Here is a 138,849-nt window from a genome sequence, read left to right as displayed (position 1 = left end):
ACCGGCAGAGCTGTGAGGGGGCAGGGCTGGGCTGGCAGGGGGCTGCGGGTCGGGAGTGAGGGGCACCGGCAGAGCTGGGGGGGGCAGGGCTGGGCTGGCAGGGGCTGCGGGTCGGGAGTGAGGGGCACCGGCAGAGCTGGGGGGGGCAGGGCTGGGCTGGCAGGGGCTGCGGGTCGGGAGTGAGGGGCACCGGCAGAGCTGGGGGGGCAGGGCTGGGCTAGCAGGGGCTGTGGGTCGGGAGTGAGGGGCACGGTCCTATCTCTCTCTCCCCCCTCCCCCCAGCGTATCTCCGCCCGGTCTCTTTCTCCCGCCCTGCGGTTTTTTGGTCAGTCCGTCCAGGGGCGGCTGGATCTCAGCGGGGACGGACTCACGGACGTGGCCGTTGGGGCCCTGGGCCGGGCCGTGCTGCTCAGGTAGGGGAGAGGCCAGCGGAGGGCACTGCTGCGGGGAAGCTCGCAGCACTGGGGAAATGGGGGGGGGGAATTGGGGCTGCTGCTGGGGGGCGCGTCCGTCTGTCCTGCTCTCTCACTGTCCGTGCGTCTGTCTCCCGGCAGGTCCCGTCCGGTGATCGGCGTCTCCTGCTCCCTGGTGCCGAATCCGACCCTGATCCCCCTGGACAATGTCGGCTGCACCGGGGGGGCGGGCGGGGGGGCCGGGCAGTTTGCTCTGACCCTGTGCTTCAACCTCAGCCAGATCAGCCTGGGGGGGCCAGGTGAGACCCCCCCCACCCGCTCGTCCCCAGCTCCCTCCGGCGCGTTCCCTCGTCTGTTCTTTCATTCGCCCCTTTCGTCCCCCCGCTCTCCCGCAGCCCCACTGCGCGCCCGCATCTCCTTCATGCTCCAGGTGGATGCTGGGAAATCAAACCCGCGCCTGGCGCTGCACGATGGGACCTCGCAGCTCGTGGAGACCATGCTGGTCGGCTCTGGGCCAGCCTGCGCCACCAAAGCCCTGCACGTCCTGGTAGGACCCCGCTCCCAGCCCCCAGGGCACTGCTGGGTGGGAAGCTCACAACGCTGGGTGGGGGAGTCCCTGGCTGGGGGCACTGCTGTGGGGAAGCTCGCAGCACCGGGTGGGGCAGTCCCTGGCTGGGGGCACTGCTGTGGGGAAGCTCGCAGCACCAGGAATGGGCAGTCCCTGGCTGGGGGCACTGCTGGGTGGGAAGCTCACAGCACCGGGTGGGGGTGTCCCTAGATGGGAGCACTGCTGTAGGGAAGCTCACAGCACTTACCCCTCCCCCCAGCCCTGCCTGGAGGATTTCCTGACGTCGGTGAAGCTGCAGGTGAATTTCTCGGTCCAAGGGGAGCCGATCCCCGGCACACGGGGTCTGACCCCACTGCTGCTACCCAACACCACCACCACCACCCACATACAGGTACTCGCCTCCCCCAGCCTGCTGCCCGGACGCCTGGGTCCCTTCCCCTCCCCCAGCCTGCTGCCTGGACGCCTGGGTCCCTTCCCTCCCTCACCATGCCACCCGGATGCCTGGGTCCCTTTCCCTCCCCCAGCCTGCTGCCTGGACGCCTGGGTCCCTTCCCTCCCTCACCATGCCACCCGGATGCCTGGGTCCCTTCCCCTCCCCCAGCCTACGGCCCAGACGCCTGGGTCCCTTCCCCTCCCTCACCATGCCACCTGGGCGCCTGGGTCCCTTCCCTTCCCACTCCCTGGGCACTGACCCAGACGCCTGAGTCCCAGCGAGTGGAGCCCCAGGGTGAGTGACCCGGACGCCTGGGTCCCCTCCGGCTACTCTGGGATCTCTTGGCCTCGCAGGTTCCCTTTGAGAAGAACTGTGGGCCGGACGAGGTGTGCGTGGCCGACCTGCGCGTCTCCTTCAACTTCTCGGGGTGAGTGAACCCCCCCCCCCGCCAGCACTCCGCCCCCCACAGTGCCCCCCACTGAGCGAGGTCAGAATGGACGGAGTTTGTGCTTTCCAGCTCCCCAGGTCTCAGACTGAGCCCCCATTTCCCACTCAACCTGACGGTGCAGCTGGAGAACGCGGGCGAAATGGCTTATGGGCCGGTGCTGACGATCCAGTACCCCCCAGGGCTGTCCTTCCGGGGGGGCTCTGTCCTGCAGGTATCGGGAGATTGTGGGTCCGGAGTGAGGGGCACCGGCAGAGCTGGGGGGGCAGGGCTGCGAGAGCAGGGGCTGCGGGTCGGGAGTGAGGGGCACCGGCAGAGCTGGGGGGCAGGACTGGGCTAGCAGGGGCTGCGGGTCGGGAGTGAGGGGCACCGGCAGAGCTGGGGGGCAGGACTGGGCTAGCAGGGGGCTGCGGGTCGGGAGTGAGGGGCACTGGCAGAGCTGGGGGGCAGGACTGGGCTAGCAGGGGGCTGCGGGTCAGGAGTGAGGAGCGCTGTCACTAACTAGCCCTTGTTCTCCCATGTTCCCAGTCCCACTGGCCGGTCTCTCTGGTTTGCGACGTGCCCGGAGCTCCCGGCCATCTGTCCGTCCTCAACAGCTCCTGCAAGCTCAGCCCCCCGGCCTTGCGGGGAGAGAACGAAGGTAACGGGGGGTGTCCGTGCACTGAGCGCGCCCGGTCTCGGCACCCCGTGTCTGCGCCCTGCACCGAGTCTCATCCTTCTCTGGTCTCCTCCTGCAGGTTTTCCTCCGTCTCTCTTTCCACGTCTCCTCTGTCACCAGCTGGGGGGACGACCCAGCCTCCTTCACTGTCCGAGCTGCCTGGTGCGTTCCTGGCTTGGGGGAGGAGCAAGGGAAGGGACCCCACAGTGTGTCTGGGGGAGATGGATGGGAAAGCCAAGGGAAAGGGGTATCCCCACACGCATCCTTCCACCTTCCACCTTCCATCCATCTCTCCTGCCATCCATCCCATCCATCCGTCCAGCCATCCCTCTCCCCTGCCATCCATCCCATCCATCCGTCCATCCATCCATCTCCCCTGCCATCCATCCATCCATCCATCCATCCATCCATCCATCCATCCATCCCCAACACGTCCATCCATCTGTCCATCCCCATCCATCCAATCATCCCCAACACACGTCCATCCACCCATCCATCAATCCACCTCCCCTGCCATCCATCCCCAGCACGTCCATCCATAACACACGTCCATCCATCCCTTGTGTGTCCAGGGTGCCTGGGGCAGCCCACACTGGGAATGCCAAGGTCAGGGCAGGCTGCAGAAGGGAGAGCAGATCCTCCCAAGACTGGTGGGTTAGACTCCCCAACCCGTTACACACGGTGCTCCCTGATCCCCCACACTGGTTATCGAGAAGCTGAAAAAAGCAATCAGACAGCCCCCTTTACTGCATTCCAGTCTCTGGCTCCCAACCAGCACCTAGGTCCAGTCCAGCGAGAAGTTATCTAAAAACTCTGCTCACTCTACAAAATGTTCTTCTGACCCTAGGGCCAGCCACATTGCCAGGTCAGTGTTAGGTGGATCTTACCCAAAATACCAACCTGCCGGCCGATCCTTTAGTCTGTAAAACTAACGGTTTGTTAGAAAAGAGAGACCAGGAAGCGCGATGTGAAATGGTAAACCCTTCAGAGACCTACAGCGATTTCCAAGTCCACAGATCAGGTTCTTAGCAGCGCTGGTGAGGTTGCTGGCTAGAAAGTCCCTCTGGAGTCACCCACCGCTGGGATGGGTCAGTCAGTCCTTGCTCAGAGGAAAGTGACTCCAGAGGTGGGAAGCAGGATTGGAGACAACATAGAGAAGCTGCAGCTACATTTTTCTCTCCTTTGCATTGCGGCTCGTACATCCTCGTCCCAAACACGAGCTCGCAGCACATGGGCCTGGAGACGCCGCGCAGCCCCTGTCCACAGGCCTGTCCCTACATGTGCTGCGGGCTCCTAGGTGCATCCCTTGGCCTCTCGCCATGGGTCCATGGTACAGCTGACGACCCTTGATGGGCCATGGAGCAGGCCAGGCCGTGCTGCTGCCAATCTGTCCGGGGGTGTCACCCAGACACACAGCACAGGTTTGGAAATACAGAGACACCGCACCTACCTGTAACTCACCGTACAAAGGTGATATACGCCTATAAACAACATCATCATCCTTGGCAAATCATGACGTTTTCGCTGACACCGAACATGGCATCTCTGCGCAGATTCCTCGCAGTGATACAATACCGATAATCACACAATACATCTCTGACGTATTCCACACAGCGTCACCCCTCCAGCCCTCCCTCCGCCCCCAACACACGTCTGTCCATCCCTCCTCTAACCCCCCCATCCCTCCACCCCTGCAGCCCTCCCTCCGCCCCCAACACACATCCGTCCGTCCCTCCTCTAACCTCCATCCCTCCACCCCTCCAGCCCTCCCTCCGCCCCCCAACACACGTCTGTCCATCCCTCCTCTAACCCCCATCCCTCCACCTCTCCCTCCGCCCCAAACACACATCCGTCCGTCCCTCCTCTATCCCCCCATCCCTCCACCCCTCCCTCTGTCCACCAACACACGTCCGTCCATCCCTCCTCTTGCCCACCATCCCTCCACCCCTCCCTCCATCCACCAAAACACGTCCGTCCGTCCCTCCTCTATCCCCCCCATCCCTCCATCCCTCCCTCTGTCCACCAACACATGTCCGTACGTCCCTCCTCTATCCCTCCATCCCCACCCCCCACTGCCTCTGCTCCCCTTTCCCTCTCGGCACACAGATGTTTGCCAGCTGTGGGGGGAGAGGTCCCCGGCCCAGATGGGGTGGGGCTGTGCGGGGGTGGGGGGCAGGTCCCGCCATGGGGCTGAGCCGATCCAGTTTTCCCTCTTTCCCCTGCAGTCAGAACGAGAACGGGACCTTGGCGGACAACGCAGCCACGCAGGAGCTGCCGGTTCTGCACCCGGTCGGGGTCGTCGTGACGGGGTACCACCCCCCGATTTCCCCGCATCCCCTCCTCCCTTCCCCCTCCCCACTCCTCATGCCCCAGCAGGCCCCTTTCCATGGGGGGGCTGGGGTCAGCACAGACATTGACGCCCCCACGTCTCCCCCAGGTTGGAGTCGAGCACCTACGTCAGCGTCTCGTCGGAGATGCCGGAGCGCCGCGCCATTGCCCACCGCTACCAGGTGACGGAGCCGGCGCGTCGGCTGAGACGGGCGGGGCTGAGACCGGACATGCTCGGTGCAGTGATATCTATGTACACCGAGGTCCCATCTTTCTTCCCCTCCTTTAACTCCGTCCCTCTTCTCCCCCCTCCCAGGTGCAGAATTTAGGGCCCCCTACTGTGCCCGTCGCTGTGACCTTTGAACTCCCCATCCGGGCCGAACTTGGCTTCATCTGGGACGTATCCGTGAACCTCAGCAGTGGGGTGAGTGGGATGGAGGGGAGTGGGGTCTAGGGGGTTGGGAGTCAGGACTCCTGGGTTCTCTCCTTGAATAACCTTCTCCATTCCCTGGTAGGAACAGGAGTTCACATGCACCCCACCCCTGACGCTCCGAATGGGGATTGCAACCCAGACCCCAAAGGAACCAGTGACAGTAAGATCAGAGCTGAGATGCAGCCACTTCTGGGGCTGGGCACGTGGGGACCCCTCACCTGGTGCTGGGACATGGCCCCTCTGGGTGGGTGGTGGGGGCTGGGCACATGGGGACCCCTCGCCCAGCGCTGGGATGCGTCCCCTTTGGGTGTGTGTGTGTGTGTGGGGGAGGCTGGGCACACGGGGACCCCTCGCCCAGCGCTGGGATGTGGCCCCTTTGTGTGTGTGTGTGTGTGTGTGTGTGTGCGGGGGGGGCTGGGCACACGGGGACCCCTCGCCCAGCGCTGGGATGTGGCCCCTCTGGGGTGGGGAAGGGGGGGCTGGGCACACGGGGACCCTTCACCTGGCACTGGGATATGGCCCCTCTGGGGTGGGGGAGGGGGGAGGGCTGGGCACACGGGGTCGGGGACCCCTCGCCCGGCGTTGGGATGCGGCCCCTCTGGGGAGGAGCGTCTGTCTCACCGCGCTTTGGGACAGGTGGTGGAGTCTGACTCTGGTTCCCTCTGCTCCCAGCGCGGGTGTCTAGGGGCGTCTGTCTGCACCCGGGTCCGGTGTCAGGTGGCCTCTCTGGCCCGTGGAGAATCCCGCAGATTTAACTTCTCCGGGGAGCTGTACAGGCCGGAGGATGGCGCTAAGGTACGTCCGGTGGGGGGCGCCCGCTGTTGGAGCGATGGGGCCATGGTGCCCCCCGCTGTACCCCCCCTTACCCCCCTCTCTGTCCGTCTGTCCTCCAGCTGGAGGCCCGCAGGCTCCAGCTCCGCAGTGAAGCTGCTGTCAGCATCGACGAGACCAAATACTTCCAGATCCAGCCAGAGGAATTCCAGTATAGCCAGGTACCGGGAGCCCAGACGCCTGGGTTCTCTCCTGGCTCTGGCGGGGCGGGGGGTCTGGTGGGTTAGGGTTGGGAGCCAGGACTCCTGGGTTCTCTCCTGGCTCTGGGTGGGGGCGGGGTCTAGTGGGTTAGAGCATGGGGGGCTGGGAGCCAGGACTCCTGGGTTCTCTCCCCTAACTATGTCTCTCCTCAGATCACCACGGAGGTAGAGTTAATTTCCCATTTCAACCCAGTCCCGGTGATTATTGGCAGCTCCATTGGGGGCATCCTGCTTCTCGTCGTAATGGTCGGGCTCCTGTATAAGGTGCGTGTCCCCTCCCCAGCTCTTTGGCTGGCCTGACACCGGCCTGTCTGTCCGTCCATCAGCCGCCCTCCGTCTAACACCCCTGCCCCCCTCTTCTCTCTTCCCCAGTTCGGCTTCTTCAAGCGGAATCGGCCCATGACCCCGGAGGAGACCCCAGGAGCGGAGCCTGTGTCTGGGGGCCCGCAGGGAAACGGGGCCCCACCAGAGCCCACCTCTGCACAGGGATCCACTGACCCCGAGGGGGTGTCATGACACTGTGGTGGGGGGGGGAGGACTGTGAGCCAGGACTCCTGGGTTCTCTCCCCATCCATGGGAGGGGAGTGGGAACTAGGGGTTAGAGCAGGGGGGCCTGGGAGCCAGGACTCCTGGGTTCTCTCCCCATCCATGAGAAGGGGAGTGGGGACTAGGGGAGAGAGCGGGGGGGCTGGGAGCCAGGACGCCTGGGTTCTCTCCCCAGCCGTGGGAGGGGAATGGCCACATTTCTGAAAGTGTTTTTGTCTGATTATTTTGTTCCAGTTTCTGTTCTGCGGTTTTCTTTGTTTTTAAACCAGAGGAAAAAAATCTTTGTCAGAAGCCGGAGACAAAACTGCTTTGTTCACTAATTCCTACCATGAACTCCTGTTTCTATCACGCACGCGGCTTCGTTGGCGCATAAAGGGACCAGGGGGCGATTACTCCGATCTCCCTTCGCTGCAGAGCGTTTGGGCAACGGAGCTGCCGGGCCCGCCACTGGCCACTGGGTTTAGTATCTGATTGCGTAGCGCAGGAACTCGAAAGCGTGAAAGGCCCCAGCAGCTCCAGGCTGTGGGCTCTGCCCTGCCCCCTTCACAGAGAGGAAAGTGGGGCTCAGCTCCCCCAAAGCCAACTCACGCCTAGCTGCAGCCTATTTATGATCGTCTCCCAAATTCTGCAGCAAGGTCACACCTCAAACGGGTCTAAAATCCACACGCTGCGTCAGATCGACCTGAACATTGCTGTGCTGGGAGGAGGCGCCAGGTGGAATTTGGGGTGCAAATTTGGGGTTGATTAGTCCAGGGGTTCAGGAGATACAGCCCCCCATAAAATTGGCCTGCTCTGGATAGACTTTAGGGTGCAAATTTGGGGGTCTAGTCTAGGGGGTTCAGATTGTTGCCCCCCAAAAAAACCTTGGCCAGTTGTAGGCACTGGCTAGAATTTGGGGTGGTAAATTGGGGTTCTGTAATTAAGGGGTTCTGTAGATCCTGCCCCCCCAAAATCTGCCAGGCCGGTAGTAGGCACTGGATATCATTTGGGGTGCAAATGTCCAGTGAGCTAATCCAGGGGGTCAGGAGATACAGCCCCTCCCCTGACAAATGCCCCATCTTGAAAATGTTCGGGTTCTCCGTGTGTTTTCTCGGGACGATCCACCGAAAACGGGTCTCCTGTGAGTGGCCCGGGCCTGAGCCAGCGACTCTCTACCAGAGCCGGCCCCGGGAGCCAGGGTTTGGGAAGCCGCTGGCCTTTCGCCCGGCTGTCCCCGTGTGCCAGGCGCTGAGATTACGTCAGAGCCGCAGGGTGGTTGTGGGCAGCTGCTGAGTTGCGAACGTGGCAGCGCCCGACCGTCGCCCCCCCCGCCCCCAAATGCCCAGATCATGAACCAGGCTGCGGACGTGGCCGGCGCTGGCCAGCGGGTCCCGGGATCTGGAGGGGCCGCGGGTGCCCGGTGTCGTGCCAGCCGGGGTCGAAGATGGGATGGATGGGGGCGCTGTGGAAGGGGAGCAGGCGGATCGGAGCGTTGGGAGGACCAGCTCCTCGGGCTGGCGCTGACAGTCTTTATGAAACTCCCGCGTTTCACCTGCTTCCCATCCGGCGAGATCCCCAGCAGGGGATGGGCCGTGGCTGGGTCTAGGGTTAGACCCTCCTTCTCTGGGAACGGTGGGGGGTGGCGGGGGGAGGTCACGCTGGGTTTATGGGGCTGTTCGCCACCTGCCCACCCCTTGGCAGGGGCCACACGAATCCCGCCTTGGAGCGCCCCCAGCAGAGCTCGCCCAACAGGGTCCAGGTGGGATCGTGCTTGGGGGGAGACCTCCCAGGGGGCTGCAGGGACTAGCATGAGGGCAGACTCCACCCCTGGCAGTCAGGGCTATCCCCAGTGCCCCAGCTGTGTGGCCGTTCCCCAGGTGCCCTGCACCAGAGGTGGCTGCATCTCAGTGCCAGATGAGCTGTCCCTGTGCGGTGTTGTATGTGGCTGTTCCCCAGATGTCCTGCCCTAGAGGTGGCTGCATCGCAGCAATTTTGCACCCCAAGTCCCCGCTTTGTGCGTCTCTGTTTGCAGTGGGTCGGAAGGGGAACGTGAGGGCGTCTGTTTGGGACGAAGCCAGCAGCTGGCTGGAAACAGTAGCGCCCCCTGGTGCAGGAGAGAGGCCGTGTGATACAGTAATGTGCCCAATGAACCACCCCGCTGCTAAGGAGGAGGAGTCCTGGCTTGATCCCCTGACTCCAGCTGCGATCGGGTACCCCGACGGGTCGTTCAGAAGCACGGGGCATTGCTGGCACAGACCTTGGGAGGCAGGCCAGTCCTCGCTTACAGACAACCCCCCAACCTGAAGCAAATACTCACCAGCAACTACACACCATACCACAGAAACACCAACCCAGGAACCTATCCCTGTAGCAAACCTCGTTGCCTACTCTGTCCCCATATCTACTCTGGCAACAGCATCAGAGGACCCAACCACATCAGCCACACCATCAGGGGCTCATTCACCTGCACATCCACTAATGTCATATATGCCATCATGTGCCAGCAATGCCCCTCTGCCATGTACATTGGCCAAACCGGACAGTCCCTCCACAAAAGAATAAATGGACACAAATCAGACATCAGGAATGGTAACATACATAAGCCAGTAAGTGAACACTTCAATCTCCCCGGTCATTCTATTACAGATTTAAAAGTCACTATCATTGAACAAAAAAACTTCAGAAACAGACTTCAAAGAGAAACAGCAGAACTTAAATTCATTTGCAAATTCAACACCATTAATCTGGGCTTGAATAGGGACTGGGAGTGGCTGGCTCACTACAGAAGCAGTTTTTCCTCTCCTGGAATTGACACCTCCTCATCTATTATTGGGAGTGGACTACATCCACCCTGATTGAATTGGCCCTGTCAACACTGGTTCTCCACTTGTGAAGTAACTCCCTGCTCTCCATGTGTCAGTATATAATGCCTGCATCTGTAACTTTCACTCTATGCATCCGAAGAAGTGAGGTTTTTACTCACGAAAGCTTATGCCCAAATAAATCTGTTAGTCTTTAAGGTGCCACCAGACTCCTTGTTGTTTTTTCAACGAGTCCAAGAGACATTTGATGCAACCTTTTTTGTTCGAGCTACAAATCCAGGATACTTCCCCATCATTGATGTGGCCCCATCAGTGCAAATGCCTAGGCAACAAGACCAATCTATTTCCTTTTCTTGAAAATATGCATTAGCCAGATTGAAGATATCCTCTCCAGTTGTTGTTTTGCCGACCACTGGAAGAACATACAAGTCTTCTTCAACCAGACCTTCATTCACATAACGTACAAACAGTAGACTTAGATTTTCCATAGTGTGGATTTGAGGAAACACTAGCTGATTCTTGCGTCTTTACACTTTCCTTTTTCAGCCACTTATCCATTGAACTTGTGGACAAAAGTTCTAATAAAAACAACCCAGAGAGACTGCTAACAACCAACAAACTAGAAACTGAGAAGCTTCACTCACGTCTCACTGAAGAAAAACAGCACTCCAGAGAGAATGACACTGCTACACTGGCTACAACATGCTTCCGGCTGGTTTGGCGCGCAAACACCTTTTCTTCTGCCACCAGGGCTGTCCCTAGGGGGGTGCCCCACGAGGGACAAATTAGCCTGGACCACTCCCCATGTACAGCGTGGCTCCTGCTCACTCTGCCCTTCATGTCGCCCAACTTCTCCCGTCTGACGGGGTCCCAGCTGCCACTCTGCCCACCACGGAGCTCAGGCTGCCGGCTCTGCACTCTGTGGGGCTCGGGCTGCTGGACCCCATTGACCGGGGCTCAGGTTGCCCGCTCAGCACTCCACTGAGCTCTGGCTGCTGGTCCCTGCTGACTTCTGGGGCTTGGGCTGCTGGCTCCAACTGCCCCACCTCACTCTCCATGGGGCTCGGGCTGCCAGCCCTGTGCTGACCAGGGCTCGGCTGCCTGCTCAGCGCTCCATGGGGCTCAGGCTGTCTGCCCTGCAACTGGGTCCCACCTGCTGCCTCCCATACCCGGGGTCCTCTGGCCGCCATTAGGGAATTTTTTCTGGTGAACCCCCTGTAACGTTGTGCAAACCCCCAGGAGTTTGGGAACCCCTGACTTAGATGTACGGTGCTGAGGGAGGCCAGGCCTGAGGCCCTGAGAGTTTCCTGTGTTGGATTCAGACACTCAATAAACCATCCTGTGTTACACTGGCTGAGAGTCACTCTGGGCTAGAGAACGGGAGTGGGGGTCCCGAGTGAGGGGACTCCCTGAGGGGGCCCACGGTGAGAGACAAGTGTGCTAAGGCTCAGAGAGGTGCGGCTCCAGGAGGCTGAGGGACTTAACCCCCGAGAGAGAGTGGACCCCCGAGAAGGGCTGTCACGCTGAAGGGGGGTCCCCCCAGGGACCGTACGGGCCAAGAGTGGGCACAACCTGTGAGTCCATGACAGGCCGGGTAAGGACCAACAACCAGGCATTAAAGCCAGACCTATTCAGACTGGAAATCAGACACCGGATTGTTAACAGGAAGGGTGACTGGGACACACTCCCCGGGGATGTGTTGCACCCTCCGTCGCTAGAGGGCTTCAGGTAAAGACAGGAGGCCCACTACGTTTCTGGAAGATGATGCAAGTCACTGACTTCAGTAAAGTGGGAATGGGGTGAAATTCGCTGGCCAGTGGCCTGTGTTTCCTGCTGGGTTCTTCTGGCCTGAGACTCAACGGCTCTGGATCTCAGGCCGACCTTTCGCCCTGAACTCGAACTGCCATCCCCCTGGTTTGCGACAGCGAGACAAGGAAGTGGCCTGTCCTGGAGGCTGGTCCCTGGGTGATGCTGTTACACAAGTTGCCTGGCAGAGGAGGATGTGGGCATGGCAGGAACACTGCAGGACTGGATTTGTGATCATGTCTTTGCGAGCAGCAGGTGCATTTGCTCCTGACATCCGTGAATCATTTGATTCTTAGGGTAGATTTCCAGGCCTTGGCGTTTCCAGGCCTGTGGGAAGTGGGCCAATAAGATCTGAGAAAATATTCAGACTCTACTGTGACGATGTGGGACTTTTCGGTCATATTTCTACGACACCACTGCATGCCTCAGTTTCCCTCCGGACTTTGCACGGCTAGCCAGTGGTTGCAATGAAGGTTAAAAAGCTGAGGCAGGAGCCACGAGAGGGGTGTGCGCCATGTAACCATCTGGGGTGGAACGACTGGCTCGTTACTGGAGTAGCCGAAACTGGCCCAGAGCGAGGGAGGAACCGGAGAACCCAAAGGGAGCCCAGAGGCTGAGCGGGTGACACCTCCCTGTGGGAAATGCCAGCAGGGCCGAGCGCGTGAACTCAGCGTGGGTCGGCAGGAAGGGGAGACGGGCTGGCTTCTGAGAGACCCAGCCGCTGTCACCCAGGGGGCTGGTGACAGGCTGTGATGCCAGAACACCAGTGATGTTGCCTCCAGGGGGAAGCAGACCTGAAAGGCTCCGAAATCTGGTCTTGCTTGGCCACGGGGTCTACAAGGAACCGTGGAGCACCCTGTGGCCTGTAGAATCTATTGCGTGGGGGAAAGGCGGGGTGGAGATTAAAGGAGGGGTCTCGGGAGGAGACAGGGATAGGTGAATGGGAGGGGCGATAATGAACATGCAAGTGAATAATGACCCCCAAAGCACTAAACAGACCCCAGCTGAGATCAGAGCCCTTATTGTGCAGTGATGGGGAGAAAACCCAGGAGTCCTGGCTCCCAGCCCCCACCCTGCTCTAATCTACCAGCTCCCACTCCCCTCCCAGAGCCGGGATAGAACCCAGGAGTCCTGGCTCCCAGCCCCCCTGCTCTAACCACTAGACTTCCCCTTCCCCCCCCGAGCTGGGGATAGAACCTAGGAGTCCTGGCTCCCAGCCCCCCACTCCAATCCACTGAATCTGGCCTCAGCAGCATGCAGTGGCAGGGAGTTCCCCAGGCCAAGCTCATGCTGCGCGGGAAAGGCTTCCGTCAATGACCCCTAGTTCAGGTGTCATAAGAGAGGGAGAACAGGCCCCCCCCCATCCGTCTTTTCTATTCCATCCATTTGTGGAGAATGCCGGGGAGGGGAAAATACCATTTTAGGAACACTAGAGGTGACTCTGTTTCCCCACCCACTGTGTATATCTACCCACTAGGGTAAGTATCAGAGGGGTAGCTGTGTTAGTCTGAATCTGTAAAAAGCAACAGAGGGTCCTGTGGCACCTTTAAGACTAACAGAAGTATTGGGAGCATAAGCTAACGTGGGTAAGAACCTCACCTCTTGCATCTGAAGAAGTGAGGTTCTTACCCACGAAAGCTTATGCTCCCAGTACTTCTGTTAGTCTTAAAGGTGCCACAGGACCCTCTGTTGCTTTCCACTAGGGTAAGTTCTTCTCTGGGGCCGGGGCTAGGTGTTGGAAGTCTGGACGCAGGCATAGGTTGGTATGAATGACCGATCAGATCCAACGTGTGAGTGAAGATTATGGGAGACTCAGGGCCACAGACATCAAGAAAACCTTGGCCCCTGGGCAGCTGCTTCTGCCTCTGTAGCCTGTCCTGGGCGTTCCCGGGTCACAGTCCCGCGGAGCAGGAGACGACTAATTGTCCTGCATGGCAACAGCCCCACGGTGGATTTTCCAACACCCAAATGATCTTCCACGGACCAGCAGCAATCCGGCCTCGTGAGTTTCCACAGTGCGATTACCACTGGCGTATCCACTGCCAGGGCAGCTCTCGTTCCGGCGTCCCTGTGCGGGAGGGCTGGGGTGAGTACACTGCCCAGTCTGGGAACGTGACTGTGCACATCCGAAAGCTCTGCGGCTGCTGCTCGTCGGCCCACGCCTGCATCCTGATGCGATCATGTCAGTCAGGGCTTGTTTCTCGGGCTCAGAGGTGGTACGTCACCATCTCCAGCTGCTCCGGGGATGCTGCCAGCACCCTTGAATTTTTTTCGTTGTGTCCCTCAGCAAACTGCCCTTGAAGGAATCACCACGTCCCCCTTTGTCAGGGCTCATCCTGCAGGGCTGCAAACACCAGAGGATCGCCTGTCCTGTATCTGCCACTTAACGTTCACAGGAACAGTGAAGACCTGAGCAGGAGCCAAGCTTCTTGTGGAGATGGTGGCCACCGAAAAGTGCAGCCCGGGTTGGGGAATCTTTCTAAAAAAGGTGTGAGAGTGATGGGGGGTGGGGGGAATGCTTATGCTGCGATCATTACAGCAAACAGGAAAATTCCACCCACTTTGGTGGACATAGTTGATTTCAAATTCCAAGGCTTGTCTCAAATTGAGCTGATTTGACTGACAAGAACTAAGCTGATCTGGGGATGTTGTTGCCTCTATTTCATACCTAGCAAACACACCTCCACGGTAATCCCTGATTTAATCATTAACAATGTATTACAATTATCTTTTGCACATGTGCAATTAACGAGGTGACACCCATTCCCGGAACTGACAATCATATCAGCACTGAACCTTGGAGTTATTTAGCCAAAGGCTGTTGCCACATAAGCAAGAATCTTGCTGCAGGAATTTTTCAAAATTAACCAACAGCATCTAGTTTTGTTCTCGTACAATCAAACTAAGTTTCATGTGAAATGTTGGCAGCCCTCAGAACCCACATAGAATATCTTGAGGCCACAGTTGCTGCCTCAATTACATAAAGACATGACGTAAAGGAAACATTGTAGAGTGGGCCCATCTCAGAACTGGCCGCTCCCATACTCCAGGCAAGGAAGATGCTCTCTTGATGGGCAGTGACCTCAGTGAAACGGTGGATCACACTCCCTTAGATGGGACCCACCATCAGATATAGGTACTAGGGGCTGATCATATCTCATGCACTGAGGAAGCTGTTCCAGACAGACAGAGGGACTTCAGGATCTCAATAGGGAGCTGAGAAAAGGTTGCAAAGAAAAGATGTGTGTTGCCAACTCCGTTTTTCTTGAAGCCCCAGCTCTGGAGTCATGTGATGGTGGGAGAATCTCACTTGTTTCCTCCCACTTCCTAACTAAAAGCTACATTTCTAGCCTTCTGAGATGTGCAGAAGAAATTGAAAACGTGACTCCCTAAAGGTTCAAAATCCAGAAGGCAAATAAAAAGAACCCCAAATTAATTATTTTTAAACCACCGCCTGCTGTTAATCCGATCTCATGACATTTTAGTGAGGTACAAGCTGAGATCACAGCCGGAAATTTCATTAACTCAATGAGGTGTCATGCCAAGGAGCGAAATAAACACACCCACAATAGTGGCTCAGAGCACGGGGCTTTCAAAGTGCAGTGACTGGCACTAGTGTAAGTTCAATTTCTTAGATTCCAAGTCCCACTTCCCCCCATCCCCATGATCATCTAGTCCGAGCTCCTGGGTCACACAGGCCAGAGAACGGCTGTCCATTCATTCCTGGTTGAACTGGAGCAGAGCTTTTAGAAAAACATCCTGTCTTGATTTAAAAACTGCCAGCGAAGGAGAACCCACCACAGCCCTTGGTAAGTTGTTCCAGTGGTTAGTTCCCCTCAATGTTATAACTTTGTGCCTTATTTCCAGTCGGAATTTGTCTAGCTCCAACTTCCAGTCGTTGGGGTTTGTCAGACCTTTCACTGCCAGACTGAAGAGCCTGTTATTATCAAATGCCTGTTCCCTGTGCCAGTAATTATAGATGGGGATCAAATCACCCCTTAACCTTAAACTAAACAGATCGAGCTCCTGGAGTCTCTCACTCTAAGGCAGGTTTCTAATCCTTTCATCATTCTCGTGGCTTTTCTCCGACCCCGCTCCAGTTTATCACCAGCCTGCTTGAATGGTGGGCACCAGAACTGGACTCAGGATTCCAGCAATGGTCGCAAAAGGGCCAAATCCATAGGGAGAATCACCTCTCTGCTCCTATTCGAGACTCCCCTGGTTAATGGTTAAACCCCACATGCAGAACCCTGGCACAGAAAGATCATCTCTCTTCCCTTCTCCCTGCCCTCATCTTTCCACCCCTCCCCCACTCCCTGCAGTGCCTTCGCTTTCACTTTCTCCTTACGGGAAGTCCAGGCATGACATGAATCATTAACTCTGGCAGTTCATTTCCCCCTCAGGTCGGATCAGGACACCCTATTGCCTGCAATGGGGTCATTTCCCAGCCCACGGCACAGGAAATATGGGCCCAGTGACTTCAGCTGGGTCCCTCCTGATTCACCGTGGTCTGAGGCAGACAGTCATTGCTGAGCTGCGGTTCTACCCACCCCACGGGCTCCTCCCTCCTCTTCACAGCCACCTCAGGCCCATCCCTAGAGAGCCAGTGGGAGATCCATGCTGCCTGGGCCTTAATGTCTCTGTAATCTCTACTGTGTCCCTATTCTCCAGCTCCCCAGGTTCTTGGTGGAAAAGGTAAGTCTTTAAGCACTGTGTCAATAAGGTTTCCCCCCACCAATGTGAAGAAAACAGCCCTTTGTTTATCAGTATCTTCCATAGCTTTCAGAGTGGTAGCCGTGTGAGTCTGTATCAGCAAAAAAACTGAGGAGTCCTTGTGGCACTGCATGCATCTGATGAAGTGGGTTATAGCCCACGAAAGCTTATGCCCAAATAAATGTGTTAGTCTCTAAGGTGCCACAAGTACTCCTTGTTTTTTTTCCCATAGCTTTGAACATTTGCATAAAGATATGGCTCAAGTCTCTGAGTACATGTAAAATCTTCCTCTTTTTTATTGAATTGAAAACTATGTGTACGGCCATATGCAGCTATTTTATCTGTACTCTCCCTCCTATTTATTTATTGAATCTCATCCTTGTCACCAACTTTGTCTGTTATGTTCCCGGCACACACAGAGAGATTAGATCAGAACAGAAATACCATGGGAAGACTGCAGCATCACACAACTTTACTGCTTAGAATCCACAGCAATAACACAGAATTACCAAACACAGAGAGAAAGAAAACAGACTGCTCCCTAAGGCCAGGAGACACAGCTCACCCCGTCTTGCTTTAAACTGGCTCTTCTCAGACTGACTCTGAACGGACGCTTTGCTAACAGCACACAAACATGCCGGCCCAGCTATATACTAACGACAGCTCTAAACACAGAATAGGGTCAATGCCAATAGAGGGCTCAGCAAGTAATTAATGGGATACGACCCTATTCCAGCACTTCCTTCCCCAGGGATGTGCCCAGGCCAGGACCCTGATTCCAGGGTAGGGCGTGTGGGGACATAATGTGCAGCACAGCGGGCGACGTACCCTATGGAAAGCCCCAGCATCCAGGCTGCAGCCCCCCTTCCTGCTGCTGTTCTGCCCGGGTCAGGGGGCTCAGGGAAGTGCCAAGGCCTCCACTCCCAGCCAGGACTCATCAGGGGCTCCCCCGTGGAGAGGAGATGCAGGCGCTGCTGCCTGTGACATCCTGTGTGGGCAGCAAGTCCCCGGCTGCAGGGCCACCACTGCTGCCCTCTGCTCCAGCCCCATCACCCTGGCTGCTACCCCTCTTTGTACCCTTCCCTACCTGCTCCTAGCTACCCCCTCCCAGTTCCCGCCCCGCTCCTCGCACCCCCCCCCCTTTCCTGGCTCCCTCACGGCTCTGGCACGGTTAATTAAGGTACTTCCTAACTTATGGGTTCTTGACTCTGCACCTTAGGGTCCTTTCCTGTTGTTTTCTCAGGGCTGGGCTCCCGTCCCACACTGCTCTGCTAGGACCTCTCAGGCATGACTCAGTCCCAGCCGTTATTCCTGCCCTGGATCGGGAGTAGCTGGGAGCTCTTCCCACAGGCAGTGTCCTGCCCTGGTCCCTGAAGGGGACAGGCCGTGTGTGCTGTTCTGCAGTCCCCTCAGCCAGCCTGGCCTGCCCTGGGGCAGCAGTGTTGTCTAATGGGGCCAATGAAAGGCTGTAACCAGCTGTTTTCTTCTTTCCCCATAGTCTGTAGGGGGCCAGGAGACGACCCAGGCCGACCAGGCTAATCTCCTGGAAGAGGTGGGAGATGTCCCTAAGTGGCTGGAGGCCTCAGAGGAAACCCAGGGGTGGCTGGAAGAGAAGAACCGAGGGCTGCTGGGGAAGGTGGGGCAGATAAGGAACAAGAAGCTACTGCTGAGGTGGGTGAGGTGAAGATGGAGATCTAGGACCAGAAGTGGGAGCTGAGGGAGCTGAGAGCCATGGGGCAGCAGCAAGAGCAGGAGCTGAAGGCCAGAAACAAAAGTATTACGGTAGTGCCCATCAGCCCCAGTCATGGACCAGGCCCCCATTGGGCCAGGCACTGTACATTATGGATTGGGGTGTTCTGGTAGCACCAGTCATGGACCAGGCCCCCATTGTGCCAGGAGCCATACTGTATATATTAGGTGTAGTACGGTAGTCCCCACTCATGGCCGAGGACCCCATTGGGCCAGGCATTTGTATGAAACAGAGGCAGTGTGAGAGTCCGAGTGACTCCTAATCAGATGCCTTCAGAAAACCTCAGCAGGTGATGCCCGTCTGGGACAGCACGGGGAATGGATCTGCCATGAGTCGGGGGCTCCCCCCAGGCAGGAAGGGGTGCAAACAGGAGAATGTCCAGGAGGCGACATGGATCTCCCACTGGCTCTCTAGGGACAGGCGTGGGGTGGCTGTGAAGTGGAGAGAGGAGCCCATGAGGTGAGTAGAACCACAGCTCAGCAATGATAGTCTGCCTCAGCGCACTGTGGATCAGGAGGGACCCAGCCGAAGTCACTGGGCCCAAATCTCCTGTGCCATGGGCTGGGAAATGACCCCACTGCAGGCAATAGGGCCACACGGTCAGGGCTGAGGGGGAAATGAACTGCCAGAGTTAATGATTCACTTCATGCTGGGACTTCCCATAAGGAGCAAGTGAAAGCGACGGCACTGCAGGGAGAAGGGGGGGGGGGGAACAGGGTGGAAAGATGAGGGCAGGGAGAAGGGAAGAGAGAAGATCTTTCTGTGCCAGGGTTCTGCATGTGGGGTTTAACCACTAACCAGGGGAGTCTCGAGTAGGAGCAGAGAGGTGATTCTCCCTATGGATTTGGCCCTTTTGCGACCATTGCCGGAATCCTGAGTCCAGGTCTGGTGCCCACCATTCAAGCAGGCTGGTGATAAACTGGAGCGGGGTCAGAGAAAAGCCACGAGAATGATGAAAGGATTAGAAACCTGCCTTAGAGTGAGAGACTCCAGGAGCTCGATCTGTTTAGTTTAAGGTTAAGGGGTGATTTGATCCCAGTCTATAAGTCCTGGCATGGGGAACAGGAATTTGATAATAACAGGCTCTTCAATCTATTAGACAAAAGTCTAACAAGCGCCAATGGCTGGCAGAAAACAGGCTGCTCCCTAAGGCCAGGAGACACAGCTCGCCCCGTCTTGCTTTACACTGCCTCTTCCCAGACGCACTCTGAACGTACACTTTGCTACAGCGGCCCAGCCTTCAAACAGGACCAGAAAACGCCCCAGCCCCCCTCCCCCCCCACTGCTTTCTTAAAAGTGACAGGCTGCAATTCCAACCCAGTCCCTAGCACCCCACATTAGGGACCCAGGAAAGGGGAGGTGTGAGCTCTAACCTCCTGCTGAGGGGACCATGGCTTTGTTTCTGGCCCTCAGCTCCTGCTCTCAGTGCTGCCCCATGGCTCTCAGCTCCCACTTCTGGTCCTAGATCTCCATCTTCACCTCACCCACCTCAGCAGTAGCTTCTTGTTCCTTATCTGCCCCACCTTCCCCAGCAGCCCTCGGTTCTTCTCTTCCAGCCACCCCTGGGTTTCCTCTGAGGCCTCCAGCCACTTAGGGACATCTCCCACCTCTTCCAGGAGATTAGCCTGGTCGGCCTGGGTCTTCTCCTGGCCCCCTACAGACTATGGGGAAAGAAGAAAGCAGCTGGTTACAGCCTTTCATTGGCCCCATTAGACAACACTGCTGCCCCAGGGCAGGCCAGGCTGGCTGAGGGGACTGCAGAACAGCACACACGGCCTGTCCCCTTCAGGGACCAGGGCAGGACACTGCCTGTGGGAAGAGCTCCCAGCTACTCCTGATCCAGGGCAGGAATAACGGCTGGGACTGTGAGTCATGCCTGAGAGGTCCTAGCAGAGGAGTGTGGGACGGGAGCCCAGCCTTGAGAAAACAGGAAAGGACCCTAAGGTGCAGAGACAAGAACTCAGAAGTTAGGAAGTACCTTAATTAACCGTGCCAGAGCCGTGAGGGAGCCGGGGGGGGGGGGGGGGGGGCGGTGGTGGTGGAGGTAGCGAGGAGTGGGGCGGGAACTGGGAGGGGAGAGGTCGGAGCAGGCAGGGAAGGGTGTGAGGGTAGCAGCCAGGGGGCTGGAGCAGAGGGCAGCAGTGGTGGCCCTGCAGCCGGGGACTTGCTGCCCACATAGGATGTAACAGGCAGGGGCGCCTGCATCTCCTCTCCACGGGGGAGCCCCTGACTGAGTCATAGAATCATAGAATAACAGGGTTGGAAGGGATCTCAGGAGGTCATCTAGTCCAACCCCCTGCTCAAAGCAGGACCAATCCCCAACTCAATCATCCCTTAAAAATCTCTAAGGATGGAGATTCCACCACCTCCCTAGGGAACCCATTCCAGTGCTTCACCACCCTCCTAGTGAAAAAGTTTTTCCTAATATCCAACCTAGACCTCCCCCTCTGCAACTTGAGACCATTGCTCCTTGTTCTGTCATCTGGTACCCACTGAAAACAGTCTAGATCCATCCTCTTTGGAACCCCCCCTTCAGGTAGTTGATAGCTGCTATCAAATCCCCCCATATTCTTCTCTTGTGCAGACTAAACAATCCCAGTTCCCTCAGCCTCTCCTCGTAAGTCATGTGTGATCATTTTTGTTGCCCTCCGCTGGACACTCTCCAATTTGTCCACATCCCTTCTGTAGTGGGGGGACCAAAACTGGCCACAGTACTCCAGATGAGGCCTCACCAGTGCCGAATAGAGGGGAATGATCATGTCCCTCGATCTGCTGGCAATGCCCCTACTGTGAAATTATTGACATAAACTGGGACTATATAGATCATTGTTGCAACCAAGGTCCTGTAGTGGCACCCAAATCTTGTATAAAGGGGGTCAAATGAGGGGTCTAAGACAAGGTTATGGTTTACTGGTTATGATTATGCTGTCTATATGTGTGTATCAGTTTCGTAGTTGAAGTTATGAATATTGGCTCTATACTGTCTGTATGGCAAACTTATGCTGTGCTTCTGGGTGACATCCCAGACAAACTGGGATTAGCTCTGTCTAGCCTGCTTGATGGCCCATTAAGGGCCATCAGCTATACAATGGACCCATTAAGAGAAGGCAAATATGCCTTCAGACTCAGCAAAGTATGCAGGGACTGGCCCATGTAACTCGACTCAATTTTGCTGTAATTTTCCACAGTAAGAACAAAGAGGTGTACTTACACCTGGAAAAGACTATATAAGGCTGATGCCTCATCTCCATTTTGTCTTCAATCCTGCTTCACACCTCTGGAGGGACTTTGCTACAAACTGAAGCTCTGAACAAAGGACTGAGGACCCATCCCAGCGGGGGATGTTCCAGAGACTTGATTTGAACCTGCAGTTTATTCTATCGCTGCTGCAAGCCTGAACCAAGAACTTTGCCATTCCTGTATGTAATTGATTCCATTTAACCAATTCTAACTCTCATCTCTATCTTTTTCCTTTTATGAATAAACCTTTAGATTTTAGATTCTAAAGGATTGGCAACAGCGTGATTTGTGGGTAAGATCTGAGTTGTATATTGACCTGGGTCTGGGGCTTGGTCCTTTGGGATCGAGAGAACCTTTTTGTGTATATTGGGATATTGGTTTTCATAACCATTTGTCCCCATAACGAGTGGCACTGGTAGTGATACTGGAAAACTGGAGTGTCTAAGGGAGTTGTTTGTGCGACTTGTGGTTAGCCAGTGGGGTGAAACCAAAGTCCTCTTTGTCTGGCTGGTTTGGTTTGCCTTAGAGGTGGAGAAACCCCAGCCTTGGGCTGTAACTGCCCTGTTTGAGCAATTTGTCCTGAATTGGCACTCTCAGTTGGGTCCTGCCAGAACTGCATTGTCACACCTACTTATACAGCCCAAAATGCCGTTAGCCTTCTTGGCAACAAGAGCACACTGTCGACTCATATGCAGCTTCTCCTGTAACCCCTAGGTCCTTCTTGCAGAACTGCTGCCTAGCCACTCGGTCCCTAGTCTGTAGCAGTGCATGGGATTCTTCCGTACTAAGTGCAGGACTCTGCACTTGTCCCTGGTGAACCTCATCAGGTTTCTTTTGGCCCAATCCTCTAATTGGTCTAGGTCCCTCTGTATCCTGTCCCTACCCTCCAGCGTATCTACCACTCCTTCCAATTTAGTGTCATCTGCAAACTTGCTGAGAGTGCAGTCCACGCCATCCTCCAGATCATTAATGAAGATATTGAACAAAACCGGCCCCAGGACCGACCCTTGGGGCACTCCGCTAGAAACCGGCTGCCAACTAGACATGGAGCCGTTGATCACTACCCATTGAGCCCGACGATCTAGCCAACTTTCTATTCACCTTACAGTCCATTCATCCAATCCATACTTCTGTAACTTGGCGGCAAGAATACTGTGGGAGACTGTATCAAAAGCTTTGCTAAAGTCAAGGAATAACACATCCACTGCTTTCCCCTCATCCCCAGAGCCAGTTATCTCCTCATTGAAGGCAATTAGGTTAGTCAGGCACGACTTCCCCTTGGTGAATCCATGCTGACTGTTCCTGATCACTTTCCTCTCCTCTAAGTGCTTCAGAATTGATTCCTTGAGGACCTGCTCCATGATTTTTCCAGGGACTGAGGTGAAGCTCACTGGCCTGTAGTTCCCCGGATCCTCCTCCTTCCCTTTTTTAAAGATGGGCACTACATTAGCCTTTTTCCAGTCATCCGGGACCTCCCCCGATCGCCATGAGTTTTCAAAGATAATGGCCAATGGCTCCGCAATCACATCAGCCAACTCCTTTAGCACCCTCGGATGCAGCGCCTCCGGCCCCATGGACTTGTGCTCGTCCAGCTTTTCTAAATAGTCCTGAACCACTTCTTTCTCCACAGAGGGCTGGTCACCTCCTCCCCATGCTGTGCTGCCCAGTGCAGCAGTCTGGGAGCTGACCTTGTTCGTGAAAAGAGAGCAAAAAAAGCACTGAGAACATTAGCTTTTTCCACATCCTCTGTCACTAGGTTGCCTCCCTCATTCAGTAAGGGGCCCACACTTTCCCTTACCTTCTTCTTGTTACTAACATACCTGAAGAAACCCTTCTTGTCACTCTTAACATCTCTTGCTCGCTGCAACTCCAAGTGTGATTTGGCCTTCCTGATTTCACTCCTGCATGCCTGAGCAATAGTTTTATACTCCTCCCTGGTCATTTGTCCAATCTTCCACTTCTTGTAAGCTTCTTTTTGTGTTTAAGATCAACAAGGATTTCACTGTTTAGCCAAGCTGGTCGCCTGCCATATTTACTATTCTTTCTACACAGCGGGATGAGTTGTTCCTGCAACCTCAATAAGGATTCTTTAAAATACAGCCAGCTCTCCTGGACCCCTTTGCCCTTCATGTTATTCTCCCAGGGGATCCTGGCTGGGAGCGGAGGCCGTGGCACTCCCCTGAGTCCCCTGACCCCGGCGGAACAGCAGCGGGGAAGGGGGGCGGGCTGCAGCCTGGATGCTGAGGCTTTCCATAGGGAGCGGTGGCCCTCAGTGCTGCACAGTATCTCCCCACACGCCCTACCCTGGCTGCTCGGAGTTCTGGGTCACACCTAAACCCTAGTGTTCCCCACTACCTCCCGCACAGGGCCCGATCCGTTAGGTGTGCTCAGAGCTGACCCAACCCCCCCCCAAATAACAGCTGGGGTGAGTAGATCAGGGATTTCTGTTGGGGGGGACAAGCAGAAGGTGTGGGTGAGAGAGAGAGAGAGAGAGGAGAGAGAGATATTTTTCCACTTTCTGGGCTAGTCTACCCAGAGGACATATGGCCATTCTGAGAAAGGAAAATTGTTAGTCAAATGAGGAAATTTAGATGCGGGGGGGGAAAGTCAATAACTTTGCCTAATTACAAGTGAATGTCTTGAAATGTACATTCAAAAATATCCTGCCTTGCAGCTATATATACACACAGAGTTAAGCTTGCCGGGGACAGCACGTGTCCTTTCAGAACATTGAGTTCAGCAAAACTCAGACTTGTGCAAACCAGGAAATACTGAGTTAAAGTAAATCTCCAACATAACCTTAACTCTGCCCCCCCCTCCCCCTCCGGAGCTGGCAATAGCCTCTGGAAATGATCCACATGCCCTGTGGCTGTGCTCACTGGGTTAGGTGGCGCTGTACTGAATGGGGGAGGGAGCACATGGAGCCGCTTGGCAGAGCTGCAATTGTGATGTGAGGAGATCTGGGGCCCTGCCCCTCTTGGTGTGTCTGAGCCCCTATCTCTGCCCACCATGTGTCTGATGAAGGGAAGAGGCTGTGTTGTGCAGGCTGTAGCACTAGCAGGGCACAGGAGTGTCTTGCCCAGGCGATTGTCAGCAGCGAGGTGAGTGATGAGCGAGGTCTGTGGGTTTAATGAAGGGGGAGCAAGAGCAGAGTGTGAGAGGCATCGTTGTGCACATACAGGGGAAGGGGGTGTAAAGGGGAGTACAATTAGCAGTGGTGGTATCCTTTCCGTGCACAGGCAACGTTTTGAGTACAGGTCCAGGGCAAAGGCAGGGTGTGAGTATGGGCATGGAGATGCACTGGCGCATCCCTTCAAAGAGCAGGGGCGGCAGGTCTGTATAACTTTTTGTGTTGCCCAGAACATGACAAGTCCCGCCACCATACATGCCTAAGGCTCTGGGAGGGAGTTTGGGTGGGGGAGGGGGCAGAGGTGCAGGCTCTGGGAGGTAGTTTGGGGGGAGGGGTACAGGCTCTGAGAGGTTGTTTGGGTGAGGGGTGCAGGGTCTCCGAGGGAGTTTGGATGCGGGAGGGGGGAGAGGTGCAGGCTCTGGGAGGTAGTTTGGGGGGGAGGGGTACAGGCTCTGAGAGGTTGTCTGGGTGAGGGGTGAGGGGTGCAGGGTCTCCGAGGGAGTTTGGGTGCGGGAGGGGGGAGAGGTGCAGGCTCTGGGAGGAAGTTTGGTGCGGAAGGGGGGAGGGGTGCAGGCTCTGGGAGGGAGTTTGGGTGAGGGAGGGGGGAAGGGTGCAGGCTCTGGAAGGAGTTTGGGTGGGGAAGGGGGAGGGTTGCAGGCTCTGGGAGGGAGTTTGGGTGGGGAGGGGTGCAGTCTCTGGGAGGGAGTTTAGGTGGGGAGGGGTGCAGGCGCTGGGAGGGAGTTTGGGTGGAGGGAGGGAGGGGTCTGATTTAGGGAGGGGGTTTCGGTGGGGGTGGGGGGAGGGGCGCAGGCTCTGGGAGGGAGTTTGGGTGGAGGGAGGGAGGGGTCTGATTTAGGGAGGGGGTTTTGGTGGGGGTGGGGGGAGAGGTGCAGGCTCTGGGAGGGAGTTTGGGTGAGGGAGGGGGGAGGGGTCGGATTTTGGGAGGGGGGTTGGGTGAGGGGAGGGGAGGGGTGCAGGCTCTGGGAGGGAGTATGGGTGCGGGAGGGGGGAGGGGTGCAGGCTCTGGAAGGGAGTATGGGTGCGGGGGGGAGGGGGTCAAGGCTCTGGGAGGTAGCTTGGGTGTGGGAGGGGTGCAGGTCTCTGAGGGAGTTTGGGTGGGGGAGGGGTGCAGGGTCGGGGAGGGAGTATGGGTGCGGGGGGGAAGGGTGCAGGGTCTGGGAGGGAGTTGGGGTGAGGGGGGGGGAGGGGTCGGATTTTGGGAGGGGGGTTGGGTGGGGGAGGAGTGCAGGCTCTGGTAGGGAATTTGGGTGGGGGCGGGGGAGGGGTGCACACTCTGGGAGATAGTTTGGCTGTGGGTGGGGGGAGGGGTGCAGGATCTACGCAGGAGTTTGGGTGCGGGAGGGGGGAGGGGTACAGGCTCTGGGAGGGAGTTTGGGTTCGGGTGGGGGGCAGGGGTGCAGGCTCTGGAAGGGAGTTTGGATGGGAAGGGGGAGGGGTGCAGGCTCTGGGGTGGGGGAGGGGTGCAGGCTCTGGGAGGGGGTTTGGGTGCGGGGGGGAGGGGTGCAGGTTCTCGGAGGACGTTCGGGTGGGTGAGGGGAGAGGGTGTGCAGGCTCTGGGAGGGAATCTGGATGCGGGGGTCGCCGAGGGAGTTTGGGTGCGGGAGGGGGGATGGGTACAGGTTCTGGGGTGGGGGAGGGTGCAGGCTCTGGGAGGGGGTTTGGGTGTGGGGGGGAGTGCAGGCTCTGGGAAGGAGTATCGGTGGGGGGGGAGGGGTGCAGGCGCTGGAGGGAGTTTTGGTGCGGGAGGGGGGAGGGGTGCAGGTTCTCGGAGGACGTTCGGGTGGGTTAGGGGAGAGGGTTGCAGTTCTGGGAGGGGGTTTGTGTGCAGGCGGGGAGGGGTGCAGGCTCTGGGAAGGAGTTTGGTGGGGAGGGGGTTTGGGGTGGAGGCTCTGGGAGGGAGTTTGGGTGAGGGAGGGGGGGAGGGATCGGATTTTGGGAGGCGGGTTGGGTGCTGGAGGGGGGAGAGGTGCAGGCTCTAGGACGGAGTTTGGGTGCGGGAGGGGGAAGGGGTGCAGGCTCTGGGAGGGGGTTTGGGTGAGGGGGGGAGGGGTGCAGGGTATGCGAGGGAGTTTGGGTGCGGGAGGTGGGAGGGGTGCAGGCTCTAGGAGGGAGTTTGGGTGCGGGGGGGAGGGTTGCAGGCTCTGGAGGGAGTTTGGGTGCGGGGGGGAGGAGGGGTGCAGGGTATGCGAGGGGAGTTTGGGTGCGGGAGGGGGGAGGGGTGCAGGGTATGCGAGGGAGTTTGGGTGCGGGGGGAGGAGGGGTGCAGGGTATGCGAGGGAGTTTGGGTGTGGGAGGGGGGAGGGGTGCAGGCTCTGGGAGGGGGTTTGGGTGCGGGAGGTGGGAGGGGTGCAGGCTCTAGGAGGGAGTTTGGGTGCGTGGGGGAGGGTTGCAGGCTCTGGGAGGGGAGTTTGGGTGCGGGGGGGAGGGAGGGGTGCAGGGTATGCGAGGGAGTTTGGGTGCGGGAGGGGGGAGGGGTGCAGGGTATGCGAGGGAGTTTGGGTGTGGGAGGGGGGAGGGGTGCAGGCTCTGGAGGGAGTTTGGTGCGGGAGGGGGGAGGGGTGCAGGGTATGCGAGGGAGTTTGGGTGTGGGAGGGGGGAGGGGTGCAGGCTCTGGAGGGAGTTTGGGTGCGGGAGGGGGGAGGGGTGCAGGCTCTGGGAGGGAATTTCGGTGCTGGAGGGGGGAGGGGTGCAGGCTCTGGGAGGGAGTTTGGGTGCGGGGGGGAGGAGGGGTGCAGGGTATGCGAGGGAGTTTGGGTGTGGGAGGGGGAGGGGTGCAGGCTCTGGAAGGAGTATCGGTGGGAGGGGAGGGGTGCAGGCGCTGGGAGGGAGTTTGGGTGCGGGAGGCGGGAGCGGTGCAGGTTCTCAGAGGATGTTCGGGTGGGTTAGGGGAGAGGGTTGCAGTTCTGGGAGGGGGTTTGTGTGCAGGTGGGGAGGGGTGCAGGATCTGGGAAGGAGTTTGGTGGGGAGGGAGAAGGGTTCGGATTTTGGGAGGGAGTTTGGGTGCGGGGGGGAGGGGTGGAGGCTCTGGGAGGGAGTTTGGGTGCAGGAGGGGGTTTCGGGGTGGAGGATCTGCGAGGGAGTTTGGGTGAGGGAGGGGGGAGGGGTGCATGGTATACGAGGGAGTTTGGGTACGAGGGGGGAGGGGGGGGAGGATCTGTGAGGGAGTTTGGGTGCGGAAGGGGGGAGGGGAGCAGGGTCGGGAGGAGTTTGGGGGGTAGGGGGAGGGGTGGAGGCTCTGGGAGGGAGCTTGGTTGCAGAAGGGGGGAGGGGTGCGGGGTCGGGGAGGGAGTTTGGGTGGGGTGGGGAGCTGGCTCTGGAAGGAGTTTGGGTGCGGAAGGGGGGAGGGGTGGAGGCTCTGGGAGGGAGTTTGGGTGCGTGGGGGAAGGGTGAAGGCTCTCCTAGGGAGTTTGGGTTTGGGACGGGGGAGGGGAGCAGGATCTGGGAGGGAGTTTGGGGGGTAGGGGGAGGTGTGGAGGCTCTGGAGGGAGTTTGGGTGAGGTGGGGTGAGGGGTGGAGGATCTGCGAGGGAGTTTGGGTGAGGGAAGGGGGAGGAGTGCAGGGTATACGAGGAAATTTGGGTGTGGTGGGGGAGGGTTGCAGGCTCTGGGAGGGAGTTTGGGTGGTGGGGAGCGGGGAGGGGTGCAGGCTCCAGGAGGAAGTTTGGGTGAGGTGGGGTGAGGGGTCGAGCTCTGGGAGTTTGGGTGGGGGAGCGGGGAGGGGTGCAGGCTCCAGGAGGAAGTTTGGGTGGGGAGGGGTGAGGGGTCGAGCTCTGGGAGGGAGTTTGGGTGAGGGAGGGAGCAGGGGTGTAGGCTCCGGGAGGAAGTTTTGGTGGGGAGGGGGGAGGGGTGCAGGCTCTGGGAGGGGGGTTGGGTGTGGGGGGGAGGGGTCGGATTTAGTAAGGGGTTTGGGTGGGGGGAAGGGTGCAGGGTATGCGAGGGAGTTTGGGTGCGGGAGCGGGGAGGGTTGCAGGCTCTGGTAGGGTGTTTGGGTGCGGGAGGGGGGAGGGTTACAGGTTCTGGGAGGGAGTTTGGGTGCTGGAGCGGGGAGGGGTGCAGGGTCGGGGAGGGAGTTTGGGTGGGGGGTGGGGAGCTGGCTCTGGAAGGGAGTTTGGGTGCTGGAAGGGGGAGGGGTGCAGGGTCGGGAGGGAGTTTGGGGGTAGGGGGAGGGGTGGAGGCTCTGGGAGGGAGTTTGGGTGCGTGGGGGAAGGGTGAAGGCTCTCCTAGGGAGTTTGGGTTTGGGACGGGGAGGGGAGCAGGATCTGGGAGGGAGTTTGGGTGAGGGAAGGGGGAGGAGTGCAGGCTGTGGGAGGGAGTTTGGGTGGGGAGCGGGGAGGGGTGCAGGCTGTGGGAGGGTGTTTGGGTGGGGGGAGCGGGGAGCGGGGAGGGTGCAGGCTGTGGGAGGGAGTTAGGGTGTGGAGGGGTGAGGGGTCGAGCTCTGGAAGGGAGTTTGGGTGTGGGAGGGGGCAGAGGTGCAGGTGCTGGAGGGGGTTTGGGTGCAGGAGGGGGGACGGTTACAGGTTCTGGGAGGGAGTTTGGGTGCTGGAGCGGGGAGGGGTGGAGGCTCTGGGAGGGAGTTTGGGTGAGGGAGGGGGGAGGGTTCGGATTTTGGGAGGGAGTTTGGGTGTGGGAGGGGGCAGAGGTGCAGGTGCTGGAGGGGTTTGGGTGCGGGGGGGAAGCTGCAGAGACCCCTCTGGCAGCGGCTCCTAGGCGAGGGGGCCCGGGGTCTCTGCACACCGCTGCCCGCAGGCACCGCCTCCACAGCTCCCATTTGCCCCACCAGCACTAGGAGAAGTTGGCGCCTATGGCTGCATGTTGCAGAGACAGTCCAAGTAACATGATCAAGGTCACACACAGCGTCTGTGGCAGAGCCAGGAACTGAACCCAGGAGTCCTGAGTCCCACCGTGACCCACTGCCCCATCCAGCTTACCTGCCCCCGCGTCTGTTCCTGGGGTCAGGGCGTTTCTCCCCATGGTTTGTTCATGTGCAGCGATGGGGGCTGCAGTCTCTGTCGGGGTGTGTGTGTCTGAGCAGCAATGGGGGCCCCAATCTCAGTGTCCTTGAGTCGAGGCTGTGGGGCTGGGGCAGATGGTTACTGTACAAAGATAATCGCCCCAGTATCCCCCTCAGAGACCCCCAATATCTCTCCAACCTCCACCTCAGAGACCCCCAACCTCCCCCCTGAGAGACCCCAATATCCAACCTCAGAAACCCCCAGACATCCCCCATCAGGGACCCCCAATATCTCCCCAACCTCCCCCCTCAGAGGCCCCCATTATCTGACCTCAGAAACCCCCTGACATCCCCAGATATCCCAATATCTCCCCAACATCTCTCTGAGACCCACAACCTCCCTCGAGAGACCCCCAATATCTGACCTCAGAAACCCCCAGACATCCCACATCAGAGACCCCCAATATCTCCCCAACCTCCCCCCACAGAGGCCCCCATATCCAACCTCAGAACCCCCCCGACATCCCCCCTCAGAGACACCAATATCTCCCCAACCTCCCCCCTCAGAGACCCCCAATATCTCCCCTCAGAGACCCCCAATATCTCCCCAACCTCCCCCCTCAGAGACCCCCAATATCTCCCCAACCTCCCCCCTCAGAAACCCCCAATATCTCCCCTCAAAGACCCCAATATCTCCCAACCTCCCCCCTCAGAGACTCCCTGCATGCTCCCGACATGATCCCCTCAGAGACCCCCAACACCCCACTCAGATCCCCAACATCCTCCCGCAGACACCCCCAATATCCCCCTTCAGAGACCCCCAATATCTCCCCCACATGCCCCGCAGAGACCCTCCAACGCCCCCCCCAGAGACTCCTCAACAGCCTCCCTCAGAAACCGCCCAATAGCCCATCTCAGTGACCCCCAGCATGACCCCATGATCCCCTCAGAGACCCCCCAATATCCCCCTCAGAGCCCCCTGACAGCCCCTCTCAGACACCCCTCCCCGCGGGACCGTTGGGGCCGTTACTGCCCCTCCCCCGCCCTGCGCTGCCGCCTCGAGCTGCTTCCCGCGCTGCCAGTGACCGCTCCGGAGCCGGCCCCAGCGCTCACTGGGGGCGGGGCCTTGGGGGGATGTCGGGGGGTCTTTAAGGGGGATAATGGGGCGTCTCTGAGGGGGCATATTCGGAGGGTCTCTGAGGGGAGATGTGGGGGGGTCTCTGAGGGGGGATATTGGGGGTCTCTGAAGGGAGATATGGGGGGGTCTCTGAGGGGGGATATTGGGGGTCTCTGAAGGGAGATATGGGATTCTTGACGGGGATATTGGGCATCTCTGAGGGGGATGTCGGGGGTCTCAGGGGGGATATTGGGGGATCTCTGAGGGGGATGTCGGGGGTCTCAGGGGGGGATATTGGGGATCTCTGAGGGGGATGTCGGGGGGTCTCAGGGGGGATATTGGGGGATCTCTGAGGGGGATGTCGGGGGTCTCAGGGGGATATTGGGCTCTCTGAGGGGGATGTCGGGGGGTCTCGGGGGATATTGGGGGCTCTCTGAGGAGATATTGGGCGTCTCTGAGGGGAGATATTGGGGGGCCTCTGAGGGGGCATGTTGGGGGGGATCTCAGGGGGATACTTTTGCCCAAGGGAGGAGAGGGACGGGGTATCACAAGACAGGTGGGGTGTAGATGGGGGTGCTATATGTCCTCACCCACGGTTATATCGTCCAGTTCATCTCGCTCCCCCTCCCTCCTTCATCCCTCTTCAGGGTCCTTCTCCCAGGAGCCGTTTACAAACAGAAATGGCCTCGCTGCTCCAGCTGGGAGCCATGGAGGAGCTGGTTCAGGAAAACAAAGGAAGGGGTTTTACTCCTAGTGTCTCCTCATTCCAAAGAAGAAAGCGGGGCAGGGGAAGGGGTCTTCAAGCTGTCCTAGACCTGAGGAAACTCAACCAATACATGCACTGCCTCAGGTTCAGGATGGAAACGTTTGCCTCCACCATTCCGTCTCCCTCAAGTCTGGATCGTGGCTCTCGACTGGCGGAACGCCTACTTTCCTATCCACCCTCCACCCAGCCAGTACCTCAGATTCACAGGGGCGCATGAGCAGCCAGTCATCCAAGTACAGGTAGACATGAAGTCCCAGCTTCCTTAGATGTGCTGCCACCAGGCACTTTGTGAACACCCGAGATGTCTCCAGAACCTTTCTTTACTACCTGGACAGTGTGACAGATATTGCAACCCCAGGCAGTATCTTTGGGAACCATGCTATGAAATCTATGGCAGGTTTGTATGATTATCTTCTGCTCTGTGGGACATGTTAATGGCTCCCCCAGGAACTAACAACAACGTGGGGTGTTGATTACCCCTATGATTGTTAACAGCTCCAGAGAGGCACCACCCGCTGGAGAGGTTTGTATGTGCTGGGTCAGGCTGAGTTTTCCAGAGACTGAAGGCTTTTGTTATAAAAGGCTGAGTTTAACCAGCCTTGTGGCCTCTTTTTGATCCAGCAAACAGACAGGACTTTTGGTCTAAGGGGCCCGAGTCTGAGGAAGAGTTGGGATTTTAGCCTGCCAGGGCCCCTTTGGGCTGATGACAGATTTCCAGTACATTCAGTGTCCCTGTAAATCCATTTACTGTTTACATGTTTTCTCTGGAGGCTTTTATCCTGAATAAGTGAGCTTGCTTTGGAAACACCATTTGGGTCATTGCTAAATCACTTGTCATGTCTATGAGAGTAACCATGGTGAAGGTGCTGGCCTTAAGGCAGACTGGCTGCTGGGGATATCCCAGTGAACTACAGGGGGCTGCACCGGAAACCTCCAGTCAGAAGGGTGTGGGACACGGGCCCCTGCCCAGAGAGAGGTGACAGCTGGAGGCCTGAGACCTGAACCGGCATTTCTACAGCAGGCCACGGAACGGGTCAAAGGTGCAGTTACCCTGAGACTGTGCCAGACAGGACCCAGCTCTTCAGACTTTCTCCTCACCTCCTTTCATCCCAGAGACGCTCCAAGTGGATTACTTGGCGTATCTCCACCTGGGACCAGCTGTACGGTAAGTGACCATTTTTTTTGGTTTTCAGCTCAGAAATTTCAGTTTTAGATTATTATTATTTTTGCCCAAAAGTCAAAATATTCCACAGAAACAACCCCCCAGTTTCTGACCAGCTCCGTTAAAAACCACTTTACCTGCCCAAAGGTTTTGAAAATTCTGGCCTTAAGGTCTTCCCTCTTTAGAGTCTAGAGGTAAGAACAAGGCTGGGCCAAGAAGGAAACATTAAAAGGGGATTTTTATAGGCAGGTTAGGATTAGTGAAAGTGAAACCGAATGAGAGATAGCAGGACAAAACTGCCCAGAGAAAAACCCTGAGCTGCTTGTTAAATAGCCCCATTGTGAGATAACTACCGTCAAGATTTATTGACCATAAACTACCAAATATGGGATCTGCATCTGGCGGGTTTGAATACTTTCCATTTTCTGGTGACTACGTGACTTGAGGGAGAAGGATGGTTCGTTCTATGATAGCCGATGAGATTGCAGGGATCTGCATTTCGTACAGCATTCCTGCGCTCTTATTGGCTGAGACATTCCAGTCAGTATAATCCCAGACAGACTGAACATCTATATAAAATCCATACGAGTCCCAGATCTTCAGATCTTCAATCAAATCTGTAGCTGCAAGTGCCTGGTTCTCTTCGAGTAAGTTCTTCTCCATGGTTGTTACCATAGTCATTAGATGAGATAACTGGGCGTGAGGAAGCAGCGTTAGCTAGTGACTAGTGCAGGAATGAAAGATCTTGGGTTTCTCTCGGCTTTGACTTTAACTCCCTGTGTGAGTTTGGGCAAGTCACGGAATCTCTCTGCGCCTCCCTTTCCCTATGTATAAAACAGGGATCATGATACTGACCTTCATTTGTAAAGCCTATTTGAGAGATTAAAGCTAGTTAGAATGTTTTTAAAGGAACAGTTTAATGTCAACATTTTGGCCTTTTTTCAAAAAAAAGAATTTTTGGTCGAAGTGTGTAGGTTTTTTCCAAAATTTTCCTTTATAAAAAAATTAGAACTTTTAATTGAAAATGTGGGTTGTTCTGAAAAATGGCATTGTGACATTCTATATCTAGGGGGAGCGTCCTGTAACCCCCATATTCCTCATCTGTATATAATTGTGATCTTGCATATAAAGCAGGCCTTCTAAATATCAAGGGAGAGGTTATGATCTACTGAAAGTCATTTCTCTATTCATATATGTGTATCATTAATGCATATGAAGTTATGAGAATTATGTTGTATGGTTGTCACTAAAACATGGTGTAAGTTGGGGAATCAGCCAGTTATTAGCTCCACAGAGGCAACAGCAAGGAAAGTAACCAACATCCGGGTGGGGAGTCAATCGACCCATCAACAACCATTGTCTAGCAAGGGAGCTACAATGCAGTGACTCCCCTTCATGAGGCCACAGCAGGGGAATTGCTCAACCTTGCCTGGAGACTCAGCAATGCCCCCAGACATGCCTGGACTTGTGTTCTCCAAGTACACGGACTGAGGGTATAAAACCGAACACAGGGGGCCCATGCTTGGCCTTTCTCCTTCACCCACCTACACCGCACGCAACAAGGACACTCTTAAGACTCCAACAGAGGAGACTGGCCCAGGTTTCAAGGGTGAAGTCTGTGTACTATGAACTGCAATATCCACTGGGGTGAGTAAAACTGCTTAATCTAGATGTTGCCCAGTCTAATAGGATTGAGAGTTTAAACTGCGTGCTTATATTTTATTTCTTTTGGTAACTAACTCTGACTTTTTGCCTATCACTTATAATCACCTAAAATCTATCTTTTCTAGTCAATACATTTGTTTAACTGTTTATCTTTACCAGTGAGTTTGTATGAAGTGTGTGGTAAATCTACTCAGGCTTTGCAAAGGCTGGTGTATGTCCACTCTCCATTGCAGAAGTGGGGAACCAATTAATACATTTGCAGTGCTCATCTTGAGCAATGCAAGACAGTATATTTCTGAGGTACAGTGCTGGGAGCTGGGGGGAGGTGGCTTGTGCCTTTCTCTGTGTGATTCATGAGTGGCTCTGGGAGCATTCATGCAATCTAGCTGGGTGTGTGTTCATCTGATTCTGGGGCTGGAAGAACCCAGCCCTAGGGAACTGAGGTCCTGCAGATGGCTCCATTGGGAAGGATCTTGCAGCAGGGAGAAGTAGAGCTCCGTAGGTAACAGCTCCTGGAGGGGTTGTTACCAGATTTGCCCATTATTTTGGGATATGCTTATTTATTAGGGTTAGTCTTCTGGGGTGGGGGTGTTGTTCTGTAATTCTATCAATGTACTGCTTGTGTCACTTGTGTTCTCCTACGGAGCTCTACTTCTCCCTGTTGCAAGTCCTCTCTCAATGGAGCTATCCTGCTGGACCTACGTTCCCCAGGGCTGGGTTCCTCCAGCCCCAGAATCTCACACACACACACACACACACACACGCTAACAGAGCGTCTCTGAGAGGACTGGGTTAATCAGCACTCCCAAGCTGTCACCCTCATATGCCATGGGCACTGCACCAGAATAGAGCACATCTGAGTAGGCTCGGTTGAGCAGCACTTTCAATCTCCCACCGTCTTATGTCCCAGGTTCAGCACGTCTCTATCCCCACTTTCACGTTACAATTGTTCTGGTCGTAACCCACTTGATGAGCAAACCCCACGGGATTTTTGGGTGCTGCAGGTATCTTTAGCTGAGGTACGAGGAGCCTTGCTGCAGAGCGAATGGGGAAGCCAAAAAACACCAACGAGGGGGAAACAGAGAGAGAGAGAGAGAGAGAGAAGCAACCATCTTAACCATGAAAGTTATTTATTGCCAGGTAATAACCATACAAGGGGAGCCAAACAAACAAAACAGTTATAATATTAAATCTAACTTACATTTGATTATAAAAGTCAGGTTTAGAAAACGATAACTGATCACACAGGTCAGGGTCAGGCAGCTACACCTAGAGAGAGAGAGAGAGAGAGTTGGGTTCTCACCACTCCATGAAGCTTGAATCGATCGGGGTCCCAGGTGGTGGTGGTAGCTGAGGTCTGGAGTGCTGGAGACAGGCAGAGACAGTCAGGAGAAGATTTTCAGAGTAGCAGCCGTGTTAGTCTGTATCCGCAAAAAGAAGAACTGGAGGACTTGTGGCACCTTAGAGACTAACAAATTTATTAGAGCATAAGCTTTCGTGGACTACAGCCCACTTCTTCGGATGCATATAGAATGGAACATATATTGAGGAGATATATATACACACAGACAGAGAGCATAAACAGGTGGGAGTTGTCTTACCACCTCTGAGAGGCCAATTAATTAAGAGAAAACAAACTTTTGAAGTGATAATCAAGCTAGCTCAGTACAGACAGTTAGATCAAGTGTGAGAATACTTACAAGGGGAGATAGATTCAATGTTTGTAATGGCTCAGCCATTCCCAGTCTTTATTCAAACCGGAAGACTGGGAATGGCTGAGCCATTACAAACATTGAATCTATCTCGCCTTGTAAGTATTCTCACACTTGATCTAACTGTCTGTACTGAGCTAGCTTGATTATCACTTCAAAAGTTTGTTTTCTCTTAATTAATTGGCCTCTCAGAGGTGGTAAGACAACTCCCACCTGTTTATGCTCTCTGTCTGTGTGTATATATATCTCCTCAATATATGTTCCATTCTATATGCATCCGAAGAAGTGGGCTGTAGTCCACGAAAGCTTATGCTCTAATAAATTTGTTAGTCTCTAAGGTGCCACAAGTCCTCCTGTTCTTCTTTTTTCAGGAGAAGATGAAGCCCCATTGGAAATGATGCAGATTTTGGATCCAGGCATCAGAGCACTTACTTCAGTATGGGTAGGGGTTTTTGAAGGGAAAGAGCAATGGCTCAAGGGAGAACACTAGATTTGTTTGTGGGTAAACTGATGGCTCAAGGGAGAATACCAAAGTTGTTTTGTTCAGGCTAGACAATGGGAGCTGACCATTCCTGGCTGTGGGCGGTGTTCTTGGAGGGAGCTCACAATGCAATTTTGGATACCAATAAAGGATTCATGACTAGAATTGGTGTGATGACTACTGAGCTGCGTGTGGGCAGGCGTGGGTTCATTAACATCTGGAGCAGAGATCCCCCATCATGCAGTGCGTCCCTGCCTTTCTGGTCCCAGAGTTCCTTGCAGTTCTTGCCTTGGAATCTCTGTTCTCCATTCTGTATGCTAATGGAGATGCCTCCTTGTCCCATCTTTGATGCAAATGAGGCCAGGGGGAGTTTCCTTAATCTTGTCACCCTTGTCCCAGGGGTTTAGATATGTATCCCACGGCCTTTTCATTGCTTTTTGTAAGTCTTTCTTCTGATGGGTTTTGGTTCAAGCAGAAGCTGGGGTGGGGGGGAAGGTCTTTCGTGAGTCAGTCAGGCTGGGTACTGCGCCCTGGTTCCCCAAAAATACAGAGGTGATAGGTAACAAGTCCCCCCGTTGATGGGGTGCTTGTGCTGAGCGAGTATCCCCATCACATCCTTACTCCTTGATATCAGCTCTGATCTTCAATCCATTGCAGCTGCTGCATCAGTCGTTGGATCCAGCAAACCAGTAGAACCCCAGACCAATTGTTAGTATAATGGAAACCGATGATTACTACAACGGGGTGAAGCAGGATATTCAAAAGACCTGTTGCACTGGAACTCCACCCAAGCAAAGCCTCCCAGCAGGCCTGTGTTTTTAACTGTAGCTGCCAGCCTAGAGATTGCCTGGTTGTGGTGCTGAATCTCGAGTTTGCTAGTCTTCCCCAAAGTTCGGAGCCTCTGTAGCTCAGCTTGTAAAGAGGGATGAGTTAATAGTCCCTTAATGGCAGTGAGACCCGTTCCCAGTGAAATGGGAGAAACCTCCTTGTAGAGCTCAGGATAGGCATTTAAATGTTGTACAGTCCATATAGGCACAGTAAGCTTAATATCACAACTAACAATGGTGGTTACATTACAGAAACAGCGATTAACGTAAGGCACCATGAGTTGAATCCAATGTCCATTAATCAGTACAATATTACATCTCGTTCTTATGCACATGCTTTACCAACATAGACAATAACAGACCCCTCTTCCTGGATAACATCGAAGGAACAGTGAGATTTATTCCCAGGTTGTGGGAAGAAACATTCATCGTGTTCCTTTAATGCTTGGTCTTCACAGATACAGCCCAGACCTTCTTTTCTCCTACACCCCTTTACATTAACTCTGGTCCACACATTATCTTTCTGCCAGGCCCAAGTGTTAGGATCTCTGGAGTACATTACTCAGTTATCATTAATCTGTAATCCCAATGGGGCTACTGGATGGATTACTCTAATTTCTTTGCCTACCACAGTTATCAGGAATAACTGCAAGCTTTGCTGGTGTTGATTGTACGAAGCGTTAACTAGTCTCCACCAGGGCCAGAGGACTAATTCTTCCTCCGTTACATGGGGCCGAATCAAGTTGATTGCCTCCATGGGAATTTGTCCTGCTATGGTTTGCTGAATCATTCCCATGACTACGTTCTGGGTGACAGCCTGAGCTTGCTCACATGCGGAGGTCAATGAGACATTATTCTGGAGGGATTGTACACCAGACATCATTAACTCTTCATCTTTTTCTATGAGTCTTTCCCACCCTGGAAATACCTTACTTATTAACTGCTGTTCCTCACTGAACTGTTTCAAAGATGCTGTTAATGGGATTCCCATCTTTCCTATATTTTCGGTGGCATATGATAGTTTATTAGCCAGAACTTCTATGTTTGTTGCATCAACTAAAGAGATTCCTGTTCCTACAGGTGCAGTCCAATCACTTAATTCCCTTTTTACTCTATTTACATGGTCGGCCCCTTGCCACATTCTTACCCATTCATCCCAACCCTTATGGCTAGTTCCAATCAAGGGAGCACATGCAGGTGCTATGTGAGAGAGATTCATGCCTTCTAAGTGGATATGAACCTCCTTCAGAGAAGTCTGAGGTTGAAGAACCAAATGTTCTTGTTGATCCAATTTCAACACATGGGGTCCTGAAATTGTGGCTCTTAAATGTTGGAGGGGAGCGAGGTTTGTGATCAGAGGTTAAAATTTAAAACTGTTTTTTGTTGTTGGCCCAGTTCCATACTGCACAATCCGGGCTCATGGAATCCCTCTGAAATGGCAATATGCCCATAGAGTTTAAACCAAATTGCTGGCATGAGCTCGTCATCATGTGTGCCCTTTAATGGAACTACCCAGTCTGGGGGACCTTGCTGAGTCAAGTCACGTCCAGCTAAAGTCCAGTTCAGTGGTTCCCAGTTTACGAGGAACCGTGTGATATTCTTGCCTGCTGGCGTGATCAGAGACAGCTGCAGTTCATCTCCGGGTAACAGAGGTGTCTGGGTTCCAATGACAATGATGACACGTAGGGGCATGGTTGTTCCCCAAACAGCGGAGGAAACCTGGACTATCCTGCACCTTCCGTCACCCAGGAGGCTGTCACTGGGTGTGTTTGATGGTGTACGTCCCGTTCGAGACCACAACGGCTTACAGAAGAATGGGAATGAGTCTGGTGTGGTCTTAGTTTCATAACAAAACTTGAGTGACTCCCCAGTGGCACTCTGCATGCTATTGGCAATGCTTTCCCAGGGGCAACCCGAGGAGTTGCCGACAGTGTAAAACTGTTCCTTCTTGTTAGCCAAGAAGGGTGGCTGGCAGGATGGAGAAGACAGTTGTACTATTCCTTGAGGGTCAGGTGGTTTATCCTTCCATTCTTTGAGCTGTGAGGGATGAAACCATTTCTGCCAGGGTTTCCCATTTTTCCCATTCAGGATTTCTACCTGATAAACACTGGGGCTGGCCTGATTCACAATAAAGCAGCGGCCATCCCAGGTGTGTGTCAAAGAGAGCTCCTTCACTGAAAACCTTCTGTACATCACTGGTTGGCCTAATTCCCATATTAAAGGAGGTTTTCCCCAGCCTAGTTTTTTGTCGATGTTTTGCTGTACTATGCCTAGCTGTGCTGCCACTTGCTTGTGTAAAGCAGCTATTGTCTCCGCTAAGGTTTGTACCCATTCATCCGTTACCCCCTTCCCTTCCCAGGCACTAGGCAGTTCCACTCCCAACCACCATCTTTCAGGCACGCGCATTTCTCTTCCAGTCATAACTTCAAAAGGAGAGTACCCATGTATCACCTTAGAGCCTCTTAGAGCCATTAAAATGATTGGTAGCTTTTCATCCCAATCCCTCCCTGAGCTCTTTACTTGTTTTTTCAAAGCTTCCATTAGTGTGCGATTGGTTCGTTCAACTTGTCCAGAGGATTCAGGGTGTCCAGCTATGCAGAAACGTTGCTTGATGCCTAAAGCCTTACATAGCTCTTGCAGAACATCTCCCACAAAATGGGATCCCAAATCTGAATCAATTACTCTGGGAATGCCCATTCTTGAGAAAATTGTGTTAAAGAGCTGTTTAGCAGGGACTGAGGCCGTATTGGCTTTAGTAGGGATAGCTTCCACCCATTTGGAGAAGGGATCTACTATTACCAGGCAGTATTTATTCCCTCTACTGGGGGTGGGTAAAGGGCCTATGTAATCTATCTGAATCTGGGACCAGGGACCCTCTATTTTTTGGTGACCAAATGCATTCTTTTGAACTTGGCGATCAGCATTAACCATGGCGCACTGCAGACAGTTATCACACCATTGATCTATATCTGTTTTCATGCCTGGCCACCATCCTGTATCTTTAACCCTATTTAAAGGGTTTTCCTCTATGCCCTTGCTTATGCACAAACTGAATCAGGCTCCGTACCTGGCTGGGGACTATCCAGTGCCTTTGACCACCTTCATCCACTGCCCACCAGACATCTCCAGCCTGCGCAATCCTGTATTTTCCTGTGGGAGCTTTCCCTGTCTTGGCTAAGGATCAGATTTTTGTATCCCCAGATTGAAGGGTACTTAAGTCCAAGGTATCTATTCCTTTGCCTAAAGTTTTCCCCCGGGTAGTTACTGCCTCTATTTGTTCTACCTGGTCAGTGTCTCTAGTGTGGTTACTAGTAGCAGCAGCTTTGGCTAAAGCATCAGCTCGGTTGTTCCAGTGAGATTCTTCTGAGTGATTTTTCTGATGTCCCTTTATGTGAGTCACCAGGTGTTCCTAGTTTTTTCCTTGATAACCTGTTTCATCAGTGGGTCTCCCTTCGGAGATCCACCGAGGACTTAGAATGTTACTGATGCTCCTGTGTCCACTAGAATTGGGCTAATATCCCTGGGTTCCCCAGTGTAGCCCTCACTGTGGGTCAGTGAACTTTGAAAAGTTCAAACACCTGAAGGAAGAAAAACAGCCGGCACAGAGAGCTGTGAGCATCTTCTTCGCCTAACACAGATACTTGGGCTCGTGTCTGTACTTAAATATTCTAACCTAACTTCATTTGGCTTTGGATTTATCCTGGGGGAACAGAGAGTCTGCTTAAAAACCATGAGGTCAGACTGTCTCAGCTCCAGTGATGCGGGACAGTCTCCATGGGAGGCTTTACCTAAAACTGATCAAGACCAACGTATCAACGGGGGGGTGACAAGTAGCTGACTGGAGAAGACTACCGCGGAGGGGCAGGCTATACACAACGCTCGGGGGCACCTGACACGCCATACGAAGCAAGCCCGTAAACTGAGTTTGGCCAGGTTGGAGAAGAAGCGCATCGAGCATCAGGAAAAAGATGTAGATGCTGGGTCAAGGCCAACTGTGGGCTAGACTCACCTTATGCTAGGTTCCAGGGCAATGTGCTTGGAGAAGAACAAACTAAACTAAAGCTGAGCTTGCATGCAAAGAAGACAGAGGGAAGGTGGCAGGGACTGCTGCAGAGCTAACCTCAGAAGGTCACTGTTTGCTTGTCTCCTGGCCGGGTCTAGATCTCAGCGTGATGTTGATCTACACGTGACTTTGGGAAGGTATGAGTTCTCCGTGGTACCACCATTGGTGTTCGAGTGCCACAGAACAATGCACATGTGCCAGGCGAAAAGCAAACTAAGACCCATCTTACATGGTCTTCCTAAGCCGGTGCCTACTAACAGCGGGACCAGTACCTTGTGCCAGCCAGAGGCCATTCAGCTCTAGTACGAGCTCTTGACAAACCAGAAACTGCTGGAGATTTGGCTGAACGCTTTGTGATGAGGCTACAGAGAAAACACTGGACCTTCGATAAAGTCCACCTCACGTCTGACACACGATTGAAAATATTACCAGAAAGAGGCGAGTCCATGGTATTGCCCCTGTCCAATACAAAGTCACGGGCTCTACCAATGTCTCCAATGTCACAGTGAAGGAGCTACTGTCTCGCACGTGCATGGAAGACGAGTTAGCCACACACGTTGCAGGAAAAACGCTCCAGCATGCAGCAAATTGGCCAAAGAATTTCATCGTTGTGCGGTGCAATGACACTGCTGCCTCGCACTGAGCAGCGGCGTTTCTTCATTGTTCCCACGAGTAGGCAGGTACTAAAATGGTCTCACGGGCCACCAGTGCCACCGAGGGTTTTCACGCAAGCCCCTGTTCTGTGAGATGCTGTCCAAGACGTCAGCAAGATTCCTGCTGCCGGGGACCAGAATTGCTGGCTCTCCTTTGGAAACGTGGAAAAGGCTTGCAGGATCCCTTGGAACGTATCGTTCTGCATCCTTTTCCGTCTCCTCCTTATCTGGGCAAGCTGGCGGAGGAGCTGGTGTGAATGGAGAGACTCACCTGGGCACATTTCCAGCTGCCAAAGACACAGTGCACAGAGGTACGGTTGTGCGTATATTCACGAGATAAATGGAAATGCAGTACACTGAACTCACGCCCCTTGAGCCACATCAGTTGCAAGCGCTGCATTCTCACTTCTCCTTGGGCTTCGTAGAGCTCGGCCGCAGGCCCGGCCATGGCGAGTCCAGCCCATGGGAGAGGAGGTGAGTTGGGGAACCAAGAGGGCGATTGCGCATGGGCGTGAGCATATGCGGATAGGGCAGTGGAAGTGAATCCTGTGACCATTTCCCACCGGCGCTGGGATTTTAGCTGATCTGTCACGGCTGAGGGTAACTGAGGCTGAAAGGGGGCAGCTCCCTGCAGGCGTCCGGCTGCACCCCGGGGCCGTATGTTCCTAGCCTGGATGCTGCAATGGTGCCTGCTGAAGTAACCGCTGAGTGGCGTGGGGAAGTGTCCGATCGCCGGGGAAGAAATAAGGCAGCCCCTCCCCAGAAAGCTTGGGCAGAGGATTGCAGCCTCTCTGGGAACGTTTCATCGGGATCTCAGGACAGCCCTGTGCACATAAACAAACTATTCTGTGTGGCCCCCGCTGCCTAACTCCACGGGGGGACGAGAAGCAGAGAGCAGCTCTGCCTCTGGTGGTGGTTTCACCACCTCTTGTAGTCTGAGTAACAAAGAGTCAATCAACAGACGTGTCCCGCTGCTTGGGGGGTTCCAGCCCTGCCAATTTCACCCGAGCTGGACCATAAGGACTGGCTGGACTGCCCGGGAGTCAAAACCTGTCCTGGCTCACGGCACCTCTGGATCCCCTGGGTGCCTGCCCCCCATACTCCTTCTCCTCTTCCATCGCCTCCTCCTCACTGTTCACGCCATGGGCCTGTGACTTGTGCTCCCCCGAAGTATCCAGGGGCTCTTGGGGGTGGTGGTGAGGTCTCCATGGAGGAAGCGCTGCGGCCCCTGGGGGAGGGGGGGCACAGGGCTCCACGCCCTGCCCTTGCCGCGCCTCCAGGTACCTCCCCAAAGCTCCGATTGGCTGCGGTTCCCCGTTCCTGGCCAATGGGAGCTGCGGGGGGCGGTGCTTGGAGGCAAGGGCAACGCATGGAGCTCTCTGCCCCCCTCCCCGGGGGCCGCAGGGATGTGGTGCCGGCTGCTTTTGAGAGCGGCGCGGGGGGCAATCCCACGGGCCGGATCCAAAGTCCTGGGGAGCCAGATCCGGCCCGTAGTTTGCCCACCCCTGGTATAGCGGGTGAATTACGTCAGCGGGAGCAAGACTGTAGTGTAGACACTGACATAGTTAGGTCAACATAAGCTGCCTTGCGTCAACCTAACTCTGTAGTGTAGACCAGGCCCTATAGTCCTTCACCTGGCCAAAGCTTTTGAAAAATTTGTCCCTACCTTCTTCCCTCTGTAGTCTCTAGAATGAAAAAAAAGACTGAATCAAGAGAGAAAAATTAAAAAGAGGAGTTTTATAGGCAGGGTACAATTAGTAAAAATGAAAGTGAAAGCAAATGAGAATGAGCAGAACAAAATGGCCCAGGAAACCTCTCTGAGCTGCTTGTTAAATAACCACAGAGTGAACTAAAGACGCTCCAAGAAAACCACTGTCAAGATGTACTCGCTGTAAACTACCAAATACGGAAACTTCACCTGTCCGGGTTTCAATATTTTCTGGTGACTACGTGACTTGAGACGGGGGGGAGAGGGGGTGTCTCATTCTGTGATAGCCAATGAGACTGCAGGGATCTGCGCTCTTATTGGCTGAGACATTCCAGTCAGTATAATCCCAGACAGACTGAACATCTACATAAAATCCATACGGGCCCCAGATCTTCAGATCTTCAATCAAACCTGCAGCTGCAAGTGCCTGGTTCTCTGCGGGTAAGTCCTTCTCCATTGGTGTTATCAAAGTCTTTAGATGAGATAATGGGCGTGAGGAAGCAGCATTAGCTAGTGACTAGGGCAGGAATGAAAGATCTTGGGTTTCTCTCGGCTTTGACTTTAACTCCCTGTGTGAGTTTGGGCAAGTCACGGAATCTCTCTGCGCCTCCCTTTCCCTATGTATAAAACAGGGATCATGATACTGACCTTCATTTGTAAAGCCTATTTGAGAGATTAAAGTTGGTTAGAATGTTTAAGAACATAACAACGGCCGTACTGGGTCAGACCAAAGGTCCATCAAGCCCAGTATCCTGTCTGCCGACCACGGCCAATGCCAGGTGCCCCAGAGGGAATGAACAGAACAGGGAATCATCCAGTGATCCCTCCCCTGTCGCCCATTCCCAGCTTCTGGCAAACAGAGGCTAGGGACACAATCCCTGCCCACTCTGGACCTATCTTCCATGAATCTATCTGGCTCTCTTTTGAACCCTGTTATAGTCTTGGCCTTCACAACATCCTCTGGCAAGGAGTTCCAGGGGTTGACAGTGCGTTGCATGAAAAAATACTTTCTTGTGTTTGTTTTAAACCCGCTACCTATTAATTTCATTTGGTGGCCCCTAGTTCTTGTATTATGAAAAGGAGTAAATAACACTTCCTTATTTACTTTCTCCATACCAGTCATGATTTTATAGACCTCTATCATATCCCCCTTAGTCACCTCTTTTCCAAGCTGAAAAGTCCCAGTCTTATTAATCTCTCCTCATACGGAGGCCATTCCATACCCCTAATCATTTTTGTTGCCCTTTTCTGAACCTTTTCCAATTCCAATATATCTTTTTTGAGATGGGGCGACCACATCTGCTCACAGTATTCAAGATATGGGCGTCCCATGGATTTATATAGAGGCAATATGATCTTTTCTGTCTTATTATCGATCCCTTTCTTGATGATTCCCAACATGCTGTTCGCTTTTTTGACACCACTGTACATTGAGTGGATGTTTTCAGAGAACTCTCCACAGTGACGCCGAGATCTTTCTTGAGTGGTACCAGCTCATTTAGACCTCATCATTGTATATGTATAGTTGCGATTATGTTTTCCAATGTGCATTACTTTGCATTTATCAACATTAAATTTCATCTGCCATTTGGTAGTCCAGTCACCCAGTTTTGAGAGATCCTTTTGTAGCTCTTCGCAGTCTGCCTGGGACTTAACTATCGTGAGTAGTTTTGTACCATCTGCAAATTTTGTCACCTCACTGTTTAGCCCTTTTTCCAGATCGCTTATGAATATGTTAAATAGGACTGGGCCCAGTACAGATCCCTGGGGGACAACACTATTTACCTCTCTCCATGAAAACTGACCATTTATTCCTACCCTTTGTTTCCTATCTTTTAACCAGTTACCAATCCATGAGAGGACCTTCCCTTTTATCCCATGACTGTTTATTTTGCTTAAAAGCCTTTGGTGAGGCTTTCTGAAAATCTAAGTACACTATATCCACTGGATCCCCTTGGTCCACATGCTTGTTGACCCCCTCAGAGAATTCTAGTAGATTGGTGAGGCATGATTTCCCTTTACTAAAACCATGTTGACTATTTCCCAACAAATTATGTTCATCTATCTGTCTGACAATTTTGTTCTTTATGATAGTTTCAACCAATTTGCCCAGTACTGAGGTGAGGCTTACTGGCCTGTAGTTTCCAGGATCACCTCTGGAGCCCTTTTTAAAAATTGGCATCTCATTAGCTATCCTCCAGTCATTTGGTACAGAAGCTGATTTAAATGATAGGTTACAGATGACAGTTAGTAGTCCTGCAATTTCACATTTGAGTTCCTTCAGCACTCTTGGGTGAATGCCATCAGGAACTGGAGGCTTATTACTGTTTAATTTATCAATTTGTTCCAAAACCTCCTCTAATGACACCTCAATTTGGGACAGTTCCTCAGATCTGTCACCCAAAAAGAATAGCTCAGGTTTGGGAATCTCCTTCACATCCTCAACAGTGAAGACCGATACAAAGAATTCATTTAGTTTCTCCACAATGGCCTTATCGTCCTTGAGTGCTCCTTCGGCACCTCGATCGTCCAGTGGCCCCACTGGTTGTTTCGCAGGCTTTCTGCTTCTGATGTATTTAAAAAAAAATTTGCTATTACTTTTGGAGTCTTTGGCTAGCTGTTCTTCAAATTCTTTTTTGGTCTTTCTCATTATATTTTTACACTTCATTTGCCAGAGTTTATGCTTCTTTCTACTTTCCTCACTAGGCTTTAACTTCCACTTTCTAAAGGATGCCTTTTTGCCTCTCACAGCTTCTCTTACTTTGTTGTTTAGCCACGGTGGCTCTTTTTTAGTTCTCTTACTATGATTTTTAATGTGGGGTGTACATTTAAGTTGAGCCTCTATTATGGTGTCTTTAAAAAGTTTCCACGCAGTTTGCAGGGATTTCACTTCTGGCGCTGTACCCTTTAATTTCTGTTTCACTAACCTCCTCATTTTTGTGTAGTTCCCCTTTCTGAAATTAAATGCTGCAGTGTTGGGCCGCTGTGCTGTTTTCCCTGGCACAGGAATGTTAAATTTAATTATATTATGGTCACTATTACCAAGTGGTCCAGTTATATTCACCTCTTGGACCTGATCCTGTGCTCCACTTAGGACTAAATCAAGCATTGTCTCTCCTCTTGTGAATTCCAGGACCAGCTGCTCCAAGAAACCGTCATTTAAGGTGTCAAGAAGCTTTACCTCAGCATCCCGTCCTGAGCTGATATGTACCCAGTCAATATGGGGATAGTTGAAATTCCCCATTATTATTATTGATTTTTTTTATTTTAATAGCCTCTCTAATCTCCCTGAGCCTTTCACAGTCACTAACACCATCCTGGTCAGGTGTCTGTAATATGCCCTACTGCTATATTCTTATTTTCCAAGCATGGAATTTCTATCCACAGAGATTCTATAGCACAATTTAGTTCATTTAAGATTTTTACTTCATTTGATTCTACGCTTTCTTTCACCGATAGTGCCCCTCCCCCACCAGCACGACCTGTTCTGTCCTGCCGATAGATTTTGTACCCTGGTATTACTGTGTCCCATTGATTATCCTCATTCCACCAGCTTTCTGTGATGCCTATTACATCAATATCTTCATTTAATACGAGGCACTCTAGTTCACCCATCTTATTATTTAGATTTCGAGCATTGGTATATAAGCATTTTAAAAACTTGTCATTTTTTGGCTGTCCCCTATTGCATGACATAATTGAATGGGACTTATTTTCATGTGACTGTTTCTCATCAGATCCTCCCTGTATTTTATCATTTTCCATCCTCTCCTCCTTATTAGGACATAGGGAATCTCCAGTTATAGATCCTCCCATAAGGGATGTCCGAACCACATGCTGCTCCGCACCTGTCAGCTCTCCCCCAGCCCTTAGTTTAAAAACTGTTCTATGACCTTTTTAATTTTAAATGCCATCAATCTGGTTCCGTTTTGGTTTAGGTGGAGCCCATCCTTCCTGTATAGGCTCCCCCTTTCCCAAAAGCTTCTCCAGTTCCTAATGAATCTAAACCCCTCCTCCCTACACCATCGTCTCATCCACGCATTGAGACCCTGCAGTTCTGCCTGTCTAACTGGCCCTGCACGTGGAACTGGGAGCATTTCAGTTAAACAAGCTTTTAAAATGTTTTTTCATTCAACAAGTTTTTAAAATGTCAGAAATGTCGCCTTTTTTGAAAAACAGAATTTTTGGTGAAAATGTTTACATTTTTTCAAAAATGTCCTTTAAAAAAATTAGACAGAAACTTTCAATTAAAAATGCTGGTTGTTCTGCAAAATGGGTTTGCTCTTTGTTTTAAGTTTCCTGTTGTTGTTGTTTGAACCACCCCCGTTGCAACCTAGCATCAACTTTTCAACCGAAATGTGAAATCAGTCTCACTGCAGGCACAGGGAGCAGCATTTGTCTGTTCTTGTTGTTCACGTTGTTAAAGTGTCACTTAAAATATCATTAGTGATATCGCATCAGTAGTGGTATTGGTGTGTGATGGGGCGTCTGCCCCACACTGGCCCATAAGGGGTTAATAGAGCCCTAGAGAGGCTGCGCAGGAGGCATCCAATCAGAGAGGGGGTGCAAGGAGCAGCCAATCAGGGCCCGGCTGGCCTATATAAGAAGAGCTGCAGTACAGGGCAGTTGCAGTCACTCCCTGGAGCTTGAGGAGGGAGGCCTGGCCGCCTTGCAGGCTGAAGGCAACAAGCACTCTGTACAGAGCCGTGCTGCAGGCAGAGACCCGGGGAGCTAAAGGAAGCTCCTGGTGGGCTGCAGGGATCTGCAGGCTGAGGCCCTGAGACAAGGGCAAAGAGGGTGCTGGGGCCGCGGGGAAGTGGCCCAGAAAGATCTACAGAGGAGTCGGAATGGACGCAGCAAGTGCTGGCCATCTACAGGGTCCCTGGGCTGGGACCCGGAGTAGTGGGTGGGTGTGTTTATTTCGCTCCTTGGCATGGCACCTCACTGAGTTAGCAAAATTTCCCGCTGTGATCTCAGCTTGTACCTAACTAAAATGTCATGAGATCGGCTTACCAGCAGGAAGTTTTAAAATAGAATAAATTTGGGGTTCTTTTTATTTGCCTTCATGATTTTGAGCCTTTAGGGGTCACATTTTCAATTTCTTCTCCACATCCCAGACAGCTAGGAATGTAGTTTTTAGTTAGGGAGTGGGAGGAAAGTGAGATTCTCCCACGATCACATGACTCCAGGAGCTGGGGCTTTAAGAAAAACAGAGTTGGCAACACAGGCCTTTTCTTTGCAACCTTTTCTCAGCTCCCTATTGAGATCCTGAAGTCCCTCTGTCTGACTGGAACAGCTTCCTCAGTGCATGGTATGATCAGCCCCTAGTACCTCTATCTGATGGTGGGTCCCATCTAAGGGAGTGTGATCCACCGTTTCACTGAGGTCACTGCCCATCAAGAGAGCATCTTCCTTGCCTGGAGTATGGGAGCGGCCAGTTCTGAGATGGGCCCACTCTACAATGTTTCCTTTACATCATGTCTTTATGTAATTGAGGCAGCAACTGTGGCCTCAAGATATTCTGGGTGGGCTCTGAGGGCCACCCGCTGCCAACATTTTGGACAATTACTGGAGTGAGCTTGTTGCTTACGTGGTAACACCCTTTGGCTCAATAACTGCAAGGTTGAAGGCTTTTCATTTCCAGGTAGGGTATCACCTTGTTAACTGCACATGTCCAGAAGGTAATTGTAATAAACATGTTAATGATTAAATCCATCAGGGATTAACGTGGAGGTGTGTTTGCTAGGTATAAAACAGCGGCAACAACATCCCCAGATCAGCTTAGTTCTTGTCAGTCAAATCGGTTGGATCAACTTGAGACGAGCCTTGGAACTTGAAATCGGCTATGGACGCCCCGGTAGGTAGATTTTTCCTCTTTTTGCTCTAACGATCGCAGCACAAGCATTCCCCCAACCCACCCACGTTTTTTTAAAAGTCGTAATTTGATCACTGGTCAGCGTGAGGGGTGATATTCACTCAAGTGAATAAGGAAGAATAAATTGAATTAGCAGTTAAAGAGAAATGCAAAGTCTGGGGTCCCGTGTCCCTCAGGCTGGAGAATAGAAAGGCACGTCCAAAGGTTCAAAGTGACCAGTTCCTATCACTTTGTCACTGCAGCCACGTGCTGTACCAGATATATTGTATCAGGAACACCAGATGCTCCTTAGAAGTGGGGGGGCCACCAGAGCCCAAACCATGGCCCCATCCCCCACTCCACCCCTAATTTTGTCATGTTTGGGTTGGTGGTGGTTGTACCTGAAACACCTTAAAACTATTGCATGACATAGTACTTTTTGGATTAGAATAGAACCCAGGAGTCCTGGCTCCCAGCCCCCCTGCTCTAACCACTAGACTTCCCCTCCCCCCCGAGCTGGGGATAGAACCCAGGAGTCCTGGCTCCCAGCCCCCCTGCTCTAACCACTAGACTTCCCCTCCCCCCCGAGCTGGGGATAGAACCCAGGAGTCCTGGCTCCCAGCCCCCCTGCTCTAACCACTAGACTTCCCCTCCCCCCCCGAGCTGGGGATAGAACCCAGGAGTCCTGGCTCCCAGCCCCCCTGCTCTAACCACTAGACTTCCCCTCCCCCCCGAGCTGGGGATAGAACCCAGGAGTCCTGGCTCCCAGCCCCCCTGCTCTAACCACTAGACTTCCCCTTCCTCCCGAGCTGGGGATAGAACCCAGGAGTCCTGGCTCCCAGCCCCCCTGCTCTAACCACTAGACTTCCCCTCCCCCCCCAGCTGGGGATAGAACCCAGGAGTCCTGGCTCCCAGCCCCCCTGCTCTAACCACTAGACTTCCCCTTCCCCCCGAGCTGGGGATAGAACCCAGGAGTCCTGGCTCCCAGCCCCCCTGCTCTAACCACTAGACCCCACTCCCCTCCCAGAGCTGGGGAGAGGCAGCATTGCCCGGTGTATAGAGTAACAGACCAGGGTTCAGGACACATGGGGTCTCTTCCCAACTCTGCTACTGACTATTTGTGTCGCCTGGGGCAAGTCATTTCCCCTCCCTGGTCCTTTGTTTCCCCTCCCGCTCTTTGTCTGCCATTTCTACTAACTGTGAGCTCTTTGGGACAGTGACTGCTGCTCATTGAGTATCTGGGCAGCGCCTGGCACGATGGGGGCCCAGGTCCGTGTAGCGCCCAGTGCAGCGGGCTGCAGTCTTGGTCAGGAGGTCTGTGCAGCACCCAGTGTGACGGGGCCACTCTCAGTCAAGGGGGGTCTGTGCAGTGCCCGGGTCCCCGATCTTGCTCTGGGGGTGTCTGTGATGTGCCCGGCCCCATGGAGGGCCCCAGTGTTGGTCAGGGTCTTTGTATAAAGCAATGGGGCCTGGAGAGACTCTCAACTGCCTTCTGCTCTCCCACCAGAGCGATGAAATGTGGCCAAGGAGCAAAGCTACCAAGACTGGCCCCGGGGACAAAGTGGCACCAGGTGAGTGAGGACGACTAGCCAGAGACCAGGCATCTGACCCTGCACAGACCCAGCCAAGGGGGGAGCAGGGGCAAGAATGGAGGAGCTGGAGGGGAAAGTGGGGGGAGATGGAGAGGAGGGAGGGAGGAGCTGGGGAATGTGAGGAGGGGGGAGCTAAAGGGGACAGAAGCCAGGCCTCAGCCCCCCCAACAGGAGGTCACAGCTCCCCCCACCCTTGGAGTGGTGCAGGGGGAAATCTGGGGGGTTAGGCCTATAGGATCATCAGGGGTCTCCAGTGGGCTAGTGTGAGCTCCCAGGCCAAGGAGGGTGAGCGTGGGACACAGAGGACAGCAACTCGGTTTCCCCCCTGTAGCCCTTCAGTGCAGTCCTGGCTATCACGGCAGGTGGAGAGGGGGCTGCTGGCCAGCGCGCTGGGTAGAACAATCCTTAGGGTCTCTCGTCCCACCGGGCCCCAAAACACGTCCCAGACTGGGTATAACTGTGTGTTAACAGGAGGGGCGCGTGTTAGACACGGGGGGTAACTCTCCCACTCTACCGGCACTGGGGAGGCCCCGGCTGGAGAGTTGTGTCCAGCCCTGGGCGCCGCGCTTTAGGAGAGATGGGGGCAAACTGGAGAGACTCCAGAGGAGAGCAACAAAACTGATCAGAGGTTTAGAAACGCTGACCTATGAGGCAAGGTTAGAATAACTGGGCCTGTTTAGTCTGGAGAGAAGAAGACGGAGCGGGAACCAGATAACAGTCTTCAGCTACGTTACGGGCTGTTCTACAGAGGACGGGGATCAGTTGTTCTCCGTGTCACAGAAGGCAGGACAAGACGTAATGGGCTTAATGGGCACCGAGGGCAATTTAGGTTCGATATTAGGGGAAAGTGTCTCACTCTAAGAGCGGTTAAGCTCTGGAACTGGCTTCCAAAGGAGGTCGTGGGATCCCCGTCACCTAAGTTCTCTCTAAGCCGCACAGCAGGCTATCAAGGGCTGCACAGGTGGGGAGAGGCACCTCTGTCCTGGCCCCAGGCTGCTTCAGCGAGAGAGGGCTGGGGGAAGTCTTCTCTCCCCGGGGAAGCCTGCACCCCAAACCCCTCATCCCCGGCACCCCCCAGAGCCTGCACCCCTTCCAGCACTGCAACCCTCTGCCCCAGCCCTGAGCCCCCTCCCGCACCCTGAACCCCTCATCCCCGGCCCCACCCCAGAGCCCTCACCCCCCCACACCCCAACCCTCTGCCCCAGCCCTGAGCCCCCTCCCACACTCTGAACTCCTCGGTCCCACTCCCATCACGCATCACCTCCATATTGGTGCACATAAAATTCATTCCGCACGTGGACATAGAAAATGAGAGGGAACATTACCCGTCACTGGAGGATTTTAGGAACAGGCTCGACAAACCCGTCAGGGCTGGTCTAGGGTTACCTGCCCCCGTGCAGAGGGCTGGTTTAGTTGACCTCTTGAGGTCCCCTCCTGCCCCACATCTCTAGGATTCTGTGATTCTATAACAGGGATCCATCAGCTGGCACTGAGATGCGGCCACCTCTGGGATGGGGCAGCTGTTTCTACACCCCACTGCCAGCAGCACAGCGCCCTCTAGTGCCGCATGACTGGGGTATTGGGGCCAGCACTGACGGAAAGGGGAGAGCGCCCCTTACTGAGCCCCCTGCCGGGCTCCCTGCTGCATCGTGTCCCCTACCACCGCAATGACTCCATGGCAGAGTCACACACAGTGCTTTCCAGGGAGATCTCCCCTCCAAACCACGACCCGGCCCACTCCTGCTTAGCATGAGACGGGCTGAGCTCACAGCAGGGGTCGGACATCTGTGGCCCTCTCAAAAATCAATATCAGGGGACGGCTGTGATGGAAACAGCCATAAACCTGCAGAATAAAACCCTTCCCCCGACCCTCTCTGCCTTTCCCAGTGAAGAAGGAGGATCTAACCCTGGACCCAACCACGGCCCATCCCCAGCTGGAGATCTTGAAGGACGGGAAGGCGGTGAAATGTGGGACTTCCACAGGGAACGTCAGCTGTGGCCCAAGGAGATTTGACACGGCCAACTGCGTAGTGGCCCAGCAGAGCTTCAGCGCGGGGCAGCACTACTGGGAGGTGTCCGTGGGCCAGAAGCCGCGCTGGAACCTGGGCATCGTCTCAGACCAAGCGGAGAGACGGGGCAGATTGATCCAGATGAAATCTTTATGGCCGGGGTCTGGTGAGGTCTGCACCGAGGGCTACTGGCTGATCGGCTACAACAAGCAGAAGGCCGGGAAGCCGTACTGGGCGTTTGACACCAACCCGATGCCCTTTCAGTGCAACCCCCCACCTAAGAAGATCGGGGTCTATCTCGATTACGCGGGCGGGGAAGTGACCTTCTACAACGCCGATGACCCCGGTAATTTGACCCCCCTGTACTCCTTCTACAACGCTGACTTCAGGAGCGCCCCCGTCTACCCCGTCTTCGACCCCTGCTGGCACGACAACGGGAGCAACACTGAGCCCCTTAAAATCCTGTGAGCAGCTGATTCGCTAGTGGGGATGGGGACCAAAGCAATCGCACCCTTGGGGCTACCCGCATATACCTCGGGCTAGCCAGCTTCACAGCACTGCTCTGAGCCGCACTAACCTCACCCAGCGACCAGGCAAAGCCGGCACGTTTCGCTCAGACAGGCCGGTGCGCTGGGACGGGGCAGTGAAAAAGCAGCGAGCTGAGACCATGAGATACTCGCTCGCTATGGTACATTCACCCTCCTTCCCAGAGTTATTGGAGCGGTTTTCCCTTCAGCAACCCACCCCTCCAAGCCCCTTCCTCCAATGGGTTTGTCTTGAGTAGGGTAAAAAATATTTCTTACTATCACAGCATCTCAGGTCTGGTCTACACTGGGGGGGGGGGGGGGGAATCGATATAAGTTACAAAACTTCAGCTGCGTGAATAATGTAGCTGAAGTTGACATACTTAGATCTACTCACCGCAGTGTCGTCACTACGATGAGTCGACTGCTGCCGCTCCACCATCAACTCCGCCTCTCGCATGGTGGAGCACCAGAGTTGACGGGAGAGCACTTGGCGGTCGATTTATCGCGTCTTCACTAGATGTGATAAATCGACCCCCGCTGGATCGATCGCTGCCCGCCAATCTGGTGGGTAGTATAGGCAAGCCCTAGGTTACCCCTTCTAAAGCCAGGGAAGGACCCCAGGAGTCTTGGCTCCCAGCTCCCCGCACACACACACTCTAACCACTAGACCCCACTCCCCTCCCACATTGGGGAGAGAACCCAGGAATGAAATCCAGATTGCATCTGGTGTCGTCATTTGCACCTGAGCAAAGTGCCCATAACACTCCCATCCAGAGCATGAATGAAGGGACGAGCTCGTGGGGAGGGGTGAATTCTGCTCTCACACACACCGATGTACGTCAGGAGTTACCCATCAGGGACCTCAGGGCTGATTCCCCTCGCTCTCCCCAGTGCAAATGAGGAGTGACTGCTGGAGTCACTCCCAGGCAAAGCCAGTGTCAGAGCGAGGACAGGGAGATTCGGAGTTGACACTGGATTGGATTTACACTGATCCACAGTGCGCTGGCCGCCGTATCCCTTCATACTGCAGTCATCTGCAAACTGCTGTTGCCCCTCGCTGCCGTGGGCACTGAGCTCCAGCCCAGGGCTTGTGCTTCTCTGATGATTTTATTTTACTTTGCTCAATAAAGAAAAACATTTGCCATAATTCCTCAGAATCCTGAGTCGTGACTCAGTTTCTCCATCCACATCCCTGGGAATCTGGAGCCTGCTGAGACCTTTCCTCAGTTTAACCCTTGCGCTGCTGCAGACATGTATACTGTGACAGGGTCCCCCAGGCACAACCTGGAAGTGGGGTACCACTTTGCCCTCTTCACTCTCCAGCCTGGGCCGTCTCTCACAAGGCTTTGCTAGTGACAAGGAGCAACCCCCTCCGGGCACTGTCCTCTCACAGCATGTGGAGCCCCACACTCAGCTGGATTGCATAAATGCTCCCTGAGCCACTCACAAATCACACAGAGAAAGGCACCAGCCAATTCCCCCAGCTCCCAGCCTTGCACCCAGAGCTGGACTGTCTTCCCTGGTCAGAAGCCCGACCAGTGTAAGTTTTTAACCCAGTCCACCCCTCCCTCCACGTGGAGAGGACACGAACTAGCCTTTGTAACCTGAGCTGAGATTTCCCAAGCACCACCGGGAAAATACACTGTTTTAGGTAAAATATCAAACAGATAATTAACTCCAGAAAGACGTTAAGTGATTAGAAGCTGTAGGCACAAAAGGTCAGCGATAGTTACCAGAGAAAATAAAAGGTAAGCGCACAGTCTAAATCTTAAACCTTAGTACACTGGGCAGTATTTCGATCAAGCGATTATCTCACCCCACTGGATGTTACCGTTCTTAACACACAGGCCTCCCTCTCAAGCCTGGGACCAGTCTCCTCAGTTTAAGTTTTCATCTTCTCACTGTTCTTGTTGCTGCCAGCGTACGTGGGGGAGGAGACAGGCCAAGGCCGGCTGCCACTGTCCCCTATTTTATACGCTCAGTCCACATGCCTAGAAGACACTTGCCCGGACATGATGGGCTTTGCTGAGTCACAGGGTTGAGCAATCCCCCTGGTGGTCTTGTGCAACTGAGTCAGAGAGTTGAGCCGTCCCCATTGTGTGGTGCTTGGGCAGCTGTCATTGAATTGTAAATCCCTTGATGACACCTCCCCTGCTGATTAACGGTCGGTTAACACCCTCCTGGGAGTGGTTAGCTGTAGAGACCCAAATTTACAATGTATTTCAGAAACAACCATACAGCAAATTCAATCTCATAACTTCATATACACTAAGGATATTCATATCTGGACAGAACAACGGGTTTCAGCAGCTCATGACCTTTCATTAGATACCGTACCTGGCGTGCTTTGTATGAAATATCACAACCGCACATGAATGATGAATATGGGGGTCACAGAGTGCTATTTTGAGGTACCGCGTGTCACATATACACAGTTGTAAACTGAGGCCTTCTACTCAAGACATCTTCCCATAATCCCGGCCTCCTTCTCCCAGATTTCCAACATCTCCATGCTGAGTCCAGACTGGCAACAGCTAAATATTAACATGTGATGGTGTTAAACTCTCACAATCCGTGTACACACTAACCAAAATCCCGTCCATCTCGTTTTTCTATATACGTAGTCCCCTGTACCTAGGAAACTGAAAAGTTCTGTCCTTCGGTTGAACCTAGTGAGTGAAAGGAAAACTCCTATTCCCCTGCCCCCCACGACCCTTCCCCTCCACCAGGCATTCCCTGCAGCTTCTGGCAAACTCTTGTTAAAACCATTCTGAATTTTGCTCCCCAAAAGGGCGAGTGGAGGCCGTGCACACGCTGGGGGTCACCAGCAAGTGAGTTAGATGTTTATTTTGGGGGGTGCTGTATCTCAGGAACCCTGTGGTCAAATGGCCCCACCTCTGGCTCTCTGCACCCCCAAGAGGCACACCCAATGCCAAAGCAATCCGAGAACCATGCGGATTGGAGAGCACTTGGACCAGGCCAGCTTTAAACAGAAAGCTGGTCTTGTCCTTACCTCTAGCAGTGCTGGCGCGCCCCTCTCACGCAGAAGAGAGTCTGTTACCTTGCAGCTCCCCAGCTCTGTCCTCTCCCCCGGGGACACAGGGCTGTGAGAGAGGAGGGGAATTCTCACTGCGTTGCAGAAGGCGACGGTCACCCTAAATATAGCCCCGAGTCCGGGGATCTGGCTCTGACGTGGGTACGCTGTGGAGGGAGAACAGGAGGTAGAATAAGGAAACGGGGTGGGGGGAGGTGGGGTAGCAGAACCAGCTGGAAAACAATTATTTTTCCTGTGGAAATGTTGAAAAATTGTTTTTCTCTTTTTGAAATTTCCCACCAAAACGCTGCAGTTTTTTGATGACAAAGCGAAACAAAGAAACAGTGTGGTTGGAAACCGGCCCATTTGCCGGCGTTTGGCTTCTGCAGAAAATGGAAAACGTGGACCAAGAAAAATATTTTGATGGAAAAATTCCCACGTGCTCTAGAACTGGGCCTTGGGGGATTGCCAGAGCTGGTGGGAACGGTTGCATCTCTCCATCTCCATAGGGCACTAACCCGATCCCACCCCTCTTCTGAGCACTCCTTCCCCCCCACTCAAACACCCAGACTGGCATCTAACTCTCCCTTGCCAGGGAAACAGCTGTTAGCGAGGATGAGAACATGCACCAACGTTTGACAGACAGTGAAAGTTTGATCATGTGATTTACAGTAACCGGAGTGAAATTGGGGAAACCTCCCTAGTGGGGAGGGGGGAGTCAGAGATGCAAATAGTTCAGGGGACTCAGGTGCTATCCCCCCCTTCTCAGCCCATAGAGAGCCTGTCATAGGGCCTGGCCACCCCAGTGTGCCATCTTCTGGTCAAACATAGTACTGCAGGGGCACCCTGCCTCAGTTTCCTTTTCCAAGGTGGGTCCCCTTGGCTTTCCCCACACTGGTCAGTGACGGTGATGGGGGTTGTCTCTCTGACCACTAAACAAATGTAACCTCTTCCGGGTGTGGTGTATTGAGGACTGTGTTGGAATTGCAAACTATCGCTTCAAGAGGGGGAGAGTTCGGGTCCTGCCTCCAGGCTGGGGCTCTGGAGGGATGTGTGGGCTCTGGGTCTAGCAGCAGGGTCTGCAGAGAGCCAGCCTGGAGTAAGGTGGGGTGAAGTGGGGGTCACTGCCAGAGGGAGCAGCCTGCTTTTGTCTCTCTCTGTTTTTTGCTTCCTGTGGGTTCCGGATTCGAAGCAATAACGTCATGTTACATTGCAACAGTCAAGCGAGGGCATTATGGGTTTATCTAAAAACTTCACTCTGTGTGTGTGCCATAAACATAACACCGAATATCCAAGCCCAGCTGTAAGTGGTTGGGCCCAAGCTGTCTTCTCCCAGCTGGTCTCTTCAAAGTCCCTATGCCTGGCTCCCTCTGGGGCAGCAGCAAAGTCTGTCCAACTCCAACAGAACTGAACAGAACGTCACTGGTCTTTGTTATGTGCACACATGCAGAGAAGTGGGATAAAAACAGTCTCCTCTTGCTGGAATGTGGCACCAGAACACCACTTTAGAATTCAGAATGAGAACACACAAGAACTCAAAACCAGAGAGAGACAAACCAGGCTGCTCCCTAAGGCAGAGAGGTACAACTCACCCCACCTTCCTCTAGCTGGCTCTTTGCACATTGACTCTCATCTCATGCCTCCCTACAAGGCCCCCTATCCTACAGGCAGGGCCAGGAAATCCCACTCCCTTAAGGTGATGGCTTGCAATTCCAACACAGTCCTCAACACACAACTGTCTTTTCAGAGCAGCCAGTCCCAGAGCTTCTCCCTGGGCTCTCCATAGAAGGCAAAACTGGAACCAAAATCCAATGCTACTGAAGCATCATCTGCCCCTCTCTGGGCTTGATCCCCTTGCCCCACAGGGACTCCTCTTCCAGAAGCCCAACAGCCAGGAGTGGAGCCTATCCCTTGTGCCGGTGCCTCCCAGCGGTGTTAGCTCCGCTCAGAGATTTCAAGGCCAGAAGGGACCATTGTGATGGCCTAGTCTGACTTCCTGTGTAGCACAGGCCACAGAACTGTCCCAAAATAATTCCTAGAGCCAGAGGCACCGACTCCGTGTGTGCTCCGGGACTGGAGCATCCACGGAAAAAAAAATAGTGGGTGCTCAGCACCCGCCGGCAGCTCTGCCAATCAATTCCTCCCCCTCCCTCCCAGCGCCTCCCATCTGCCACGATCAGCTGTTGAGCGGAGTGCAGGAGGTGCTGGAGAGGGTGGGGCAGAGCAAGGGCGGGGCATGCTCGGGGGAGGGGGCACAATGGGGGAGGAAGAGGCGGGGCAGGGATGGGAAGAGGTGGGGTGGGACGGGACGAGGCCTGGGCCAGAGCGGGGGGTTGAGTTCCCCCTGGGAAATGAGGAAGCCGGCACCTGTGCCCAGAGCAGATCTTTTATCAAAACCTCCAGTTCTGATGTAAAAATTGTCAGTGATGGAGAATCCACCGCAACCCTGGATAACTTGTTCCAAAGGTTAATGACTCTCACTGTTAGAAATGTGCCGTATTTCCTGTCGGAATTCGCCTTGCTTTGACTTCCAGACCTTTCTCTGCTAGACCAAAAAGACCATTATTAAATATTTGTTCCCCGTGTAAATACGTACAGAGAATAATCAAGTGACCCCTTAACCGTCTCTTTGTTAAGCTAAATAGATTGCGCTCTCTGAGTTTATCACCATGTGAACTAGCCCATAAAAAGGAAAAAATCTCTCTTATAAACACATACACATGCAGAACAAGGCCCATCACCTCCACCAGGAGGCAGCAGCGCCAGGCTCAGAAACTCCCAGTCTACTGGCCCCTGGCTGGCTTTTATACGGGTTTGGGTGAGCTCTGAGCATGCCTAACGGATTGGGCCCTGCGGGTGGGACAGGGGTGGGCACACCAGGGTTTAAGTGTGAACGAGGGCTCTGAGCTGCTGGGTGGGGCCAGAACTTAGCGGCTGGGCGTGTGCCCTGGTGGAAACAGGGTCTGGGGAATTTACCCACCTGCAGGGTCACGCAGCAACTGAGCAGGGTTTGAGGATTGCAGCGGCACCTACATGTTGGACTCACGCGCCTCAGTCCCTTTGTGGCTCTAGCCCCACGGTTCCCAACTACACACAAACATGCCGGCCCAGCTACATACATTGGTGGTGCCCAGAATGGGTCCAAGTCCCGCCCCCCCCACATGCTTAAGGCTCTGAGACAGAGTTTGGGTGCTGGGTGTGACTCTCGGCTTGGACAGAGGGTTGGGATGTAGGCAGTCTGGCCTAGTAGTCAGAGCCGGCATCCAGGGTGGGGAGCGAAGCCAAGAGTCAGCACCAGAGTCAACTGCCAGTTACCAGAGCCAGGGGTTGAGCCAGAGCCAGAACCAGGAATTGAAGCTGAGGTCAGATACCAAATGACAGAGCCATGGCTCAAGCCCCCAGCCAGCAAATCCCCCGGCCTGCTGGCCCCTCGGCTGCGCTTTGGAGCAGTTTGCAGCAGGAACTATGGGCGGGGAGTAGAGAGGGATGGGGAGGAGAGGTAAAGAAATCACACCTGGGAATTTTTGAAGGCACACTGGAGCTGGTGTTCGGCTGGAGATCAGCATCTGGGCTTGGGATTTCCTGGAAATGGCTGTGAAATTGGGAAAACTTCTCCCAGGCAGAGCCAGGAACTAAATTCATCTTTCCCACCCCACAGAGGGTGCATCCTGGGGTTTTGTGGCAGGGTTATTAAGGGACAAGCCCCTCTAGATAAATAGAGCAGAATTTTAGGATGGCGGGAGGGAGGGATGGAGACAGAGACATATATAGATTCACTGACAAACACCTTTGTTAAGATTGTCCAGGGATAGCTCATGCCCTTCCAGAACACCGAGTTCATCAAAACTCAGACTTGTGCAAGCCAGAAAATATGGAGATAAGGTAAATGGCCAGCACAACCTTAACTCTGCCCCCCCTTCCCCCCTGGAGCTTGCAATAGCCACTGGGAATTATCCACGTGGCCGGCAGCTGTGTTCACTGCGATAGGTGGCGCTGTACTGAATGGTGGAGGGAGCAGATGGAGCTACTTGGCAGAGCTGTGATTGTGATATGAGATCTTGGGGAGCCTGCCTCTCTGAGGGTATCTGAGCCCCTCTCCCTGCCCCCCATGTGTGATCAAAGGAAAGAGGTGCATGCCGACCTTGGGAGATCTAGTACCCCTCTTTTCACAGTGGCGTTGTGCAGGCTCTGGCACTAGCAGGGTACAGGGGGCGTCTTGCCACGGGGATTGTCAGCAGCGAGGGGAGTGATGAGCGAGGTCTGTGGGTTTAATGAAGGGGGAGCGAGAGCAGAGTGTGAGAGACATCGTCGGGCGTACAGGGGAAGGGGCTGTAAAAGGGATTGTACAATTAGCGGCTGCGGTGTCCTTCCTGTGGACTGGCTCCGTGTCGGAGTGTAGGGCGGCCCCTGCTCTGTACAGGTCAAAGGCAGGGTGTGAGTGTGGGCATTAGGGACGTATTGGGGCGTCGCTCAAAGAGGGCAGAGTTAAGGTTGTGTTGGGCATTTACCATAAATGTATGGTATTTATACCATAATAACTCTGTATCCCCTGAGGTTCCAATGTTCGAGTGTTGCTGAGCTCGACGTTCCAGAAGGGCACGAGCTGCCCCCAGGCAACCTTAACTCTGTATTCACAATGGTTTTTGTCAGTGTTCAGCGGGGCAATCACCCTGCTCCGGCCCTGGAAGGGTGAAAGCAGCCCTGGAGGGGGCTGCAGAAGGGGAAGAGGGATTAAGAACGGCTGGGGAAGTGGAGTGGGTAGCTGACCACAGCTGTGGCTGGCTTAATGAGAGTCCAGTGGCCCTTATAAGAGAGCTGTGGGCCAGAAGCCAACACACTCTCTCTAGCTTTTGAGAGGGAAGGAGCTGGCTGCCTGGGAGCTGAGCAGGGTACCTGAGGTGGCGCAGTGCTGGGGAAGGGCAGAGGGAGCTCCAACCTAGCTAAGCAGTGACCTACGTGAGGGTGGCCATAATAAGTCAAGGAGTTTTCTGGCCTTTTCCTGTCTCAACATCGGGGTAGGCACTGACCAGCCCACTTGATGCGTATTTTCCAACGGCCCAAAGCCGTTCCTTCTTGTTGGCCAAGAAGGGTGGCCGGCAGGATGGAGAAGACAGTTGTACTATTCCTTTGAGGGTCAGGTGGTTTATCCTTCCATTCTTTGAGCTGTGAGGGATGAAACCATTTCCACCAGGGTTTCCCATTTTTCCCATTCAGGATTTCTACCTGACACACACTGGGGCTGGCCCAATTCACAACAGAGCTGCAGCCATCCCAGGTGCGCGTAAAGAGCTGTTTAGCGATGACAGAGGCAGTGTTGTTTTTAGCAGGGATGGCTTCCACCCTGGATCCTTCTAAAACAAAGTCAGTGGATTCATACACAGTTGAGAAACTTTGGCAGCTAGAAACTGAACCAAATTCCTCAGCACCTACACTGTTGCTTGCTACAGGCAAGGATCCATTCTGAGCTAACTCAATCAACCCACTTCCACACCCTTCAGTTGCAGCAAATTGCTTGCAAAAGCTACCATGAGGTTTTATTCCTTCAGGAGCACTTTTAGGCAACAATCCATTTCCCCGGAAATTTTGTCCTTTCCCCTTTTAGCTAGGGGTTGCTCTACAGAAACATCTTCTTGGGTCTCAGTTGAGTCCAGAATCACATCTGGCACAACTAACAAATCCTCAGTCAGCATAAACTCAGAGGTACTTTCTGCCTGTTCCACAGCCAGAACACCGGAGACATTTTCTCCCCCGGCAGCTAAACCGCTTTTCTGACTAGACAAACAGTTTGAACTTCCCTCCCCCTTGTCACAGACCACATGGCTGTTCACAGACAAACACTGGGAGAGTGAGATGGCTTCACCACTCCCAAGAGACAAACCATTGGAGACAGTTTCTCCCTCATACCTGCTGAGCTGAACCTGTTTAGTGGTGGGTCTCCCTTCGCTTTTGATCCTTCACTCTGGCTTGGACCCCAGTACATTTGCCAAACACATTACTGGCTCCGTCGTAACACTGCCCCCGGCAATCAGAAAAGGGCAAATCACACCCGAGAAGTGGATCTCCCACAATTTTGAACAGAGAAGCAGTATACACTGCATCAGTTTGGTCAAACCCAATAGACTCCTCATAGATCTCCCAGTCTTCACTAGGAAAGAACCTTAAAGAAAAACGTACTTGTTCTTTTCTTGACAAATCGATAGTCTCATCCCTTACAATGGCATAAAACTCAGAAGCCTTTATCTTTTGCACAATTTTTCTTAACACCATCATTGCCATCGTTTTGATTATTTCGTTAATACCCTCATGTGACGGCCACTTGTATTTTGTGCGACTAAGCCACTTTCTCAGCTCCTCAGAATCTGTACTGTGTAGCAACAAGAGCTGCATCAAATCTGAATCACTCTCATTATGTCCACATAGTGCTATTCCGTGTTCAGCTAGGTACTGAGCACTGGTAAAAATGTTGTGCAGTGCAGTCCTAGCTGATTGTGGCAGGCAGGGGCCGGGGCCTGCTCCAGGCAGGGCCAGGGGAGAGACCCAGCTCCAAATATTGGTGGAGCAGGGCCCCAAGCCCTGAATATTCCTGGAGCCCGGGAACCAGGAGAGAATATAACTCGCCGCCCATGGCTCCAGGGTCTGCTAGCAATTGGGCTAACATCCCTGGGTTCTTCTTCGAGTGATGGCTCATGTCTATTCCACAGTAGGTGTGCGTGCTCGCCACGTGCCCTGGTGCCGGAAGTTTTTCCCTTAGCAGTACCCGTAGTGGGGGAGCACCGCTGCAACGCCTGGAGTGGCGCCTGGTTTCAAGTCGTGCGACTCCAAGGAGTGATCCACATGCTGAATGTCTCCACTGCTTGGGCGAAACTCACGTGAGTGAATGCTGCAAGATCTGCAGGTCATTCAAACCGCAGACTAAGATGGAGAGGGACATCAGGCTTCGAGCTCTCCTCATGGAATCGGCGCTGGCCCCAACTCCGGCATCATCGGTGCGCAGCGAGTCCCCCGCCATCAGCCGGCACCGCTCCCCCTCCAAGAAGCAGGGGAAGGGCTCCACCTCGCAGCTGTGCCGAGAGAAGGAAAGGGGAGAGGCTGGTCCCGCGTCGGGCAGCCCTCAGTCCCCCCGGGCCCAAAACCTCCGACTCGTGCTGAGCGGAGCAGCCCGGCGCCATCCGCGCACATGTCTCCTGCGGTCAGGATGCCATCGACACCGGAGGCTCTACAGGCCGCATGAGACATTCTGAGCCTACTGGTACCCAGGGTGCCGCCGGTGACGGGCCCTCGGTCCCGCGTCAAGGGTAGTCGTCAGACCTCCCCAGTGCAGCACAGCTCCCACTCTGAGGACCGCTCCCTGCCTCATTTGACGCGCAGCGGCCGGTCAACTTGCAGCTCGCACCCGCCCTCGACACTAACCAGGTCACTGCCCGGGCAGGAGTCTCGGGTCCCTCCACGCCACGCGGTAATGAGCGCAGGCACCGAGACAGGTGCCAGAGACGCTCCTCCTCAAGACACAGTTTTACCATAGCCAGTCTCGGCACAATCAACATCGACACTCCCGCTTGGGTTCCCGCTCTGCCAGACGTCACACACCGGACTCCCCTCGTGATTCTCCGGCACCGGAACACCAGAGCTCCCGGCGCCAAGGCGAGTACCGGAGCAGCACTTCTGATGGGTACCGGTCCTCGACGTCGAGGTCCCGATTCTGCGGAAGATGGGATCGCAGGCACCGCCATTCCTACCGCTCCTATGGGACCACGCACTTGATGGTGACCTCAGCCTCGGCACCCAGGCGCCCATCTCTGGGCTGCGCGGCTCAGCCGGACCAACTTGCGCCACCAGGCCCTCAGCTTGCGCAGTGGCAAGGGGCCCCATGGCAGGGACAGTGGTGCCAATGGGCACTGTGGCCAGCGATGCCTGCCCAGATGGGAACCTGCTCGGTGGCCGGGGCGTCCCAGGTTCCATCGGCCTCTCCATCTCAGCTGAGGGGCAAATCGGCAGGCCATGAGTTGGCGGCTCCACGCCCGGACTCCGACCTGGGGGTCAATCCCCAGTACCGACTGAGGCCCACGGCTTCGTGCCGGCTCTCTCTCTTGCGCCAGATGACATCATAAGGGCACCCCCGCCCTCTGTCCCGCAGGAAGATTTTAAGGCGCATCAAGACCTGCTAAATTGGGTGGCGTCCAACCTCCAGCTCCAGGTGGAGGAGATGGAGGGCCTGTCCGACTCCCTCTTTAATGTACTGTCTTCCTCATGGCACTATCCCTCACCAGGTGGTGGCCAACATCTCCAACACCTTGTAGCAAACTCCCGCCTCCTTGGCCCGGATTTCCAAGAAGGCTGAGAGGAAGTACTTTGTGCCGGCCAAGGACCACGAGTACCTCTATTCTCACCCGGCACCTAACTCACTAGTGGTGGAATCAGTGAACCACCAAGAGCGACAGGGCCAGCCCGCGCCCACCCCCAAGAACAAAGACGCCAGAAGACTGGACTCCTTCAGTAGGAAATTTTATTCCTCTGCAAGTTTCCAACTCAGGGTGGCCAATCATCAGGCCTTGCTGAGCCGGTATGACTTTAACCTATGGGAGTCCCTGCCAAAGTTTGAACCTCTCCTCCCGGAGCGGAACAGAAAGGACTTTAAGGCTCTGGTGGACGAGGGGGCGACGGCGGCCAAAGTGGCCCTTCAGGCAGCATCGGACGCGGCCGACACGGCAGCCCGTTCCATGGCATCCGCGGTATCTATGCGCAGGGCATTGTGGCTCCTCCTGTCCGGGCTATCGGCGGAGGCCCTGTCCCTCATGCAGGACCTGCCGTTTGATGGAAAAGCTCTGTTCACAGATCAGATAGACGTCAGGCTGCATGGGATGAAAGATTCCCGTACCACTCTGCAAACCTTGGGCCTCTATGTCCCTCCGGCTAAGGACAAGGCCAAACTGTAACTGTCGTCTCAACCTGAAAGAAGCAGATACGAGCCCCCGTACAAGAGGCCGAGACCAGAAGCGCCGGTCTCAGCAACAGTCCCGCTCTGCCCCGCAGCCAGGGCCCTCTAAGGGCAAGAGGCAGGGAAAGAGGCAATTTTGACTATTTGCAGGGGGGCACCCAGGGCAGTTGCCAGGGAGACTCCCCTATTAATACATTTTGTGCTCTGCAACCGATTGTCTGCCTTCCGCAGGGCGTGGTCCCATATAACTTTCGACCAATAGATCCTCAACACCGTTTCCAGGGACTACACGTTGCAGTACAGCTCAGCCCTGCCCAACCACCCCCCTCCCTGATGGGCCCAGGGGACCCGAAGCATGCCCACCTCCTAGGGCAGGAGGTGGAGCAACTACTGCGCCTGGGGACGGTGGAAAGAGTTCCAGTCGAATTCCAGGGCAAGGATTTCTACTCCCGATATTTCCTGATCCCATAGGCAAAAGGGGGTCTCAGGCCCAGCCTGGACTGGCAGTATCTCAACCGTTTTCTGGTCCTCTCCAAGTTCCGCATGGTGTCCCTGGCCTCTATTATCCCCTCCCTGGACCCGGGGGACTGGTATGCGGCCCTGGATCTTCAGGATGTGTATTTTCACATCCATATTTTTGAGGGGCACAGGTGCTTCCTCCGCTTCCTAGTGGGGCTAGACCACTACCAGTTCCTGGTCCTCCCGTTTGGCCTATCCACAGCGCCCAGGGTTTTCATGAAGTGCATTGCTGTGGTAGCGGCCTACCTCAGATGGAAGGGGGTACAGGTCTTTCCATACCTGGACGATTGGCTTCTCGAGGGCAACTCTCGGTCCCAGGTAAGGGCCCATGTGGAGCTGCTCCTGTCCACATGTGTCGATCTCGGCCTAGTGGTGAACGTGACCAAATCAACGTTAGTTCCAGTGCAGCGCATAGAGTTCATTGGGGCGCTGCTGGATTCCTCAAGGGCCACAGCCTCTCTCCTGCTGAACAGGTTCGAGGCCCTAAAAGAGCTCATCGCCTCGGTCACGGCTTTTCCGGTGACAACGGCGAGAGCGTGCCTTCGGATCCTGGGGCACATGGTGGCATGCACGTATGTGGTCCACCACACCAGGCTCCGAATGAGGTCCCTCCAGCTATGGCTAGCCTCCCAGTTCTCCCAGGCCCGGGACGGGCTAGACAAGGTTCTCATGGTACCGTCCCTGATACTTGCCTCCCTACAATGGTGGTCTTACCCAAGCAATATGCTGCAAGGGAGGTGACCCCGTCTTTAGACCTGCTGTCCGATGCATCAGACTTGGGCTGGGGAGCTCACACAGGGAACATGCAAACCCAGGGGTCGTGGTCAACCTTGGACTTGTTCCTCCACATAATTGTCAAATTGCTCAGGGTGATACGGTTGGCATGTGTTGCCTTCAACACGCACCTCGCCGGCAAAGTGGTCAGAGTCCTGACGGAAAACACCGCTGCGATGTACTACATCAACAGGCGAGGCGGGACTCATTCCTCCTCCCTCTGCCGGGAAGTCCTGAGCCTATGGGAGTTCTGTATAGCCCACGATATCTCCCCAAGGGCGTTCCACTTACCAGGCATCCGTGACACGCAAGCCAATCACCTCAGCAGGGTTTTCTCCCCCCAATACGAGTGGTCACTCCCCTCGGAGGTCACTCACCGGCTCTTCTGAGAGTGGGGTGTTCCCCAGGTCGACCTCTTTGCAACCCGCCAGAACCAGCATTGCCCCCAGTTCTACTCCGGGGGGGCGGGGGGGGAGTGGAGAGGGGCGTGATCTCGGATGCCTTCCTCCTGCAGTGGTTGGGCCAGTTTCTCTACGCTTTCCCACCATTTCCCCTTATTGGCAAAGTCCTGCAAAAAGTAAAAACAGACAAAGCGTGTGTCATCCTTATAGCCCCAGCATGGGCCTGCCAACACTGGTACGGGATCCTCCTGCACCTCTTGGCAGCCCCTCTGAGGAGGCTGCCGCTTCGTCCGGACCTCCTCTCCCAGGATGGATGCCACCTCCTCCATCCCAATCTGGCCACGCTCCACCTGACAGCATGGTTGCTCAGTGGCTAGACGAGGAGGAGGGGAGGTGTTCGGAGAAGGTCAGGCGGGTCCTCCTGGAAAGTAGGAAGCCATCCACATGCTGGACATACCTGGCAAAGTGGCCCAGATTCTCCAGGTGGGCAGGGAAGCGGGGAGCCTCCCTGTCGTCCGCACCGCTCCGGCTCATCCTTGAGTACCTCCTGTCCCTTAGGACCCAAGGGTTGGCACCCGCCTCTGTCAGGGTACACCTGGCGGGCATATCGGCCTTCCACCCACTGGTGCAAGGGCACTCAGTCTTCTCCCATTCTATGACCTCCCGTTTCCTGAGAGGCCTTGACCGTTCATTCCCGTATGCTAGACCCCCCTGTGCCACAAAGGGACCTAAACCTGGTGTTGTCCTGCCTCATGGGGCCTCCCTTTGAACTCTTGGCCACGTGTTCCTGGTCTCACCTCTCGTGGAAGGTAGCCTTCCTTGTAGCTATCACTTCGGCCCGCCGTGTCTCTGAACTCAGGGCCCTGACCTCGGAACCCCCCTATTCAGTCTAGCTTCACCCACATCCAGCATTTCTCCCGAAGGTGGTCTCCGCCGTCCATATGGAACAAAACATCTTTCTCCCCGTGCTCTGTCCTAAGCCCCACTCCTCCAACGAGGAACGCCGCCTTCACACGCTCGATCTACGTGGGGCGCTGGCTTTTTATCTGGATCGGACCAAGCCACTCCGGAAATCCTTGCAACTTTTTGTTGCCTCGGCCGAGCGTGTGAAGGAGCAACCTATCTCCACCCAGCGTCTTTCCCTCTGGATCACCTTGTGCATACGCACGTGCTATGATCTGGCAGGGGTTCCCCCGCCACCGATCCTCGGGGCGCACTCAACGAGGGCTCAGGCCTCATCGGCTGCCTACGTAGCTCATGTCCCCATCCAGGACATCGGTAGGGCAGCCACTTGGGTCTCAGCTCACACGTTTACTTCGCTTTATGCGATCGTCTCCCAAGCGAGGGATGACGCCGGGTTTGGCAGGGCGGTACTGCGTCCTGGGAACTCGTAATCCCTATCCACCTCCAACAGATATAGCGTCTAATCACCTACTGTGGAATACACATGAGCAATCACTCGAAGAAGAAAGGACAGTGACCTGTTCCGTCACTGGCGTTCTTCGAGATGTGTTGCTCAGGTGTATTCCACGTCCCGCCCTCCTTCCCCTCTGTCGGAGTTGTCTGGCAAGAAGGAACCAAGGGTGGGGGGAGCACGCAGCCCCCCTTATACCACAATATACAGGCACCACTCCAGGGGTCGCCGCGGTGCTCCCCCAGTATGGATACTGCTAAGGGAAAAACGTCCGGCACCGGTGCACGTGGTGAGCATGCACACCTATTGTGGAATAGACAGGAGCAACACATCTCGAAGCACACCAGTTACCAAACCGGTAACGGTCTTTTCCCCACTGTAGCCCTCACAGTGGGTCTCCCACATACATCGCACTGACGTCTTGCAATCAGCTGGGGAGGCCCGTGGGGAACCGGGCACCCCTACTGATCGTCAGACTCCCAGAGCCTCCACTCAGAAGAGGGGGCAGGGATCTGGCTTTGACAGGGAGTGGGCGTGGGGGATGCAGTCCGTACCGGGGCAGTGGGTTGTGGGGGAGCTCCCTGCATGTACTCCGTTTTCCGCATGACCTGAGACAAAGCATTAATCAGGATGCTGAGGGGTTGGCGATCATATTTTCCCATATCCTCCCCTAAATTCACCAGCTCCTTCCAAATCATGTTCCTAAGGGTCTCCTTGGGTCGTCGCTGCCCAGGGGAATTAGGATTGGGAGGGTGCCTGGCAGAGTGAGGACCATTATTTGTAAATGTGATAGCCTGCATGGGCTCTGAGGTAGTCTTTTTGCTGACTTGTCGTTTCAAGACACCGGTTTCTCGCAGCAAATCTCCTGCCTGTTTGATTTTTGCCACTAGTTCACTCCAGGTTAGGTGTTCTAAATCCACAGTCCCTGTGGTCAATTTTGTCTGAGAATTTAGTCCTGCATAAGTGCTCTGTACTAATTCGTGTCCCTGATACTGGAAAGTGATCATCCCATTCTCCTCTATCTGGGGTAATGAATCAGAGAGGGCTGCCAGCATTTTCTTTCCAATTAGGTAAACTTCTGCGGCCTCACCTGGTTTCTGCTCTTCCATTATATACAGTTTCTTAAGGGAAGACGCAGGCAGTAACAGTTTAAGAGCACTTATCATCCATTCCCGGAGTCCAGTGGCAGTCCTCTCCCAAGAACCTATGCCTATGTCTAGAGCATCTGCATCACAAGGAGAGGCACATAACTGAGCTGTCATAACTATAAAGGGAAGGGTAACAGCCCTCCTGTGTACAGTACTATAAAATCCCTCCTGGCCAGAGACTCCAGAATCCTTTTCCCTGTAAAGGGTTAAAAGCTCAGGTAACCTGGCTGGCATCTGACCCAAACGACCAACAAGGGGACAAGATACTTTCAAATCTTGGGGGGGGGAAGGCTTTTGTTTGTGCTCTCTGTTTGGGGGGTTGTTCGCTCTTGGGACTAAGAGGGACCAGACATCAATCCAGGCTCTCCAAATCTTTCTGAACAAGTCTCTCATATTTCAAACTTGTAAGTACAGCCAGGCAAGGCGTGTTAGTTTTACTTTGTTTTCTCAACTTGTAAATGTACCTTTTACTAGAGTGTTTATCTTTGTTTTGTTGTAACTTTGAACTAAGGCTAGAGGGGGTTCCTCTGGGCTCTCTGAATCTGATTACCCTGTAAAGTTATTTTCCATCCTGATTTTACAGAGATGATTTTTACCTTTCTTTCTTTAATTAAAAGCCTTCTTTTTAAGATCCTGATTGATTTTTTCCTTGTTCTAAGATCCAAGGGGATTGATCTGGACTCACGAGGAACTGGTGGGGGGAAAGGGAAGGGGAAGGAATGATTAAGTTTTGGATCGGTGTTCACCAGGGAATTGGTGAAGAGTCTCTCAAGGCTACCCAGGGAAGGGAGTTCGCACATTGGGAGTGGTGGCAGCAAAAGCAGATCTAAGCTGGTAGAGGAGCTTAGAGGTTTTCCTGCAGGTCCCTATATCTGAACCCTAAAGTTCAGAGTGGGGAAGGAGCCTTGACATGAGCCAATTGGGTTAAGTCCATGCCATCAGCAGAGGGGTACATTTGCCAAAGACGGACCAGCCATGCCACGGCTGTGTCATGGTTCAGTGGCCCCAGTCTCTCAGCAATAGCCTTGGCTTGACTAGGAGACCACCTTACTACGTCCGTGACCAGCTCTGTTGTGGGAAGATCGGCTCCCGCAACTATGCGCTTAACCTCCCTTGTGGAAACAGGGGCAACATTATGCCTGTGTGGCCAATTGGGGTTAAATGGGTTTTGGGGACAGCATCAGGGGGTATCTTTGTTTTCCCAGGGGGCTCCAAATCGCAATCCTCTCTGAACCTTACAGCTGCTACCACCCCCTTATGGGCACTAAGTTGGGCACACAAGTGACTAATCTTTGCCTCACGCTCCTGATGGTCGGCTGCTGCCTTCGCTGCCCTGTTCTCTTCTGCCAAGAAGCGAGTTGCTGCTCTTGCTTCTTCTAACAGAACTTGTGTGTGTGTTAACCCTTTCCTCTACTGTTCTGCATTCCTGCTGGCCTTGTCTCTCTCTTGTATATCTCTGAGTACAGTCGCCATTCTGAGCTTTTCTGCTATCAACTCACACCCGTCTGTCTCACACTTGTTCAAACGTTGGTGTAACTGCTTTTTCTCCAGCTCTAGTTCCAGCCCTCTCTTTACCATTTCAACCACGTCCAGACCTGCATCAAATAATGCCCATGCAGCAGCTGCATCCTTTGCACCACCACCTGGCGGAAAGGTTGTGCAATCCTGTTCCAAGCTCAGACTAGCTTCAGTCAGGGGATCTCACCCGTAAAACACCCCCTTTCCCAGGGGCATTTCCCCTTCTTCGTTACCCATCTCTCTAACCTGATGGTTTTCTCCTGTCTCCAGCAAGCAGCAAAAAGGTCTTTTTCAGCCATCTCTAGTTCCTTATCTCACTAAGGATCCCCATCAACAGCTCTTTCACTGGTCACAGTATTGCTCTAAAACCTTTATTTTGAAGGCACTACTCTTAACTCCTTATTCCACAGTTCTACAGGTATTCCAAGCACGATTCTTAACAGAAGGTTACCAAATAGTCTGTGAGAGAGGGAGAGAGACCTTGTTAAAGGAGCTTGGTCTGAAAAGGAAAATGAAGCTTGCTCAGGGCTGTGCCTCAGTTTCCCTACTCCACAGCAACTACTCAACAATTACCACGTGATTAGGGTCACGAGCTGCCTGCATTCTCCACCAACTTGTTATCAGATTTGCCTGTTACTTTGCTTGTTTATTCGGGTTACTCTTCTGGGCGGGGGGGGGGGTGTTCTGTAATCCTATCAATGTACTGCTTGTGTCACTTGTGTTTACATATGGAGCTCTACTTCTCCCTGCTGCAAGTCCCCTCCCAATGGAGTATCCTGCAGGACCTAGGGTCCCTAGGGCTGGGTTACTCCAGCCCCAGAACCGGACGTGCGTGTTCACACACACACACACACACACACACACACACACACACACACACACACACACTTCTCCTGACTGATCAGGAGGTTCTGCCTGTCTCCAGCACTCAGGACCCTCAGCTACCACCGTCACCTGGGAACCCCGACCAGTTCAAGCCTCATGGAGTGGTGAGACCCCCCCTCTTTCTCTCTCTCTGTTTTCCTTTCTACCTCAGGTGTAACTTTTAGCCTTGATGTGTAATCAGGAATAGTTTTCTATATCTGACTTTTGTAAACTTTAATAATGTAAATGTTATGTCTTCTCTCTGATCGGTTTTGGTTCCAGCAGAGGCTGGGGGCAGGGTGACCAGATATCCTAATTTTATAGGGACAGTCCTGATTTTTGGGTCTTTTTCTTATATAGGCTCCTATTACCCCCCACCCCCGTCCCGATTTTTCACACTTGCTGTCTGGTCACCCTACCTGGGGGCGGGGTGTCCTTCGTGAGTCAGACAGGCTGGGTCCTGCGCCGTGGTTCCCCAGAGTTGACTGGTATCAAGAGCGTCACAGGATCCGCACAGGAGTCAGGGTGAGTCTCTCTAGGCCGTTCTGAGAAGGGAGGAGAGCAGGCGGCTCCGATCGGCCCCGCGTAACCGCTTGCGGCGAGCCAGGCAGGCTGGGTCAGAACCAAGGGCCATCCAGCCCCGTGGCCGGCTCTCACGGTGGCCAGACCCGGCGGCTGCAGAGACACACGGAGGAAGGTCTGCCCCACACAGGGCTCCTAGTTACTGCTCTGCAGAAGTCGTAAACCAGGTGCAATGTCCTGGCCGCTAAATGGGAACCCGGTTCCCTGGTCTAACTCTGGGCATTGCACAGAACACCCTAGCCCCCCCCCAACCCCTCGCCCCTCCTATCCCCCGTCTATCTACCCCTCCCTGCCCATCCCCTCACCTCTCTATCCACCCCTCCCTGCCCATCCCCCTTCGATCCACCCCATCCTCTCACCCCTCTATCTACCCCTCCCTGCCCCATCCCCTCACCCCTCTATCTACCCTTCCCCTCCCATCCCCCCTCTATCCACCCCTCCCTGCCCATCCCCCTCTATCCACCCCTCCCTGCCCCATCCCCTCACCTCTCTATCTACCCTTCCCCTCCCATCCCCCCTCTATCCACCCCTCCCTGCCCATCCCCCTCTATCCACCCCTCCCTGCCCCATCCCCTCACCTCTCTATCTACCCTTCCCCTCCCATCCCCCCTCTATCCACCCCTCCCTGCCCATCCCCCTCTATCCACCCCTCCCTGCCCCATCCCCTCACCTCTCTATCTACCCTTCCCCTCCCATCCCCCCTCTATCCACCCCTCCCTGCCCATCCCCCCTCTATCCACCCCTCCCTGCCCCATCCCCTCACCCCTCTATCCACCCCTCCCTGCCCATTCCCCTTCGATCCACCCCCATCCCCTCACCCCTCTATCCACCCCTCCCCGCCCCATCCCCTCACCCCTCTATCCACCCCTCCTGTCCATCCCTCCTCTATCCACCCCTTCCCCAGCCCCATCCCACTCAGCCCTCTATCCATGCCCCATTCCCTGCTCCCCTGAGCCAGCCAGTCCCCACCCTGGGGCCAGATTGGAGCCAGCACCTCCTAGAGGGGAATTCTCCACAAAACATTTTGATTTGAAACTAATCCGTTTCCATTTCTGTCGACATTTTCAGCAGGGGGAAAAATAAACAAACATCCCCTCCCACCCCAGCTCTATTTTAACCCCTTCATGGCTCAGCCCAAGACGGGGTACACACCATCGTTCCATGGCTGGAGGATGGAGGAGACAAGGGAGAGGCAGGGCGGGCAGCCAGAGGGAAATTGGGGAAGGAGACAGAGGGAGAGCCAGTGATTAGCATATTGAGAAATGAAATGAAATTTGCTGGAGTTAAATGTGTGGGGAGGCCAGGGCCCGGAGTGGGCTGGTAGATGCCGCTCTGAAGGTGCTGTCTTGTCGCCCAGCGTCTCAGTTCTTTCAAGAAGCAGAAGTAAGTTCCTAGTTGTTATGGCTGGGAAGGAAACATCACAAACGTGACCCATGCGTGTAGCTCGGGGAGGTGTGAACTGCCACAATACTCCCAGCGGAGGGTGAACTCAGATGCCCAGCAATTTATGTGCCAATGGCGCTCACAGCTTCCTTCCTCTTTTGAGCAAGGAGAGGGGTCCGGGGGCCTGGCTGTGCCTAATTTTACTACCAGCAATGTCTCATCTCCCACCCGCCCTGAGAGCAAAAAGAGGGAGAAATTGAACCTGGTGTTTTTGTTAATGGGATTCTCACTTTTCTTCTCACCGCTCGGTGCCCGTGGGTGCAAACTCAGGTTTTTAAGGATTCTTACGCCATCAGAGCCGTCCTGGAGATGACAGACAGGCTGAATCTGCCTCTCGTTCTCTTTCTTGTCCTCCCTCATCTCCAAGAACAGATCACAGCCTTCCATGGATGCTGTATCCAAATCAGAAGTGGGAAGGACAAACCTCCCACTCCAAGAAATCAGCCGCTGCCGCAGCCCATGGGTGTAAGTGGCTTTAAAACCATTGTATCTTCCTTTCTGTTCTCTTCTAGGCAGGTTCCTATGGTCCATCCCCGTGGTATCGGGATCCCTTCCAGTCATGCGTGAAGCGGTATGACTCCACCACATCTGCCCCATGTGCCTTGCTCTCTCCCCCTTTCCCCAGGGGAAGAATTGTGAATGCAGTGGATTGGTTTGTTATGGTAGGGTTTTGTTATATGCATGGCCAGGCTGCTCTGTGTTTAGGCTGGAGAAGGCCGGTTGGGGAACTGTAGCTGGCCCTTGGTGTGGAAGGTGGTGGGGAGGTTTGGGAGTGTCCTTAGATCCTAGGGGAGGTCACTCCACCATCTGGGAGCAGCCCCCAGAGAAACGTCTGTCTCCCACACCGATGAGAGTCACTCTGATTGTAGAGCGCTCCACTGGGCCACGGGAGTGGAGCTGTCAGCCGTGGTTTCATCCTGGAGCTCTAGGCCACAGAGAGCCTTGAAGAGAAGGACCCAGCCAGCCAGAGATGGGACAAAGCCTTACTCGTGGATGCTGGGCTACACCCCAAAGTGACATTGACCTTAATCGGCCTGTTTCGACTGAGTTTTGCACTAAATTTGTCTCCTGCCAACGTAGCCACCCTGTTACGGTGACACAATAACACAACCCCTTTTCCCTCCATAACATATGGCCAAAGTCGACTTACTTCCGTCACTGTAATGCTAGTGTAGACGCTGCATTACCTGTGTTGACCCTACCAGTCCCCCAGCAGGGGGAATCCCAGGTTTCATGCAGCATCTTAAGAAGAGGGGCCAGCAGGACAGCAAAAGCATCCCCAAAATCTTTGCAGAGTTGACACGACCTTGTGACATTGGGGTACTGTTGGCCCCCTTCCCAGCTCCAGAGTCCTTTTGGATCACAGCTGCCGTCTCCTTCCCATCAAGTGAAATAGTCCTTAAACCCAAGAGCTGATAAACTCACAGAGATGTGGGGCTGGAAGGGACCGTGAGAGGTCATCAAGTCCAGCCCCCTGCCCTGAGGCAGGGATGAGTAACCCTAGACCAGCCCTGAGAGGTGTTTGTCCAACCTGTTCTTAAAATCCTCCGGTGACGGGGCTCCCACAACCTCCCTTGGAAGCCAGTTCCAGAGCTTAACTGCTTTTAGAGTGAGAAACTTTCCCCTGATATCAAACCAAAATTGCCCTTGGTGCTGATGAAGCCCATTACGTCTTGTCCTGCCTTCTGTGGACACGGAGAACAATTGATCCCTGTCCTCTGTAGAACAGTCCCTAACACGTTTGAAGACTGTTATCCAGTTCCCCGCCCCCCAGTCCTCTTCTCTCCAGACTAAACATGCTCAGTTATTTTAACCTTGCCTCATAGGTCAAGGGTTTCTAAACCTCTGATCAGCTTGTTACTCTCCTCTGGACTTTCCCACATCTTTCTTAAAGTACAGGAACCAAATCAAGTGAATTTCTCACAGGGCTCTGAATCCACCTCTCATCAGTAGACTGCTACTGGAGAACTATCACTGCTTCCATGTGCAACAGGGAAGGTCTGTCTCTTACAAGAACCTGGAGAACCCTCACCCTTAAACATGTGTCTAAACAAAGGCCCAAAAAAAAGCCACAGTAGCTGTGTTTAGTTTGGAGATGGCTACCCCATCTGGACTCCCCACCTTCCAGATTAGGGTGCCCCCCTGGACAACTCTCCACCCCATGTTTTCCCTCTTAACCACCCCCTTTGCCTGTTCCTGCAATTACCCGGCAAATCTATCACCATTGGTGACCGTGGCACATGGGGAAACTCCAGATTGTGCAGCTTTGGGCTTCTGGGGCATATATGCAAATTAGTCTTGCTAATAGATAGCGAGCCCCTCCATTTCCCCATTTACCCACAGGGGGAGCCAGAGAGCAGCACTTGCTAATGAGCCAGGCCGCAGGGTCAGAGCATACCTTCCATGCTCCAGTTTCCCTAGAGAGCAGTGGTCCCCAACCTTTCTGTTGCAATAACATATTCATGTTCCCAGAAGAGTGTGGCGGGCGCCGGACAACCAGCCACCAAAATGCCGCTGAGAAGCAGCGTCATCAAGAAGCGTCACCGCCGAAATGGTGCCAAGAAGCAGCGGCATTTCAGTGGCGACGCTTCTTGGCGTTGCCACTTCTTGGCGGCATTTCGGCAGCTGGTTGTCTGGTAGCCGCCCTCCTCAGTGGTGTGTTGTCTAGCAGAAGCACTCCCTTGTCAGTAGACGGGCACACATAAATGCCCCAGCGGGCACCATGGTATCCATGGGCACTGCGTTGGGGACCACTGCTATAGAGGGACGTGAATTGCTTCTCGTTGCTGTGAGGGTCGAGGCTCAGACTCCATGGAGAATGTGTGTGACGGTGCCCAGATTAACACTGTCGTGGAAAAAAGTCACCCACGCATTGATTTTAGTTCACAGACTCACGCCTGAGGCCCGTTTATTGCAATAAATACCAACGCGGTGGGGGTAGCAGTTAGAAAACTACTCCCCCGATCGGAACACACAGGCTCCTTTTTATGCTTCCAAATGGCAAACATAGTACAAGTTATATGTCATTTACGAAAATAAGAGAGTAGGGGTCTGCTCGCCTTCCCGGCACCTTCCCTATTATCTTTCCGAGAATTGGGTGCATATTGGGGTGGAGGGCTGCTTGGTGGTTTTCGATATGGGCAGTACTTGGCACCAGTTGGAGTGTATTTTCGGCAGGGTGCAGGGTGCATATCAGTATGGCCGGGGAGGGGACACGGAACACCCAAAAGAGGAATATGATTGGCTAGTTTGTATTTAGCTAGAACCACGGGGGGGGGGGGGGGGGGGGGGGACAGATCACCCAAAGGAGAAGCTGCATTTAGTCAGTTTGCATCCAGCTAAAGTTACCTATCGATTCACACAAGCGGTTATTATATTTCACCAGCCATGAACATATTTCATTAGTGCTGATGCTGGGGCTTTCCCTCCTTGGCCCCCCTCCCTCCTCTGGTCATGACCCTTGACCGAGACTGGCAGGAGGCCGTGACACTTAGTCTAGTTCAGGCTTGTGGCCTGTATGGGCCTGTATGACGAGCCTTTGCCGGTGTTCTGATCGGTACAAGGGAGGCCGGCCAGGCCTATTCCCCCTCAATTTCCCTCCTCTGATGCCGTGTAGGCATCACCAAGATTCGTTTTTGCTGGACACGGCCGAGGATCGTGAACTAGCCAGCTTGGGAGTGCCGAGATTGGTGCCGGCCTGTTTAAGGGAGTTAATGCTAGGGGTACTGACACTAAGTGGACCTACAACCTCCGCCCTATCTCCCATTGCATACCGCACCTCCCCGAAACCAGCTTCGTTTTTCTTGGGCTGGGTGATGGGGAAGAGCAGGGCCTGGGGAAATGGCGGGGATCTTTAGACAGAAAACCAAGGACATTAGTTTAGTGCAAAGCATAGTAGCGCGGTAGCACTGACTATAAATTGGTTGGGCATACCAGGTGATTTATTTTTCCAAATTTGACTAACATTTTTATAGTCAAATGATTTTACTTATATAACCTCTTGCCTGGATTATTTACAGACATTCCCAAAGGAATGGCTGCAAAGAAACCAAGAATTTTTCTTTTTATAACACCTTCTTTTAACATCCGTACGTAGTGTCACTGCTTAATTTTTTTCCAGTAACTACAGAGTTAATTTTTCTACTTTCTTTCTTTTAACTTCCTTAAACTGCGGTTGCCTGCTTGTTTGGGCTCGATCCATTTTTCTTGCTGGTTCACTTTTTTTTCTTCCTCTTCCATGGGCACAGGCATTGTTTTACTACCAATTTAGCAAGGAGGGTGGGGTTTTTTTCTAACCCCCCTTTTATTTATACTTTTGGCTAAATTAAGGAGGTGATTCATTTCTTCTTAGATCTATTTTGAGAGAGGGGCACTACGGCACTTTGGGAAGGGGTTTTTGCTGGGTTTAGGCGAATTTCGCCCAGCTGGGCAGACCCAATGTGCCCAACTGGGTTGGCATGATCAGCCCACAATAAGGGGGTGGGGGGCCTTAGCCAGCAGTTCCTGTTGCAACGAGGAAGGGCTGGGGTCGGTCTCCCCCTCTAGAGTGTCCTTTTGCAAAACCGCCAGGACCTTATTGGAAGCGGGATCAGGCACATCCAGATACACACCATTTGGGGTACAGCAGAGTGTACAATTCCGTGGGAGACCAGGTGCACACACAGACTCCAAGGTCTCCTGACCCGAAGCGCCAATGCCCGTGAAATAGCACAAGGGGAGCATTTTTTTTCAATACGGGGAGACGTGTAAGGGGTACGTGTAAGGACTTTTACATTAGACAGGTTACACATAACACGTAATCAGCGCTATTAGCCCAGGCCTCCTTCCTTTGGCGAGGCCACCTTCCTAGACCTGCTATCCAGGTGAGGTCAGCTCCTCAACGTTCACGCCAATGGGGGGGTTTTACAGAGTGGTCCTCGCACACACCCCTTCCGGCAGAGGGCACTGGTCCGCCCTCAAGAGAACAGGATAGGAAACCCTGTTACCTCCGGTACGGCGGGCGATTTCCAGGGACTCCCCTTCTCTCCGAGCAGGGGAGGGAGCCCACGGCTCCAAGAGGAAGATCTGGGGTAAGGTTTCGGTCGCAGATCATTCACACAGAAAGGGCTAGGAAAGGCACGGTCCCCGCACACCCCTCCCTCAGCAGAGAGCGCCGGCCCGCCTTCTAGAGAACGGGATAGGTCACTCTACTACCTGGGAGTTCGTGGGCGGTTTCCCGGGGCTCCCGCTCTCCAAGCAAGGAGGGGCCAAATACGGCCCTTCCAGGAAAGGCAGGGGTAGGTTCACCTAACGACCCACACACACACACAACACAGTACACCTACCTCGGGACACTATTACGACACTCCACCCCACCACTGACCTAGCGTCAGGGGGAGTCCTGCCTACCCCTTCGGCCACTCCGGGGTTTACCCTTCCCGGGGTTTACAGCGGCCGGTTCTCTGCCCCCTTGGGGGAACCACTGCCCAAGGGTCAGACCACGCTAAGCTGACAAACAAGACCCATTCAATACAAAACACACTACCGTCAGTTACTCTACCTATTACAATACCAACAGACATTCGCTCTTACAGGACAGACAAGTTACAAGACGAACAGTTACTGACACAAGACGAACAGGTGTCAAGCAAATGAGTCTAACAACAAAGGTTCAGATCACAGCGCGTCCTCACCTAAACCCAGAGCCTACGGGCAGCTCCCCACCGAGACAACGGTCTCTTACCTGGCGCCTGGGATCGGTGTGGAAGCGGTCCGCAGTCCTCCGGTCTGGTGGGATGTCGAGTGATCCCGGATGAGCCCCCAAATTGTTGTGGAAAAAGTCACCCACGCATTGATTTTAGTTCACAGACTTAAGCCTGAGGCCCGTTTATTGCAATACATACCAACGCGTTGGGGGTAGCAGTTAGAAAACTACTCCCCCGATCGGAGCACACAGGTGTTCTGATCGGCACAAGGGAGGCCGGCCAGGCCTATTCCCCCACAATGCCCTTGCTCTTTCCTGCAGGTGTATGACATGTCAGGTGCCCGGCTGGCCCTGACCCTCTGCGTGCTGAAAGATCGTCTGGGTGCGGAGAAGGACCTCGAGGCACTGGGGAAGATGTTGAAAGCTTTAGGGTTTGAGAATGAGGTGGTCAAGGATCCGTCAGCAGAGGTAAGCAGCTTTAATTCGCAGTGTACAGAGCAGAGGGGTCCAATTCATGGGAGATGGTGCAAAGAAGAAACGACTTAAATGATGGCAGGTTCTAGTTACTGTCCCATCATTGATAAATAAACCTGAATCAACACAAGCTCTCTGTGCCTTACTCAGAAGAACAACCCCTCAACCCAGGGGACACTAGCTAAAGGATCTCCAGCCTTCCACACAGCCACCAGAGGGAGCCTCTGAGAACCAAGCTCCCTGCGTCTCAGCACAGACTAGAGCAGCCTCGGGGCGGCTCTATCTTGCAGCAGCTGACAACTCACCTACGGAGGCGGTGGATTCCCCATCACATGGAGTCTTTAAATCAAGATTGGATTCTCGTTCTAAAAGCTCCACTTTAACTCAATCTGAAATTATGGGCTTGATGAAGGAAGCACAGAACGACATTCTCTGGCCTGTGCTATGCAAAGGACGCTGAGCGGCGAGCGGGCCCGTGAGCGGTCCCCTGACCTGGATCTGCGTCGGGTCGGGGTCGGCTGTCTGGAGCCCAGCGGTGGCTTGCCTCTAGAGCGGGGCCCGGGTGCTGGTGGTGCCCCGGGCACCTGCACAGTCATAACGTCTCGGGCCACCTGCAGGGCCTCCGGCATCGAAGGCATGCGGATGTCCGGAGAAGCCTGAGTCGACGCAACCGGGCTGCTCCGCTCGACATGATTCGGAGCTCTGGGGCCCGGGGGGGAACTGGGGATGCCCGACACGGGTCTAGCCTCTCCCCCTGCTTTATCTCAACGCCGCTGCGAAGACGAGACCTTTCTTTGTTTCTTCGATGGGGAGTGGTGCCGGCCCCTGCAAGGTGCCGGGGGATCACTGTGCACCGAGGATGAGATGCCCTGTGCCAAATCCTCGGTGCACCGGGGTTGGGGTGAGCGCCGATTCCATGAGAAGGGCCCAGAGTCTAATGTCTCTTTCTTTTTTAGTTCTAGGTTTACAGGACCTGCAGATCTTACAGCGGTCACTAATGTGGGATTCACCCAAGCAGCGGAGACAGTCGGTGTGCAGGTCACGTCTAGGCATCAAACACCTGCAAGAGTCGCACGATTTAAACCCTGGGGCCTGGGGCATGCCCCGGCCCGAACGCTAAGTAACTAACTGTACTGAAACTATCGAACTAGCTAACAGGTACTACTAACAATGAACGACGAGTTCTCGGACGAGCTGCAGCGAAGTGAAGTTGGAGCAAGTAGTTCCAATGCACCCTCCCTGGCGGCAAGAAGGAACTGAGGGGGGGGGGGGGAGTGCGCGGCTCCCCTTATAGCGCGCTATAGAGGCACCACTCCAGGGGACACAGCAGCGCTCCCCCTACGGGTACTGCTAAGGGAAAAACTTCCGACACCGGTGCACGTGGTGAGCACGCACAGCTACTGTGGAATAGACATGAGCAACACTTCTCAAAGAACGCCCATTACGGAACAGGTAATTGTCCTTTTTTCAGTCCTCGACTACAGGACGCTTATTTTCATGTGACTATTCACCCAGCCCACAGACGTTTTCTTCATTTTACCCTCGATTTGACACATTTTCAATACAGAGTGTTGCCCTTCGGCCTATCTACCGCCCCCTGAGTTTTCTCCAAACTCCTAGCTGTGGTTACTGCCCACCTCAGGAAACGGGGTTATAATATTTCCTTACCTCGATGATTGTCTCCTCAAAGCCTCAACGGTCGACAAAGCTCTTCGATCCACACAGCTTACCGTCACTTGCTTCCTTTCCCTTGGCTTGCAAATAAACAAAAACAAATCCACCTTATCTCCTACCCAACAACTGGAGTTCATAGGAGCGCACCTCAATTCCCGAACGGGAAGAGCGTCTCTCCCGCTCGATCGTTTCAACACCATAAAACTCCTGGTTACAAAACTTCACAACAGTCCCCAGGTCACTGCACGAGACTGCCTACAATTACTAGGCCACATGGCCTCGTGTACTTTCGTGGGCAAAAATGCACGCCTATACATGAGGTGCTTCCAAGCTTGGTTGGCCATGGTTTAAAGATCGAACGTACATGCTCTAAACAAGCCTCTATCCATACCCTTCAGAGTCAAAGACTCCCTCCGATGGTGGACAGTTCCCTCCAACCTCTGCTCAGGAGTCCCTTTTCTCCAAGACTCTCCATCACTCATAATGACTACCGACGCATCCCTCACGGGGTGGGGAGCGCACATGTCCCACCACACAGCCCAGGGTCTATGGTCTTCCACCAGAGCCTCCCTACATGTAAACGTCCTAGAACTGCAAGCCATATACAATGCCTGATGTCACTTCCTCCCATTTATTCAGAACCAACATGTTCGGATAATGACAGACGACATCGCCTGCATGTTCTATGTCAACACGCAGGGAGGGGCTCGATCTCATTCGCTTTGCACGGAAGCCATGAAGCTCTGGAATTGGTGCCTCACAAACAACATACAGATATCAGCCTATCTTCCCGGGACCCTGAATACCACCGCGGACAAACTACGCTGACGTTTTCCCTGGGATCATGAATGGGAGATAAACGACACGATCATACGCAATATAGTCCACATTTGGGGCTATCCAACCCTGTATCTCTTCACGACGGGAAAGAACAAGAAATGTCCCAAATTTTGCTCCAAAGCGGGATTGGGCAAACATTCCCTAGGAGATGCGTTCCTGATCTCATGGGCTCAACACTTAATGTCTGCTTTCCCCCCAATACCGCTTCTCCACAGGGTTTTGACAAAGATACAAAGGGATCGTGCCATGGTAATTTTGATTGCCCTGTCGTGGCCCAGACAACCATGGTTTCCATCCCTCACCAAAATGTCAATTTGCCCAGCGATTCCGTTGCCTCTCACTCTGAACCTCCTATCACAGCAACACGGCCGATTTCTCCACCCCAACCTATCCATGCTTCACCTCAAAGCTTGGTTCCTACATGGTTCTCCCAAAATGAACTAGCATGCTCTGAGCAGGTTCAAAGAGTGCTCCTTTGTGCTCTGCTATGTAAGAGCACTCTTTGAACCTGTCTCCAAAAGTGGAAGCAATTCGCACAATGGTGTTCAACTAAACAACTCCCTCCTACTTCTGCACCTCTTCCGCCCATACCTGACTACCTATTAGACCTTAAACAGTCTGGCCTTTCTTTCAGCTCCATCAAGGTCCACTTAGCTGCTATTACAACTTTTCATGACAAGATCGACGATACCTCTGTTTTGCTCTTCCAGTCACCAAGTGTTTTCTCAAAGGGCTCCAATCCCTATACCCGGACATTAAACCTCCTACCCCTCCGTGGGACTTCACTTAGTATTATCCTGCTTCACTCAACAACCATTCGAGCCCCTAGCCACTTGCTCCCTCTTACATCTCTCTATGAAAACAGCGTGCTTAGAGGCAATCACCTCCACCGGACATGCAGGAGAAATAGCAGCTCTCGTGGCAGACCCACTGTACACACTATTTTTTAAGGACAAGGTTACCCTCCGACTACACCCCAAATTCCTTCCAAAGGTGCATTCCTCATTCCACATCAATGAGCCGATACACCTACCAACCTTCTTTCCTAAACCACATGCGAACTCTTTTGAATCCACCATGCCTACGTTAGATGTACGCAGGGCTCGGTCCTTCTATTTGGATAGAACCAAGCCCTTTAGGAACTCTTCTCGACTCTTTGTCTCCATCGCAGGGCGCTCAAAAGCGACACCTGTTTCTACCCAGAGACTTTCAAACTGGATTCTGAGTGTATCCGACTGTGCTATCAGATAAAGAAAGTGACGCCTCCAGCCGGCATCAGAACTCACTCCACTAGATCTGTGGCTACCTCCGTGGCTTTTCTACACAAAGTTCCCCTGGCTGACATCTGTAAAGCAGCCACTTGGACTTCTGGACACACATTTGTTAAGCATTATGCCTTTACTCAAGGCCCTCTTTCTGATATACGATTAGGCAGAGTTGTATTATCGAATGCATTCCTACCAGATCTGACGTCCCTACCTCCTTGAGGTACACGGCTTTTCAGTCACCTGGAGTGGAGCACCCACGGGGACATCTCTTGAAGAAGAAGAAGAAGAGGAGGTTACTCATTCTGTGCAGTAACTGATGTTCTTCGAGATGAGTGTCCCTGCGGGTGCTCCTGTCACAACTATAAAGAGAAGGGTAATAGCCCTCCTGTGTACAATACTATAAAATCCCTCCTGGCCAGAGACACCAAAATCCTTTTCCCTGTAAAGGGTTAAGAAGCTCAGGTAACCTGGCTGACACCTGACCCAAAGGACCAATAAGGGGACAAGATACTTTCAAATCTTGGGGGAAGGGGGGGCAGACTTTTGTTTGTGCTCTTTGTTTTGGGGGTTGTTCGCTCTTGGGACTAAGAGGGACCAGACATCAATCCAGGCTCTCCAAATCTTTCTGAACAAGTCTCTCATATTTCAAACTTGTAAATAACAGCCAGGCAAGGCGTATTAGTTTATCTTTGTTTTCTCAACTTGTAAATGTTCCTTTTGCTAGAGGGTTTACCTCTGTTTGCTGTAACTTTGAACCCAAGGCTAGAGGGGGTTCCTCTGGGCTCTTTGAATCTGATTACCCTGTAAAGTTATTTTCCATCCTGATTTTACAGAGATGATCTTTTTCCTGACTTGTTGTAGCTAAATTAGCCCCCATCATATTCTATGTATAGTTGGGGTTATTTTTTCCAATGCGCATTACTTTACATTTATTCACATTAAATTTCATTTGCCCAATCACTTAGTTTTGTGAGATCTTTTTGAAGTTCTTCACAGTCTGCTTTGGTCTTAACTATCTTGAGCAGTTTAGTATCATCTGCAAACTTTGCCACCTCACTGTTTACCCCTTTCTCCAGATCATTTATGAATAAGTTGAATAGGATCGGTCCGAGGACTGACCCTTGGGGAACACCACTAGTTACCCCTCTCCATTCTGAGAATTTACCATTAATTCCTACCCTTTGTTCCCTGTCTTTTAACCAGTTCTCAGTCCATGAAAGGACCTTCCCTCTTATCCCATGACAATTTAATTTACATAAGAGCCTTTGGTGAGGGACCTTGTCAAAGGCTTTCTGGAAATCTAAGTACACTATGTCCACTGGATCCCCCTTGTCCACATGTTTGTTGACCCCTTCAAAGAACTTTAATAGTTTAGTAAGACATGATTTCCCTTTACAGAAACCATGCTGACTATTGCTCAACAGTTTACGTTTTTCTCTGTGTCTGACAATTGTGATAGACCCAGGCCAGTTGGGAACAGCAGAGTAGCAGAAGGGAGATATACCGGCCACTGGATAAGTAGTTTTCTGTTCCCTGAGTGACCAGAGCAGGGGCTGCTCCAGGCTAATAGACCACCTGACTCCAATTAACCTGCTAAGAGTCAGGTGAGGCTGTTAAGCACCGGACTCTAATTAAGGCCCCCTGATGCTATAAAAGGGCTCACTCCAGTCAAGCCAGGGGGAGAGGAAGTGTGTGTGAGGAACTGAGAGCAAGAGGTGTGCAAGAAGCTGAGAGTGAGTAGGCGTACTGCTGGAGGACAGAGAAGTACAAGCGTTATCAGACATCAGGAGGAAGGTCTGGTGGTGAGGACAAAGAAGGTGTTGGGAGGAGGCCATGGGGAAGTAGCCCAGGGAGTTGTAGGGGTCATGTAACTGTACCAGGAAGCACTCTAAACAGCTGCAGTCCACAGGGCCCTGGGCTGGAACCCGGAGTAGAGGGTGGACCTGGGTTCCCCCCAAACTCCCAACTCCTGATCAAACATGGGAGGAATTGACTTGGACAGTAGCTTCTACCAGAGGGAAAGGTCCCTGGGCTGTTTCCTGACCCACAGGGTGAATCTGTGAGGCGAGCAAATCCACCAATAAGCGCAGGACCCACCAAGGTAGAGGAGGAACTTTGTCACACAATTTTATTCTTAACTATTGTTTCGACTAATTTGCCCAGTACAGACGTTAGACTTACTGGTCTGTAATTGCCGGGATCACCTCTAGAGCCCTTTTTAAATGTTGGCGTTACATTAGCTAATATAAAAACCAACAGAGGGTCCTGTGGCACCTTTAAGACTAACAGAAGTATTGGGAGCATAAGCTTTTGTGGGTAAGAACCTCACCTCTTGCATCTGAAGAAGTGAGGTTCTTACCCACGAAAGCTTCTGCTCCAATACTTCTGTTAGTCTTAAAGGTGCCACAGGACCCTCTGTTGGTCTTTACAGATTCAGACTAAGACGGCTACCCCTCTGATAATTAGCTAATATGTGATCTATATGTATAACATATGATCTATATTACACTCATGCATTCACACACACACACACACACACACACACACACAGTCTTGTTTTTGTTACCAATTAATTGCTCCCCCTAATGTCACTGGCCAGGTGAGTTAGATGGGGGAGGGGTGGAGCCGGGCTTCTGCCGATCCGGATCGATGCTCCCATGTTGACAAGACGAGACCCGGGGTCCTCTGCAAGACACCTCACATTTATAGCAGCTTCCCTCTCACGCAAATCTAGACCAGCTTCAAAATCTGTGTCTGTGTCCGTTGGGCCTTTGTACTATTTCCTTTGGGTGTTGTCCCAATGCTGTTCAAAGAGGGTGCTTGCCTCTAACCCCCGCCCCCAGCCATCAATATGTCTGCTCTTCTGTAGTGAGCCCACTGGACAAGTTTTATTGTCCTTGGGTCTGGCTCCCACCCCCGCCCCCCAACTGTTGCAGCTGTCTGGAGGTGCTGCCTTCCACACCTGGCTCATTCATGCCTCATTCATTCAACACGGCAATTGATTAAGGGAGGGGGGGGGGGGAAGATGTTATTCTACTCCTAGCCAAAAGACATTTTTCTTCTACTTTAACCATCCTTAGGGGCTATTACATTAGACCAAGGCTTATCACAAAGGTTTCTATACGTTTTTCTACATAGGGATCTGATACAAAGTTCCTATATCAAAGGACTTGATAAAAAGTTGTATGAAAATAGCTTAATACAGGGTTATATGAAGAGGCATAATACAAAGTCATATGAAAGTTATGTGAAGATGCTTAATACAGAGATTTATCTACAGGGCTAGCATCTCCTGTAGCTCGTCCCTGCACTGTTCTCCTCTCCACCCAACCCTGGCTAGGCTCTATGCGAGGGTCATCCTCCAACCCCTATGCTCAGTATCTGAATCATATCGTTCCGCGTGGTGCTGGGCCGGGGATGAGGAGTTTGGGGTGCAGCAGGCAGGCTGCCCTGGGACTGGTGTGGGGGGCCAGAGAAGAGGACTCCCCCCAGCTCTCTCCCCGCCAGCAGCAGCTTAAGGCTCTAGGAGGGAGTTTGGGTGTGGGAGGGGTGTGGGCTCTCAGACGGAGTTTGGGTGGTGGGTGCGGACTCTGGGCTGGGGCAGGGGGTTGGGGTGCAGGAGGGGGTTTGGGGTTCTGGGTGAGGGAGGGGGTTTGGGTTCTGGGTGCGGGCTCTGGGAGGAGGTTGGAGTGTTAGGTGCGGGATGGAGTTTGGGTGCTAGGTGCAGGATCTGGGCTGGGGCAATGGTTTGGAGTGCAGGAGGGGGCTTAGGATGCAGACTCTAGGAGACAGTTTGGGTGTGGAAGGGGTGCAGGCTTTGGGAGAGGTTTGGGTGCTGGGTGCGAGCGCTGGGACAGGGTGTTGGGGTGCAGGAGGGGATGTGGGAGGGGTTTGGGTGCTGGGTGCGAGCGCTGGGCTGGGACAGGGGTTGATGTGCAGGAGGGGGCTTGGGGTGCAGGCTCTGGGAGGGAGTTTGGGTGTGGAAGGGGTGCAGGCTTTGGGAGAGGTTTGGGTGCTGGGTGCGAGTGCTGGGCTGGGACAGGGTGTTGGGGTGCAGGAGGGGATGTGGGAGAGGTTTGGTTTCTGGGTGTGGGCTCTGGGCTGGTGCAGGGGGTTGGGGTGCAGGAGGGGTGGTGGAAGGGGGTTTGGGGTACGGTTAGCATCTGAGCTAAAACTTCTTGATTTTGACCCCGTTTACATTGTGTGCCTTGGGGCACTTGTTTGTCAGCGAGGAACTGCTTCTCTCATCTATTTCCTCGCAGCGGTTTCACTACCTCAAACCAGGTCTGTGGTTTTGACTGGCAAGAAAACAACCCCTTCTATCTTACACAGACACCTTTAATCTGCCTAAAACGCCAACGCTAATCATAACAAACTGGACTAAGAACTAATTACCTGATCACTCTTATATCAAGCACCAGTTTGTATGATCTCGGCCATGTCTACACTACAAAATTATGTCGACCTCTGGTACACCAGCAAACAACCCAGAGAGACTGCTAACAACCAACAAACTAGAAAATGAGAAGATTCACTCACGTCTCACTGAAGAAAAACAGCCCTCCAGAGAGAATGACACTGTTACACTGGCTACAACATGCTTCCGGCTGGTTTGGCGCACAAACACCTTTTCTTCTGCCACCAGGGCTGTCCCTAAGGGGGTGCCCTGCAAGGGACAAATTAGCCTGGACCACTCCCCACGTACAGCGTGGCTCCTGCTCACTCTGCCCTTCATGCTGCCCAACTTCCCCCATCTGCCAATGACAGGGGCCCGAACTGCCACCTGCGCACTTGGGGTCCCAGCTACCGCCCTGTCTGCCACGGGGCCCAGGCTGCAGGACTCCATTGACTGGGCCTTGGGCTGCCGGTCCCAACTGCCCATCCCCACTCTCCACGGGGCTCGGGCTGCCGGCCCCAACTGCCCATCCCCATGCTCCATGGGGCTCGTCTGCCTGCTCAGCGCTCCATGGGGCTCGGGCCGTCTGCCCTGCAACTGGGTCCCACCTGCTGTCTCCCATGCCCGGGGTCCTCTGGCCGCCATTAGGGAGATTTTTCTGGCGAACCCCCTGTAACATTGTGTGAACCCCCAGGGGCTCACGAACCCCAGTTTGGGAACCATTGGTGTAGACACTGTGTTACTTATATTGTCTTTAGTGGCTGCCAGGAGGTGTCCCACAATGCCCCACCTTCACCGCTTTGGTCACAGTTTTGATCTCTGTTGCCCAATGGCCAGGTACGCAGGAAGGTGTCCCTGCCCTTTAAAGCTCCACGAAATTTTGATGATACCCTAGGAAGAAAGGAGAGCAGCAGAATACGGACCTTGGACTTCAGAAAAGCAGACTTTGACTCCCTCAGGGAACTGATGGGCAGGATCCCCTGGGAGAATAACATGACGGGGGAAGGAGTCCAGGAGAGCTGGCTGTATTTTAAAGAATCCTTATTGAGGTTGCAGGAACAAACCATCCCGACGTGTAGAAAGAATAGTAAATATGGCAGGCGACCAGCTTGGCTAAACAGTGAAATCCTTGCTGATCTTAAACGCAAAAAAGAAGCTTACAAGAAGTGGAAGATTGGACAAATGACCAGGGAGGAGTATAAAAATATTGCTCAGGCATGCAGGAGTGAAATCAGGAAGGGCAAATTACACTTGGAGTTGCAGCTAGCAAGAGATGTTAAGAGTAACAAGAAGGGTTTCTTCAGGTATGTTAGCAACAAGAAGAAAATCAAGGAAAGTGTGGGCCCCTTACTGAATGAGGGAGGCAACCTAGTGACCGAGGATGTGGAAAAAGCTAATGTACTCGATTTTTTTGCCTCTGTCTTCACGAACAAGGTCAGCTCCCAGATTGCTGCACTGGGCAGCACAGCATGGGGAGAAGGTGACCAGCCCTCTGTGGAGAAAGAAGTGGTTCGGGACTATTTTGAAAAACTGGACGAGCACAAGTCCATGGGGCCGGATGCGCTGCATCCGAGGGTGCTAAAAGAGTTGGCGGATGTGATTGCAGAGCCATTGGCCATTATCTTTGAAAACTCATGACGATCGGGGGAGGTCCCGGATGACTGGAAAAAGGCTAATGTAGTGCCCATCTTTAAAAAAGGGAAGGAGGAGGATCCGGGGAACTACAGGCCAGTCAGCCTCACCTTAGTCCCTGGAAAAATCATGGAGCAGGTCCTCAAGGAATCAATTCTGAAGCGCTTAGAGGAGAGGAAAGTGATCAGGAACAGTCAGCATGGATTCACCAAGGGCAAGTCATGCCTGACTAACCTAATTGCCTTCTATGAGGAGATAACTGGCTCTGGGGATGAGGGGAAAGCAGTGGATGTGTTATTCCTTGACTTTAGCAAAGCTTTTGATACGGTCTCCCACAGTATTCTTGCTGGCAAGTTAAAGAAGTACGGGCTGGATGAATGGACTGTAAGGTGGATAGAAAGCTGGCTAGATCGTCGGGCTCAACGGGTAGTGATCAATGGCTCCATGTCTAGTTGGCAGCCGGTTTCAAGCGGAGTAGTGCCCCAAGGGTCGGTCCTGGGGCCGATTTTGTTCAATATCTTAATTAATGATCTGGAGGATGGCGTGGACTGCACTCTCAGCAAGTTTGCAGATGACACTAAACTAGGAGGCGTGGTAGATACACTAGAGGGTAGGGATCGGATACAGAGAGACCTAGACAAATTAGAGGATTGGGCCGAAAAAAACCTGATGAGGTTCACCAGGGACAAGTGCAGAGTCCTGCACTTAGGACAGAAGAATCCCATGCACTGCTACAGACTAGGGACCGAATGGCTAGGTAGCAGTTCTGCAGAAAAGGACCTAGGGGTCACAGTGGACGAGAAGCTGGATATGAGTCAACAGTGTGCTCTTGTTGCCAAGAAGGCTAATGGCATTTTGGGCTGTATAAGTAGGGGCATTGCCAGCAGATCGAGGGATGTGATCGTTCCCCTTTATGTGACATTGGTGAGGCCTCACCTGGAATACTGTGTCCAGTTTTGGGCCCCACACTACAAGAAGGATGTGGAAAAATTGGAAAGAGTCCAGCGGAGGGCAACAAAAATGATCAGGGGACTGGAGCACATGAGTTATGAGGAGAGGCTGAGGGAACTGGGATTGTTTAGTCTCCAGAAGAGAAGAGTGAGGGGGGATTTCATAGCTGCTTTCAACTACCTGAAGGGGGGTTCCAAAGAGGATGGAGCTCGGCTGTTCTCAGTGGTGGCAGATGACAGAACAAGGAGCAATGGTCTCAAGTTGCAGTGGGGGAGGTCCAGGTTGGATATTAGGAAACACTATTTCACGAGGAGGGTGGTGAAGCACTGGAATGGGTTACCTAGGGAGGTGGTGGAATCTCCTTCCTTGGAGGTTTTTAAGGCCCAGCTTGACAAAGCCCTGGCTGGGATGATTTAGTTGGGGTTGGTCCTGCTTTGAGCAGGGGATTGGACTAGATACCTCCTGAGGTCCCTTCCAACTCTGATATTCTATGATTCTATGATACCACTTTCTCAACACAGATATTGAACACTGAGGAAAGAGAGAAATTGATTGAGATCTCCTATGATTACGAACTGAAAAGGAGTTTCAGAAATCTGTCATTGATCAACTTTTGGTTGAGTTTAAGAAACGAGTGCCCCCTGCTGGCAGAAAAAGCTACTACAATTTTGTTACAATTTTCAACAACATACTTATGCGAGAAAGCGTTTTCCTCGTATGCACATCTGAAAACCAAATACAGAAACAGACTCGATGCCAAGCCAGACCTGAAACTTTATCTTTCTCCAGTGGCTCCGGATTTCCAAGAGCTATGCAGAGCAAAGCAAGCGCATCCATCACACTGAGGAAATTTAAACTTAAATCCCGGGAAGTATTCATTTTTAGGAGGGGGTTCATGAGATTTCACAAAGTTTGGGAACTACTGGTCTACACTGACACTGCATTGACCTAGCTATGTCGACTAAACTCTTCGCCACTCGTGGAGGTGGAGTTACCAAGTCAGTGTAGTGGGTGAGTTACGTCAGCGGGAGCAAAACTGTAGTGTAGACACTGACATAGTTAGGTCAACATAAGCTGCCTTGCGTCAACCTAACTCTGTAGTGTAGACCAGGCCCTATAGTCCTTCACCTGGCCAAAGCTTTTGAAAAATGTGTCCCTACGTTCTTCCCTCTGTAGTCTCTAGAAGTAAGAAAAAGACTGGATCAAGAAAGAAAAATTAAAAGAGGATTTTTATAGCAGGGTAGAATTAGTAAAAGTGAAATTGAAAGTAAATGAGAATGAGCAGAAGAAAATGGCCTAAGAAACCTCTCTGAGCTGCTTGTTAAATAACCACATAGTGAATTAAAGATACTTCAAGAAAACCACTGTCAGGATGTATTGGCTGTAAAGTACCAAATACGGGAACTTCACCTGTCCGGGTTTCAATATTTTCTGGTGACTATGTGACTTGAGACACTGAGGGAGAGGGATGGTTCATTCTGTGATAGCCAATGAGACTTCAGGGATCTGCATTTTGTACAGCATTCCTGCACTCTTATTGGCTGGGACATTCCAGTCAGTATAATCCCAGGCAGACTGAACATCTATATAAAATCCATACGGGCCCCAGCTCTTCAGATCTTCAATCAAACCTGCAGCTGCAAGTGCTTGGTTCTCTGCGGGTAAGTCCTTCTCCATTGGTGTTATCAAAGTCTTTAGATGAGATAACGGGCCATGAGGAAGCAGCGGTGGCTAGTGACTAGGGCAGGAATGAAAGATCTTGGGTTTCTCTCTGCTTTGACTTTAACTCCCTGGGTGAGTTTGGGCAAGTCACGGAATCCCTCTGTGCCTCAGTTTCCCTTTCTGTAAAACAGGGATCATGATACTGACCTTCATTTGTAAAGCCTATTTGAGAGATTAAATCTGGTTAGACTGTTTTTTCAAACAAGTTTTTAAAATATCAGAAATGTAACCTTTTTTGAAAAACGGAATTTTTGGTGAAAATGTTTAAATTTTTTCAAAAATTTCTTTTAAAAAAATTAGACAGAAACTTTCCATTAAAAAAGCTGGTTGTTCTGGAAAATGGGTTTGCTCTTTTTTTTAAGTTTCCTTTTTTGTTGTTATTTGTACCACCCCCGTTGCAACCTAGCATCAACTTTTCAACAGAAATGTGAAATCAGTCTCACTGCAGGCACAGGGAGCAGCGTTTGTGTGTTGTTGTTTAAGTGTCACTTAAAATGTCATTACTGATATTGCATCAGTAGTAGTTGTGACGGGCTGGGTCACAGAAACCCCCTTGGGAACTGCCACCTGATGTGCTGAGACTACCCCAGAGCCTGTTTCCCCTGCCAGCTTGGGACTTCAGTGCCCTGCCTGGTTGGAGCCAGACCCGCCAGCCTGCTGCAAACCCAGCCCCAGGTCTGAACCACGTCCCCTAACAGCTGTAGGCTTGACTGAAAACAGCTTAAGAAGTTCTCCTGTCTCCAACTTTATTTTCATAAGCATGTTTCCATACAGCATTATGGGGCGCAACATCACACCCTCCTCCAGCACTTACTGCCAGAGGCTTGGACACTGTCCATGGCAGAGGCAGTACATATAAAATCCCCTGGTCACTCTCCCTTTCAATACCTTTAAACCATATGATGTCATTCATAGGTGTTCTAGCAAGGTTTGGGGTTCCTGGTCCCCGGGTGACTGAAAGCGGGCTGGGGTGTAGTATTGCTAACAGAATGGAGACAGCAATATCGGTTCAAGTGTAGGTGTCTTAGCATTTAGCCGCCAATGCCATGAGGCGTCGTGCCTCAGTTTCCCCTTCTACACAGCAGCAGGGGCCTGTTATGCTTTTGCTGCTGTGCCAAGCTTCCAGCCTGAGTACAGGTATAAGCTGAAAAGTAACATGCTTGTGGCAGGGCCGGTGCAAGGAAGTTTCGTGCCCGAGGCGAAACTTCCACCTTGCGCCCCCGCCAGCCCTGCAGCAGCTCCCCGCCCCCCTTCCGCCATGAGGCGCCCCCCCCAGACAGCTCCCCCCCTGCCCTGAGGTGCCCCCCCATGGCAGCTCCCCCCCCGCCTGGGGAGCCATGCGGCAGCTCCCCACCCCAGCTCACCTCTGCTCCGCCTCCCCCCCGAGGACGCCGTCGCTGCTCTAATTCTCTCCCCTCCCAGGCTTGTGGCACCAAACAGCTGATTGGCGCCGCAAGCCTGGGAGGCGGGAGAAGTGGAGCAGCGACGGTGTACTGGGGAGGGGGCGGAGCAGAGGTGAGCTGGGGTGGGGAGCCCTGCGGCAGCTCCCCCCCGCCCTGAGGCACCCCCCCCCCCGGCCCGGGGAACCTGCGGCAGCTCCCCCCCGAGGCGCACCCCCCCGCAGCAGCTCCCTACCCCCCGGCCCTGGGCTGCGGGCAGCTCGCTGACCCTGGGGAACCCCTGGGCTGCCTGCCAGCGGCAGCGACTCAGACTCCCTCTCCCTCCCAGCACAGAGTATAAAAAAAAATTGGAGGCATCGCTTTTTGGCGCCCCCAAATCTTGGCGCCCCAGGCAACCGCCTCGTCTGCCTAGATGGTAGCACCGGCCCTGGCTTGTGGGGCTGTCTTGTCACCATCCCCAGCATGTACAACAGTTTTCCCCATAAAGCAGGTATGTCCCCCATCTTTAAAGGGTTAACCACTAGTATCAACTCCTTTGTCTTGACCCATCGATGAAGTAGCAAAAGACACAAGATTAAGAGGAAATCGACGGCGGACAGGCTTTGGTCACACAATTTAGCTTTTTAGTGTCGACGGCATTTCCCAATTCCTTTGTGTACCATGCTAGGTGCCCTGATGCAGATTCCTGCCCTCAGCTCTTCCCTCTGGAATTTCTTTGGGCTGGACCCCACCCCCTTGTGGAGCGTCCCAAGAGCAGAGTTCTTCCCCAGCCTTGAAGAGACAGTGTTATTGTTTACAAGGGTGGCAGGAATAACATTCTTTAATGGGGTGCTTTGGATGGGTAAGATCCCCTCGGACACCCGCCCCCAAAAGATCAGCTGGGTGGACTCGTCCCTCCAGGAGATCTGAGCCCCAGTCTTCCCTTAACACCTGATCCACAGGAGAGGGGTCTGGCATTTTAAATGCAGATTTTTCACCTCCTCCTGGGGAAAAGCCTTCCTACAAAAGGTGGGTGGACTCTCCAGCCCCACTTCACCTTTCATCTGGGCTTCCCTCTCTGGGCTCCCCTCTGAGGCTGACACTAGGGTTACCATATTTCAGCAAGCAAAAAAGAGGACGGGAGGAGCCCCGCCCTAGCCCCGCCCCTCCCACTTCCCGCCCCCCCAGAACCCCCAACCCTCCCCCGTTCCTTGTCCCCTGACTGCCCCCTTCTGGGACCCCTGCCCCTAACTGCCCCCCAGGACTCCACTCCCTATCTAAGCCTCCCTGCCTCTTGTCCCCTGACTGCCCCAACCCTTATCCACACCCCCACCCCCAGACAGACCCCTGGGACTCCCACGCCCCATCCAACCACTCCCCACCCCCGACAGCCCCCCCAGAACTCCCAACCCATCTAAACCCCTCTGCTCCCTGTCCCCTGACTGCTCCGATCCCTCTCCGCACTCCTGCCCCCTGACAGCCCCCCCAGAACTCCCAACCCATCTAAACCCCTCTGCTCCCTGTCCCCTGACTGCTCTGATCCCTCTCCGCACTCCTGCCCCCTGACAGCCCCCCCCAGAACTCCCAACCCATCTAAACCCCTCTGCTCCCTGTCCCCTGACTGCTCCGATCCCTCTCCCCACCCCTGCCCCCTGACAGCCCCCCCCAGAACTCCCAGCCCCCCACCCCCCCGCTCCCTGTCCCCTGACTGCTCCGATCCCTCTCCCCACTCCTGCCCCCTGACAGCTCCCCCCCAGAACTCCCAACCCATCTAAACCCCTCTGCTCCCTGTCCCCTGACTGCTCCGATCCCTCTCGCCACTCCTGCCCCCTGACAGCTCCCCCCAGAACTCCCAGCCCCCTACCCCCCCGCTCCTTGTCCCCTGACTGCCCCCTCCTGGGACCCCTGCTCCTAACTGCCCTCCAGAACCCCACCCCCTACCTAAGACTCCCTGTTCCTTGTCCCCTAACTGCCCCCTCCTAAGACCCCCCCCAACTGCCCCCCAGGACCCTACCCCCTACCTGTACCCTGACTGCCCAAAACCTTATCCACTCCCCCCCAAAAGCCCCCCCATGAACTACCGACCCCCCCCATTTCTTGACTGCCCCCTCCAGAACCTCCCTGCCCCTTCTCCTGCCCCCTGGCCCCCTTACCCTGCTGCTCAGAACAGGGTGTTGGGCTCTGTGCGAGCCGAGCCGGACACGTGGCTAAGCTCCCCAGCACAACAAAACCCGGTCCCTGGCCCTGTACAGCGCTGCCGGACCGGGCTGCAGGGGAGAGCTGCCGGCTCAGAATGCAGGGCGGATCCGGCTCCTCTACAGCTGCTCTGGAGTCCAGCCCGGGACTTCCCTGCAGCCCTCCCAGCCGCTCGCTCTGCTCTGCCGGGGGAGGGGGGAAATCCCGGACATTGTGAGTGCTTTACAAATTCCCCCCGGACGCTATTTTTAGCACAAAAAGGAGGACATGTCCGGGTAAATCCGGACGAATGGTAACCCTAGCTGACACTCCTGTGTCCCCCCAAAAGGGACGGTGACCCTGGTCCAGCTACGACAGACCTCTCACTGGCCAGCAAAATCCCCCCCCTTACACTCAGGTTGGGCTAGGGTGACCAGACGTCCCGATTTTATTGGGACTGTCCCGATATTTCCTTGTTTGTCCCGCGTCCCGACCGACATGCGGTCGGGACACTGGACAAACAAGGAAATGCCCCAGAGCCCAGAGCCCGGAAGTGCTCGCTCCCCCCCCCCACGCCCCGACTCCACCCCCTCCTCCCCCGATTGGCTCCCTCCCCGAATCCCCACCTCTTCCCCGGGCTCACCATTCCTCCCCCCTACGCAAGCGCTGGAGGGAGGCCCGTGAGACTCAGGGGAAGCGCGGGGCCAGGGTAAGAGTCCGGCCTGGTCCCGAGCAGGCAGGACTCAGTTGGGTGGTAGGGCGAGGAGGGGGGCGGCCCGCGGGGCCAGGCGGCGGCTGTTCTCACCCCCGGGCAGCGGGACTCGGGAGCAGCCGCTGCTGCAGCTCCCACTGCCGCGGGGGAGGAAGCAGCCATGGCGCTCGGCGGCTCTGGCGCCCCCGAACCCCCCGAGCCGGGGCCTGCTGCGGGGACCCAGCAGCGCGTACGCTGGGCCCAGCCCTTGGCCAGTCGCGTCTGGGCTGCTGCCCAGCTGGTGCTATCGCGCGGCGGCCCCGGGGCGGAGGCATCGGCAGCCCAGCCCTGTTCGTTCCCCTGCGGGACCCGAGCGGGACGGGGGGGCTGGGGCCTGCTGCCCCCACTCCGGGGCCGCCGCGGGATAGCACCAGCTGGGCAGCAGCCCAGACGCGACTGGCCAGGGGCTGGGCGCAGTGTGCGCGCTGCTGGGTCCCCGCAGCAGGCCCCGGCTCGGGGGCTTCGGGGGCGCCAGAGCCGCCGAGCGCCATGGCCGCTTCCTGCCCCCGCGGCAGTGGGAGCTGCAGCAGCGGCTGCTCCCGAGTCCCGCTGGCCGGGGGTGAGAACAGCCGCCGCCTGGCCCCGCGGGCCGCCCCCCTCCTCGCCCTACCACCCAACTGAGTCCTGCCTGCTCGGGACCAGGCCGGACTCTTACTCACCCCGGCCCCGCGCTTCCCCTGAGTCTCCCGGGCCTCCCTCCAGCACTTGCGGAGGAAGGTTTTTTTTTTTTTTGGCCCCGCCCCGCCCCCCCCGCGTCACCCCCCCCCCCCCCCCCCCCCGCGTCCCGATATTTGTCTTGGGTGATCTGGTCACCCTAGGTTGGGCTTGCTTCCAGCTACAGAGTCCCTGGGGTCTGTTCCCACCACAGCGATCACCAGGACCCCAACTTCCATCTCCCGCGTACATGTCTCTGTGCCCCCCAGGGCAGGTCCTGTCCTCTGCTGACCTGCAACTTCCTGGCAGTCAGCAGCTGTGGTGGCCCCCCCTGTTACAAGGTGGTACATCCCCCTCCCCCGGGGAGATGATCACAGGACAGGAGCTGGCTTCATCCAGCTCCTCCCTCTGGGACTTGCCTTGAGCCCCAGGGCTACAGGAACTGGCTATAACCAGCCCTGCCCCCGAAGCTGCATCCTTTACTGCTGCAGAGGAGTTTAAGAGACACCCTCCTATTCCCCCAGCAGTCCGTGTGACTTCACCCCCCCCCCCCATCCCAGCGCTTTTAGCACAAGATCCCTTCTCACTGCTAACCAGCCCTGGGACAGATTCTGCCACATTAAAGAAATCATTCCCCAGTAGCAAAGGTGCAAAATTGTGTGCCCCCACTGCAACAGTCAGTTCAGTCTGCAAATCACTAGTTTGAATGTGTACTTTAGCTAAAGGTGCAAGGACTTTGTAACCTCCTGTTGCCAGCACAGGGGCCCGAGGACAACAACAGCTGAAGAAAAAATGGAGGGTCTCCCAAGGCTTTATATAGTTTCCCCTTGTAGGTCTAAACCCCTCCCTCCACCTGTGCAGAATTACAGCTACAAAATGGAGTTTTGGAGTCACCTGGGCAAGTCACATGTCCATGCATGACTCAGAACTTTACAGGCCAAGCCACATATCCCAGAAAGCTCAGATGTGGATTGGCGTCTATCAAGGTCTATTGTCAGCTTAAGTGTTTCTTGATTGGGCACTTAACTTGCACATTCCTTTCTAAAGAAGCTGACCAAATGCTTTACTAAGGCTACTTAAAAACAAACAAGTACACAGCCAATATTCATAACTTTGAGTACAAAAATGATACCTGCATACAAATAGGATGAATATATCCAGTAGATCATAACCTTTACAGGGATATGTTACATGGCATGTGTAGCATAAAATATCTTCCAGTTATGTCATATTTACTTTCATAAGCATGTTTCCATAAAGCATTATGGGGGGCAACGTCACAGTGGTATTGGTGTGTGTTTTGAGGCATCTGCCCCACACTGGCCCATAAGGGGTTAATAGAGCCCTAGGGAGGCTGTGCAGGAGGCATCCAATCAGAGAGGGGGTGCGAGGAGCAGCCAATCAGGGCCCGGCTGGCCTATATAAGAGCTGCAGTACAGGGCAGTTGCAGTCACTCCCTGGAGCTTGAGGAGGGAGGACTGGCCGCCTTGCAGTCTGAAGGCAACAAGCACCCTGTACAGAGCCATGCTGCAGGCAGAAACCCGGGGAGCTAAAGGCAGCTCCTGGTGGGCTGCAGGGATCTGCAGGCTGAGGCCCTGAGACAAGGGCAAAGAGGGTGCTGGGGCCGCGGGGAAGTGGCCCATGGAGATCTACAGAGGAGTCGGAATGGACGCAGCAAGTGCCGACCATCTACAGGGTCCCTGGGCTGGAACCCGGAGTAGTGGGTGGGCCTGGGTCCCCCCAACCCCCACTCACCCCTGAAGAAGTGGCTGGACTGAGGGACTGTGATACTGTCCCCTGGAAGGGGGGAGCACAGAGTATGACACAGCTGGAGGGCTGTGTCGTGGAGAGGACACCGTGGTCCTTGGAGCGACATGGGTCCAGGAGCAGATGTGCTGGTGGCAAGACATCACCAGAAAAGGGCGCACTGGCAAACAGAGCTAAACCCCAGGACAGCCAGCAGGGGGTGCCACAGTGGTGAGTCGAACCCCATCACATGTGGTGGAGAATGCGGGCATTCCGTCGCCCCTGAGGGAAGGGGGCTGAGTGGGAGACTCAGAGACTGTTTGATGGCTACCCTGATACCAGGGGAATTTGAAAGACTGTTTGAGACAGTAAGCATGGAGAGACAACGGAGCCGCAATACGTGGAAGCATGTTTTGCTGAGGGTTTATATACCCTCCCGGACTGGACTCCAAAGTCGGGACCCCTGCAAAAGGGAGCTGACAAGCAGACAGGGCAGCTTCGGCTCCTGCTGCTGCAGGTACTCAGGACCCAACAGAGACAGTGGGAGGCACAGGAGTGCTTGCAGACCTATATGTCTCCGCTGAGCCCTGACAAAGGGGGACGTGATGATTCCTTCAAGGGCAGTTTGTTGTGGGACACAGCGGAAAAAAATTCAAGGGTGCTGTCGGCATCCCCGGAGCAGCTGCAGACGGTGTCACCCCACCCCTGAGCCTGAGAAACAAGCCCTGACTGGCACCATCGCATCAGGATGCAGGCGTGGGCCGACGAGCAGCGGCCGCAGAGCTTTCGGATCTGCCCAATTACGTCCCTGGACTGGGCAGAGCTCTCGCTCCAGCCATCCCGCACAGGGATGCGGGAACAGGAGCTGCCCTGAGTCACAGTGGAGACACAAATGGCAACCACACTGTGGAAACTCGCAAGGCCGGATTGCTGCTGGTCTGTGGGAAATCATTTGGGTGTTGGAAAATCCACTGTGGGGGCTGTTGTCATGCAGGACCATTAATAGTCTCCTGCTCCGCGGGACTGTGACCCGGGAACGCCCAGGACAGGCTACAGAGGCAGAAGCAGCTGCCCCAGGGGCCAAGGTTTTCTTGATGTCTGTGGCCCTGAGTCTCCCATAATCTTCACTCACACGTTGGCGAGATCTGATCGGTCATTCATACCAACCTGCGTCCAGGCATCCATCACCTAGCCCTTGCCCCAGAGAAGAATTTACCCTAGTGGGTAGCCATACAAAGTGGGTGGGGAAACTGAGTCACCGCTAGTGTTCCTGAAACTATATCCCCTCCCCCCCATTCTCCACAAATAGAAGGACTAGAAAAGACCGATTGGGAGGAGGGGCTGCTGTTCTCCCTGTAAGCTTTTCTTGTGCAGCATCCACTTGGCCTGCAGAACTCCCTGCCACCGCACGGCACTGAGGCCAGATTCAAAGCGGGACAGGACGCTTCTGGGGCTAACCAGAGTGCTAAGGAGGAAAAAAACATTGGGTGGGATATAAAATCTGGGCGTCAGCTGATCACTGCTGGTTAGGATGTTGGTTATCAAATTAAGACTGCTTTTATTGTGAATGAAAGCGGCAATGCCAATACACTGAGCAAGTCTACACCAGAGATTTGTACCTCTATTGCCAATTTACTCCAGGCAGCCACCATGTTCGTAAATGGTTGTTCCAAGATCTTTAAGGCCTTTTTCAGTCTAAGCCAAGATTTGAATTTAAACTGATTTAATTAGACTGGTAAAAGGCCCCATGTGGATACTTTTGTCCTCAGATAACAGCGCTTTTTTCGGGTTTAGCGTCTGTCGCTCTGAAAGCGGTGGATGCGAAGTTGGGAAAAGGCTCTCGTTCTGGGGTAGGAGCGTCCCCACAGGGAGTTACACCCGCGTAGCTACAGCCGTGGAATTATAGCCCAGAGCTGGGCCACTCAATTTCCACCTGTGGCTAAGGAAAGTGTTCGGTTACCCTAAGTGAAAACACTGCCACGGGCACAGGTAACGACACGGCTTGTGTGTGCAATTCAGGGCCCAGCCACTTAGCCACAGTCTGGCCACGTATCTGCCCGGTCCGACCTCGATCCGGGACTCCACAGCTCCAGCCTCGTTCTCCTGCGGCCGGATCCAGCGTTTGGAGGTCCAGATTTCTCTTCTTCACAGACCATGGGCCAAGTCGGGATGTCCCAGAACCATCCAAGGAGCTGGACTCTCAGAGCTGGGCTACAGAGGGAGGAGAAAGTCGTTCAGTCCCAGCTGCTACCGTGTGCCTGGCAGGGGCATAACTATGATCCGACAGGGTGTGCGGATGGAGGAGAATGAGGGCCCCCATCTTGGCCAGGGTCTCTGCAGCACCTGGCACAAGGAGGGGGGCGATCTCAGTCAGGGTGGGGTCTGTGCAGCACCTGACCTGATGAGGACCCCAATCTCAGTTGGGGGGGGGGTCTGTGCAGCGCCTGGCACAAGGGGGACCCAGTTAAGGTTGGGGCTGGTAGGTGTTATTGTAATACTAACAAATCTAACTAATAACGACTCGTAAATAATGCCAATGTCAGTCAGCATTAATTAACACAGCTCCGGTGGGTAACAGGAGGGAGTGTGGTGGAGACAAACTCCCCCCTTTCTTCCAAATCACAGACACAGCCCCTCCCCCCCTCAAGTCTCTTCCCCTCCCCCATCTACACCCCACAGGTGTTGGGGATACTGGAGGTCTGGGGGGTGTCAGGGGATGTGATGCCCCGTCCGTCCCCTCCCCTGGGCAAAGGTATCCCTGAAAACCCCTCAGAGACCCCCTGAATCCCTCCAAGAGAACCCCAATATCTCCCCAATGTCCCCCTCCAGCCCTGCCCCCCACCACATGGCGCTGTGAAAGGTGGGATTCGGGAAGCAGCTCGAGGCGGGCACAGTAACGGCCCCCATGGGCCCTGGGCTGGGGGAGGGGTTTCTGGGTTGATATTGGAGATTTCTGGGGAGGATATTGGGGGTCTCCGAGTGGGGATGTTAGGGCGGGGGTCTCTGAGGGGGGATATTGGGGGGATGTCAAGGGGTCTCTGAGGGGGAATGTTGGGGGGGCTACTGAGGGAGGATGTTGGGGGGGTCACCGAGGGGGGATGTCAGGGAAATATTGGGGGGTGTGTGTCTATGAGTGGGCTATTGGGGGTCTCTGAGAGCGGATGTTGGGGGGGCTTCAAAGGGGATGTCGGGGAGATATTGGGGTCTCTGAGGGGGGATGTTGGGGGTCTCTAAGTGGGATATTGGGTTTCTCTGACGGAGGATGTTGGGGGATATTGGGGAACTTTGGGGGGTGTTGGGTGTCTCTGGGGGAATGTTGGGGGTCTCTGAGGGGGGATATTAGGCAGATATTGTGGGGGGGGTCTCCGAATGGGATATTTGGGGTCCCTGAGGGGGGTGTTGGGGAGATATTTGTGGTCTTTGAGGGGGGATGTTGGGGAGATATTGGGGGACTTTGAGGGGGATGTTTGGTAGATATTTGGGGTCTCTGGGGGGATGTTGGGGATACTGGAGGTCTGGGGGTGTCAGGGGGTCTCTGAGGGAGGATGTTGGGGATCTCTGAGCGGCGATATTAGGTAGATATTGGAGGGGTTCTGAAAAGGATATTTGGGGCCCCTGAGGGGGATGTTGGGGAGATATTTGGGATCTTTGAGGGGGGGATATTGGGGGTCTCTGAGGAGGGTGTTGAGGAGATATTGAGTTTCTCTGAGGAAGGATGTTGGGGAGATATTGGGGGGTCTCTGAAAGGGATATTTGGGGTCTCTGAGGGGGGATCTTGGGGAGATATTGGGGGTCTCTGAAAGGGATATTTGGGGTCTCTGAGGAGGTGTTGGGGAGATATTGAGTTTCTCTGAGGAAGGATGTTGGGGGCTATTGGGGGACTTTGGGCGTGTTGGGGGTCTCTGAGGGGGGATGTTGGGGAGATATTGGGATCTCTGAAAGGGATATTTGGGGTCTCTGAGGAGGCTATTGAGGGTCCCAAGGGGAATCCCCAAAGGAGAGAGATGGGGGGTGTCCCTGGGGGTGAGGATAGCAGCATCCAGGGGAGGGAAGGATGGGGCATCACACCACAGAGCAGGGTCTAGATGTGGGGCAGGGGAAAGGGACCAAAAGGAGGAGTGGGAAGGTAGCATGGGGTGTCCACCCCACACAAGACTGGCTGTGAAGAGGAGCCCGTGGGGGGGTAGAACCGCAGCTCAGCAATGACTGTCTGCCTCAGACCTCAGTCAATCAGGAGGGACCAGCTGAAGTCACTGGGCCCAAATCTCCTATGCCGTGGCTGGGAAATGACCTCACTGCAGGCAATAGGGTGTCCTGATCCGACCTGAGGGGGAAATGAACTGCCAGAGTTAATGATTCACCTCATGCCTGGACTTCCCGTAAGGAGAAGGTGAAAGAGATGGGTCGGGGATGCCAGACGAGGGCAGGGAGAAGGGAAAAGGGATCATCTTTCTGTGCCAGGATTCTGCAGAGTGGGGATTTACACATTGGTACAAACGTATGACCAGAGAATCGCAAGTAGGAGCAGAGAGGTGATTTTACCTTTGCATTTGGCCCTGGTGTGAGTGCTGCTGGAATCCTGAGTCCAGTTCTAGTGCCCACCATTCAAGGGGGCTGGTGATAAACTGGAGCGGGGTCAGAGAAGAGCCCCGAGAATGATTCAAGGATTAAAAAACCTGCCTTAAAGTGAGAGACCCCAGGAGCTCGATTGATTTAGTTTAACAAAGAGAAGGCTACAGGTGACTGGATCCCAGTCTGCAATTCCTGGCATGGGGAACAGATGACTCTTCAGTCTGGCAGTGAAAGGTCTGACAAACCCCAATGACTGGAAGTTGGAGCTAGACAAATTCCGACTGGAAATAAGGCACAAAGTTATAGCATTGAGGGGAACTAACCACTGGAACAACTTCCCAAGGGCTGTGGTGGGTTCTCCTTCGCTGGCAGTTTTTAAATCAAGACAGGATGTTTTTCTGAAAGCTCTGCTCTAGTTCAACCAGGAATGAATGGACAGCCGTTCTCTGGCCTGTGTGACCCAGGAGCTCGGACTAGATGATCATGGGGATGGGGGGAGGGTCCCTTCTGGACTTGGAATCTATGGAACTTACACTCGTGCAAGTCATTGCACTTTGAAAGCCCCGTGCTCTGAGCCACTATTGTGGGTGTGTTTATTTCACTCCTTGGCATGACACCTCGTTGAGTTAATGAAATTTCCCGCTGTGATCTCAGCTTGTACCTAACTAAAATGTCACGAGATCGGCTTACCAGCAGGAGATTTTAAAAAGAATTAATTTGGGATCCTTTTTATTTGCCATCATGATTTTGAGCCTTTAATTTTGGACAATTACTGGAGTGAGCTTGTTGCTTACGGGGTAACACCCTTTGGCTCAATAACTCCAAGGTTGATGTCGGATACGTTTTTCATTTCCAGGTAGGGTATCACCTTGCTAACTGCACATGTCCAGAAGGTAATTGTAACAAACATTTTAATGATTAAATCAATCAGTGATTAACATGGAGGTGTGTTTGCTAGGTATAAAACAGAGGCAACAACATCCCCAGATCAGCTTAGTTCTTATCAGTCAAATCGGTTGGATCAACTTGAGACGAGCCTTGGAACTTGAAATCAACTATGGCCGCCCCGGTAAGTAGAATTTTCCTCTTTTTGCTCTAACGATCGCAGCACAAGCATTCCCCCAACTCACCCACGTTTTTTTAAAAGTCGTAATTTGATCAGTGGTCAGCGTGAGGGGTGATATTAACGCAAGAGAATAAGGAAGAATAAACTGATTTAGCAGTTAAAGAGAAATGCAAAGTCTGGGGTCACGTGTCCCTCAGGCTGGAGAATAGAAAGGCACGTCCAAAGGTTCAAAGTGACCAGTTCCTATCACTTTGTCACTGCAGCCACGTGCTGTACCAGATATATTGTATCAGGAACACCAGACGCTCCTTAGAAGTTGGGGAGCCCAAACCACGGCCCCATCCCCCACTTCGCCCCAAGGCCCCAGCTCCCCCTCTTCTGGCTCCCGTGTATTGTATATGTGGTAACGTTTGCATGCAGTACAATGCTGTATAAGGGCTAAGCTGTATTAGAGATGTTGTTACTGGAATTTCTCCTTCGATTTACCTGTCACCAGACTTGCTAAAAGGGTTGGCAGACTCAGGAGGCAACAGAGAAATGCTAACGCTGACATTTCCCCCGCTAGTCCATAGACACGTAGATTCCAAGACCAGAAGAGATCCCTGTGATCATTCTTGTCTGACCTGTTGTGTAACACCGGCCAGAGAGCTGCCCTGAACTAATCCCTGTTTGAACAGATCTTTGGGAAAAACATCCCATCTAGATGTAAAAGTTGCCTGTGATGGAGAAGCGCCCTGCTTCTTCCCCTCCGTCCCTCCTCCCCTCCCTCCTCTCCTTTACCCAGCTCCTCTTTCTTATGTCAGGGAAGTGAATTTGGGAGCCTAACGAAGGTCAAATGAAGCCACTGCTCCATCAGGCCAGTTCTGAGGGAAAGTAGCAAATGGTGATCGGCAGCACCCGGAGCTAAGACCTTTTCCCTCACAAGAGTTGGACTCACGCCCATATGGAAGTCTCCTAATAAGTTTTCAAGGGTCAATTTTTTTCAAATTTCCCCTCCTGCTTTGAAGCCAGGCTGGCTTGGCCAGTGAGTACGCATGTCAATGCTAGAGCACTGAAAAACTGGCTGTGGAACAGAAAGTTCTGCGTAACCTTCCTTAACGGTGGAGTTGATATGGTCGTTAAAGTCTGTATCGCAATGCAGATCTCAAAGAGGCAGAGTTAACAGTTGCACAGGTAACCTTAATCCTGGCATTTCCTGACTTCCTGGAGCCTCACTCTGTAGTCTTAATGTTCTCCTAACAAATCTGATTTCCAGTGGGTTTCTAGGGGAAAAACCAGTATGTGACCAGGCAATAAAAGATGATCAGAATGCGTAGGCACCAGGGGACTGAAGGAGGTTGCATGGACAAGTGCCTCGTTCTTAGCACACGAGGTTTTATTCTGATATAACAGGGACAGCCCCAGCAGCTGCTGTTGGGCAGAGAGCTACAGGCCATGCCAGGGTTTTGTTATGGGCCTTCCTTTGCTTCATTTGCTCACTGGGACAAGTAGGACGTGCTGAAGCGGTTGCATATGAAACTGTTCCCAAGGCACAGCCATAGATTTGCTGGTCTTCAGGCTCAAACTTGGAAACAACTCCATATCGGGCTCTTTACTTTGTGACTTAAACCTCTGACTTGGTTCTGAGTGCGAAAGAAGGATTGGAACGTGCCAGTGTGACCATCTGGGGGAATCTGTACAACTTATGGATTCTGGCTGATGTTAGGAAGTTCTTATAAATGTGTTGTGTCGAGGAATGTCCGTGTGTGGAGGTGGAATCCATCACTTTAGAGGCATTAATCTTGACAGCTGCTCTGACCGAACAATGGGTATGCTAAGACAGTGGTTCTCAACTAGGGATACATTACATAGAAAGCACGAGCCAAGTCAGCACAAACTAAAATTCCATATAGACAGTGACTGGTTTATACAGCTCTATATAGTATATTATTAGACGTGGTTTATGCCATTTACGGATGTGTGCAAGCACGTTAATGAGGTTGAAGTTGTCACGGTGTGTATGCGCTTGTGATGTAAAAACGAAGCGGCGGTAGTGGCAACAGTAAAAATTGTAAGAAATTGAAAGTGACTGGAAAAACCCATCGTCAAATCTGCGAGGAATCGATTGCTTTTGGATTCACATCTCCAACTGTGAGCTCTTTGGGACAGTGACTGCTGCTCATTGAGTATCTGGGCAGCGCCTGGCACGATGGGGGCCCAGGTCCGTGTAGCGCCCAGTGCAGCGAGCTGCAGTCTCAGTCAGGAGGTCAGTGCAGCACCCAGTGTGACGGGGCCACTCTCAGTCAAGGGGCGTCTGTGCAGTGCCAGGGTCCCCGATCTTGCTCTCGGGGGGGTCTGTGATGTGCCCGGCCCCATGGAGGGCCCCAGTGTTGGTCAGGGTCTTTGTATAAAGCAATGGGGCCTGGAGAGACTCTCAACTGCCTTCTGCTCTCCCACCAGATCAATGAAATGTGGCCAAGGAACAAAGCTACCAAGACTGGCCCCGGGGACAAAGTGGCACCAGGTGAGTGAGGACGACTAGCCAGAGACCAGGCATCTGACCCTGCACAGAGCCAGCCAAGGGGGGAACGGGCAAGAATGGAGGAGCTGGAGGGGAAAGTGGGGGGAGATGGAAAGGAGGGAGGGAGGAGTTGGGGAATGTGAGGATGGGGGAGCTAAAGGGGACAGAAGCCAGGTCTCAGCCCCCCAAACAGGAGGTCACAGCTCCCCCCACCCTTCGAGTGGTGCAGGGGAAAATCTGGGGGGTTAGGCCTGTGGGATCATCGGGCTTTCCCTGTGAGCCTGTGGGTGCTCCCAGGCCAAGCAGGGTGAGTGTGGGACACAGAGGGCAGGGGCTCGGTTTCCCTCCTGCAGCCCGTCAGTGCAGTCCTCGCTGTCACTGGGCAGGGAGAAGGGGGCTGCTGAAATGACCCCCCCTCCCCCGCTGGCCGGCGCGCTGGGTAGAACAATCCTTAGGGTCTCTTGTCCCACGGGTCCCCAAAGCACGTCCCAGACTGGGAATAACTATGTGTTAACTGGAGGGACGCGTGTTAGACCCGGGAGGTAACTGTCCCACTCTACCGGCACTGGGGAGGCCCCGGCTGGAGAGCTGTGTCCAGTCCTGGGCGCCGCACTTTAGGAGAGATGGGGGCAAACTGGAGAGAGTCCAGAGGAGAGCAACAAAACTGATCAGAGATTTAGAAACCCCTGACCTGTGAGGCAAGGTTAAAATAACTGGGCCTGTTTAGTCTGGAGAGAAGAAGACTGAGCGGGGACCGGATAAGACTTCAGCTATGTTACAGGCTGTTCTACAGAGGACGGGGATCAATTGTTCTCCGTGTCACAGAAGGCAGGACAAGACGTAATGGGCTTAATGGGCACCGAGGGCAATTTAGGTTGGATATTAGGGGAAAGTGTCTCACTCTAAGAGGGGTTAAGCTCTGGAACTGGCTTCCAAAGGAGGTCGTGGGATCCCCGTCACCTAAGTTCCCTCTAAGCCGCGTGGCTGCGTAGCAGGCTATCAAGGGCCGCACAGGCGGGGAGAGGTGCCTCACCCCCGGCCCCGGGCTGCTTCAGTGAGAGAGGATTGGGGGGGGTCCTCTCTCCCGGGGGCAGCCCTGGGGCAGCCTGCACCCGCCCCCCAGCACCACAACCCTCTGCTCCAGCCCTCAGTCCCCTCCCACACTCCAAACCCTTCTGCCCCACCCCCACCACACAGCACCACCATACTGGTGCACATCAAATTCATTCCGCACGTGGACGTAGAAAATGAGAGGGAACAGTGCCTGTCACTGGAGGTTTTTAAGAACAGACTCGACAAACCCCTGTCAGGACTGGTCTGGGGTTACCTGTTCCTGTCCCCAGGCAGAGGGCTGGTTTAGTTGACCCCTCTTGAGGTCCCCTCCCGCCCCACATCTCTAGGATTCTGTGGTTCTATAACAGGGATCCGTCAGCTGGCACTGAGATGTGGCCACGACTGGGATGGGGCAGCTGTTTCTACACCCCACTGCCAGCAGCACAGCGCCCTCTAATGGCACATGACTGGGGTATTGGGGCCAGCACTGATGGAAAGGGGAGAGCGCCCCTTACTGAGCCCCCTGCCGGGCTCCCTGCTGCACCATGTCCCCTACCACCGCACTGACTCCATGGCAGAGTCACACACAGTGCTTTCCAGGGAGATCTCCCCTCCAAACCACGACCCGGCCCACTCCTGCTTGGCGTGAGACAGGCTGGGCTCACAGATCTGTGGCCATCCCAAATATCAATATCAGTTGACGGCTGTGATGGAAACAGCCATAAACCTGAAGAATAAAACCCTCCCCCCGACCCCCTCTGCCTTTCCCAGTGAAGAAAGAGGCTCTAACCCTGGACCCAGACACGGCCCATCCCCAGCTGCAGATCTTGAAGGACGGGAAGGAGGTGAAATGTGGGACTTCCACAGGGAACGTCAGCTGTGGCCCAAGGAGATTCGACACGGCCAACTGCGTGGTGACCAAACAGAGCTTCAGCAAGGGGCAGCACTACTGGGAGGTGTACGTGGGCCTGAAGCCGCGCTGGAACCTGGGCGTCGTCTCGGAGTTAGCAGAGAGACGGGGCAAATTGATCCAGATGAAATCCTCACAGAAGGGGTCTGCTGAGGTCTGCACCGAGGGCTACTGGTTGATCGGCTACAACAAGCAGAAGGCCGGGAAGCCGTACTGGGCGTTTGACACCAACCCGATGGCCTTTGACTGTAGCTCCCACCCTGAGATCATCGGGGTCTATCTCGATTACGCGGGCGGGGAAGTGACCTTCTACAACGCCGATGACCCCGGTAATTTGACCCCCCTGTACTCCTTCTACAACGCTGACTTCAGGAGCGCCCCCGTCTACCCCGTCTTCGACCCCTGCTGGCACGACAACGGGGGCAACGAACAGCCCCTTACAATTATGTGAGCAGCTGATTCGCTAGTGGGGGTGGGGACCAAAGCAATCGCACCCTTGGGGCTACCCGCATATACCTCGGGCTAGCCAGCTTCACAGCACTGCTCTGAGCCGCACTAACCTCACCCAGCGACCAGGCAAAGCCGGCACGTTTCGCTCAGACAGGCCGGGGGGCTGGGACGGGGCAGTGAAAAAGCAGCGAGCTGAGACCATGAGATACTCGCTCGCTATGGTACATTCACCCTCCTTCCCAGAGTTATTGGAGCGGTTTTCCCTTCAGCAACCCACCCCTCCAAGCCCCTTCCTCCAGTGGGTTTGTCTTGAGTAGGGTAAAAAATGTTTCCTAATCACAATAGCTAGGTAGAGAACCCCGGAGTCCTGGCTCCCAGGCCACCCCTGATTTAACCACTAGACCCCACTCCCCTCCAGCATTGGGGAGAGAACCCAGGAATGGAATCCAGATTGCATCTGGTGTCGTCATTCGCACCTGAGCAAAATGCACATAAAACGCCATCCAGAGCATGAATGAAGGGACGAGCTCGTGGGGAGGGGTGAATTCTGCTCTCACACACGCTGATGAACATCAGGAATTACCCATCAGGGACCTCAGGGCTGATTCCCCTCGCTCTCCCCAGTGCAAATGAGGAGTGACTGCTGGAGTCACTCCCAGGCAAAGCCAGTGTCAGAGCGAGGACAGGGAGATTCGGAGTTGACACTGGATTTGAATTACACTGATCCACAGTGCGCTGGCTGCCAGATCCCTTCATACCGCTGTCTGCAAATTGCTTTTGCCCCTCGCTGCCGTGGGCACTGAGCTCCAGCCCAGGGCTTGTGCTTTTCTGATGATTGTATTTTACTTTGCTCAATAAAGAAAAAATAATTGCTGTAATTCCCCAGAATCCTGAGTCGTGACTCAGTTTCTCCATCCAGATCCCTGGGAATCCGGAGCCTCCTGAGACCTTTCCTCAGTTTAACCCTTGCGCTGCTGCAGACATGTATACTGTGACAGGGTCCCCCGGGCACAACCTGGAAGTGGGGTACCACTTTGCCCTCTTCACTCTCCAGCCTGGGCCGTCTCTCACAATGCAATGCTAGTGACAAGCAGCAAACCCCTCCAGGCGCTGCGATCACTCAGCCGTCAGCATGTGGAGCCCCACGCCCAGCTAGATTGCATGAATGCTCCCTGGGCCACTCACAAATCACACAGAGAAAGGCACCAGCCAATTCCCCCAGCTCCCAGCCTTGCACCCAGAGCTGGACCGTCTTGTCCTGGTCAGAAGCCCGACCAGTGTAAATTTTTAACCCAGTCTACCCCTCCCTTGATGTGGAGAGGACATGAACTAGCCTTTGTAACCTGAGCTGAGATTTCCCGAGCACTTCCCGCAAAACACACTGGTTTAGGTAAAATATCAAAGGGTACGTCTATACTTACCTCCGGGTTCAGCGATAAGCAATCGATCTTCTGGGATCGATTTATTGCGTCTTGTCTAGATGCGATAAATCGATCCCGGAAGTGCTCGCTGTCGACACCGGTACTCCTGCTCCGTGAGAGGAGTACGCGGAGTCGACGGGGGAGCCTGCCTGCCGCGTGTGGACCCGCGGTAAGTACCTTGTAGTTCGAACTAAGATACTTCGACTTCAGCTACTGCGTATCTTAGTTCGAACTGGAGGGTTAGTGTGGACCAGCCCAAACAGATTAATGAACGCCAGAAAGACGTTAAGTGATTATAAGTGGTAGGCACAAAAGGTCAGCGATAGTTACCAGAGAAAATAAAAGGTAAGCGCACTGTCTAAATCTTAAACCTTAGTACACTGGGCAGTATTTTGATCAAGTGATTTTCTCACCCCCGTGCATTGCAATGTTTGCAGTGTGGAGATGCTAACAGGGCTGGTGAGGGAAACCTCAGCCACGATCTAGTTCCCAAAAGCTTGACGGCTTTATTACGTCGGCGCTACGGTGCTGTTAACCATGTGAGAGAAGACTGCAGTGTCTCTCTCCGCCCCCACCACCCCAACATATAGGCCCCCGCAATATTTCCAGCTCCCCTTCCCATTCAACCATCAGCATTTTACACTCCAGTGCTCAGCAAATCACAGGTAGAGTCTGAACTTGAAGCCAAGTTGTTTGTGGCTGGATCTCGGGGTGTCTGTGTCTGAGCAGCACCTGGTGCGACGGGAGCCCCAATCTCAGTGTCCTTGAGTCGATGTCCCCGGCGGGCTGTGGGGTTGGGGCAGATGGTTACTGTACAGAGACAATCGCCCCAGTATCCCCCTCAGAGACCCCCAATATCTCCCCAACCTCCCCCCTCAGAGGCCCCCCCAACATCCCCCATCAGAGACCCCAATATCTCCCCAATCTCCCCCCTCAGAGACCCCCAATATCTGACCTCAGAACCCCCCTGATGTCCATCAGAGACCCGCAATATCTTCCCAACTTCCCCCCTCAAAGAGCCCCCAATATCCCCCTCAGTGACCCCTCCCCCAGAGACCGTTGGGGCCGTTACTGCCCCTCCCCTGCCCTGTGCTGCCGCCTCGAGCTGCTTCCCGCGCCGCAGAGCCACGGGGGGGTGGGGGGGTAACGGCCCCGTGGTCACTGTGGGAAGGTAGGGCTCCCATACGTCCGGATTTCCCCAGACACGTCTGGCTTTTCGTCTGGGGGGGATTTCTAAAAATCTCCAGGATTTCTCCCGGTCGGCTATTTATAGACCGAAAAGCCGCCGCTCGGCAGCCAAAGCCCCTTCCCGGCTCCCCCCATCCCCTGCAGCCGCCCGGCCCTGCAGCTGTCTTCCCCCTCCTCCCCTCCCCTTAACGCTCCGCCCCTGCTCCTCCCCTCCCCTGAACGCTCCGCCCCCTGCTCCTCCCCCTCCCCTGAACGCTCCGCCCCCTGCTCCTCCCCCTCCCCTGAGCGCTCCGCCCCCTGCTCCTCCCCTCCCCTGAGCGCTCCGCCCCCTGCTCCTCCCCGTCCCCTGAGCGCTCCGCCCCCTGCTCCTCCCCGTCCCCTGAGCGCTCCGCCCCCTGCTCCCCCTCCCCTGAACACTCCGCCCCCTGCTCCTCCCCTCCCCTGAACGCTCCGCCCCCTGCTCCTCCCCGTCCCCTGAGCGCTCCGCCCCCTGCTCCTCCCCGTCCCCTGAGCGCTCCACCCCCTGCTCCCCCTCCCCTGAACGCTCCGCCCCTGCTCCTCCCCTCCCCTGAACGCTCCGCCCCCTGCTCCTCCCCTCCCCTGAACGCTCTGCCCCCTGCTCCTCCCCTCCCCTGAACGCTCCGCCCCCTGCTCCTCCCCGTCCCCTGAGCGCTCCGCCCCCTGCTCCTCCCCTCTCCTTAACGCTCCGCCCCTGCTCCTCCCCTCCCCTGAACGCTCCGCCCCCTGCTCCTCCCCTCCCCTGAACGCTCCGCCCCCTGCTCCTCCCCTCCCCTGAACGCTCTGCCCCCTGCTCCTCCCCGTCCCCTGAGCGCTCCGCCCCCTGCTCCTCCCCGTCCCCTGAGCGCTCCGCCCCCTGCTCCTCCCCGTCCCCTGAGCGCTCCTCCCCCTGCTCCTCCCCGTCCCCTGAACGCTCCGCCCCCTGCTCCTCCCCCTCCCCTGAACGCTCCGCCCCCTGCTCCTCCCCATCCCCTGAACGCTCCGCCCCCTGCTCCTCCCCGTCCCCTGAGCGCTCCGCCCCCTGCTCCTCCCCTCCCCTGAACGCTCCGCCCCCTGCTCCTCCCCGTCCCCTGAACGCTCCGCCCCTTGCTCCTCCCCCTCCCCTGAACGCTCCGCCCCCTGCTCCTCCCCCTCCCCTGAACGCTCCGCCCCCTGCTCCTCCCCTCCCCTGAACGCTCCGCCCCCCGCTCCTCCCCCTCCCTTGAGCGCTCCACCCCTGCTCCTCCCCATCCCCTGAGCGCTCCGCCCGCTGCTCCTCCCCGTCCCCTGAACGCTCCGCCCCCTGCTCCTCCCCCTCCCCTGAACGCTCCGCCCCCTGCTCCTCCCCTTCCCCTGCTTCCCGCGAATCAGATGTTCGCGGGAAGTCTGAAAACAAGCAGGGGCAGGTGGGCAGCAGCACGTAAGCTGGGGCGGGGGGGACGCGACGAGGAGGGCCAGGGGCCGGGGGTGCTCGGCCGGGGCCGGAGGGAGCCGCTCAGCCAGGGCTGGACTGGGCAGCGCCTCCCGGAGCCCTCCTCCTCGTGCCCTCCCTCCCCAATTTACCTGCTGCCGCCTGCCCCTGCTTGTTTTCAGACTTCCCACGAACATCTGAACATCTGCGGGAAGCAGGGGAGGGGGAGGAGCAGGTGGGCGGAGCGTTCAGGGGAGGGGAGGAGCAGGTGGGTGGAGCGTTCAGGGTAGGGGGAGGAGCAGGGGGCGGAGCGCTCAGGGGAGGGGAGGAGCAGGGGGTGGAGTGTTCAGGGGAGGGGAGGAGGGGGAAGTGAGCTAGGGGCGGGGGCGGGGTGGACAGCTCCGGGCCCTCTTAGGCGCGGGGCCCGATTCAGCGGAATCGGCTGAATCGGCCTAAAGCCGACCCTGCTTGGGAGGCAGGGAGGCCAGAGCCCCCTCTGGGCCTCCCGCCATTTCCCCAGCCAGCTCCAAACTGCAACTCTCCAGCCCCTCCTCTGGCCTTTGTCTCTTTCCCGGGCCAGGAGGACACCTGATCTTTTTTCTCCAACACCTTCAGTTGGCACCTTTGCAGGAGAGGGTCCCAGGCCATCAGTTACCAGGAGACAGAGTGTCGGCCATTTTCTGTGCAGACACCATCACACTGGGCCTCTCGGGCTCTGCAACAATCCCACCCCCTTATCCCACCACCTAGATACTTAAGAAAGGCATAAGGGAAACTGAGGCACCCACACAGTATTCAGAGAGACCATTAAGAACAGTCCCACTTCGTCACAATTGTCACTCCCCAGCTCCTCCCCAGCTGGGCTTCACTGTTAATTGAGCCTGGCCCACCCTCCAGGAGCAGCCAGTGTGATGGTCAGGGCCCAGACACCCCAGGGGGAGAGCAGGGGGTCTGAGGACCAGAGAATAAGCAATTGAATCAACTTCTTATATACAATATTCCTGTCGTATCAAAGTGTCTCAAGGAGGTCTCTTGTGAAAGCTGGTGACACACTGGTGATTAATATCACTGTGAAATGTCTGTATTAAAACTATAGGAAGAATTATGGCTACTCACTGATATGCTTTAAAGTGTGTGTCAAAAGAAAGGGAGAAACAGGTCTCTCTCAGACAAGCGGGAAGGCAGCGATCTACCCGTCTCCAATGTAAACGGAAACAATGGAAGCCCCTGTTTACATAGGAATCATTGGGGGGTGGGAGAACAGCAGGGGATCATCCTGACTCGGGGACAGAGCAACGAGCTTTGGAAAACGTAAGCAGAAGCAAAACACATTTTGGCATCTGTCACTGAGGGGACGATGAGGTACCACACCCCGCAAGCCAGTGAAAGTTGGTCCCCTGGTCTGGAGCACTAGAGATGCTGATAACTTGATGTAAGTTAGGAAACTGCTTAGGCAAAGATTGTAACTTGCTAGAATTAAGTTTTAGTCACTTGCAAGTGTGTCTTGTTTTGTTTGTAACCAGACCCAGCCAGCTGGACTGTCAAAGTGTCCAAGACACAGCAGAGAACATTAGTGTTTGTTGGCTGTGGCTGTCCGTGCATGTTGCTCCATCCACACCGCAGGAAATTTGCCAGGTTGGTCAAGAGCTGCACTGAGACCAGTCAAGTGAGCACTTCTTTGGGAAGCTGTCTCGCCTCGTTCCATCAGACATGGGTGGATATTGCCCCGACAAATGGGTGCTAGATGTCCTCACCCACGGCGATATTCATATCAACCAGTTCATCTCGCTCCCCCTCCCCCCTTCATCCCTCTTCAGGGTCCTTCTCCCAGGAGCCTTTTACAAACAGAAATGGCCTCGCTGCTCCAGCTGGGAGCCATGGAGGAGCTGGTTCAGGAAAACAGAGGAAGGGGTTTTACTCCTAGTGTCTCCTCATTCCGAAGAAGAAAGCGGAGCAGGGGAAGGGGTCTTCAAGCCGTCCTAGACCTGAGGAAACTCAACCAATACATGCACTGCCTCAGGTTCAGGATGGAAACGTTTGCCTCCACCATTCCGTCTCCCTCAAGGCTGGACCGTGGCTCTCGACTGGCGGAACGCCTACTTTCCTATCCGCCATCCACCCAGCCCACAGCCAGTACCTCAGATTCACAGGGGCGCGTGAGCAGCCAGTCATCCAAGTACAGGTAGACATTAAGTCCCAGCTTCCTTAGATGTGCTGCCACCAGGCACTTTGTGAACACCCTGCTGCCACGGAGAGTCCAAAGGACAGTATCCTCTCCTGGAAACGGCTGAGCTCCCCTGTGGATCTTAGTTGCCTTCACACTGGCATGCAGAGTCAGTGAGATCCAGGCCCTCACGGCTGGGCTGCTCTATGCGTCATTCCACAGGGACAAGGTGGTGATGAGACCAGGTCATCCCCCAGGTGGTCTCTGAACTCCCTTTGAATTTTTCCCAAAACTGCACCTTTCTCCAGGGGAAAGAAGCTTCACACTCGAGATGTCTCCAGAACCCTGCTGTCAGGGCTGGCTCCAGGCACCAGGCACCCAAGCACATGCTTGGGGCGGCACCTGGTAAAGGGCGGCGGGGGGAGCGTGGCGCGGCATTCCGCGGTGGGAGGGCGCTCCCGCGGCGCAGCGCTGGGGGGGCGGGCTCCAGTTGCGCGGGGCTCGGCGAGGGGGCGGCGCGGGCGTGGCGCTGGAAGGGGGTTCCAGCAGCGCTTGGCAGGGGGCGGGGGCGGGGTCCGGCGGCGCGGCGCTCGGCAGGGGGTGGGCGGCGCGGGGCTCGGCGCTCGGGGGGGTGATCCGGCGGCGCTCGGCGCGGGGGGGGGTGGGCTCCGGCGTGCAGCGCTCGGCAGGGGGGCGGCGCTCGGCGGGGGGGGTGGCGCTCTGGGGGGGTTCTGGCGGTGCTCGGCGGGTGGCTAGAGCCGGCCCTGCCTGCTGTACCACCCAGACAGTGCAACAGATATTGAAACCCCAGGCCGTATCTTTGGGAACCACGCTATGAAATCTATGGCTGGTCTGTATGATTATCTCCTGCTCTGTGTGGGAGGTTAATGGCTCCCCCAGGAACTAACAACAGTGATTACCCCACTAACAGCTCCAGAGAGGCACCACCCGCTGCAGAGGTTTGTATGTGCTGGGTCAGGCTGAGTTTTCCAGAGACTGAAGGGTTTTGCTATACAAGTGTAAGCAGAGTCAGGATGAGCTCTACCCTGACATCTGGTGGTGAATTATGGCGAGGGTGGAAAAGAACTCCAGGGGCTGATCTTGTTTGCATAGGCACATCCACCCGCCTGGCAGGAAACAACAGCAACTGAGAGTGGTTACTTTGGCTGGTGTGGGATCCCCAGTTTCTCTATTATTGGGACAGGAAGAATAAAGTTTTGTTACCCTGATTCTGTGAATCAAGGCCAGTGGAACTGTTGTGTGACAGGACTAAGTGAGTCCTTCACCATTACCTAAGTAGCACTTGCTTGACAAGGGGCATGGGTTACAAAACCCAGTGAAGGGAGAGAGGATGGGGATAGGCTTGTGGTGAAGGCTGTGGTGGAACCCCCCTGGAGAAACAGATGGCTGGCCAGCCTCGGATCACGTAAGGTGGCTCTTAACACCCTGTGTGCTGTCCCCTCATTTACTCTGGGGCTGCACTGCCCAGGGACAGAGACTTTGGGTGGTTGCTGGACCCAAGAGACTTTGGGGACTCTGGGTGATTTTTGGGCTGCTGGATTCAAGAACCAAAGGGAAAGGACACAGCCCAATTTGCTGGGGTGGGTTTTGCTCATGGTTTGTGTTATGAATCCTGTTTGTGGTGTTTTTTCCAATTTAATGCTGATGTCATTTACCTCGTGTTATTAAACATTTTCTGTTACACTCAGACTCCGTGCTTGCGAGAGGGGAAGTATTGCCTCTTAGAGGCGCCCAGGGGGGGTGGTATGTAATTGTCCCAGGTCACTGGGTGGGGGCTCGAGCCGGTTTTGCATTGCGTTATTGAAATGGAACCCCTAGATACAGAACCCGGCCCTTGTTGCTGCCAACTCAGATGGGCAGAAGGGTTACACAAGGCTGAGTTTATCCAGCCTCATGGCCTCTTTCTGATCCAGCAAATGGACAGGACTTTTGGTCCAAGGGGCCCAAGTCTGAGGAAGAGCTGGAATTTTAGCCTGCCAGGGCCCCTTAGAACAGATGGGGGATTTCCGGTATATTCAATGTGCCTGTAAATCCATTTACTGTTTACATGTTTTCTCTGGAGGCTTTTATCCTGAATAAGGAGCTTGGTTTGGAGACACCGTTTGGGTCACTGGTAAATCACTTGTCATGTCTATGGAGAGTAACCATGGTGCAGGTGCTGGCCTTAAGGCAGACCGGCTGCTGGGGATATCCCAGTGAACTACAGGGGGCTGCAGTTGAAACCTCCAGTCAGAAGGCAGTGGGACACAGGCCCCTGCCCAGAGAGAGGTGACAGCTGGAGCCTGAGACCTGAACTGGCGTTCTACAGAGGCCACAGAACGGGTCAAAGGTGCAGTTACCCTGAGACTGTGCCAGACAGGACCCAGCTCTTCAGACTTTCTCCTCACCTCCTTTATCCGAGAGACGCTCCAAGTGGATTATTCGGCGTATCTCCACCTGGGACCAGCTGTACGGAAGTGACTGTTCCTTTCGCTTTTCAGCTCAGAAATTCGGTTTAGATTTTTTTGCCAAAAAGTCAAAAATATTCCACAGAAACGATCCCCCAGTTTCTGACCAGCTCCGTTAAAAACCGGTTTGCCTGCCCAAAGCTTTGGAAAATTCTGGCCTTAAGTTCTTCTCTCTTTACAGTCTAGAGATGAGATCAAGGCTGGGCCAAGAAGGAAACATTAAAAGGGATGTTTATGGGCACAGTAGAACTAGCGAAAGTGAAACTGGATGAGCTTGTCAAATAGCCCCATTGTGAGATAACCAACGTCAAGATTTATTGACCACAAACTACCAAACATGGGATCTGCACGTAGCGGGTTTGAATATTTTCCATTTCCTGGTTGACTCCGTGACTTGACACGGAGGCAGTGGGTGGTTCGTTCTGTGATAGCCAGTGCGGTTGTCGCGGCTCTTCCTGGCTGGGACTTTGCACTCAGTGTAATTACCCACAGACTGAACAGCTTCAGCGAACCCGGACCAGCCCCAGCGCTCCCGACCTTCCATCAGACCTGCCGCTGCGGAACGGCTCTCGGCTCTCGCCGCCAAGGCCTGGTTCTCGGCCGGTAAGTCCTGCTCCGGGGCTGTTCCCAGTCGCTAGATGAGATAACGGGCGTGAGGAAGCAGCGGTGGCTAGTGACTAGGGCAGGAATGAAGGATCTGGGGTTTCTCTCGGCTTTGACTTTAACTCCCTGGGTGAGTTAGGGCCAGTCACCCTTGGGCCGGGGGCTGCTTTAAGAAGTTTGCCCTTGGGTCTGATGAGTGAACTTGGGCTGGGGCCAGCACCTCCCCCCTCCCCGCAGCCAGCCGGGGGCACCTGGCCACAGCCACAGGCAAGCAGGGCTTCCCTGCAGTCCCGGGTGTAACCAAGCTGCTGCCCCCTGCTGCCTCCCCTAGCCCGGACCCTGCCCATGCCCGGACCCAGGGCCGGTGCAACCACTAGGTCACCTAGGGCACCAAATGGTTGGGGGCGCCCACTGGGTCTTAGTGTCCACCCACCTGGTTTTCCTATCCCAGTTCTGACCCTTCCTGCAGGCTCGGAGTCTTCCTGGGAAGGGGATCTAGTAGTTAAAAGAGAAAAAGCCTCCAGCCGGCCAGACCTATTAGCACAACCCTGAAACTGTTAAAGAGCCATTCAAGGGGTAATGACAGGTTTCAGAGTAGCAGCCGTGTCAGTCTTTATCCGCAAAAAGAACAGGAGTACTTGTGGCACCTTAGAGACTAACACATTTATTAGAGCATAAACTTTCGTGGGCTACAGCCCACTTCTTCGGATGCATATGCTCTAATAAATGTGTTAGTCTCTAAGGTGCCACAAGTACTCCTGTTCTTTTTTCAAGGGGTAATGAAGCCACTTAGCAGGCATTTGCCAACCCCCAGGTATATATATGTACTGACAAAAACAGTTGTGCATGACTGTCATATTTACTCAGGATATGTCAGTCTACAGCACCTTAGTTTAAAATTTGCTTTAAAAATATTTCATTAGTGAGTTGGTGAAGATTATAAAATCACATCTTTAAAAAATCCTTGCATAGATTTTTAGATGCACAATCATCTTTAGCCTTAAATGCTCGGATCTTCAGACATATGTTTTTTTAAATAAATCCTTCAGAAGACCCCCCTTAGCTAAAATACACATTTTAATTACTATAGTAAAAAAACTTACTTCCAAAGTCTTCCTGTCCTTTCTGTCCATCCATTTCTCCCTTCATTCCCCCCCCCCCCCCCCCCCCCCCCGTATTGAAGAGAGCCTTTAAAGGGACAACAGCCCTTTGCTTCCAGATAGCTGGACAAAGAGTTTCCCTTTCATTACTTCTGGCTATCTGATGAACTAGTTTTAAGCAAAATCAGTACCTTAGTAAAATATAAAATCCTTTGTTATGCCTAAAATCTTTGGAAACATATATTTTAAAGTTGGTGACATTTCATAAACATATGTATTGTTCTGGAGATCCCACACAGTAAATGAGCATTCCCTTTTTCTAAAAGCAATGACCATTGTTCTGAACACACTACACCTCTGTGACTGATTCATTTAAAATAATGTCTGTTTCAGTGAGTTAAATATGTAGTAATCTGGAATGATTACTTTATGAAGGCTTAAGAGTACATTTAAAATATAAAATTAGCTTAGAAATACTGATTAAGAAAATGTAAAACAGAGCAGAGCTGCATCACATTGTTGCCGGCACAGAGGGCCCGAGGGGGGCAACAGCGGGTTCGTTGCCCGGTGTGCTTCGCGCCAATGAACACACCAGGATGGAGAAGCAATCAAAGTTTATTTGAGATCTCAAAGCAGTGCAAGGAGACAGGCAAGTCTCAAATCAAGCACACCAACATAAGCAACTTTTCTCTTTTTATACATTTTTGTAGCTAGGCTATTCCCTTCTTTTTCCCTCCTCCCCTCTCTACCCCTCCCTTTCCCCCCCCTCTACCCCTCCCTTTCTCTCCCTCCCTTCTCCCTATAGCAGTCATGTTTATACATTTAAGCAGTTAAATCATCTTGGCGGCTATAAGTCTAGCTCATTAGCAACTTTTTCTGTGAACCGTTATCTGGTCCTGTTTCCCTTTGATTTATTATCTCCCCTTCAGCCAGAAACATACAGGCCTCATTATTACCGCTTGGTACCGGTATGAGTGGGGTTGCAACTGATAACTGGCTGTTACACATTCCAATTTCTGCATCTGGTTTTTGAGGTTGATTAGAGTTTAAACATGGAGGAACTTTGGTTCACTTAGGCCTAGTGCAGGAAGGCTTCATCGACACTCGTGGTCTTCCACCCTCCCGAGTTACCTAGGGTTATGCCTAGTGACACCAACAACATATTCCATAATATTTAATGTTATGTTTCAGAGTAGCAGCCGTGTTAGTCTGTATCTGCAAAAAGAACAGGAGTACTTGTGGCACCAAGTACTCCTGTTCATTTAATGTTGTATTCAGAAGGACGGCTGACTCACCCTTACTACAAAGTTTTTGCAAATAAATGTCTGACAAACTTCAGGGCATATCAAAAAACCTGTGACTGACATTTTTTATTCCCAAGTTTAGTGCTTTTAATTAGGTACCTTCTGCATGTCCATTCTGCGTGAGGGAGAGGGTGCAGGGGTCTCTGCGGGGAACTGTGACTCTCCGCCACCGTGAGGCGGGCCGGGCGCCTTGTTATTCCTTCTGCCTTGTCCCTCCACCCCCACCGGGCTGCAACCTCAGGCTGCTGTCGGGCAAAGGGGCACCAGTTTAATAATACTGCATAAGGCCTCAAAAACCCTAAGGATGGCCCTGGGGGCGCCAAAAAGCGGTGCCCTGGCTCGGCAGGGAGGAGCTGCCTTCCGGAGGCATCGGAGAGCCAGAGCGTCGGCTTCCGGCGGTGGCCAGTTCCAGCCATGGAGGAGCCGGCGCGGCGCAGAGGGGCAGGAGCCCTGCAAAGGCGGCAGCGCCGCTAGCGGGGAGCAGCCGCCCCTCCTGCCCCTCCTGCCCAGGCTGCGGCCCGGCACCCCCCCCCCCCCCCGGGGCTTCTGCAGGCTGCAGCAGATGCATTCAGGGAGAGACCTCCATGTGCCCCCCAGCTCCCCTCTCACTGTGCTCGGGTTCTGCGGCTCCCGGGCATGTGAGCCACTGCCGGGGCACGGGGCCCTGAGTCTGCTCTGGGAGGGGCAGCAACGGTGGCAGCTCATACTCCCGGGAGCCGCAGAACCCGAGTGCAGTGAGGGAGGAGCCGGGGGGCGCACGGGAGCCTCTGCCCGCATGCATCCCTGAGTTTGCTAAAGTCTGCCTTCTTGAAATCCATCATCTTTATTTTGCTGTCCTCCTTTCTACCATTCCTTAGAATCATGACCTCTACCATTTCATGATCACTTTCTCCCAAGCTGCCCTGTGCCCTCGCTCCTCCTCCCTCCCCCCAGCACCTCCTAACGCCACGAAACAGCTGAGCTGTGGCAGGTGGTAGGCACTGGGAGGCAGGGTAAGGTGCTGATTGGCGGGGCCTGCCGACAGGCAGGAGGCGCTGGGGGTAGGGAGAGGTGTTGATGCAGGGGGGCTGTCAGCGGGTGCTCAGCACCCACCATTTTTTCCCCGTGGGTGCTCTGGGGCTGGAGCACCCACAGAGTCAGCGCCTGTGCCTGTGGGCGTGTGGGCACCGCCAGAGCAAAGGTCTGACCCGTGGTGTCACCGCAGCGTGACCAGGGCCTGGGACATGTGAAGAGCCGACTGTACTTTCCTCACAGCTCCATAGATGGTTGTTTCTAGTCGCCCTGGGCCCTTTGGGGGGGCCCTTGTTCCTTTAACGTTTCCCGTTTCCCCTTATTTTCCTTACCCGTTTACCCAGGGGTATTTGGTTTGAAATTACTGCAGAGGTCAGTGGGTCGGGGAAGCGGCCGGTGCGGAGCGAGCACCCCGGAGTGGGGATGCCCTGGTCCCTCTCCTGAACGACCCACGACCAGACTGGGGTGAAGTCTCCCAGGAACCCGGGGCCCAGACGTGTCAGGGTTGCGGGGACTCCGCCACGTGGGGAGTCCTGCAGGGCAGGGAGGCCTCTGGGTAAAGGGAACTGGAGCGAGGACTCAGATCCGTTCACCGTCCAGTGCTACTGGGCCCTGCAGAACCAAACGGCTCCAGGGAGCGGCCCCAAGAGCCCAGCCGCACTCAGGGCACCGGGTTACGGAACTAGAGAGTGAAAGTGGAACTGAGCAGGGAGCGGCCAGCTCCCGTCACTGTGCAGAGACAGACACGCAGAGACCCAGGGCAGCAGAGGGGGAAACCCAGAGACAAACGGAGACATTGAATTAACCTCGGGGTCTGCACTGGAGTCTGCTCACCGGGGTGAGCTACAGGGGAAGAGTTGTGGGAAGAGGGAGCCCAGGGCTGGGCTGGCAGGGGGAGAGCTGGGGGGGGGCAGAGATGGGCTAGCAGGGGGCTGCGGGTCGGGAGTGAGGGGCACTGGCAGAGCTGTGGGGGGCAGAGCTGTGCTGGCTGGGGGCTGCGGGTCGGGAGTGAGGGGCACCGGCAGAGCTGGGGGGAGAAGGCCAGGGCTGGGCTAGCAGGGGCTGCGGGTCGGGAGTGAGGGGCACCGGCAGAGCTGCGGGGGGGGGCAGGGCTGGGCTAGCAGGGGCTGTGGGTCGGGAGTGAGGGGCACCGGCAGAGCTGGGGGGGGGGCAGGGCTGGGCTGGCAGGGGCTGCGGGTCGGGAGTGAGGGGCACCGGCAGAGCTGGGGGGGGGGGCAGGGCTGGGCTAGCAGGGGCTGCGGGTCGGGAGTGAGGGGCACCGGCAGAGCTGGGGGACAGGGCTGGGCTGGCAGGGGCTGCGGGTCGGGAGTGAGGGGCACCGGCAGAGCTGGGGGGAGAAGGCCAGGGCTGGGCTAGCAGGGGCTGCGGGTCGGGAGTGAGGGGCACCGGCAGAGCTGGGGGGGGGGGCAGGGCTGGGCTAGCAGGGGCTGCGGGTCGGGAGTGAGGGGCACCGGCAGAGCTGGGGGACAGGGCTGGGCTGGCAGGGGCTGCGGGTCGGGAGTGAGGGGCACCGGCAGAGCTGGGGGGAGAAGGCCAGGGCTGGGCTAGCAGGGGCTGTGAGTCAGACATCAGGGGCACTGGCATGGTTTGCTCGGGCCAGATGCACTTTGTTCAGGAGCCCCAGTGCTCTGTAAGCTGGGGGCGGGGGCGGATTCAGGATGCCCAAGGCATCCCCCCCTCTAATAAGAACAGGAGCAACTGCAGCTGGCATTTCCAAGGTACCTTGGCCAGCTCTGACAGTCTCACCCCACGGCTGAACCCACATCCTTGGGGGTCGGGTGCTTCTAGCGGGCTGAGCTGGGGAGCAGCAATGGCTGTGTCCGTCTCTGCACTCCCGGGCCCCCAGGCAACCCAAAACCCCAGGAGCAGAGAGGCACTTGCCAGCCCTGCCCAAAAATGGGAATGGCCACCTCACAGCAGTGAATGGAAACTTACGAGCAAAGTGGTGAAAATTAACATTGGAGCCCAGAAGTCCTGGCTCCCAGCCCCCCTGCTCTAGCATGTTAGCCCTGGTGTTCCCATGTGCCAGCTCCTGACCCAGTTGATCTCCCCAAGCCTGCAGGGTCAGAGGGATGGAGCAACTCCGGGAGGACATCACCTACTCCATCTGGACATGTTGAACGATCCTGTCCATCGAGTGTGGCCACAACTTCTGCCGGGGCTGCCTCTCGGCTCACTGGAGCAAGGTCTCAGCCCAGGGGCACCGCTGCCCGGAGTGCCGAGCTCCTTGCTCCAGGGGCAGGATGATCCCAGACACACCTCTCAAAAACCTGCTGAAGAAATTCACCAAGTACCTGCAGGAAGAGACGGAGCTGGTGAGACCAGATGGGCCAGATAAGAGGAAAAGGAGCTTTCTCTTGTAGGGGATGCTGGGCCCAATCCAGCCCCAGGGCAGGGACTGGCTGGCTCAGGGGAGCAGGGAATGGGACACGGGGCCTGTTCCCTTTAGGGGGCACCAGCCCTGATCTGGCCCAGAGTGGGGACTGGCTGGCTCAGGGGGTGGGGAATGGGACACACAGACTCAGACTGGTCGGCCAGGAGGGACCATCATGATCATCTAGTCTGACCTCCTGCACATTGCAGGCCACAGAACCTCACCCACCCACTCCTGTAATAGACCCCGAACCTTTGGCTGAGTTACTGACATCCTCAAACCATGATCTAGACTCCAAGTTACAGAGACTCCACCATTTACATTAGTTCAAACCTGCACGTGACCTGTGCCCCATGCTGCAGGGGAGGGAGAAACCCCCCCAGGTCTCTGCCAATCCAACCTGTGGGAAAATTCCTTCCCGACCCCAAATATGATGATCGGTTAGATCCTGAGCATGTGGGTGAGACCCACCACCCAGACACTTGGGTGTCTCTAGTAACACAGAACCCTTCCCATCTAGTGTCTCATCACCGCTCGTTGGGGATATTTGCTGCTAGCAGTTACAGATCGGCTACGTGCCATGGTAGGCAGTCTCGTCATCCCATCCCCTCCATAAACTTCTCAAGCTCAGTCTTGAAGCCCACAGAGCCGGGCGGCTGGAGATTGGCGGCTGCTGGCTGGGAGCCCAGCTCTGAAGGCAGAACCGGTGCCAGCAGCAGCGCAGAAGGAAGGATGTCAGGGTACAGTATTGCCACCCCTACTGCTGTTCTGCTGCTGGTGGGGTGCCGCCTTCAGAGCTGGGTGCCCGGCCACCAGCTGCTGCTCTCCAGACACACAGCTCTGAAGGCAGCGCAGAATTCAGGGTGGCAATACTGTGACCCCCCCCATAAATTGTCACGGAGTATTGGGGGACTCAGGGCCCTGCACCCCCGGCTTCCTGCGATTCACCATGACTCTCAGCCAGCTAGTAAAGCAGAAGGTTTATTTGGATGACAGGAATACAGTCCAAGACAGGTCTTGCAGGCACAGACAACAGGGCCCCCCTCAGTTAAGTCCAGCTTGGGGTCCCAGGACATTCCAGCCCACCCCCCTTCGGGGGGGGTCAGAGCCATCTCTGTCTCCCAGCCATCTCTCCAGCCCGCTTCCAGCCCTCTGCCTTCAGCGACCCCTCCCACAGCCTTTGTTCAGTTTCCCGGGCTCAGGTGTCACCTGGCCTCCAACCCCTTCCTGGGTTCTCATGTTACACACTCAGGTATGCGCCCTCGGGCAGATCCCATCCTCCAATGCAGACTATCCCCTGTCAGCATTCACAGACCACAGTGAGAACAGTCCCAGTTCGTCACATCTCTCCCCCCTTCGAGACCGAACTGAGCAGGGTCACTTTAGCCAGTGACCCGGGGAAGTTCGAACCTACCCCCGTTCCCATGGATGCCCCCGCATCCCTCCCATTCCTTGGTGAGAATTACACCAGGCCCCTCCAGTTTCACGCCCCCCCTTAGGTCGGGGGTGCTTGATGGCACTCGCAGTTCGCATGTGGGAAGGTTTATGCGGCCTGTGCCCTTTCCCCACCCCCATACCTCTGGGGTTCCAACTGGGCTGTGGTCTTCTCCCAGCGCTCCAGTCTGGAGGTCTGTGCGTTGGGCTCTCTTGGTTTAGAGCCGCCCTTTTTACCTTGGCCACCCTCCGGAAAGGCTCCTCTATGCTGGGCAAGGGTCCTAAAGCTGTTTTCCCCTTGTCCCAGGCCTTCCTCCCCCTCTGACAGGGGTCACAGGATCCGCAGTACTGTCGGACAGTAACAAAGACCCCAGGCCAGTAAAAGCTCCGTAGCAGCCTCTGCTGGGTACGCCAGGTTCCCTGGTGCCCTGAGAGGGGAATGTCATGGGCCCGGCACAGCAGCTGGCGGCGATACTTCTGGGGTACCACCAGCTGCCTCCTGATCCCCCCTGACTCCATTTTCCCTGGGGGAGCCCATTCTCGGTACAGGAACCCCTTCTCCCACAGGAACCTTTTCTGGCCACCTCGTCCCATGGTCTGTACCGCACTGAGGTCGGCCAGGTCCCTTATCTTCCGCAAGGAGGGATCTTTCTGCACCTCGGCCTGGAACTCAGCAGCTGGGACAGGGATGGCCACCTGCTCTTTCTCGCCCGCTGGGTCCGAAGCTGCAGCCTCCCTGAGCCGTGTCCCTGGGCGTTCCCTCCCCACCAGGTTAGGGTCCTGCGCCTCAGGCAAGGCACCCCCCCCAAGGCCAGGGCGCAGTGCCCCTCGCCGGCTCTGACCGCGGGTCACAACTAAGGCGGTCTGGGGGCTGCTTGGCCAGTCCTCTAGGTCCCCCCCCATCAACACCTCAGTGGGCAAATGGTGGTGCACTCCCACGTCCTTGGGGCCCTCCTTGGCCCCCCATTTCAGGTGTACCCTCGCTACGGGAACCTTGAATGGGGTCCCGCCCACCCCGGTCAGGGTCAGGAAGGTGTTGGGCACCACCCGATCTGGGGCCACCACCTCGGGCCGGGCCAGTGTCACCTCTGCGCCCGTGTCCCAGTATCCATAAACTTTCTTCCCATCCACCTCCAGGGGAACAAGGCACTCGCTCCGCAGGGACAGCCCCGCGCCAACCCTGTAAACGGAGAACTTTGAATCCGGAGCATCTGGCCCCCCAGAGAAGCTGGCCTGGGGCCCTTCTCTTTCTTGAGCAGTTGATAAGCTGCCAGCCCCTCTTGCGTGAGAAGCCTGCCCCTCGTCCGTCTGGGCCTCTACCAAGTTAACCCGGTGCGGGTTCGGTCTGCTCAGTCTGTCCTTGAGCTTGGGGCACTGGGCCCGAACGTGGCCTCTTCGGCCGCAGTAATAGCAGCTCATGTCCCGTGGGTCCCCTCGAGCCGGTCGGTTGTCCCTGACGCTGGGCATTCCCTGTGGGAGGGGATTCCCCATATTCCCCCTTTGGGAGGTCCCAGGGTGACTCTCTCTCTGCATCGCGGCGGGCCTGTTCCTTTGGGGCTCCTCCCTGCCACCCCCTGACCGGCTCTTTACAAACTCATCAGCCAGCTGCCCTGCGTGTCGCGGGTTCTCTGGCTTTCTGTCCACCAACCACAGCCTCAGGTCGGATGGGCACCGCTCATACAGTTGCTCCAGTACCAGCAGTTTAATCAGGTCCTCCTTCGTCTGGGCCCCATCAGCCCACTTGCTGGCGTATCTTTCCATGCGGGCGGCTAGTTGCAGATATGAGATCTCAGGGGTTTTATCCTGACTCCGGAACCTTTCCCGGTACATCTCAGGAGTCAGCCCAAACTCTCGTAGCAGGGCCTTTTTGAATAGTTCAGTCCCCTTTCTCTGCCTCTCCCAGTTGGCGGTACAATGCCACGGCTTTGGGGTCCAGTAAGGGGGTAAGGACCCGGAGTCTGTCCGCGGGATCAACCCGGTGCAGCTCGCAGGCCGTCTCAAAGGCCTCCAGGAAGTCATCCATGTCCTCCCCCTCCTTGTGTGGGGCCAGGATGCACTTATCAAAGCTCCGTGCAGTCCTGGGTCCCCCCTCACTCACCGCAGCCGGGGGTTCGCTGCCCCTCAGTCTCGCCAGTTCCAGTTCATGCTGACGCTGTCTCTCATTCTCCTGTCTCTGTCTCTCTTCATGCTGTCTTTGTCTCTCTTTCTCCTCCCGTTCACGCTGATGCTGTCTCTCTTTCTCGTCCCGTTCATGCTGTCTCTGTCGTTCACGATCCTCCAGCTCTCTCAGTTTTAGCTCTTTCTCCCATTCCAGCCAAGTCCGCTCCACGGATGCCGAACGTCGCCGGGAGGATCCTCTGCTGGCCGGCGAGCTTCGCCGGGAGGATCCCCTGCTGGCCGGGGGGGTCATGGCGCCCTCGGTATTTGCTGGGCTCCTCCCCACCCTTCCCCTAGGCATAGGAAGGAGGGGTCTCGGGAAGCCCTCAGCAGCCGGCTGACCACTCCCAGCTGGGACAGACACTGGGGCCTGCGCTGCATTTGCCAGGCTGCTTCCCTGAGACACAGGGATCAGTTCATTCGCGCGATCTTCCTCCTCCAGCCGGGCAATGAGCTGTGCTTTGGTGAGCCTCCCAGTGCACAGCCCCCTCTGCTTGCACAGCTCCACCAGGTCGCTCTTAAGCCGCTTGGCATACATCTTCCTGCTGGCCACTCACCGGCCTGTGTGCTCACAGCTCCCCACAGTTCCCAGGGGGACCCCTAGTGTGCCAGCCCTTCTCGAGGTCACCGCCTCTCTGCCAGGGTCGAGCTGCAGACTCCTCCGCCCCTGGGACCACTCGCTGCGATCCCCCCGGGGGACCCTGTTACTGCAAAAGTCCTTCTCGCTGGTCACACACTCCCAGGGGTAATAACCGTCTCTCTCTCACTCTTCAGCACGCCTGGTCCCCGTCAATCCCCCTTCGTTTTACTGCTCCCCAGTCACTTACTGCAGGAAGCGCCGTCCACGGGGTGCAGTAGATCCCACCGCTGCCACCAGTTGTCACGGAGTATTGGGGGACTCAGGGCCCTGCACCCCCGGCTTCCTGCGATTCACCATGACTCTCAGCCAGCCAGTAAAGCAGAAGGTTTATTTGGATGACAGGAATACAGTCCAAGACAGGTCTTGCAGGCACAGACAACAGGACCCCCTCAGTTAAGTCCAGCTTGGGGTCCCAGGGCATTCCAGCCCACCCCCCTTCGGGGGGGGTCAGAGCCATCTCTGTCTCCCAGCCATCTCTCCAGCTCGCTTCCAGCACTCTGCCTTCAGCGACCCCTTCCACAGCCTTTGTTCAGTTTCCCGGGCTCAGGAGTCACCTGGCCTTCAACCCCTTCCTGGGTTCTCATGTTACACACTCAGGTATGCGCCCTCGGGCAGATCCCATCCTCCAATGCAGACTATCCCCTGTCAGCATTCACAGACCACAGTGAGAACAGGCCCAGTTCGTCACATAAATAACCTTGCAACCCCCCCCAACTCCCTTTTGGATCAGGACCCCCAATTTGAGAAATGCTGATCTCCCCCATGAAATCTGTATAGTTTAGGGTAAAAGCACACAAAAGATCAGATTTCCCGGGGGAGACCAGATTTCACGATCTGTGACACGTTTTTCTTGGCCGTGAATTTGGTTGGACTCTAGATATGACCCCTGACTTTTACAGATTAATGACAAATCCTTGCTATTGGGCTTGCAATTTCATGTGCCAGTTTCTTTAATATTCGTGGATGGAGATGATCCAGACCCTCCAGTTTGGTCCCATTAAGCTGTTTGAATCTGGCTTCCATTTCAGCCAATTCAGGGACAATTTCTACTCCTGTATTCTTGTTCTCATTAGCCATCTTACCACAAGCTCCTCATTACGCTTATTAAAAACTGAGTCCATGCCTATACCTTTAGGTGTTGGCCCATGCAACCTGTAGCTTTTATCTCCACCCCATCCTCAGAGCTCAGCGGTCCCACTTCTTCTTTCCTTGTTTTCTTTTTTTTATAAGGCTAAAGAACTTTTTCCTGTTGGTTTTAATTTTTTTTGCAAGCTCAAATTCTGCTTGGCCTTTGGCATTTCTCACTTTATCCCTACATGGATTCCTCCCAGTTTCCATTCCTCGTAGACTTTCTCTTAATCACCTCTTTGAGATCCTTGTTCGTCCAGTTTGGTCAGCAACCCCTCCCTACTGGCTTTTTCCTGGACGCAGACTCCAGAGAGTTCCTGCATCTTTGACAAGCCCCCTCCATATTCAGATCCTTCAGCTTTGCAGGCCAGGTCACTTCCCTCCCTAATTCCCTTAATTTTTTGCAGTTTGCCCGTTTGAAATCCAGGACCAGCAGCTGCCGACCTGTGTTGGTTTATCCTTCCATTTAGTTAAACTGAATTAGTTCATGGTCACTTGAACCAAGGTTGTCCTCTACAGCCAGTTCTTCAGTGAGGTCCTCGCTACTTACCAATGCTAAATCTAAACTGGCATCACCTCTTCTTGCTTTGGTGACTGGTGAAGAAATCTCTCAGCTGTATCACCTCCAGGATTATCTGGGCCCTGCCATGATGAGCAGCACTTCTCCAATCTCTGTCCGGAAAATTTAAGACTATTTCATTCAAACTATTAAAGGGGTCTCTATCCATATCCAAATCGGAACTTGGGGGTCTGTAGCAGACCCCAGACACTCTCCCAGGGGAGCCTCTGGTAACTTTCTTCCCCACAGTGATTTTGACCCAAACAGATTCTGTTTTACCCATTCCAGCCCTTCTCATTTCTTTCCACTCCACCTCGTCATGAACACACAATGCTACTCCACAACCTTTGCCCTTTTCCTTTCTTTCCTGTACCCCGGTCATGGCTGCTGTTGCCCCATGGTTCTGTTAACCTGATAATATCTGGTTTCACTTCCAGCACCCGTAGTTCTAGTTCCTTCCCTTTTGTCACTCGGCTCCTGGCGTTGCTGGGCAGACACCTCACTGCTTCCACTTGGCTTTGCTCAGATTTCACACCCAGTTACATACAGTTGTTTTACTGCCAGTATTGGCCACCTGACTCTCAGTTAAGGTGACCAGATGTCCCGATTTTATAGGGACAGTCCTGATTTTTGGGTCTTTTTCTTACATAGGCTCCTATTACCCCCCTAGCCCCGTCCCGATTTTTCACACTTGCTGTCTGGTCACCCTACTCTCAGTGTCGGTGCCCTTGGTACTGTTGTTCCTCTTCTCATCCATTCTCCTGCCCTCTGTTGTTCCTTTCTCCATTCCTGCCCCCTCTCCTACGTGATTTTCCTCCCGCTCAGTGTGAGAATCCCGCCTGGAGATTCTATGAGCATCTCCCAGGGTTCCTAGTTCAAAGTCCCTTTAATCAACTGTGCCCACCTCCATCCCAAAAGCTCCCTGTTCAGGTGGTGTCCATCCCATGAGAACAGTCCTCTGTCCGTGAGCGCCTCCCAGTGGTCGAACATCTCAAGCCCTCCTTAGCCCCACTGCCTGGGCCATCTGGTGATCATCAGCATCTTGTCTCACCTTCGCTCTCCTCCTCCAGGGACAGGTAGAATCCCACTGAAGATCCCCTGAGCCTCCATTCCTTTAAACATCTTCCCCAGCCTGGCGCAGTCTCCCTTGATGTGCACCAACAAGAATGTCGGGGCCTTTCCCCTCCAGGGAGTGCTCGCTCTGATCCAGCCCCAGGGCAGGAGACTGTCTGACTCAGGGGGGTGGGAATGGGAACCAGGCTAGGATCCAGTCCTGGGGGAATTGTCTGACTTGGGGGTGTTGGAATGGGGCACGGGGCTCTGATGCAGGGGGCAGGGGACTGGCTGGCTCGAAGGGGTGGGAATGCGGCATGGGGCTCTGATCTGGGGGGCAGGGGACTGGCTGGATCAGGGTGTGTGTGATGGGTTGCCCCCCCTCTGGGGTTCCACCTGATGTACCGGGGTGTCACTGAGCCCCCTGTTCCACCAGCCTGGGCTCCCTCACCCTGTTCTGCAGAGCCAGGCCCTCAAGCCTCCTCCAGCACACCCAGGTAGGGACACACCCAGCTGCAGAAAGATACAGGCACTGAAGTTAGCTCTACATGGGAACGCTCAGCTAAGGAATTACCCAGCTCTCAAGTGCACACCCCGTCTGGGGTGCAAACCCAAAATTACACCGTCTTGTGCTGCACAGAGAACTGTACAGCGTAAACTCATGAAATTCACCCCCTCTCTCAGTGTGGAGAAAGATCTGCACAGGTTCCCCCCTCCCCCCAGTTATGAATTCCACAAACTGGTTTTGGACTCCTCGTTGTTTTTGCAGATACAGACTAACACGGCTGCCCCTCTAAAAACAAATGTATTAACTGCACAAGGTAGATTTTAAATGATTATAAGGGATAGCAACAGATCAGTGTAGATGACTGAGCAAATAAAACAAACATGCAAACTAAGCTTAATATACTAAAGAAACTGGTTACAAATAGTCATTTCTCACCCTAAATGTTGTTTAAGGCAGATTGCAGAGGTTCTTGAAGGCAAACTGCTCTTGCTTGCAGCTTGAAACTCTGGGTATTCCTTTCACAGGCCAGACACATTTTCCAGCCCGGGCTCAGTCCTTCTCCTCCTGCCCCCGTCTTTGTTTCTCAGATGTTTTCAGCAGTCGTCCCTGGGCGAGGATTCAGTGAAGAATGAATGAACCTTGATTAACTCACTTCCCTCCCTTAAATAGGATTTACATATGGTGGGAATCCTTTGTTTTCCAGTGTGATTTCCCCCACCCCTTCAGTGGACAAATATTGGTATTCCAAGATGGAGTCCGGTATCATGTGACATGATCACATGACCCTGCAGTGTCAAAGCAGCCATGAGTCAAAGGCCATTTGTAGCATCCCAGGAAGGAGGGAGATTAGCATCTTCAAAGACCTATCATTCTCCCTAAAGGTCCATTGACTTGCTCCCAGCTAGCCAGCCAGGCTGATTGCATTCTGTTCCCTAGGTGCAAACACTTTTGTAGAACAAACACCTACAAATAGGATAATCGTATTCAGTAAATCTTAAACTTTCCAATGATATCTCCCAAGACCCATCTTGCATAAAGTACATTATGACGACACAATCATACCATCATATTACTATGAAAAACATGGGAAACGGTGTGATAGTGGGAATGGGACACGGGGCTCTCATCTGGAGGGTGGGGGACTGGCTGGCTTGGGGGGATGGCAATGGGGCACAGAGCGCTGATCTGCAGGAATGGCTGGCTCAGGTGGTGGGAATGGGTCACAAGGCTCTGATCCAGGGGGCAGGGAACTGGCCGGCTCAGGGTGGGGTCCCAGCTCTGACCCTGCTCTTTCCCTGCAGCAGGGGCTGGGGGCTCAGCTGGGATCAGGACGCCCGGTGCAGCTGGTGCGTCTGGATGAGGAAGGGGGCCTGATCCTGGACAAGGAGGCCCTGAGACGCTGCCTGGAGCAGGGTGGGGTGAGGGACGCCCCCGTCTGCCTGGTGTCCATCATCGGGGAGCAGCGCTGGGGCAGATCCTTCCTGTTGAACTACCTGCTGCGCCGGCTCCGGAGCCCGGTGAGTGTAAACGGGAACAGGAGTGAGCTGGGTGTGAACAGCCCCATCCTGCCCCCTGCTGGTGGGTCAGAGCTGCACATGCATCTGCAAGCAGGGCCGGCTTTAGCAAGAGCGGGGCCTGATTCCTGGGGGTGGGGCTTGTTGCAAGCCCTGCCCCCAGGAATCAAGCCGCGCTCCCGCCGGGGTTGCCGGGCTTGGGTCCGACCCGGAGCCGCGCCACGGGGGGAGGGGGGGGAGGCGGACGGACCCGAGCCGAGCCGCGGGGGGGGGGACCCGAGCCGCGCCGCGGGGGGGACGGGGGGAGCCGCGCCGCGCAGGGGACGGGGGAACCGCGCCGCGGGGGGGACGGGGGGGGAGCCGCGCCGCGCCGCGGGGGGGACGGGGGGGAGCCGCGCTGCGCCGCGCCGCGGGGGGGACGGGGGGGACCCCAGCCGCGCCGCGGGGGCCGGGCCAGAGCCGGGCCGCGCTGCAGGGGCTGGGCTGGAGCCAAGCCAGGCCAGAGCCGCTGGGGCCTGCAGAATGGGCCGCGCCTCCCCGGAGCCCTTCTCCCGCCCCCACCACCCCAGCTTACCTTGTGCTGCCGTCCGGTCCCTCTTCTTTTCAGACTTCCCGCGAATCTCTGATTCGCGGGAAGCAGGGGAGGGGGCGGAGCGTTCAGGGGAGGGGAGGAGGGGGAAGTGAGCTGGGGGCGGGGTGGACAGCTGCAGCGCGGGGCCCTCTTGGCGCGGGGCCCAATTCAGCCGAATCAGCTGAATCGGCCTAAAGCCGGCCCTGTCTGCAAGCATCCCCCGCCCACCAACATGTCCAGTTAGTTGGAGCCATGGCTGGACCCTCACGTATCTGTCTGTTTGTCTGTAATATAGTGTGTCTGTCTGTCTCTCTGTCTAGACACAAATGGGTCTGTTTGTCTGTCTCTCAAATTCCGAGTATGCCCATCACCATGTATCCTTCCCAGACCCACACTAGTACAATTAACCCCCTTCCCCCTCCCAGGGTTTGTAGCCTGGGGGTGGGGGGTACCAGTCACTCTCCTCCCCAATCCTGCACTGACCCCCCCTTGTTCCCCCTCTGGCAGGGCACGAGCGACGGGTCATGGATGGGCCGGGAGGACGAGCCCCTGGAGGGATTCGAGTGGCGAGTTGGCAACCAGAGAGTCACCAAGGGGGTGTGGGTGTGGAATCAGACCTTCTGGGTCCCAGCCAAGGGGAAGAAGGTGAGTGGGGGCATTGGGGGGCAAAGGAAGGGAAAAGGGAGTCATGGATGTGCTGGGAGAAGGGAATGGGGACTAGATTAACAGGGTGGAGGGCTGGGAACAGAGGGAATGGGGGAAATAAAATGGGAACAAGGGATGGAGACATGGGGAAGGAGGCCCCAGGGGAGAGAGAACAGGGCGGAATGGAGAAGATCGAGAAGAGGGAGCTAACACTGGGGCAGGTGAGCATGAGATGCCAGGTGCCATGGGGGCTGTGCAGGGGGCAGGCTTGGGGACAGAGGGGCCGTGGGTGGCTGGACAAAGCCGGGAGCTGACCTGGGGCTCTCACTCTTGGCCCCCAGGTGGCCGTGCTGCTGGTCGACACTGAGGGCTCCATGGACATTGAAAGGAACAAGGAGACCAGCATCAAACTCTCCGCCATGTCCATGCTGCTCAGCTCCTACCAGGTTGGGGGGCTCAGCACGGGGCGCTGTGCTGCAGGGAGCGGGGCGGGGCACAGCAGGGGGCGCTCTCCTCTGGCAGCCAGGGCTGGCCCCGATGCCCCATGCGGCACTAGGGGGCGCTGTGCTGCAGGGAGTGTACCAGGGGCTCAGTAGGGGGCGCTCTCCACTGGCAGTCAGGGCTGCCCCCGATGCCCCATGCGGCACTAGGGGGCGCTGTGCTGCAGGGAGTGTACCAGGGGCTCAGTAGGGGGCGCTCTCCACTGGCAGTCAGGGCTGCCCCCGATCCCCCATGCGGCGCAAGGGGGCGCCGTGCTCGGGGCGGGTGCCGTGGTTGGGAAGCGGTCTGGAGCGGCCGTCACTGCTCGTTGCTGTAGCTCTGTCTGTCTCCTGGTTATCTGCAGATACTGAACATTGGCCGTCGGGTGAAGGACCCGGATCTCGAATACCTGGAGGTGAGGCCGGGCAGCGTAATGCAGAATGTGGCCAGGCCAGGTTCTCCCATTAGCCCCACAGGGTTATTATCCCTCCCCATAGCTCCTGTGGGGAAACTGAGGCCCAGAGAGAGAAATTGACTCTCCTACAGTCACATGGGCCTCTGGAGTCAGCACTGTCACCGCACGGCCCAGCCCAGCTCTTGGGAGAGCTCAGGGAAATGCCGTGTGGCCAAGATTGTTCGCAGTTTGAGCAGAGCCGTGGTTTGACTTCCTGGGCTGTGCAAACAGAGTTGGTAGCGTCCATCAGCCTGTGGCAATGGTGTTGTTGTATGTGCGGGGGGGGGGAGCACGGGGAAAGGTGCTTCTTGGGAACACTGGAGGAAGGAGCAAGTGCTGGAACTGAACTTGCTCCTCTGTGGGGCGTTGGGTGAAGAGAATGAATAGTGCATTGACGGCCAACCCACCTGTGCCAGACCCCCAGGGCCTCCCCCACCATCCCCTGGCCGGGTGCAGCCTCACACACTTCTCTCTGCTCCACAGATGTCTCTGCATGTGGCTGAAGTGGTGGGAGAGGCCTATGGACTGAAGCCCGTTCAGGTGAGATACTCACCGTCACCTGCCCTGCCCCATGCAGCCCCACATTGCATCCCTGCCCCACTCCCTAGGGGTTGAGGCTTCTCCCCACCCCAGACATCTTCCTTCTTCCCACTACAGCCTCTCCCCACCCCTTATAACCCCCACTTCCCTCCTGTCTCCCCTGCAGCATCTAGACCTGCTGGTGCGGGATTGGAGCAGCTCCCAGGACCTCGGAGCCGAGGGTGGGGAGCAGCATCTGAGAGACGTCAGACAGGTGAGTGTGGGGCTTGGGGGGTGGGGAATGGGACACAGGGCCTGTTTCCTCTGGAGGGAACCTGCTCCGATCTGGGCCAAGAGCAGGGTCTGGCTGGCTCAGGGGATGGGGAATGGGACACGGGGCCTTTCTCCTCTAGGGGATTGGTAGCCCCACCCTTTATAAAGGTTACTTGACAAATCCCATTACAAGACCCCTCTTTAGTTGCTTATAACTTTGCCAAACTTTAACTGTTTGGGCTGAAATATTCCATGCTTGTTCTCTGCCTCCAGCTGAATTCCTGCTTGCTTCCTCCAGCCGTTTCTGAGAACGAGGCTAAAGAAAAACACGTTGTTTTGGCAATTTGGAAAGAAAATTCTGATGTTCTTTGTTTTGAACATCTCTAGACACCCCTCTACCCCCTGCTTCAGAGCAGGGACTTTAAATTTGGCAGGAGGGTGTGGCCTGTTTGTCAGAGATATGCCAGGGGCTGTTCCCAAGAATATTCCCCCCATATCTGGCCAAGTAACAAGCCCTTGGATAATCTTGTATCTCCTTTGGATAATCTTGTATCTCCCTTGGATAATCTTTGCACATGCGCAGGAGAGACTGGCTGGAGTTTAACAGCGAATGTCTCCTTCCAACACTTACCACAAATGAGACAGGGCTGCTCCACACCCTCTCTGACAGCCCAGCAGGTCGGGCTGATGTTAACACAGATGTTTGTGTGTTAATGTAACGATTCCCCCGGCTCCGGCAGATGCTGGAGGCGACGTCCCCTTGCAAACACCCCAAGACTCTGGAAGTGCTGAGCAGAAGCAGCACCCGCTGTTACCTGATGCCTTTCCCCGGCAAGCGGATCTCAACTGGCAGCGAGGGAACCCTGAGAGGTAACAGACCCGGGACAGCGGCTCTGAGCCCCCTGCCATGTGCCGGGCAATGCGACTGGGTTGTTGCTCGTGCCTGCACATGGAGGGTAGTGACAAGGGGGATGAGTTAGGCCCTTGATTCCCACATCATTGTCCATCTCTCTCCCCTTCGCAGACATGGATGAGGATTTCCGGGACAGCCTGAGGGACTATGTCACCGCCCTGGTAGGCTCGGCCGGTCGACACATCCGGAAGGACCAGCATGGGGAGCTGCTCACCGGGACACAGCTCGCTGCTCGGATAGAGGTGGGGACCGGCCAGCTGTGCTGCAGGGATCGGGATGGGAGCTCTCTCCCCTGGCAGTCTGTCATGACCCCAATACTCATGCGGCATCACTGTGTGACTGTTCCCCAGCTGCCCCACCCCAGAGGTGGCTGCATCTCAGCGCTGGGCAATCCTTCCCTGTGTTCACAGCCTTTCTAAGCCCTGTGGAGTCTGTGACGTGATGATTGCTTTTGGTTCCTTTGCAGAATTTATCTGATGTGATGAAGAAACATCGCTTTGGCTTCTCCTCTCCCTGTCAGGTACTGTCTCTGTCTCTGACCCAATCATGGGGTGTCTCCCCTCTCCTGTCCATACCAGGGCTGGGGTAGCATTGGGAGCTGGATCCCTGGGAGGACGACTGGGAAAGGGTCTGGGTGAAACCTCCGGTTCTTGGACTACGAGGTAATCAAAGAATTTCTCTAGACTAGAGGGTGGTTGGTGATGAAGGGTTCACCTATGGACGCATCTCGAGTCCATGACACCCGCAGCATCAATCAACCCTGCAGGTGTTGGTGGGCAAATGAGAGCAGTTTATCAGAACTGGCCTGGAAATGGGATTTTTTGTTTTTCCTGCAGAAACCATTGAGTTTCCTGCAAAGCCCCCAAATGTTTCCATTTGTCAATGCCACCCGAGGTGGCTCCTGGGAACTGTAGTTCATGCTCCTCACATGCCCCATTCTCCTCTATGGAGCTGGGCACAGAGAGAAGAATGGGGCAGCCAAACTACATATCCCACATTGCATCACTGA

The 138,849-nt window shown here is 54.6% G+C and overlaps 3 protein-coding genes and 1 long non-coding RNA gene across 10 annotated transcripts in view; 3 read left to right on the top strand and 1 right to left on the bottom strand.

Moving 5' to 3' along the window:
• The first annotated feature begins 24,186 nt into the window (after nt 1–24,186).
• On the top strand, nt 24,187–56,314 carry LOC135982833 (tripartite motif-containing protein 72-like). 4 transcript variants are annotated; one of them, XM_065591138.1, is made up of 6 exons: nt 24,187–24,266; nt 31,031–31,546; nt 32,168–32,314; nt 49,167–49,277; nt 50,782–50,845; nt 52,754–56,314. In XM_065591138.1, the coding sequence occupies exons 4-6, from the start codon at nt 49,266–49,268 to the stop codon at nt 53,341–53,343; spliced, it is 666 nt and encodes a 221-aa protein (XP_065447210.1). In that variant the 5' UTR covers nt 24,187–24,266; nt 31,031–31,546; nt 32,168–32,314; nt 49,167–49,265; the 3' UTR covers nt 53,344–56,314. The 4 variants fall into 4 exon arrangements, with proteins under 4 accessions (XP_065447210.1, XP_065447213.1, XP_065447211.1 ...); XM_065591141.1 differs by lacking the exons at nt 24,187–24,266; nt 31,031–31,546; nt 32,168–32,314 and adding an exon at nt 32,323–33,958; XM_065591139.1 differs by lacking the exons at nt 24,187–24,266; nt 31,031–31,546; nt 32,168–32,314 and having other exon boundaries at nt 43,870–49,277.
• LOC135982834 (tripartite motif-containing protein 72-like) lies at nt 43,712–110,818 on the top strand. Of its 3 annotated transcripts, none has more exons than XM_065591143.1 (4): nt 43,712–43,861; nt 104,910–105,020; nt 107,457–107,520; nt 109,342–110,818. In XM_065591143.1, exons 2-4 carry the CDS (start codon nt 105,009–105,011, stop codon nt 109,929–109,931), a joined length of 666 nt encoding a protein of 221 aa, XP_065447215.1. In that variant the 5' UTR covers nt 43,712–43,861; nt 104,910–105,008; the 3' UTR covers nt 109,932–110,818. The 3 variants fall into 3 exon arrangements, with proteins under 3 accessions (XP_065447215.1, XP_065447214.1, XP_065447216.1); XM_065591142.1 differs by lacking the exon at nt 43,712–43,861 and adding an exon at nt 92,517–92,613; XM_065591144.1 differs by lacking the exon at nt 43,712–43,861 and adding an exon at nt 103,774–103,911.
• LOC135982832 (uncharacterized) lies at nt 78,032–82,291 on the bottom strand. Its single transcript, XR_010600337.1, has 2 exons — nt 81,860–82,291; nt 78,032–80,122 (listed from the first exon to the last, which is right to left on the bottom strand). It is a non-coding gene; the product is annotated as an uncharacterized LOC135982832 (long non-coding RNA).
• Nucleotides 110,819–118,544: 7,726 nt separating the features above from the next.
• The window catches only part of LOC135982830 (uncharacterized), a 31,450-nt gene continuing 11,145 nt past the window's right edge, over nt 118,545–138,849 (top strand). For both annotated transcript variants that reach the window (XM_065591132.1, XM_065591130.1), the window contains exons 1-11: nt 118,545–119,182; nt 124,674–124,933; nt 133,773–133,988; nt 135,064–135,201; nt 135,543–135,647; nt 136,046–136,096; nt 136,619–136,675; nt 136,842–136,928; nt 137,668–137,797; nt 137,952–138,082; nt 138,307–138,360. In XM_065591132.1, coding sequence (XP_065447204.1) covers nt 124,862–124,933; nt 133,773–133,988; nt 135,064–135,201; nt 135,543–135,647; nt 136,046–136,096; nt 136,619–136,675; nt 136,842–136,928; nt 137,668–137,797; nt 137,952–138,082; nt 138,307–138,360 — 1,041 coding nt within the window. In that variant the 5' untranslated portion in view covers nt 118,545–119,182; nt 124,674–124,861. The remainder of the gene's footprint in view (nt 119,183–124,673; nt 124,934–133,772; nt 133,989–135,063; nt 135,202–135,542; nt 135,648–136,045; nt 136,097–136,618; nt 136,676–136,841; nt 136,929–137,667; nt 137,798–137,951; nt 138,083–138,306; nt 138,361–138,849) is intronic.

Source organism: Chrysemys picta, chromosome 4 (assembly GCF_011386835.1).
Source record: "Chrysemys picta bellii isolate R12L10 chromosome 4, ASM1138683v2, whole genome shotgun sequence".
NCBI lineage: Eukaryota > Metazoa > Chordata > Testudines > Emydidae > Chrysemys > Chrysemys picta.
Note: the sequence above shows the minus strand (reverse complement) of the source record. Positions and strands in the feature narration are given on the sequence as shown.

Coding starts and splice junctions, on each gene's coding strand:
- LOC135982833 (XM_065591137.1), top strand. CDS start 50,737: ATGGGGCCTGGAGAGACTCTCAACTGCCTTCTGCTCTCCCACCAGAGC. Junction 50,846..52,753: donor CGGGGACAAAGTGGCACCAG/GTGAGTGAGGAC, acceptor TGCCTTTCCCAG/TGAAGAAGGAGGATCTAACC.
- LOC135982834 (XM_065591143.1), top strand. Junction 107,521..109,341: donor CGGGGACAAAGTGGCACCAG/GTGAGTGAGGAC, acceptor TGCCTTTCCCAG/TGAAGAAAGAGGCTCTAACC.